This window comes from Anguilla rostrata, chromosome 12 (genome assembly GCF_018555375.3).
Source record: "Anguilla rostrata isolate EN2019 chromosome 12, ASM1855537v3, whole genome shotgun sequence".
NCBI classification, from domain to species: domain Eukaryota; kingdom Metazoa; phylum Chordata; class Actinopteri; order Anguilliformes; family Anguillidae; genus Anguilla; species Anguilla rostrata.
This window is the reverse complement of record NC_057944.1, coordinates 30,734,838-30,879,016: the sequence shown is the minus strand read 5'-3', so window position 1 is coordinate 30,879,016 and position 144,179 is coordinate 30,734,838. Positions and strand designations below refer to the sequence as shown.

At 44.2% G+C, this 144,179-nt stretch overlaps 5 protein-coding genes and 1 long non-coding RNA gene across 9 annotated transcripts in view; 3 read left to right on the top strand and 3 right to left on the bottom strand.

Moving 5' to 3' along the window:
- Positions 1-19,101, bottom strand: part of ppp1r37 (protein phosphatase 1, regulatory subunit 37) — a 46,281-nt gene extending 27,180 nt beyond the window's left edge. The window contains exons 1-2 of the mRNA XM_064301324.1: positions 16,793-19,101; positions 590-687 (exon numbers count right to left, since the gene is read on the bottom strand). Coding sequence (XP_064157394.1) covers positions 590-687; positions 16,793-17,528 — 834 coding nt within the window. The 5' untranslated portion in view covers positions 17,529-19,101. The remainder of the gene's footprint in view (positions 1-589; positions 688-16,792) is intronic.
- A 17,963-nt stretch (positions 19,102-37,064) lies between these two features.
- Positions 37,065-47,264, bottom strand: bmp16 (bone morphogenetic protein 16). Its single transcript, XM_064302314.1, has 3 exons — positions 46,378-47,264; positions 40,646-40,959; positions 37,065-39,525 (listed from the first exon to the last, which is right to left on the bottom strand). Exons 2-3 carry the CDS (start codon positions 40,950-40,952, stop codon positions 38,552-38,554), a joined length of 1,281 nt encoding a protein of 426 aa, XP_064158384.1. The 5' UTR covers positions 40,953-40,959; positions 46,378-47,264; the 3' UTR covers positions 37,065-38,551.
- Positions 47,265-63,350: 16,086 nt separating this feature from the next.
- Positions 63,351-65,994, top strand: LOC135235714 (uncharacterized). Its single transcript, XM_064301500.1, has 3 exons — positions 63,351-63,648; positions 63,752-63,990; positions 64,767-65,994. Exons 1-3 carry the CDS (start codon positions 63,351-63,353, stop codon positions 65,124-65,126), a joined length of 897 nt encoding a protein of 298 aa, XP_064157570.1. The 3' UTR covers positions 65,127-65,994.
- Positions 65,995-91,046: 25,052 nt separating this feature from the next.
- On the top strand, positions 91,047-103,383 carry LOC135236553 (galaxin-2-like). Of its 4 annotated transcripts, XR_010324614.1 has the most exons (8): positions 91,047-91,102; positions 91,190-91,237; positions 97,091-97,154; positions 97,259-97,446; positions 99,196-99,327; positions 99,840-100,034; positions 103,085-103,110; positions 103,317-103,383. XR_010324614.1 is itself a non-coding variant. In XM_064303005.1 (7 exons), the coding sequence occupies exons 1-7, from the start codon at positions 91,078-91,080 to the stop codon at positions 101,828-101,830; spliced, it is 912 nt and encodes a 303-aa protein (XP_064159075.1). In that variant the 5' UTR covers positions 91,047-91,077; the 3' UTR covers positions 101,831-102,112. The 4 variants fall into 4 exon arrangements, 2 of the variants coding, with proteins under 2 accessions (XP_064159075.1, XP_064159074.1); XM_064303005.1 differs by lacking the exons at positions 103,085-103,110; positions 103,317-103,383 and adding an exon at positions 101,559-102,112 and having other exon boundaries at positions 97,091-97,142; XM_064303004.1 differs by lacking the exons at positions 103,085-103,110; positions 103,317-103,383 and adding an exon at positions 101,559-102,110.
- A 1,599-nt stretch (positions 103,384-104,982) lies between these two features.
- On the top strand, positions 104,983-123,865 carry LOC135235902 (uncharacterized). Its single transcript, XM_064301909.1, has 5 exons — positions 104,983-105,128; positions 108,134-108,366; positions 112,480-112,784; positions 113,612-113,683; positions 122,316-123,865. The coding sequence occupies exons 3-5, from the start codon at positions 112,499-112,501 to the stop codon at positions 122,597-122,599; spliced, it is 642 nt and encodes a 213-aa protein (XP_064157979.1). The 5' UTR covers positions 104,983-105,128; positions 108,134-108,366; positions 112,480-112,498; the 3' UTR covers positions 122,600-123,865.
- LOC135235903 (uncharacterized) lies at positions 110,449-110,687 on the bottom strand. Its single transcript, XR_010324457.1, has 2 exons — positions 110,550-110,687; positions 110,449-110,485 (listed from the first exon to the last, which is right to left on the bottom strand). It is a non-coding gene; the product is annotated as an uncharacterized LOC135235903 (long non-coding RNA).
- Positions 123,866-144,179: the final 20,314 nt, after the last annotated feature.

The following is a 144,179-nucleotide window of genomic DNA, read 5'->3' as shown; positions in this document are numbered from 1 at the left end:
AGAGCCAATGACAGGGAGGAAGGGGGCGGGGGCGGCAGGAGCGGGGGCGAGGCACGTGGTAGAGGGCTCTGTAATCCCCCAGCAATCCTGGCTTTCTGTGGAGGGGAGCAGCTCCAGAGGCAAGAGGCAGGAGTAAACAGGCCCGGTGAACCAAGGTGACCCCGCTCTCTCCAAACAAGCCCTGAACAGCAGCTCATTACCCAACACAGGGATGGTGCGTGCTTCCGAATGCAGGAGATAGACTAGGGCACACAGGCGCGTACACACGCGCGCACACTCACACACACACTTGCACACTCTCTCATACACACACACGCGCGCACACTCACACACACATACACTCTCGCACGCACAGTCACACAACTACCTTTAAAAAGGCTTCCAGGTGGAACAGATGTTTACGGGATGGTGCGCGTGTGGTAATTTTGGCATACGCACACAAGCACGCGTGCGCGCCTGTGTACATACACACTGGCACACTGAACAAGCGCGCGCACGTGCTGGCGTCAGTGTTTGTGTTGAGCGGATAAACTGCGGTGTCGCAAATACACAATTAAAATGTGTGCGTTGGCGTGCGCTGGCGTCTCACCTGTATCTGCGTCAGCAGCCTGGCGATGGGCTTGCAGTTGAGCTTCTGACAGGCCTGCTTGTAGGCCGAGAGGATCTCCTCCACCGTCACATTCTGGGCTGCAACAGGACAGGACGGGGGGGGAAGGGGGGGGTCAGAGACAGGCAGGGAAACTCCCAGCACACTTTCTCCATGCAAACCCACTGCACTGTTGTCCACACAGTACACAGATGCGGCCTGCATAGCGTGCGGTCTGTCTGCCACACAGGCACGCTAACAGATGAAAGCTGGCTTCTGCTCCGCCCGAGCTTCACCGCGCAGTTTGAGAGATCACCGATGAGCCTGGGGCCCGAAAAGTCAGAGCAAAGCAGGAATGCTAAAACACGGGGTACTGCCAGCACATAGGCTAGCTACCCAGGAAAGCCCAACAACTCATCCATGTCCTGCAGTCAGGGGTTCAGACGGACCCAAGACCAGACATCTGGCAGAAGGAGGGCTGCCTCGCGCTGCTACAGTAAACACTGAGGAACACGTGTGCGCCTCGCCGTGTGATTACAGTGCCCGAGGAGAAGCCTCGCACGTCAGCAAATGTTCCAAAATAAACTATGACGTCCACCGGGGTGTCAGCGGTGCTCGGAAAAGACCCAGAATGCACCGTGATAAATGGGTGTTGCTACCCACCAGATGGGGTTAAGAAAACACGTGCAATCTTGACTGAGCACTGCTAAGCTAGAGGCTGGGACAAATTCTTCGATCCACTGAAGATCAATGGCCGTGGAGACAGGAGCGGGGCCCTCTTTACCAACAGGGCAGCTGTCAAAGGGAGAGGCAGAGGCAAACCTCTGCCGTCTGACGGACGAGATGCCAGACCAAGGCTCTGACTCACAGCAGCCATTAGAGGCCTCGTGGCACCTTCGGAAGGGAATTAGTGCGCAAAAGAGTCGGGCTGGGTCTCTGCACCTGGCAACCTAACCGCTTCTAAAAAAAAAAAATTTTTCAAAACAAAAAGGAAAAAAAGCCCCTGAGGCAGAGCCAGACTGAAGCTGAGAGCAGTTTAGGGAAGCAGCTCTGAGAGGGACACAGTCAGCGCTTCCCCTTCCCGCCGCAGAGTCTGCAGCTGTTGGGGGAGACGGCCCACGCCCTCCTGGGAACGGGACAGAGTATGTTTTCGCCGGGGGGCGGGCTGGGGCGTCCAATCTTTTAAGCTCCCTCCATAATGGAGGGATTGTTTCTGGCTACCGCCCCCTCCACACCCCCCCCACCCCCATCCCGAGTGCGAGTGCTCCCTGCCTGTTTCACAGCTTACTCGTGTCAGCTGACAGGGGCCATATTTCTCTCCAGCGCTTCCGTACCATCAGAACAGTGTCCCGAGAGACGAGGGGGACAGGGTGGGGAGTTAGCGCCTCAAGCGCCGCCGGCCCCATTCCTTAACCCAAACTGCTACCGTAAATACCCAGGAAGACATGCAGAGTATTCAAAGGACACACGCGAGGGGCACGCGACCCTCCCTCCTGCCTGAAGAGTCCGAATCTTAAACATCTTCTGTGAGAAACACAGCGTGTGGCCCTCGTATAACTATAGCAGTCTCTCGCTACCACAACCACAACTGGAAGAGGTTAAAGACTATGGCTTTTTGAACTGGGTGCGTAAAAGCTCGTGCGGTACGAAACCCAGGGGGATTTGAGGGTGCGGGCTCAGTCGAGCGGACAGGAGGCAGGCGAACGGGGTCAGTGAAGGGTTCTCACGGCGAGCGTGAAGCGACAGGCGCTACTGTTAGCAAGCGTGCGTAATCGGGCCTCGCACCACGTCACCGCGGGCTTCCGGCACGTGGGGCCGCCTGAGGAGGCGACCTGGCGGGCATCCCGCCCAGCCCAGCTCAGCCCGGCCCGGCCCGGAGCGATTCCAGCTGCGTCTCTCACGCGCCTTTTCCTGGGGTCAGGCCAAGTGCTCCCACGCTGCCTCCTAATTGGGCTGAGGAAATCAAACTCTCCCCCGGGGCCTTGTGACGACTGTAAAAGTCGAGTCTGATCCAGCGAAGGAACTCCACACAACAGCAGGCCGGATCCTTCAGCGGAGGAGTCGAGCTCGAACCTCGTCATGGTCGTAGTCCGTCCCCTGGGACCGGTAAACTGCTGCCGTGTGACTAAGCGTCCTGCCGAGGGCAGTCTGGAGCAGTCGTTCCCAAAGCAGCGGTTCCTCTAAACAAAAGCCCCTTTTCCAATGTCGCAACTTTTTCCCGAAACTCAGGAACTAAAGCTCCCTTGTCACCAGAGGAACCCGGGGCATCCGTGAGGCAGTACTTTTCTAAGATTCGCAAACTACCGGGGAGGACCTTGCAGAAATGCACATCATGGAACATTAGTCAAATGCAATGTTCGCAAGAAACGCCAAGCAGACCCCAAGTGGCATTTTAAAATACAGGCAAGAGAAAAGCATTTAGCAGCAGCTAGAGAGCTAGTTAGTTTTGAAATGGAAAAATCTTACAAAATCATGGATGAATAGCAAGGTGCACGCTTTGATCAGTATCTGGTCGGACGATGACGTTCAGAGGGAATTTGCGTCGGCGACGCAGAACAAAAAGATGTATCAAAAGATTTTGTTGCGTTTAGCTGAACTGGGCATAATCCACATAGGTAAACAATACTGGGGGAAAAAATGTACAAACTGTAGCAGGATTACAAAAAATGAAAGACCACAATAACTGAAGTGGCGCAAATAAATGTACCAGTAAATGGTTTGACGCAACGGAAACAAGCTATTTCCAACTACTAGGCCTACTTCCACGTGCATAATCTTCCCGGTTCTCGAGGTGCGGTGGGAAAGCAAACATCAACGCACTCCAGGAACTGCTTTAGTCCTCACTGTTCCTGCCTGTTTTTAGCCCCTACAACCTGGCAGAAGAGGGGCTAGAGGCACCCACGGGCTACCAGCCATCGAAGGCCGATGTGCATCCCTCTGGAACGACGCTGGCTCTCCTGTGCAACGGCAATGTGGAAAAAAACGCTGTGGCTTGAGGGCGTGTGTGCAGTTCACCCTCAGCGTTTGCAGCATGGATGCAATGGGGGTGACACAGTGGCATTAAGTAGAAACAGTCCCAACAGCCCATTCCTAAACAGGGAGTAGGGGAAATGATGAAAACTGCTTTCAAAAATGTTTGAAATGTTCATGGGTAACTGGTCGAATAGGTGAGCGGCTGATCCTTCACAGGCAGTGCAGGTCACAGCAAGTCCCTCACAGGTGCAACGTCTGGCCTGCTAACTACCACACACGCCACAGGGGGCGTGACACCCCTGACCTCCGACCTGTCTGTGACCCCTTCAGAGGGTTCCGTACACACTTATCAGCGCCCTGCTGCCGGTGTTCCCCCGACCATCCACGGGAAACCCAGACATTTCCTTGGGAACCCTGTTTTGTTTTGGAAAAGTTAAGACAAATTTTCGCCGACGTCCAGTGATAATTCAATTTGAAGTGATGCAATCGAACGCTCCATTAAGCCACCCTGGGGGACAAAGGGCTCCCCTGTTGCAACACAGAGGTCAGACAGAGGGCCTTTTGTGCCTGCCAGCGAACAGGCGGCCAGTGTTTCCAGGCGTGTACGCTGCAGCGTAATATGATCAGCCCCCCGCCAGCGCCCCCCCCCCCTCCCAGCCCCCCCGCGATGGCTGCGAAAAGAAAACTCATGACCAGAGGGCCTGACCCTCCGCGGCTCTGGAGTGTTAAATGTTTTACACAAGCACCCCGCAGCAGCTGCTCTCTGCTGAGCTCCCCTCCTCGCTCCTCGCCATGGGAACCTCCTTCATCCAGACCCCCGGGTTAAGAAAGCAACAAAACCCCCCCGGGGCTGGACTGTATACCGTAAAGATCATTCCAGAGCGCAATCATCGTCTCCCAGTCATGACCTGTTTTACGGGCATCGCACAGGATGACCATGGTGGGTTTGGCACAGTGGCTGAAGCAGCCGTCTGGGAGCTGGGAAGGGGGAGGGGGGAGGGACGGGACGCTGGGGGACGTCAACAAACTACGAATGCAGCAGACAAGATCTTCCAAAAGGAAAGAGGGAGGAAGGGAGAGAGAGAGAGAGGGTGGAAAGAGAGATGAAGAAGACTGGCTTGTGTCCAGCTCTGTGTTATTTACAGGCGTACAGGATGAGGAGACTGGAGAGTTTAGATTATTAGGGAGCGGAAAAACAAACAGGAAAGCTGGCGAGGTTAGCGAAGGGGGAGGGAGGGCCGCTCCACAGCGAGACAGTGATGCAGGAGATGGCGGGACTGCATTAAACAGCCGGCTGGACATCCAGGTCAGCAGACATCCTGGAGCAGAACTCCAGCCAGCCCATCAAGCTGCACTACGCCGGCTAACTCTGACTAATGATGCCCAATGTGCCATTCCCAGGGGAATCGAGGATGGGGGGTGGGGATGGGGGGGGTAAGACCCACACCGGGAAATGAGAATGTCATGGCTTCGTGTGGCACAGTCTGAAAAATTGCCACATGTTGACATCAATGGTGTTAACCCACCTAAAACCAAATATCCAAGGCCAAGGGATCACAGCAAACAAGCACCCAATTTTGTAGTGAGACTCTGTCAGTGTGACAGCTGTCCAGCTGAAACCACAACCGGATTTAAATGCTAAAATGCTAATGAAAGACATGCTCCCCATTAGCATGGTAGAGGGCAAAGGGTTTCGGGACCTACTGACATTTGTTGAGCCCGAATATACTTCTGTGCAACGTACTGTTGCATGAAAAACCATCACAGCTCAAACTCAATGTAGTGAAACAACTGCCTCTCTCCACACCATTCCAAGTCTGACAGTGTTGTGACAACCATCCATGTGCGGACAGCACTAACTATACTGAGTCATGCGTGACTATACATTTCCATTACATTGAAGATTGTGTCATGTGTTAACCAGTCCAGTGAGCAAAGCATCATACAATCATTCTGGAAAAATATATAGCAATGCTTATTTTTTACTTTTTAAAAGTTTTAATCTTGTGATCTACACTGAGAGAAGTAGTGGCATGTTTTTATTAGCGGTACCAGACATCAAACAGTAAAAAGAAACTATTCGCTGGTTTCAGACAGAAACTAGTCGACTGTCAGAGATGTGTGTCGTTTGCATCCCTAGTTTTTATTTGAAAATGCTACATTTAAATTGACTAAGTATTAACCTAACATCAACTGTCCTCCATTCACAGCCATTTTAATAAATGGAAAGCCCAAAATAATTTGAGCTGTGCTCTTTGCCATCTCAAATGAAGGATTAATTCCAGGTAAGCCCTTTTGCAAAAAAAAAAGAAAGAACAATAATAATAATAACCATCCAGTTCTGGCTGGCTTGCTATGAATGAATTTGGTTTCAGGAATGAAAAAACCGTGAAAATCGCATTAACTTTGCGGGCGACTGCAGCAGCCGCAGTAGGCGACCACGTGTGAGCATCACTGGAGGGGGCACCTCTTCCCCTGAACGGAGGAGGAGACAAACCCAACTTTCCCAGGCAGGGTCTGGGGTAGAGTCATTTTCAGCTGCAACCCTGGCGCTAAGAGGTCCAGAACAGGCAAGGGGCATAACTCCCTGCTAACATTAAGATGCTCCACGTCGGCTCATCTCCGAGGGCAGCAGCACCACAGTAACGGTCTCTCTCTCTGCATCTCTCCCTATCAGCATAACCGCATGCGGCTGCATGCACGCCATGCGCGCTGCAGCTCTTCCTGCTCGCTGAACCGCAGCTGCATGCATGCGCCCCCTTTTTCAAAAACCAGCAAAGGAGAAATCCTCATCACGTCAGGGAGGCGGTTTGAGAACCGCTACTGAATTTGGGCAAGAAATGCATGCTGGGAGGTTGAGGACCCACAGTGGGGGGGCTGCTTGCTTCCACGACCTGCTCTCTGCCGCTCTCCGAACACCGCGAGCAAGCCAATCAGGAAACAACAAACAACGACAAAGAAACCCAGGCAGGCCGAGACTAGGGAGCGAAGGCCCTGAGCACAGGTGCGCGTGCGCGCTCTCACACGCAGGAGTGAGTCTGCGGTTCAGGTTTCTCCCACGGGGCGTGGCACAGTAATTCTGACTGGAAAACAAAAAAAAAAAGCCAGAGGAACGTCGTCATCGCTCAGGAGCCAGGACAAACAAAAACAGGTTGTAAACCGGCGCAGGCAGCTTCAGAACGAGCTACGCAGGACGGCCCGACACTCCGGGCTACAGATAACAGCGGGAACGAGACGAGGCCTGCACAGACGACGCGCATTCGCCGCTCCGCGAAAAAAAGGCAGGGGTGTAATCAGAGGTCCCCTCCGCTTCCTCCCATCTTCGCTGGGACCCCCCTTCCTGTTGCCTGAGCGTTTTCCCCCACTGCAGTGCAATAACACAATGCGCTGCCCGTCACACCCTGGGGGAGTCGACGTGTGCGCACACAATGCCTGGAACGACGCTGATTACAGGCAGTACAGCCCGACCCGGGTAAACAGGCCACTCTACCAGCTGGTGGAAGGGTTGAATAGTTTTGGTCATGAGGGTGAAGTGCTTTCTACCACAACGTACTTATTTGCTTGGCAGAAGCCATTATTCCAGTTTGACTTGCGGCTTAGGCTGGCTACTTACCACACTTATTATAGCTATTATTAGTATTATTTGCACAACCGGATATTCTCTGAAGCTGCTGGAGCTGAGCGTCGTTCGGAAGCGTACGGAGTCCTGACTGAGCACCGGCGGGGCACTGAACACGCGAGCCTGGCTCCCCGTCCACCGCGGCGCATTCCACTGCGCCCCTACGGTGGGCTCGTGTTCCGTTTCAGGGGCGCGGCGTCGGCCCCTCAGGGGTTAACACAGCGGCTCCACTCTCGGCCTGAGCGAAGCGCCCTTTGCCATCTGTTAGTGAGAGGGGAGAGGAGCATTGTGCTCCGTATGTTCCACTGCCACAATGACCGCGCTCAACAGCAGAGCCACTCAAACGAGACGCCAACTCTTTTCAACGCGGCTGGGTTTATCCCTCCAATGTCCATTAACCCTTTTAAGGGTACAGAGATGTGATCAGAACGTTCTTCACTGAACATTCTAATGCTGATGTAACAATCACTGCTGGTAATTAAAAGCAATGGAGCACTAGAGCACTGACTTAGAATTTTGGAGAAAAAACCATTCTAAAAAAACCTCCTCTTCAAAGGGATAATGTCCATTTAAAGGTAATGCCCATCAACCTCCGTCATGAATTTCGACGAAAGCAGACTTCCTGTACCAGCGACAAATCTGGCCCCGTTCCATCTACTTCAGAGCACGCCTTTTTCTCTGGAAAGGTAATGAAGGTGAGCTAATTGTTTAAAAAGCCTGAGCCTCACCATCGTGCACGTAGGCTGATATTCTTCCATGCCTCCAGGTTTAAACTGCATTAGTAATGCGCTTTGCTTTTTCCAACTGAAAGCACAATGCAGCACAGCCAAAACGGCACCGTGTACAGAATCCCCCTTCTGAAGCCTGAGCTCATTTTTGACCTGCTTCGTTTCAGAACGCGTCTGTTCTCTGCCGCCGCCCTCCCCGCCGGCGTCTACTACCGGAGGGCTGTCAATCAGCGAAGGTCGCCTGCCGATGGGAGTTCCGCTACGCCCAAAAATACAGGTCACGCCACAAACGGCGTCTGGGCGAGGCCTCCACGCCTCAGGCACGGGTGTCCCGAGGCGAAGCAGGGGGCCGGGAGAGCAGCCGAAAACAGACCCCGGGGGGGGGAGGGGAGGGGGGACGCAGACTGTACACTCTGTTATTACTATCTGATAAGCGGACTCTTATCCAGGGAGGCTTATATAACCTGGTTTGGGGTGTTTGAGCAGGTGGCTGTTCGCCAAGCCGATCCAGGTCGGGCCGCTGATGGGGACACGGCGGCAGTGAAGGTTCTGGTCCAGAGTCCACACGGCTCTGGTAGCGCTGCCCCGGCCCGGGTGGCCGACGGGGGGAGAGGAACACGCCATGCACGTTACTCTGGGTCTCCCCTCAGGCGAGAGGCCCCATTCTGCCTGGTGCACCGTCTTCCTCGCCACCGGCGTGTGAATTTCAGGCTCTGATGACGGGTAGGCCTGCAGGCCATGAAGGCCGGCGGAGACAGTCGCGCTCGGCCCTGGGAAGGGAGCCAGCCCCAGAAAAATGGGAACTCCCAAATCTTGGAAATGCGCATTTCACGCTGGATTTTGGTTTTAGAGAAACAAGGTGTTTAACCACGAAAGGAAAAAGGGGCGCGTGGGTTTGGAAGGAAGGGGGGGGGGGGGCGGGGTGGCAGCTGCACATTTTCCAATACCAGCAAACGTGATGGCAGGCGGTCCGTGGCTGTGTCAGTCTCCCGCCCTTTCTCAGGGTTGGCAGCAGGCCACACCAGCGGAGACCAGCTCTTCCTGCGCACACCATCTCCTTCTATGGAGCACTGCAGCACTTATCGCTGATGAGCGCAAAATGACAGGCATTAGCTGGGAACCGCCTTTACTTTTCTGCATTCTTCCATCTGCCAGTTCTCCTTTCTTTCTTTTTATTTCTTTGCAGTCCTATAATTTCTTCCCCTGCTGATCAAACAAAAGAAAAGCTGGCACAATGGCACAAATGACTCGGGCTGTGCAATTTCTTCTTTTCGCTTCTACGGCAGAACTGAATGCCATTATTTGTCTTTTTTAATATGCTTAAATCCTCCGCTGCTGGTCTCGTGTGCCGTCCTGTGACTAACACGCCCAGAGGAAAAGGCGACGGGGCTGCTGAAACAGGCCAGCCTGGAACCTCCTCCTCTTGCTTTGGCAGTAGAGCCTATCGGCCGTCGCAGCACGAGGCCTCGGACTCTCTTCCCAACGCTGCGTTTCGGGGCCCCCGCCACCGCCGACGCGTAACGGCGCTGGTGCCAGAGCGGGGTCTCCGTGCGAGCCGTCTCCAGGGGCGGGCGGCCAGGGCGGGCAGGACGTCCCGTCCCCCACCGGGGAGGAAGAGGCTCATCACGCACGGGCTGCTGAACGTCTGGAATGACCCGCGGGGGGTGCGCGTGGTAACCCGGGGGAGCCCGTGAGCGTTGGCCGTCCGGCGGGCTGAGCGACAGGGTTCAAAATAACCCAGCGGCCTATCAGCTGTGGCCTATGAGGCGACGAGGGGGAGAGGGAGGAGCAGGAGCTGCTTCAGCCCCCCTCCCAGGCTGTACCGAGTCCAAAAGGGCACCACACGCCCTGGAACGTCTATCATCAGGGCCCATCCACAGACAGGCCTGCTAAATCCCACCGCCAGTCTGCTCCATCAGCCCCTGCTTTAAAAAAGTCCCAACCGCTCATCCGCAGTCTTCCCTGTCTCCAGACACAAAGCTTATTTCCTGCAAAAAGGTTGGAAAAAACCAAAACTACCCTTTTCTAACTATAAAATTTAAGATGAGCAGGTCGAATACCATTTTTGAAAGCAACTGCATATATATATGCAGACGGCGTTTCTTCCAGAGCTACAGAGGGTCTTTAGCGAGCTGCTTGTGATGCCGAAGCGCCCAAAGTCGAAGAGGTTCACGCCGCCATTGCCGCAGTGAGCCTCCACACCCCCACCGCCCGCCCTGCAGGGGTACATTCCACAGCCAAGCCCAGGATGGCGGGTTATTACTTTCTGGCTCGTTGGCAGGAGCTGAACCAACGGAGCTCATTTCTTCCCAGCCACGAGGGCAGCGAAAATTGCGAAAATCGTCCGTTACCAATTTCGGCCAAATTCCCAGAAGATTACACTGGACCCTGCAGAGCTGACCCACACCACAGGCTGCAAGAAAGCGGTGACCACCACGCTAACCTGCAACTGCCACTCTGGAGGCTATTTATACAAGCGTGAAGAGCTTACAGAGGAGGAGAGGGTACGTGCTTCTCACTGCGGGGTAACCCAAATCCGCTATAGAGCCCAGCTTCAATTTCATCAGCGCTGGCCTCTGACCTTACGTTGTTTTTTTAAGTGATTCCAACGTCCTCCTGAACGTGTTGTGCCCGCGCAGAAGTAGCGCTCCTGAGCGCTTAATCACGTTTTCCAGCGCTGAGGGAGAAAGCGCGTCACCCTCCGCCTGTCTAGACCCGGCCGTGTAATGACATGGAGAAGTGCGCTACGGCCCGTCGTCGAACGTTCGTCGCCCTGAAAGGCAGCTGTGCGGATCGCGCCACTGCTGGCCGAGGCACTGCAGCCACTGCTGGAGCCACTGCTGCAGCCACTGCTGGAGCCACTGCTGCAGCCACTGCTGGAGCCACTGCAGCAGCCACTGCTGGAGCCACTGCTGCAGCCACTGCTGGAGCCACTGCTGGAGCCACTGCTGGAGCCACTGCTGGAGCCACTGCTGGAGCCACTGCTGCACCCACTGCTGGAGCCACTGCTGCACCCACTGCTGGAGCCACTGCTGCAGCCACTGCTGGAGCCACATCAGACCCTCTTGAAGGGGCCGGCTCCGCAAGTTTACAAGCAAAAATGTGGAGCGGGGGCAGGGGCCAGGGGTTCCTAAATAAAGATTCCGGGGAAGGAGTGGGGGTGTAGGTGCTGCGGCCTTATGAGAATGGGACAACAAAATGTCCTTTATAGAAAGTGCAGGGCTGCCCTGCCCTGAGCACTGCTGCTTTGCTCTTTACCGTACGAGACTGCGCAGCTACTCTGCACGCTGCCGCGCTTAAACGTGTGACCAGAACATTCCGCCAGGTCTTCTTCCTGCGGCCTCCGCCTGTCTGCATGCAATGAGGAAGATGACGCAGGACAGGGGAGGAAGACACAGGCAGCCACGCTGGCGTGGAAGCAAAGACACGTAGGAGGGAAGAGAGATTCGGTGCAGATGTGGGCGTATGGGTACTGGGTACTCTTTCACCAGGATCAGCTACACGCCCCTTATCTGACCCACTGGAACAGCTGATCCAAGAGCAGCTACATGCCCCTTATCTGACCCACTGGAACAGCAGAACCAAGAGCAGCTACACACCCCTTATCTGACCCACTGGAACAGCTGATCCAAGAGCAGCTACACACCCCTTATCTGACCCACTGGAACAGCTGATCCAAGAGCAGCTACACACCCCTTATCTGACCCACTGGAACAGCTGATCCAAGAGCAGCTACACACCCCTTATCTGACCCACTGGAACAGCTGATCCAAGAGCAGCTACATGCCCCTTATCTGACCCACCAAACAGCTGATCCAGGAGCTGCTACACGCCCCTTATCTGACCCACCGAACAGCTGATCCAGGAGCAGCTACATGCCCCTTATCTGACCCACTGGGACAGCTGATCCAGGATCAGCTACATGCCCCTTATCTGACCCATCGGAACGGCTGATCATTTCTCAGGGCAAGCGGCAGCGACAAGAGAGAAGAACTGCAAGAACTGTCAACTGTCTACCATAGCTTTCCCATTAACAAACAATGCCTTCCGTTATGAAGCCCTCAACGTGTCAATATGCACAGGACCATGCGTCAATACGCTCAGGAAAGATCAAATAATAATCCACTGTGTCTGTATTTTATCAGACAGGCCCACAATCCTTTTGTAGTTTATCAGAGAGGCAACAGCCAGAGGGGATGACCTCAGAAAGTGCCATGGGGGCAATGGGGGTGGGGGGCTCAGGCAGAGCCCCAGAGTTGGCTGTGGACTGTGCCACACGTCACCCCGACTGACAAGATTTTGATCAGGATCGATGAAGATGCACGCAAAACTGCAGTCGCAAGCATTTTTTTTCCCAGAGATGCCCTCCATGCATGGACCAAAAATCCACAATGAAAGAGAAGACAAGTGGGTGACACTACCAGCAGGCTAATTAACCTACAAATCAAGTGTTTCAGTCGCTTTCAGTTTATTTCTCTCTCGTCATTTGTTCGTGCCGCAGAACAACTGCCTCCGCACAGCTGGGTCCAGTATTTAGATGGCATTTTTGGCACAATTTCTGTTATACACAGTTAGGTTAATTAACTGTAAACTGTTCATTATCACCCTCAATAAGAGTTCACATAAAACCGGCAGGAGCTGAGTCAAGAGTGAGGCAGCTGAGAGAAGAGGGCCGTCTTCTGTACAGGGAAGTGGAGAATTTGTAGTGGCTCCTAAACAATGGAAGCTTATTGGCTGGTTTTATGAACACCTTTAAAAAAACAACTAAGTTCACATTTCTATAACATAACATTAAAAAGAACATTTTAGGAAAATCTGTGAGCTCTGAACTAGGGGTGGGACAGTTTACTTGAGTAAGACCTTGCCCTAACGGACCCTTTCCCAAGCTCCTAAACAAAACCCTAATCTTGCCTCAACCCTAATACTTACCATTTTCCTGACTGGACCGTAACATAGCTTAACCATAAATTGAACCCTAAAACCATAAACTAGAACAGAAAAATTGAGTTTCATTAAGTATGACTGCTATAAGAAAAACACAAAATAAAACAAACAATCAACCATTTCTACAGAAGTCTGTTATTTTCTTTGGCTAAAAAGAAATAGGCCTACTGTTATTGTATTTAATTCTGTAATGAATATTCACTGAAAAGTCCCTCAATAGAATGTTTGAGAGTTTTCTACATGATTAATAAATAGGTTACACTTCCCTTTAAAGTAAATGCCTTTATGAAGGTTAACAGTGCAAACACAGTCCAGGCTACTATCTTTGGGCTAAATAATGAACATCCTGCTGTTCATTCTACGCTATTCAAGAGGTGTTCCCCAAAAAGTCACATTTATGTCAGAATATGACATGACAAATCACCAAAAGCCTATCTCTCGCAGCACGTTTATTCTTTATAGGCCAAAGCAAGATGCATATGCAGAAGCAGCTTACAAGATAAGATTGTGCATAGTGCGGGAGACTCACACATTTTCTCCAGCGGGCATCATGGATTGGTGTTCTTAACTGTCACTATCGCTTTCATTTAACTGTTTTGGTTTGGAACCACTCTCATGTGTAAAAGACGGTAAACTTCATTCAGCGCATTTCCGCAACGCCTAACATTTTATTGTCGTGGTCCTCCGTCCCCTTGACTGCACTGCACACGGACGCACCGAAATCTTTCAGAAACGATTTCTAAGATGTAGCCTAGCATCGTTTATTTTTATATTATCTTTGTGTCCCAGAACAGCTAAATAAATTGTCTATTAAACAATGTCTCCTGCCTATCAGTCTGCTACGGCCTGATAATTGCTGGAAAGGAAACGGATAGCCTAGCTGTCGGGCGGATGGCTTATTCACTTATTCCTGTCCTGGTCTTGTGTGTGCAGTAGAGCCGGAGAAAAGGCTCTGCGACGCCCTATAAGCAGATCTGCTGCTGTAAAACAGGCTTAAGGCAGAAAGGGTACTCGAGTAATCGCAAGGATAAAGCATCTCGGCATCGGGTGGAGAAAATCGTAAAATGCCCCACCCCTACTTTGAAGCTCAGCATCCATTTCTTAAGGAAGCTTGGAGTCCCTTTCAAGTAATTTGCACTTTGGTGGTGTTTTCACAAGAACACAACCACCGCACAGGGCAGTGTTTCTGCATGCCGTCAATGACGGTCGCAACAACTTCGCTCACAACCTTATCCTTATATCCTAATCACATTGCCTCTCCCTACTTCATCCCCCTCTTAGTGCTTTGTGAATGACTTCCCTCCCCCATAAGGACCAAGCAGAGCGCGCCACGACTCCAGGTCAACCATAAAACGGCTACATGTTTTAATATGAGCTACCGGATGTGTACAGAACACCATTCTGCAGTCTCACATCTGTAGAAATAAGCGAGTTGTTTTAAATGCCTTCTTTAGTATGGCCTACGGAAACCATGCTGCAATCATCTAGTCAATGAGCCATGGGGGATATCGAAGATCAATAATTGTTCAGGACCCTGTGTTAGGTTTACGGAGGTCCCACAGCCCTGTGGCCAAGCCATGCATTGCACACTTGAATATGTGCATTTTGGATACAGAATTAGGCTGTAATCTTGCAATGGCAATGAGCCCTAAATTTGTTTTTGTTTCTGCTGCAAGTAGTGGAGAAACGGACGGGCCGCATATTTGACACAAGTCAACAGTTACTTTACACCCCTCGCCATTACAACTTTGAGGGGTTACCGTAAAGGCTCTCGCTCTCTTTTTGATCAGCGTGCTGTCAAGTCAGAGAGACTTGGCCCAATCTAGGCTGATGACTCAGAAGAATTTTCCTTTTTTTTTTGGCAGACCACTGAGGGCAAAGCAAACAGTCCTGATCACATGTCCTTTTCCAAGGCTGTGTTTTCGTTCCTGACCCGTCGCGTACGTTAGCCTAACGCAAAGGCAGGGCCGAATAAGCAGCTCCCTTTGATTCAGTACAGAGCGAATGACAGCTAAGACAAAGAAACCAAACCAAGGGAAACTGGTGCAAAACCTGTTCCAGTGAACACAGCTCCACTTCAGATCAAACTGCATGACGCAACAGCGCCTGACATTTCAACCTGACTGCTAAAATAATTCAATAAGGGCTTAAAACAAGAGTGTAATCCATTTATACTGAATTACACCGGTCTCCATTTAGGAATATTCTCGATTGCTGCCTTGAGTTACGAACTCCTTTTAACTGCCTGTCCTGAAACAAGACACACTGTTGATGGGCAATTTGCCTCAAACTTGTACACAACTCAGTGGCATTACAGACTTGGGCATGTACAGCTGCCAGCAGAACAACATTAAATGTTGAAGGCAGTTTGCACAAGTAACTGAATTTCCCAGCCTAATGGTTATTTGGGAAAATGTTGACTGATTAATGAATCAACTGCACTGCAGATGAAGCAAAAATGTTCACTAATGACGGGGACACAAAGCAAACGCTGAAAGGACACTGTACATGGCTGGCTCAAGGTGACCATATCTGTGCAACTGTACTGAGTAAACGCACAAAAAACTGATTTGACTAAGGCTAAATATTACTCTGATGAAGTTCTCATTTATGGTTGGTGTTCAACGCCTCTAACGTCTGGCACCTTTAAAATGCACACCTGGCACTGCAGTTTAAACAGGATACGATCAATAAAATAAAACAGGAACACCCTGATAACGAGCAAAATAGGAGCATCACGTGACAACTTCTATGAGTCCCCATAAAGGTGCTACTTAAGAAAACAAAATAAAACAAACGGTCTTTGTGCAGGCTGCACTCAAAACTCTCGCCCATTGCCCTACATTTCTCTCTGTGCTTCAGGAGACACCAAAATCAAGAGCACGTAACACTTTGCTAGCTGTGGATCGACCCAAAATCGAATCAGGCATGTCAGCATTTTCCCAAACCCACTTTAAACACAAAGCATTGGCTTCCAAATGGCCTAATTTGTTTAACTCCATTACAGAAAAAAAAATTCAAGCTAAAAAAAAAAAAATGTCCAATTTGACCAAGATATCAGTTAAGATAATAAATTAGATTAAACTGACAAACATTTTAGACATTGGGTTCCCCCTGATTGGCTCACAAACCTTCTGTGAGGAGGGAGGCAGACTCCCAGCGAATCAGACCTATGGGGAAATGCCAAATTATGTTTGTTGCCGCTTCACCTTTGAACCTTTCCAAACACAAACATACATACGAGCCCATATCATTTGCCTGTTGTAATTCTCAGCCCCCCATGTGACTGAGCCAGATATCACATCACTATATATACAAGTTAATAGTGTCTTGAAACTCCTGAGTATGAGTAAGCTTGGGATGCACGATATGGAAATTCTGTTGTAAACATCATTAGTCGATGTTTCACTGGCCATAGTGGCCGATGTCAACTGCTCTGCTTTCCATCACAGTGAAAATTAAAACTGCAACTAAGTTTCCACATTCATCCTCAAGATCATCAGCTGAGGCTGTTCTTGCTACGGTATTTTACATGTTCAGGTGACAAAATTAACACTGAGCTCAACACGTGTTGCACAGAGCACCATGATGACGCTTCACATCTTGGGCAGAACTCAGGTCCACTGCAATAACCCAACATCTGTTTCTACATTGCCCTTTGGAGACTGCACAGGAAATGGGGGCCTTGTGTTAAGCACACAACTTGACAACATGAAGGGCAATGCTTTTCTTTTAACTCGAGGAACTGGTTTTGCAGGGGTCAATGTTTAGAAAGCTGTAGATGAACAGCAAGTCCAGTCCCAGTCCAACGCTTACCTGGCTCAGAACAAGGCCCGACTTCATCAGGACTCATGAGAAACCACCCTTAGCTCTGCAAATAAAAGTCCACATTCAAATGTAAAGAGAGAAGGGATGAAGGAGGATATATATATGATGGCTTACCATGTCTCCAGGGGTCTTTTGGCTCCACAGCTCCAGAGACAATGTCTTCATCTGAGGGGAAAGTAACCCTCTTGGCCCCCTGTTTGTGTTTTTCATTTTCATCAACAACAGAGACAGGAGATGTGCCTTCCCCTTTAGAAGAATCACAGGGCAGACTGGCCTCTGTATTTAAGGGCTTCTCAGGCCCTTGTGTGTCACTGTCCATGGACAAGGCCTCAGCAGGAAGACCAGACACGTTTGAGGCACTCTCATTCCCGCTCCGGTTGCCTTCCTGGCACAGAGGCTGAGGTTCCAGCATTCCATTTTCGTCAAGAGTCAAATCCACCCCGACATCCATGGCCTCTCCAATTCCTATATTCCCCATTTGAAACTCAGGGCGTGGTGTTCCTGAGTTAGCATCACTCTCACCCGGGCGGTGTTGGTCACTGGAAGCGCTATCCAAATCGGAGTTTGTGCTAGGGGATGCGCAAGGCACCCCACTGTTCCCAGTTAGCTTATCGGTCTCCAAACCATCTGCTACCCTAACGCCTTCTTCGCCCCCAGGGCTGTCACTTATCCTGGCTGGCAAAGGGGTGTCCACAGTCTCAGTATCAATGCCTTGTTTCCCCACGTCGCCATCCATCACTTGAAGACTATTCCGAGGTATAATTTCTTCCGCACTGTATGTGGTATCTTCATTGACGGTTTTCTTCGTTTTGGCATTACAAAAATCTAGGATTTCCTCCTCGCTATTCATCTTCTCATTTCTATCTGACAAGAACAAAGTTATTTTTTTTCTTCCCAAAACAAGATGCAATTATTAGGTCTGTTTTAGTTGGTTCACCTCCGAAATTAAACACTTAGATTACCTATATATTTGGAAATGCATCTGTTAGCTAAGCGTCTAGCGTGAATGTCTTTCAAGACACTTTTCCATTACTACTACAAGACAGCTAATTTTAAGCAACACACAAACTCTACATCACATTACTTCCCGGGGTTTGGATGATCGGAGTGAATCAGAAGTAATATGAACTATTTCGCAACCCTGCCGGTTAACTTCACATCCAGACAAGTTAGCATATGCATACAAGTTAAAGGAACATTTTTTTCCCTACGATATTCTCGCAGTATGGAATTTCGCCCAAATGCAACTTGCTAGTTAATGTAGTCCGGGTACGTTGCAGGTCAAAAACAGACAGTTGGTTTTTGCTAAACGACAAATTACTTTATCGGGGAACGTATTCGAGCAACCTATCTGTAGCTATTAGGTAGCCTGCAGGATAGCTAATTTTGGTTAGCTAGTTAGCCAACGCTTCAGCTCAAGCAATACCTTGCTAGAAAGCCGTCCAGCTAAAATATTAATAAGCACGGAAAAAAACAATAACAAAGACGGACGAATTAACGAAACACAGACACACAGCCAAACAGGCTGATATTACACCTCAAGTGAGTGTCATTTTGCTGGTTTGTTCTGTCGGCACTGTTAGCTAGCTAACGTTAGCTAGCTAGCTAACTTGCACGCTTTGTCTAATCAGTGAACTAGCTAGCAGGCTATACTAGCTTCCAGCAAAATGTCTCTCTACAGAAGCAAAGCCCAACTCGACATGTTTGTTATTAAGCTAACTGTTTAGTCCAAGTCACTACACTTTCGCTTAGCTTCAGATTTTGTTAATAAATACTGTTGTTTCTCGAGTCTGTCAATGTTCTGCTTTAGCTGACCAGTTAACACGCAATTACCGTTTAAAACGACATGACATAACTCGTTCGCGGTGCTTACATTACGGGATAGCTACTAGCCAACTAGCTAGCTTGCGTTACTCCAAGTCTCTCATGCGCTTGAAAAGTGACACACAGGCCACTTTTGTCGATTGCACTCTCAGGTTAAATATATATATGTATTCCCAACCAGGCTTTCTGTCTGAAATAGAAACAGTTCAAAAGCTGTCCCTCTCTCATTCACACACATCGCACAACAGTCCACAGCTAAGCACAGAAAAACACAAGCGTCATAGCTAGCTGCCTAGCTAGTCACAGAGCATCAGTTTCACTGGCGCTAGCTAGTACAGTACGGGCTGGGAAGAGTATTCCCCACAAATGGCTCCAACGCTGACGTGCAATTAACTCCTCTCGAAAATTCACTTTCCTCAAAAGAATACATCCAAACTGCTTTTCGCTACAGACTATCGACAGCGCCGCGAAAACCGAATCTAACAAACTAGCTACATATATTATAATTCTCTCCTACGCCTGCTTACTCGTCTCAAACTACTGTTTGTTGACCACACGTCCATACGTCATCGAAATCGCAGCGGGTAGAGTTTTGGAGAAGCACTTTCGCGATTGCAAGTTGCAACATTTCACTGAGTACAGTATGCTTACCTATTGTTATGACCTAACAGGCCATTAAAACAGAACAACGAGGTTAATTTTGTATTGTGTCTTTCTGCACAAGTGGTCACTTATTTCCTGGTCTCATTTAAACTGTTAACATTGTATTGGCGAATCATCGGAAGTAGGCCTACTGCATACATGTACAATATTGACATACGGTTGACATGTGGTGGGGTGTGTGGCAGAGATAGATCTCTAATGGATAAATCCTCCTCAATCGTACTTCAGATTAGGCCTACTTTAACATGGCCAGCACACTTTTAGTAGTAAAATGATTAAATGTAAGATAATTTTTCAGAATTAATTTAATTTAAAAGTTATCTGTATTTACTTGACGATTATAGGATTTAGTTGGCAAATACATTTTATTTTATTAAAGAACACAAAATAAATATTTTTGTGTTAATATTTTGTGGTGTTGATAGCATTGGAAACTCCCCACCCATTATAAATAAATCTTGCAGCAGCCAGGAGATATTCATTTTGTTGTTACTTCTTACATTTTACAGGATTGTCATAAGGCATTATTAACTAGGATTTTCCACAATTTAAACCAAATTTATGCAAAAGTAAACCACAACAATTCCACAAATGGAATTTAGCCCAGACGTAGCCTATGCCACAATGTTCACTATATCTGCAATCCCACGTGGACTTCCTCGCACCCATTGGTGATCTGTCATAGGCTACAAACTGCCTGCTAAATTTATCGTGGCAGAATATAGTGTTCGGAACTGCTATCATCAGCAACAAGCATAATTTCAGAAAGCACAATGCCTACACTTAAGATGACATTTTGAAATCAGTAACACTAAACAATGGTAAATTATTGATAATTTCAAAATGATCATAATTATGTTTCATGACATCATCACGCATGTCTCCGTTTCATGATAGCCTACGTTATTTTGAACTGGACCTTGGGAAAATATTGTTGATAATAGCCTATTTATTATTATATTATATTATAATTATAATAACTAATTTCGAAGAGCTGAAAAACATCTTTCACATGTCTAAGCATAGGCTACGTAGTGTGAGAAAAGATCAATCAAATAGGCCGAATTACACCTTCCGAGTTACATAAGCACAATGTTACCGAGACGCAAGAAATACAAGGCCTATAAGTATTACGTACGGTACTATAGCCGTGTGTTGCTTAGGTGTTATTCATTCAAAAGGACCCGTGAAATGCTTCTGTTATTAAACCTGACAGGAAGTAAATGTGACGTCAATTGTGATCCTTAGCTATATTTCACAATCAGGCAAAGAAATAACTATGAGGCCGTTCCGGTCTGTGCCCTCTTGTGTCCAATTTTATGTAGGCTATTTGTTTTCAGGGCTTCGAAAAATGAATGGATACGCAAAGTTCCAGGAGAGAAAATTGACGTGCTAACAAAATGTTTGAGCAGCACGTGGGTATGGTCTGTTCAACAACAACGCTGCAGAGCTTCTTAAAATGTCTATTCATTCAAGATCACGGAAGGATGCAGACGCAGATAACCGACTAGGTTTGCAAAAATGTGTTAGAATTATTCCGTGAAATTAAATTGTGCATACGCATAATAAGCAACAGTCACATTGTTTCAAGTCAGGTCTTTCATTTTATTTCCATTTATGCGTCACTTTTCAATGCTGCAATTAAATGTTTTGTTTTTTTTTAAAAACCAGATATAGCATGAGCTAGAATGTACTGCAAAAAACGCCTGTGATAAAAATTACAGACATTGAGTTTTAAATAATCAATAATATTGTGTCAGGGTTAAGTTTTATTTAACCTTACTCAGTAGATTTGTGCATACCTTAAAATAATATGGTCATAGCAGAGGGAAAAGGGATCCCGGGTAAGGTGAGCTAATAAATAATAATTTTATGGGGAAGGCAACATATGTACATACTCATTGCTGGTATAAATCCAAGTCCTTGTGGAATTATACAGAAATATAGAAAGGTCTAATGACAATAGATAACAGCAAACATAGTTCCTTTTTTATCTTTCTCTCAAGTTGAGTGAAACATCTGACTTAGCCAAACATTCATTTTTATGGCAAATGTGTATTTCCATTTACAAAAGTGGGGCACTTTATTGTCAAAGACAATATCTATTGATACTGAAGCTGTCATACTTGGAAGAGCAAGTGCGTAGGAATTACATATGCCAGGAGAGGGCAGTGTTTTCCTAATTTCAATTCTGAGACGAACATTTTTCTTTCTTCATGTCGCACACGGTTCACTGTTTCACTTTATTTTTTTGATTTTGTTATGCGATGTGCATAATGCATCATCACCATGACGTAATATAACACCCATGGCTTAATTTAGCCTGCAATTAATCTAAATTGAATCCTCTCTCAAAAACCTTAAGCTGTCTTCATCTGCCATCTTTACATACCATGCAAACTCTTTCCCTTTGCAAGAGCCCCCTCATATGCACCCCCTTTCTGAAGTTTTTTGTTAGTTAGTTTGTTTTATCTACTTTTAGCTTTTGTGAAGGGAAGCAATTGAAAGGCTAACACCTACTTTAAATTTCAATTTCATGAAGGAGGTTAAAGTTTGCTTTTGACCCACAGGCTCAGAACAGAGTAGAAATAATGATTCTCACTGGTGGTCAGAAGTCAACATTTCTAATAGATCATATTGGAAACACTTCTGAATATAAAATACATTTTTAAAAACCCATCTAAGGGATTTCTTGGTTTCCCTTGCCATTATTAATGGGTTGCTTTATCATTGCCAATCTCCTGGCTGCTCAGTTTGAGGAAAACCAGCTGTATTCTTTTGCGTGTTTTTGCTTCTATGACATTGCAACCTCCCTCTAAATAAAATAATAATAATACTAATATAACAGTTTGTGGGAAAAAGTCTGAATCACAGAAGAACAAGGCACTGTATATGGCTTCTGGCTTATAGCAACATCACAACAAAGCAAATTATTCTCGAACCATCTAAATGCTAGATCCTGGACAAGTATAACACAGTACGCTATTTAAGTTGTAAACATAAACATATTGCCCAAATTATTGATACCCTTGTTAAACATAAGAAGAAATAAAATTATTGAAAAAGGCTGTGTGTACAATGTGTAATGCAGGTACTGAGCTATATTGTATACACTATATATATATATAATATATATATATATATAGAGAGAGAGAGAGAGAGAGCGAGAGAGAGAGAGAGAGAGAACACAGGATGGAGAGAGAGACAGAATTAAAAAGCAGAGGATGGAGAGAAAGAGAGAGAGAGTGAGAGTGCACTCATAGAATTATACGTCACAGGCTTTTCTGTCACATCTGTTTAATACATATCAGGTCAAATTTATTCAAGAGATAAAAATAATTCTCCCAAGAGCAATGTTTTAAAAAAAAAAAAAATTCTCACAAGAAGAGTGAAAGGGTCTTCTGTGTTCTTTTCCAGCTAATGGAACATAATTTTTCAAATGACAAAGTTTGACAAATGCTATTTCTCAGTGATCGCGCATGGGGGACGCCGAGGAAGGGATCTGCCTTTTAAAATAAAACAAAACCGAGGGTCGATGAACTGATCCGTTTCCCACTCGTGAGAAAGTGGTGCTGGTGGGAAAAGGAGAGGCGACGGGCCGCCACGCTACGCTACGCTCCGCCCACTCCCTCTCTGAGCCTCCGGCCTGCTTCCGCTTCCTCTCGGGCCTTCAGACGGTGGGCCCCGTGCCCGGTCCCGGTTCCTTACGACGGAACGTTCTGGAGCGCCCATTCAGAAACAATGAGGTAAGCCGATTCCCCGGGCCCACCCCGGCTGCCAGAAAACCCATGGCTATTCAAACAAGCACAAACTCACCAGCAAGAGGACAAGTGGAGTGGTTGAAGGATCTCTTAAGGACTGGCTGTATTCCTGTGTCTTGGCGTGGATCTCAGCTTCCGTGGGGGTGTCATTCTCAGCAGCTGTAGATGGCGGCCACGTTTCCCGGAGATGGATCCTAAGAGGCCTGGCCGCAATTTAGGGACGCGTTAGCGAGGTTTGTATGAATGCTTACAAATATATGAAACACCTTAACCATCTAATAGTTTTCCTCCATGCAAGTCATATTCTCTGGAAATAAGTCAAAGCCAAGGTGAAGTCTGTTGTTTTTTTTTTTTTTTTTTGCGTGATTGTCTGTGTAGGTACAGTACTGGCCAAATCTTCATTTCAGATTACTGATGACTACACAATGTCATTACCACTCCTGGTCACGGTGACATCTGTTCTGGATAAATTTTTACAGACAAAAATGGGAGAAACAGCAACAGAAGATAAACGTTTTAAGAGTACTAAACGTCTTTAAGCACAGTGTTTCCATAATTTGTGGCAGCACTGTAATGTGTGTGTATCTACATATATGGGCATAACTAACACTCATCTAGTCATCACCAATTCCTAACAGTAAATACATCTAATCTGAGTCATGTCACTCATTGCACACACAAGTTTCACTTTGTCATTATTTATGTGTGTAAAGAAAGTATGTACTTATTTTTTCACATCACTGTAAGTATGGTCATATGCATATATGTATGTACTGTATGTTAACATTATGCAAGTAGGTGTGTGTCTGTGCAGTGTGCATAAGTATGAATATGCTATTTTTTTTACATATTTGTATGTATGAATGTGTGGATGTATGAATGACCATATGTGATGTATGTATGTATATGTCTGTGTTATTCATGTATTGTATCATTGTACTGTTTGTATCACTGCCATTTGTGCACATGCGTCCTTCCCATACACTCACACAGCATATTACGATTTCTGAGGGGAGTCAAATATCACATTGATGATAGTTGACACCAGTTGAATAGAAAGGGGGATTCACATGCAATAACAACCCAAAGAATCTTAGCCAACGAAAGCCCACCGTACCCCATTAGGACAAGGCCAAATATTTCCCACTGCTGTTGGCATGCAAGTCATTGTAAGCTAATGACATAACCCAACTTCAAACCAGAGGTTTGTGTAATAGGACCTAAACCTCTAGTCTGAGATTTTGTAATGTACATATTCTCACATGGGCAATATAATGTAGAATGTGCAATATGATGTACATATTTCAGAGCTCATACCAAACACAATACTATGCTATGTACTTATTTATAATACATACTTTTTCCCTGTTTTGGCTTGTCACTGTCTTCACTGTTACACAAAGAGCAACCAATTAACCAAGCCAAATTACTTGTATGTATAAAATGCAATTGGCCAATAAAGTTTTATTCTGTTTCCGATTATGATTCTGATTCTGACAGCCCAATCTACAATAATGGTGAGTACCCTTATCAGCTGAACTACAAAAAGCCTCTCTCCTAGAATTTTCTTGAATGGGGTTATTCACGGCCACTTTGAGTGAAATGTACTGCCTCATATGAAATATTGAACCTCCTGCAACACAGTGTCTCCATTTTGCCTTCACTTGGACCATAGGGAATAGTTCACCTGAAGAGTTATCCACCTGAACTTTTTTGTCTGTCTCCAAGGGGAGTATTTCACAAATAAACTCTACATGCACAGCACTGGCAAAATAATTACAGATGAGACCTTTGATCACTTCTGATTTATAACAGTGCTCTTCGTTATCATGTTTTATGATAATATACCACAAATGTAGCAGCTATGGTTGCCATACGCGCCGCGTTGCCATGATGACTGCTAACGCGCCGCAGACGTGGCTAGCCTTAGTTGCCACGTGGAGAGTATGTGCAGAGTGAATTATGTGTGGGGGGAGAATTTGAGGTTGCTAAGGGGGAGACTGTTTGCATTTGATGATCTTGTGCGGTGGGCCTTGGGGCTGCTCTTAAAGGACCGGAGCACCTGAAACGGGCTCGCTAATTAAAATATATTGAGGAACCAGTGTCCCATTTCAGGGGGCCAAGTCACCCACAGTAGCTCATGGAACTAGATGAAAAGAAGCAGGTGATCCATCAGAGAGGGGGGAGTAGTGCTTCAGGATGGGGGGGTTGGTAGGAGGGTACAGAAGGACGGCCTTCCCGTAGACAGGCAGGAGACGTGCATGTCCGTGGGGACATGGGAAGGGAGATGCTTAGACAAGACCTGCTGGAGATAGAGAAGGTACAGGAAGTGAACCCGGACACTCAGCCATCTCCTGTGTGTGTGTGTGTGTGTGTGTGTGTGTGCGCACTGTAAACACCCTTAGGAGTGTACAGAAAACACACACAAGGTGTGCAAACACACGAGGGCACACACACACACACACACATGTACACGTACCCCGACTCCACGTCTAATTTACTTCCTCATTTCTAGGAAGTTCATGCCAGAAGCAACATCACACTCTTGGCAAGTTCTTTGGCAGGCGAGTTCACAAAAATTTCTCTTCCGGTAAAATAAAAGGCAAGGGTGAAAACCAAGAGTTACAAAAGAGTGGGATGGAAGGAATTTGGTTTCTGGGGGTCCGTGAGAAAGAATGACTCCCGTTTGAAAGCGGGCTAACGCGAGGGAAGGTCGGGAGGCGGTCCTGCTGATGGAGGCCCGGTCCACCTCTGATCACTAACACATGTCTGCACGGTTTTCACATCAAATGCTTTTTTTTTTAACAATTCATTTTGAAAACACAGCGTGATCCCACAGAGGTATAAAATTATACAAGCCATTGCTCTGCCACTGAACAGTTGTGTGTGTGGGATTGAGTCGGAGCAGGTTAACGGTTTTATTTATCTGCCACACCATTACAGTCAGCTTTTTCCTTTTTTTTACCCTGTCCCTGATCCACTTGTACTTATCTTTCCCTATCTATCAATTTTTTTCCTATTTCAATTTTAAAGTGCCTTAAAAGCACTTTTAAAGTGCCCTCTCTCTCTCTCTCTCTTTGGAAGTTCTGCATTGTCATGAAAAGGCTACTACAGACTAGTAATAGCAGTCTATGTACAATATAAATACTGCAGGTAAAACACAAACAAAGCCACAAATGATCACAGTGTATGTACCTAATGATATGAGCACATTCTTAAGACGGTTTTTGACATGGTCTGGTTCCAAGACCAGGGGGCTCATCCATGCACCGCAGCATGGTGCCTTAACCAAGTGAGCCACCCAGCAGCCCCCCATGGCCTTTTATTCTGGACACAGGTAGACTCTGTGTAATGATGCATACAGGCCATGCAGGTCACATGTCGTGGGTCAAGTCACCCTGTAAAGTGACTTAACGGTTTTTACATTTTCTCCCACTACCTGCATGCCACGTTATATTTACTGCAGTTCTCTAGCATGTATTCCATATACACATTTATATAATATTAAGCTTAATCTTACAGTAAAATTACTATATCAGTTACCTCTTAAAAATGACCATGTCAAAAACACACGGAGATATGGCATTTAAAAGTGTACAAATCAGACTGTTCAGCGGACAGAAATATACCCTGCCCCCTCCCTCACATGACTTTCCTGAATCACACAGAAGCATTTCCCCCATCCCCTGAAGTTCTTTAAATATTTATTTCTGTGTGTGATCCGATAATAAAGACTTCCTGTTCCCAGCATGCTCTATTCCCTGTGAACCGGTCATTGCCATCTGGTCTCAGCCTGGGAGAGGTGGAGCACCAGAGCAGCTCACATCATACTGCGTCATTGTGTTTCCCCTCACAAGCAATGCCCCAGTGTCTTAACTGCACCTGTGTCTTTACAACCCTGGTGTCTTAACTACCCCAGATTCTTAACTTTGCCAGTGTCATAACTGCACCGGTGTCTCTACTGCCCCAGTGTCTTAACTGCACCGGTGTCTTTACAACCCTGGTGTCTTAACTACCCCAGATTCTTAACTTTGATGGTGTCTCTACTGCCCCAGTGTCTTTACTGCCCCAGTGTCTTAACTACCATGGTGTCTTAACTGCCCCGGTGTTTTAACTGCGCTGGTGTCTCTACTGCCCCAGTGTCTTAACTGCCCCGGTGTTTTAACTGCGCTGGTGTCTCTACTACCCTGGTGTCTTAACTGCCCTAGGGTCTTAACCGCCCCAGTGTCTTAACTGCCCCAGTGTCTCTACTACCCTAGTGTCTTAACCACCCCTGTGTCTCAACTGTCCCTGTGTTTCAACTGCCTCGATGTCTTAACTGTCTCTGTGTCTTAACTGGTATAATTATCCAATCAAATTCACAAATTAACAACATGGCGGCTCCCAAAAGATCATTTGAATTTGAGATGGTGAAAAAGGCTTATAGAATAACTGATACTAAAAAAAAATATATTTTCTATGATTTTTATGAATAAAAATGTTCTGCGGTGGTTCTTCAGAACATTTTTGTATATTAAAAGAGGATGGTGTAGCCTGTATGCTGAATGAACATGTATTACTGTCCAGCAGGCACAAAAGATGATTGTATATTTTTGGAGCGAGTTATAGTGCATATGTGCAGAGCACCACGCCCTCAAAAGCAGATGGAGGTTTTGCACTTGTTTGGCATGTTGTCATCTGTTCTGCACCTTCACCCTTCTTCTCGTTGGTCAAAGCACTCAATTAGTACGTCTTTCCATGATGGCCATTTGGGGCACTATGGAAGAGAGAGGCTGCCAAATGTCTGAGACAAAGACAGATTTGTGAGGAGAGCCGCGAAGCAGAGGATCCCTCTCTCCCTCTCTCACAGGTGGTCTGAGTAAATTGTGCTGCTGAACGATGCAGCACACAGGAAGGCCGTCTTATCCAATTTGGTTCCTGTGATTGGTTCCAAACCCCCCCCCATCCCCATCCCCATCCTCATCCTGTTTCTCTGTGGCCTCCTCACTAGGATGGATGTCCCTGGCATGGTTTATGTCCCCTGCTGTCACCGGGTATAAAGATATCCTTCAGGAGCATGATAGGAAAGTCCGTTCCCTTGTAGGACCTTCAAATCCACATGTGGAGATGGGGGTGGGATGCCCCCCCTTTCTCTGCCCCAAAACTTGGTCTGGAAGTAGAGCAGCCATATAACATTATTGAGGGCTTGGTTTTCTCATTCGGACCTGGGGCAGTGATTTATCTTATTGCTCGTGTACTCAAGCCAAAAAAAGAAGCAGAAGGGGAAAAATATTCTGATCACCTAATCTTAGCTTTGCAGAAACCTTGGATGCCTCGCTGCCTGCAGTGGCTAGGCTTCCCTCTTGAGCTTGGGATTGTGGGAAACATTTCACCAGTTTCATTTGGCCACTTATCAACTGGTGTATGATGTGCCGTCTAGGCTGAGCAGGCAACAGAATGAATAATTATAAGGCCTTGGTACTGTTGTGACGTTATGTGCTCACCCAGACTGTGCACGTAGCTGGAGTAAGTAAAATCGGACATTTAAAATGAGACACCTGCTGCGCAGTAAGAGGGAATATGCACTTATCAGATGTGCAGTCATAGGGATTCTGCTATCCGTGATAGTCTCAGAGTGCAGCTCCAGGTCATCTTCAGAGCCAGTAGTTACCTGTTATTCAAATCACGGTCCCCGAGAGCCAAGAACAGCTGGTTTCCACCCTCCCTTTACCTGGGAGTCAGGTGTGTAGACAGTGCGGCCAATCGGTAGCCAGGGAGAAAACCAGGGCTGGAGTTGGATTTGAGAGCCAAATTTGAGAATCCATGCCGTAGTTACTGTACATGCCTACAGAATGCATTCCACACATAGTATTTATTGACTTGATCAGACGTTTATGCAGAGGTTATTGCTGGGGAAGACATCATCATGTCTTTTTGTTCTGCGAGGTGTTTGCATTCATGAAACTGGCATCTCACAAACAATGATAAGATACCAAACAAATAACATTGGAGGTATGTTTTGAAATGTGTTGCGCTCTGGAGATTAAACACTTGGTTCCTCAAAACCCTTCCAATAGTGCTGGTCAGTTTGGGCCCCTGGCTGTGTTCCTAAGGCCCAGTTCAGCTCAAAACTTCTAAAATGCTAGTGCAGATGAGATGAGACTGTTGATTTTTACCAAGTAAAGAATTGGTTAATACATTAAAAGACTCTTTCCGTATGGCTCAGTTTGAGTGTACTGTTGACTCTGGACTCAGATTTCACACTGAATGAAACTTCTGAAAACCTTTGAAAGCTTTCTTCTTAGCCGATAACTTTGATGTGAAATGTCCTTTATTCTCACTGTCAAATAACTGATATTCTCGTGAGTGGCTGAGTCAGTGAATGCAGGTTACAGTCACAGATGTGAGCCTGGGCCATTAGCCAGCTCTGAACAAGGTTCATCCAATTGGAGTTGTACTGTTCAAGTCTGTGGGGTCTGGATTTCTCTGGTTATCATGTTTCTAAAGTCATATTTGTCCTAACATGCCAGGCGCGTGTAGGCATGCAGCCAGTTGATTTTAATAACATAACATAACATGACATAACATAAGATAACAATGAAACAGCCCAATCAGCTCTACAATGCTCACCATTTTCCTACCATTAAAGGGTACCTAGTGCTCACTATTTACCTACAAGCAAGATAGCATTGTGCACCATATCAAGCCTCTACTAAATGACCTGACAAGATATTCCACACAGTGACTACTCTCTGTGTGGAGAAATACTTCAGTGAGATTCTGTCACATCATTGCTAGCTCTTTTGTAGTACTGTGTGGACTGTAATGAGTTAGCGGTAACCTGACAGTTGACTTTTTCTCTGGTTTTTTAAGGTGAGATGCACACCCTACTGCGTATTCCTGACAGGTAGTGTGTAAAACAGCCACTGGCTCGTGTTCAGGTGCAGCTGAGGATTGGACATGAGTCATCTGCAGCACCCTTGTGCAAGTGCACGGTCATAACATCGGAGGCATAATTGCCGATTCCAAAAAAAAAAACAACTTTCAAAAAACGAAGACTGATATTCTAAGGAAGGAGAGCAAGAGTCACGAACAGGAGCCTCGTTCTCGTCACGGTAGATCTGGGGGCTCTGTGGAACGGGAGGTCATCTGGCAAGCGCAGGACCCGTTGGACGGCGGCCCCCTGCTGGAGTCTGTGCTACCCGATCCTCCCCTACAGGGTCTCAGCTCAGCGGCTGGCTTTCTGTCGGCGTGATGAAACCTGGCGGGGGGCACCGCAGGGCGGAACGGGCCTCTCCATCGCGCTGTCCGCACCCCGTTTCCACGCTGCCCCCTCCTGGGTCCACAGCTCAGCAGCTCCGTGTGCGGCTGGATTTGTATTCTCTCAGTCTCTCTCTCTCTCTCTCTCTCTCTCTCTCTCTCTCCCTCTCTCTCGCACTCCCTCTCTCTCACTGGCTTTCTGAAAACGGCTCACGCGAGACACATTACTCTTCACACCCTGCTGGACGCACATTAACAAGCTTGTAAACGGCGCTGGGATTTTACGCCGAACTCCTGACCTGCAGGACAAGTGCTGTTGATGTTGGAATCCCCTGAGATTACGACCGGTACATCTTAGAAAGGGGGCTCACAAGGCCAAGCCTAAGGCTCAGAAGGAGAGGGGAGAGAAAGAGCATGTGAGAGAGAGAGAGAGAGAGAAAGAGAGACAGAGAGAGAGAGAGTGTGTGTGAGAAAGCAAGAGAGAGAGTGAGAGAGAGACGAGGAGAGAGGAAAGGGAGAGAGAGAGAGGCAAGCAGAAAGAGACAGAAAGAGAGGGAGGACACAGGGAGAGAAGGGAGGAAACAGGGAAGGAGGATTTGCGAGACTGGGCAGGGTTCGGCCTGGAAGTGTTTACTTGGGCCGGATAGATTCACAGATGTTTAAAGTGCTAATCTGATGTCAATGCCAGGCCTTTATTCTCTTCCGTTTCTTTTTTTTCCCCCTCCCTGCAGTCGAGTTTCAAGGGGAAGAAGTCTGTTTTAATGTTCCTCCGGAGCACAGTGTACTCTGGCCAGGCAGTGCTGGCCGTTACTCACACCGCCTGTTGTCGGTTGTGTTTTTCAGGGAGGAGGACATGTGCAAATGCAATGATTTTGCTTTGCATGTATGAAAAAATAAATAAATAAATAAAAAAAACCAAACAAGGGCAGCCAAAAAAGTTAGCTGGGGTTTCGAAGGCCTTTTTTTTTCTAATGTCCCCCCTGGTAACCATTCATCAGATTCAATGAACTCTTTATTTTATTTCATGAAGTTATTTTATTCATTCTGCACTTATTTATTTCTCCTGTACCCTGTATCTGACAATCAAAATGTTACCGTTATGGTCAACATAAAGACCAAGAGGATCAGATTGCATACTTTTCAACAATGCAAAAGAAATTCTTTCTCCTGGTTTTCTCACTCAGCAGAGCGAGGGACGTCTGTGTCTGCGTAATACAGAAGCCGCACTGAGGCGCAGCGGCGGCTGCAGCTCGAGCGACGTTCACGCAGAGGAATGAACCCGGGCGCGTGCTCCAACAGCGGAAACGAACTTCTCCTTATTTTTATGTCGCGTCTGACGAGAGGAGCACGTCGCGGGTCCAATTTCAAAAAAAAAAAAAAAGGTCTGACGCTCGGTTCGTAGCGCATGTGGAAAAGTGACGCTTCATCACGGCAGCGAGACAGGCGGTCGAGACGCCGCGACTCGCCTCAGCCCGACGAATGCGCTACCGACCGCCGCTGAATGAATGCGTTGCCCTTTCAGATCCGTCCTCCGGCGAACACGTCCGGCGGCCGGAGCTGCTGTTGTAATTATAAGCGTGGCGCAGTGAAGCCGGCGGTCATCGGCGTGATTTGTTGTCGCGTTTGCTGCCGCACTTCCGCTCGATTACATGGGAAAGGGGTGGGGGGGGGGGGAAGTGGGGGAGCTCTTCAGTCCACGGTGAGGTCTGAAAGCTGAATGTGAAAGTAATAAAATACGCTGCGCTATAATTCCATCCTGGCAGCGTGGTTTTTTTTTCTTCTTCTTCTTCTCCTTCCCTCCTGTCTTTTCCTGCTACGGACTCCGGCAACATCTGGAGAAGAGTGACATCGGCGGGCGTAAACAGCCGAGCAGATGTCCTGAGGTTCCCTCTCTCGTTCTCACCCAGGATCACTCCTTTCCCTTCCTCCTTTCATCTTGGTTTCTCTTGTTTATTTCCTCATTTGTTGAACATTTTTTCGGGTTCCCGCAGGCCCTGATGGTCAGGTGAAGAGTGGGCGGAGACTTTTGGAGGGGAAATTAACCCACGCCCGATCCCCACCCGACTTTTGAAGTGTGTCCTCATGACACCTTTACTGCGCCAAGCTGAAAACTGTGATGATGTGAGTTTAGGGAGCGGGGGGGGGGGGGGGGTTGTAGACTCCTCCAGGAGTTTTCAAAGCCCTGCCCCCCCTCCCCTTCCCTCACATGCACCTCAATTCTCGTTAAATATATATGATAAAGCCATCATCTCCTTCTTTGACACTCCGCCCCCACGCACATCTCGTTTCAGCCCTCTGCCTCAGTAAACATTTAGTTTAAGACGTAACCAGAGGTGGAAGGGGGGGGTAAAGGGGTCGAAGAGAGAGATAGAACAGAGAGAGACGGAGGAGAAAACAAATGCAATTTCCAGGCAAAGTGGGGAGGGTGTCCTCGAACGCTAGACACCTGTACAAACATCATTTTTCATCCGGGGCTTGTGAGGAATGACCGTGCCACAGCCTCCTCGGGAGAAGCAGGCGGTTTTCGAGCTCAGCGCTAAGTCTTTAACCAGCCCCTGCGCCGAGCCGAGCCGGGGTACCGGGAGGGGGGCGGACGGGGCTGCCAGGATTCGGGGAATCAGCCGAGAGGGGGAGAGGAGAGAGGGAATGGCGGTGAGACCCCCAGCTGTCCACAGAGTAAACCCTGTCACCCTCCCACGCAAAAAAAATAAAAATACGCTCGCTCAAACTCAGGCCATATTTTCAGCTGACGCCATGTGGTCAGCTCAGGCCTACCAGCCTCAGCCACAACTCCTTCATAAAGAGGTAAGGCGAGGCTAAATATGAACACATGTCGGCGCGGTGCCTTGCTGTGTAGCTTGAAGTGTACAACGGCATCATGGCCATCTTCTGCTGATCCCTTATAGAGCGCATCCTAACTTAATGTTTCATCAGCTGCCGCCCCAACCCTGCCTTTAAGCAACAAGAACATGATTCAGGAGATGTGAGCGTTTTTGGATAAAAAATGGCTGGTGTTCAATTCAGTTGTATCACATCCACCCATCGAAGTATTCAATAAGGGGAATGCCATAATCAACCAGTGTGAGTTACTAGCTACTAGTTACTATCCTCAGTAAAATCTATGTTTATACCATTAATGCTGTGTCATATGTTTGTCTGAATTTTGTATACAATAAGAGAGATTTATACACCGAAAGCATTTCTTTTAGAACCAAATAAAGTCATGGTCATTGTCCTCATTCATCGGTGAAATGGTGTAATGTGCTGATGGCAGTCTTACATAACTCAAAAATGGCACCAATGCAAGCAAACAAGTTAATTAGAAAGGAACCATTGAGACACTGCTTTCAGATGGGCTGCTGGCACTTGATACGTGGCAGAAAATAAAAATAGGAAAATCCAGTTTACACGGTAAGTGGAAATTGATTTAGCTCTTGTTTCAGCCCCTTCCGTGATTATTTTGGCATGTAATTAAAGGTCAAATATGACTCATGCCCAGCGTTGGATTCTCATGTGAGGCTGTCACCGTGGTGTCGTCCAACACAGAGACCCTCAGAGCCTATCCCTGCCCGCCTTGGCCAAACTTCTCTGTCTAACTGCCAGTTTCAACAACGCGTTTTATTTTGATTACGTTTTTATGTCATTTAAAAATATCTTTTAAAGCCATTTTTCATCGTTGGTTATTTTCTTGGGCACTTCTTCAGCTGCCTCCCGCACACATCCGCCTCCGGTTTACAATCGCGTCGCACGGAATGTTTTTGGCGCCCTCCGAAGCGTTTCCACGGTGCGACTCTTCACTGGCACATGGGTTGCACCGCAATGTCATGCCCTTAAAAGTGTGTACTTCGTGTGCAGCCGCAGGCTGACTGCAGGCACCTTCACAGCCAGAAGAGTCAGGCTTATGTAGTGAGACAGAAAGCATAGCGGCCTTGAAATCTGTAATATGATGTGCAATATCACTTTGCTTTTTATGTGATAGCTACTACATGGATGGGGATTAACTGGATAGGGCAGGACTCATAGATAGGATAAAGCTCTTGCAGATGTTGTATTGAAGGAAATCTTTTCTTCTTCCATGTCTATTTTGGTTGTTATCTGTAGGTCTACCATTTTGTGCTGTAGTTTTTCTGTCCTTGGCCAAAAATATTCATGAGACGGCGGCGGATAGGAACATTGGGTGGGGGGGCATTGTGATTACAGACCGAGAAATTGCAATATGTAGCCAATCAACAGCAAATAGTCTCTCTGTAATGTTCATGAACTGATCTCAGTTCTCAATGCTGAAAAATGATTGGTCTGTTGACTGCTCAATGATTGGTTTAATAAGAGAGCAGCTTTTTTCTTCGCACAAAATACAAAACGTAGTCTCAGTATTTGGTGTGAGATGCGTTTGGGTAGTGTGAGAGCAAGAGACACACCTGAAAGTATATGTTTCACACCAAAAGTGCCAGAGTTGGCAACCCTGAAGTACTGTATTTGCTTGCTGGTTAGCAACCTAGATAGACAGCGAACAGCTATGTTAGCTGGTAAAGAATGCGGAGGTCAACTAATGTTAGCTAACTTTTAAAAGAAGCTTGATACAAGCCAAATAAAACTTTATATTTTTTCTCCTGAACTTGTCAAAACAATTAATACTTGTTGTCATATACCATAAAAAAAATCTGTGTTATACCCACTCCAACAGTTCATATAATTCCAGAAAGGCAAAATGTGCTCTATTGGAGATAAGAAAAAGAGTAGATTTTACCCATTTACTGTGTATGTAGAACAATATTGGGACTCAACCAGGTGTATTGCTATCACGTGAAACACCAGGACCTTTTTGATAGAAGTATTTCACACATAACTAACAATATATCAAATTAGGTACCTGTGGAAGGCCATGCACAGTGCGAGTAAGGGAGTGATTTATTCAGATTGAGGAATAAAAGGGGACTTGTTATGTGTTTGTGCTCAGTGTGGAGTTGGAAAAGAATGGAAAAGACATTCTCCAGAGGTGTTTGAAAAGGAGGGGGAGAGGTTCTGGGCGTTGATGAGTTGAAGGAAGTGAGATGACTCACCAGGAAGCAGGATTTCTGCCCGCGCGGTTGGGGCTGAGGGGAGTTGGCCCATCTGTTGGCCCTCATCTGGGACCCTTGACTCGGAAGCTGTTACAGTGAGGTGAGCAGTGTGCTAAGCACAGGGGAAACAAACTGAATGACAGGTTCAAACTCTCCAAGTGGAACGCGCTGGCCTGGTTTAAATCCCCACAAATCATCAGCCAGCATCTCTTTTCCACTCATGCCAGTGGCTTGTCTTGCTATTATTATATATCTTTTATTACATCATATTTTTGGCCTTCCACACCGAGTGTATCCATTTCCAATGGGATCTTGATCCTCTGCCTATGGAGGGATCGGAAGTGAAAGCAGCACCTGGGTTTGGTTTGGAACTCAGGTCTCTGCCAGAGCCTCTTTCTGATTATTTATGGGATAAAAGCTGTTCTCCAGGCCGGGATCTGTGCCCCTTACATCCAGTGCACAGTCTGGCAGGCGATCCTGACAAAATAGACCTGCAGTATCCCCCCTTCCCCACCCTCGCCATCTCCCCCAGCCACGTACTGTCCCATTCTCACTCCATCCACCTGATACTGTACAGACTCTCATAAACCAACATCTGTGTGTGTGTGTGTGGGGGCCAAAGTTAATTCCCCAGCCAGGGCAGATCTACAGAAGGATTAATGTGGTGCAGGTACAGAATGCACACACATGCTCTTGCACACACACACACGTTTGCACACATGCACATGGGCTTACCCACACATCTGCTTGCACACACATGGGCTTTCACACACACAAATGTGCTTGCACACATACATGCACTTGCACACACACATGTATGCACACACATGCACTTGCACACCATGCGCTTGCACACGCATGCTTTCACACACACACACACACACACACACACACTTACACATATAACCAGAGAGATGCTGATTGTGAGTCGTGTCTGGAGACCTTGACCTGCTATGGGGGGGGGGGGGGATGGGCTGTTGAAGTAGCACACGGTAGAAAGGGGGGGGGGGGTTTCCACGGGACACGAAAGTGACATTTCATTCCCAATATGGGATGTCCAAGTAGGTCCTTGTGCGCTCACGTTCATTGAAGAATGTGAAAATGAGCTGTGGATGAATTACTGACAGACTACTGTACGCTTAATTAGTTCCACAGACAGTTTTAGGGGGTGGACAGAAAAAAAGAAGTGAAATATCCAGGTGTGACTTGTAAAGGCTTTAATAAAATCATAAGGGGCTGCAGTAGAACTGTACACCCCCACCGTTTCTGCTTTAACTTGTATTCCAGGAGTGAGTTCTGGAGATAAAGTGTGAAGTAAGATTTTTAAGTGGTGCTGACATGATACGATGTGCAAAGAACCCCAGTTCCCATTTCTCCTGTCAGTATTACGGGAGCTTAAAATTATGCTTTGTACGGTTCTATTTGGAGGAACAGTTTTGAGACATCAACACTATTTTGAGTCCTATATCTTTGTATCGTCTTGCATTTCCTGTATGTCAGTTTTACCATTCTCAGAAAAACTAAAATTAGGTGTCTTATCTAAAGCATAAAATACAGGCCAAAGAGCATTGCTGGAAGTCTATAGGCACGTCTAGTCCAGAGGTGGCCAACAAGGGCCGTATCTGTTTCTGGTTTTCTGAAAACAGAAACCTCCATACACTTCGGCCCTCTAGGGCCGGGATTACCCCTTCCCCCGGCCTAGTCAGTGTATTTGTAAAAATAAAATTAAAAAAAGAAGAAAAACGGTACGTCCCTACCCAAGGATCTGTCCCCAAGACAACAAAAAGAAGCAAACAAATAAGTGAACATTTGAGAAATGATTAGGTGGATTTGGCAGTGTTCATTCTCTGCTTGGGTTTTATTACGTATACCAGCTTGTCTTCAAGCGATGTCACACTTTGTACAGCTGTTTACAGTATATTTGGATAAATGCAGCCATTTGGAATAACAGCTATTTGGTGACAGGTGAAGATATATTCCGTTAAGGGGATATCTTGTACATCCATGTGACACAGGCATTGAGTACATTGAGATCTTTGCTTTTGCGGTTATCTGAAGAAAGCAGGCAGTTGGGAAACAATCAGAGATGTCAGCCTGAAATTGTTATAGAGCCTACAAGAATAACATGTATCAGAAAAGCCACAAACGACATGGAAACGGCCACATTTGATGCGATTCTGACGGTGCTGATGAGACATCATGTGTACACACACCTATTACTTCAAGACAGGTCAAGCCATGTTTATAAAGTCTTATAAAACCCTGATCAAAAACCTAACAAATCAAATTATCAGCTGAACTCCAATCTTGACCATTTTTTGACACTGACGCACCAACAAAGACTATTTTAACATTCAACAACAGACAAAAAAAACAAAAAAAACAAGCAAGCCACCAAGCAGTGTGTTTCTGCCACTTTTGGTCATGGAGTTGGGTCAACGTTAATATTAAAGGATCCTCAATATTTCATTTTCTGTTCATATTTACTCATTAAATATTTAAATGGGTTGTGTGTTTAAATGACAGCTATTTAAAAAACATTTACTCAACGACTTCAATAAGGACGTCTCTGTTGCCATAAGCTGTTATGAGTTTTCTCTGCGCCAGAAAAAGAAATATGAAATAAAATGTCTCTTTAAATAGTAACACAATTCAATCCATATCATTTTCGTTCATTATTATTATTAACACTGTTATAAATATGCTGTAGCAGATAGCTCCGATGCAGACGACACAGGCAGTCCTCGTCATCAGATCAGGTTCATGCTCAGTTCATCCGGTCATGTGATCTGTTGAGAGTCCTACCACCGCCCACTGAAATGGGAACCACAATGACCAAAAAAATGTCAGACGAGCCAGAAGCTGCTTGAGGTGGTGGTGTGAGATGGGCACATGCCGCAGCGATACCCATCAGTTTGGGCCGTCCCTGAAAGAGGAGCGTCGCGTCCAGTCAGGTCTCTTAAACCGAGTCGACCGCGAGCGGCTGTGCGATGAGGTTTGGGAGGATGACTCACAGGAAATCGCAGGGTAACGACGAGGCTGCACGGACACACAGGGACACACACTCACACACACACACACAGAGCGAGACAGGGTTACCGTTTGTACAGGACGCTAAACAAAGCACAACACAAGATACAGCCCGTGACTACGGCCACTCCCACATCAGGGTGAGTCATGCAGGACACCTGCAGGGGAAGGGGAGGGGGAGGGGGAGGGGGAGGGGATGCTCAGGAGCGGGCGATTGTGGGAAGGCATTCCTCGCGATCACAGATGGAGAGAGGGTGCCACCCCCCTCCCCACCAAAACCTCGCTCTCTGCAGTTGCTACCGGCAACCGCAGCCTTCCACCACCATGTCCTCGTAGTTCTTGAGGACGACGCGGTCGTGCTGGTCCAGGTAGAGCATGGCGATGGGGCTGAGGGCGGTGGGCACGCAGCAGGCCCTGGGCACGGCGCCGTTGACCGAGTTGACCAGCGTCTGCACCATGGCGTGGCTGGACGAGTTCATGTGGTCGGCCAGGGGGAACCGGCACTCCCCCAGGCAGAAAAAGGCATGGTAGCCGCTGGGCGCCACGATCCATTTGTTCCAGCCCACGTCGTTGAAGTCCACGTAGAGCGGGTGGCGGCGGCAGCGGGCCCGCGAGAGGCGCCTCAGCTTCGCCGCCAGGCCGCCGTTCCGCCTCACCCTGCTCTGCACCCTGCCCCGCCCCCGTCGGCCCATTTCCCGGCTCGTGCTCCCCCTCCTCCTCTTCCTCAGCCGCTCAGCCGGGAAGGCCCTCTCCAGGCGGCCCGGGGGCGGGGCCAGCGGCTGCCCGCGCCCGTCGTGGCTGTACGTCACCAGCAGGGGTCTCTCTCGCGCCCAGCTGTGCTCCTTCTGCCCGGTGGAGCGGCGCACCCTCAGCCGTTCCCCTTGACCTTGACCTCTGACCCCGCGGAAGAGAGTGGCGTTGAGGGGGGTGATTTCCAGCAGGAAGCCCAGGTGGTCCGCCCGGCCGGCGGCTCGCTCCAGCAGGTCAGAGGTCAGCCCGAAGCTCTCCCAGGACTCAGAGGCCTCGTCCTCGTCCGCCTCTGCGAGGACGCGGGACTCCATCAGCAGGGGAGCGCCGTCGCCATGGTCCCCGGTGACGTACAGGTCGACTCTGTGCGCGCCGGCCTCCCGGCCCGCCCCTCGCCGCTGGAGGCGGAGCTCGGCGGAGGTGACACGCTCATCCTTGGGGATGGAGGACACGTTGAAGAAGATGTGGACACGGTCGACTGTCCCCGACTCGCTGTGGGGGAGGGGGGAGGGACCTTCTGCATCTGAGAGAGGAGAGAAGCCGAAGACACAAATCAGAATCAACATATTACACGTTCTTATTATGCTATTATAATAATACTTTAATTTAATACCAGTAGAAGGGAGCACAGCAAGAGTACATAGGTGGTTAAGAATGCCATTGGTGGCATTATTAAATAAAGACTTTTTAACTCAAGTTGGAAATAGTACCATTGCTCTGACATTGTACTTAAATTTTATTATTAATTGTTCATTTATATTATTTTGTAGGTACACTGGCATATTCACTTCACAATTATCAGAATTGTAGGGTTTCTAGCTTTAAAATGAAGAACTAGTTCTCAGTATCGGTCCCTAAATGGGCCCACGATGGACCAAAAGTAGTACTATTATCAATTAATCTGCTCGTTATTTGCAATACATTTTATAAAAAATTAATTTCCACAACTTTTTCTGAGGTTGTTCTCTGAAGGACCTAGTGATCCTTGTTTAAAGCCAGTGGTACTTGGCTTAAAAAAAGTTCCAGCAGTTTTGACAGTATATTAAGAATCTGGAGGTGAGTGCCCGGGAAAGTTATTAGTTGGCCATACAGTTCACAATGTACAGCACATATTCTCCCTTTACAGGGCTGATTTACAAATATGTGGTACTTTCAACAAAAAACTTTCTCTGGGTTTTCCGTGTCTTACAGAAATACACTGGCTCTCATGAATTCCTAGTATCACATAAAAACGGAACAATGTTTGATTATGAGGGCAGCCCTCTTTCAAGACATAACGGCTGAATCCAGCACTGTGTAATGTTTTGTTGTGAAAACCCTGAGTCATACAAAACTACATCAAACAGAGTATGGCAGACAGCTGCTTGCGCATTCGATTCACAAGATATTTACTTCTCTCAATGTATCCGAATCCAGTGTTTCTAAGGCAGCCATTTTGATGCATGTAAATGTAAAGCAAATTACCCAGAATACACCACAGGGTCAGACTCCAACTGATATGTGTAATCCATGGCTGATATTGTATCAGCGTAGGACTGCTAATTTCCTCAGGACAACAAGTGCTAATTCTGCTGGGATTGCAGTGACTACCTGGCCTGTGGTGCCGTGGCATGCTATAATTGGGTTGGAACTCAGGTGCATACCCAGGTGGTGAAAGCTTCGCACGGTGTTGGCGCCCTGCACATGTTGCTCAGGGAAGGTGAACAGCGGGTCCTGGACCAGGTGGTACTGCTGGGAGTGGAAGCGGTACAGGTCCAGCAGGTACTGGGGTACGTGGGTGCCGGGGCGGGGCGTCGGCCGGGACCGCAGGCCCAGTCGGGTCAGCAAGAGGTTCTGGATGGACTGGGCCAGGCCGGGCTGCAGAGGGGGTGGTGGCGGGCCCCCCTGGTGACCTGACGGGATTTGAGGTAGCAGCAGGACCATCAGGATCAGAAGGTTAGCAGGGAACATTGTGTAACTGGAGAAAGGAGAGAGAGAGAGAAAGAGAGAGCGAGAGACAGAATTGGATTGGGTCTTTGGAGCTGGGGAGCTATCACCTCTCAGCCTGTCTAAAGAGACAGTGTTGACAACATGACAAAAACTGCACTGAAAATTAAGTTAGTTCAAGCAAAAAAAAAAAAAATCAAAAAATGTTACATTAATGAACACTACAGCAGTACATACCACAGTGAACTTTTTACTTTCGTGTAAAATGAAATATAGAAAACCACCCTAGAGAAAACCCCATTTTCATTTAAAAATTGACTACAATTCCCATGGTCCCTGTCTTCAGTCAGCAGGAAGCAGTATCAGCTCAATGACCCTTTTCCTTACAACCAGAGATACCCACATGTGGTCATGGTAGGCAATGACCATCAATGTTCATTTACAGCATTGTTAATACTGCCAAAAAATGACTCAAATGAAGCAATCGTGCCAATCCAACTGAAAATCATATTAATTTCTCTAATGTTAAACTGCATTAATCCAGTTTTATGGGCCAAATCTGTTTGAGCATGCTCAGGTTGAGATTGACCTGGAGCTCAGAGTAAACGCATTCCCATTTGAGCTGAACCTCAGTCTCCTAATCTGATACTTCCACTTTCATCCTTTCGTTTAGCTAAAGAGCTGTTTTTTGTGCCTCCTCCTACCTCTCCTCCCTCTCCTCTGCCCCACCACTCTTTCCATCTTTGCTCTCTCTACAGCTGGTCAGCGTTCTTCCCTTCTACTTGCTTTTGAAGGAGGGATAAAGCCATTACCTTATCAGGACTGCAAAAGACAGTTAAATTACAGGGCTGTGCATTCATGCACGAGCTCTAGAGAGTATTTCTGATGCCAAACTGAGAGAGGTGGGGTGTGTGTGTGAGTGGGCGTGGTACAGCGTTTCGGTTAATGAAACCTCCTGAGTTCCTATGCGGACCAGCCAAACTTGTCTGAAAGGGACAATCGCGGCATTTGAGGCTCACCCTCCCGCTCTTGCCGAAACACACGGTCGGCTTCAAGCCTTCCTTTTCGCCAGCAGCTACCGCGGTCTGTTGAGCTGGCCTCATAAATGTCACATAATCGAAGAGCGGCGGATCAGCGAATCGGCCAGTGAACGTGTGATAATTCACGCGAAAGTCGAACCCTCGCAGCCGGCGCGTAGCGCGCAACGCCACCCTGCTCCTGAAAGACTGCGGCGGCGTCGTTCGCTCAGCCAGGACCCCGCTGCTGGGGAAGGTGGGCAGGTGCGCATTAACTTCCAGCACTCAGCTCACCCTAGCCAGAGAGAGTGAGAGAGAGAGAGAGGGGGGAGGCAGGGAGGCCAGAGAGCGGCCCACCGTGCTGATTTATCCGCCGCCGCTGTCTCGCCGTCGCGCGCGGTCCCCCCTTTCTCTTCCTGTTGTTCTTCCCGTCGTCCTTTCCCAGATTCTCTCTCTCTCTTTCTGTGCCTGACTCCCAGAACCCAGTGCTTTGGCTCCTTCAAACCCGTCTGACTGTCATCACCCTTGCCCTCCCCCGAAGGTGCGATTAAGCAGACTTCTTTTCATACCGAACCTCTTCCTCCCCTGTCACAAAAATACACACTTCTGTGAGGTTATGCCCTCTCCTGCCTGCATCCATATTCAACCCAGGTCATGCCCTCAGCACGGTTCCTGTTATGAGATTGACCTGGAGCTCAGAGTAAACGCATTCCCATTTGAGCTGAACCTCAGTCTCCTAATCTGATACTTCCACTTTCATCCTTTCGTTTAGCTAAAGAGCTGTTTTTTGTGCCTCCTCCTACCTCTCCTCCCTCTCCTCTGCCCCACCACTCTTTCCATCTTTGCTCTCTCTACAGCTGGTCAGCGTTCTTCCCTTCTACTTGCTTTTGAAGGAGGGATAAAGCCATTACCTTATCAGGACTGCAAAAGACAGTTAAATTACAGGGCTGTGCATTCATGCACGAGCTCTAGAGAGTATTTCTGATGCCAAACTGAGAGAGGTGGGGTGTGTGTGTGAGTGGGCGTGGTACAGCGTTTCGGTTAATGAAACCTCCTGAGTTCCTATGCGGACCAGCCAAACTTGTCTGAAAGGGACAATCGCGGCATTTGAGGCTCACCCTCCCGCTCTTGCCGAAACACACGGTCGGCTTCAAGCCTTCCTTTTCGCCAGCAGCTACCGCGGTCTGTTGAGCTGGCCTCATAAATGTCACATAATCGAAGAGCGGCGGATCAGCGAATCGGCCAGTGAACGTGTGATAATTCACGCGAAAGTCGAACCCTCGCAGCCGGCGCGTAGCGCGCAACGCCACCCTGCTCCTGAAAGACTGCGGCGGCGTCGTTCGCTCAGCCAGGACCCCGCTGCTGGGGAAGGTGGGCAGGTGCGCATTAACTTCCAGCACTCAGCTCACCCTAGCCAATCCAGAGCAGGGCAAACTGACACGCAGCCAGCCGCCTCACTCCCACAGTTACCGGTCATAAACTAGATTAAATCCCGCCCCCCCCACACTTATCTGGTACGACTTTACTGAGGCGCAGTTTAGAGGGGCGGGTGGAGTGGGGTGGGGGGGGGCGCACGTAGAGGACACCCCCGCATGACTCATTGTCCGTGTCCTACGCCTCTCCTCCCGATCTGCTTCAATAATAAAAAAAGCTCCTAAACTTAATTTGGCTCCTTTAGCTGCCTTCGCTCCCCCCCCACTCCCCCCACCCCCCCCTCCTCCTCCTCACGCATCACATGGGACATCCATCCAGACTCGTGTGTCATTCTCCCGATTGCTTTCCCTCCGTGCCTTCCGCTCTTTCCCAGGGGGGCTGATTAAGTGTGCCAGGGGCTGCTTTCAACATTATTAGATCCTGCCCACCCCCTCCACCCTGCCCCCCCCCCCCCCCCCCCCCCCCCCCCCCCCCCCCCCCCCCCCCCCCCCCCCCTCCATCCCGCGCCAAACTCCGACGCAGACGGTGGTTTGACCCCGGCTGCCGCGCTCCATGTAAATGAGCGTGCCTCCCGCCTCGTGTGAGCCAGAAAGGAGCCGTTGGCCGGGGCGGTCTGCCTCCGCCGCTGCGGTCGGCGGGCCACCCCCGCGGGCCGCGTTTCCTGTCCAGCCCTCGGGCACAGCGGCGCTGACGTTGGCCAGGGCCGCCGCTCTTATCTCGGCCGCCAGTTCTGCGTGCACCCCCACCCCCCCCCCGACCCCCCCCACCCCCCACCCCCCTGCTCCACACCGGCCTGCTATCTGAAGTGCAGTCCTCCCGTGTTTAAAAACATTTTCTCAGCCCTGAAATGAATGGTGTTTTTGCGGAAAAGCCCAGAGGAGAGAGAGAGAGAGGGGGAGAGAGAGTGAGAGGGAGAGAGGGAGAGAGAGAGGGAGAGAGAGGGAAGGAGAGAGAGAGAGAGAGAGGGAGAGAGAGGGAGAGAAGAGAGAGAGAGGGAGAGAGAGTGAGAGGGAGAGAGAGGAAGGAGAGAGAGGAGAGAGAGAGAGAGAGGAGAGAGGGAGAGAGAGGGAAGGAGAGAGAGAGAGAGAGAGGGAAGGACAGAGAGAGAGGGAGAGAGAGAGGGAAGGAGAGAGAGTGAGAGAGAGAGAGAGGGGGGAGGCAGGGAGGCCAGAGAGCGGCCCACCGTGCTGATTTATCCGCCGCCGCTGTCTCGCCGTCGCGCGCGGTCCCCCCTTTCTCTTCCTGTTGTTCTTCCCGTCGTCCTTTCCCAGATTCTCTCTCTCTCTTTCTGTGCCTGACTCCCAGAACCCAGTGCTTTGGCTCCTTCAAACCCGTCTGACTGTCATCACCCTTGCCCTCCCCCGAAGGTGCGATTAAGCAGACTTCTTTTCATACCGAACCTCTCCCTCCCCTGTCACAAAAATACACACTTCTGTGAGGTTATGCCCTCTCCTGCCTGCATCCATATTCAACCCAGGTCATGCCCTCAGCACGGTTCCTGTTATGAGCTATAAGCCATTAAGGTGTGCGATCACAAATATGTTCTGAACAGAACATCCTAATGCTGATGTAACAATGGGTTACTGAGGGTGATTGAAAGCAATTCAGTTCTAGACCGCAGACTTGGAATTTTGAAAAACATTCCAAAAAACCCACTCCGCTTAAAGAAGCACTAATGCGACTTCCAGGACTGTGCGGCAGCCTTCGACTGCTGCCATAACCTGAGATGGCTGTCGCCTCGCAATCACACAACCTGACAGACGTCTCGAAGGCCACGGCAGCCATTATCAAAACACATTTGGAGGCTACATTCTAGCAGCTGACTGCGTAATGTGAAAATTCAATGCCATTCATTAATGGTGCTCCATCCAGTAAGCAAACTGTATACTGAGCACTGCAGGAAGTAGGCTTGAACATTCAACCCTGAAGTGTAGCTGAATTTCAGCCCCTGTTTGCCAGCACCTGACTGATGAAACCATCAGAATAATAGTATAGGTAGTCCGCAGAGTGGGTTTATTATAGCATATTAGAGCACTGTTATAATTTATCCAGTCTGGGGGTATTAGGAGGCTAATGACAAGGGCACTATAGCCTGGCACACAGGCTGCTATCTCTTACAAACAGTTCTTCTTCTTTTCACTTTCAGCGTAAAGCACAAAGTGTATCGAGAACACACACACATACACACACACAAGCGCACGCACATACATATGCAAACACATACTCACACACACTCACGCACACAAACATACACACACACACACAAACATACACTTACACACAGATTCTGGAACGTTACCGGAGTGCTGCACTGGCCGTTTCATTTTCCGAGGAAACTGCCCGAATCTCAGGTTTCCGACTCACCTGTCCAACCCTAATCACACGCAGTCAAATACAGGACTTACACGCACCCAGAAACACACCATCATTCGTGACAGTTCATCTCCTTTTAAAACGCATGAACATTTTCACCGTACTTATGTACCTTTAATATTGTTAGGTAAAAGGTAATAGAAGGAGAAAGATTCATATCATTTGAGATTAATCGCTCCAAAATATAAACGTGCACTGGAATGACACCTGACCTTAAACACCAACCAATCACGAGACACCAACAGTTCACCCACTGTCGTACGGAATAATAAAAAAGGAACCAGTTTACATCTGAACAACAATGTTGTGCTTTTATCTGACTCCCCTCACAAGTGCATTTATTTTTTATGAATCGCACGAGCAGCTTGTTGACACGATCGGCCGCAGCCCAGGTGAGAGCTGGACAGGTACGAGGTCTCTGGACACGGTCGAGGCGCGGTCGAGGCACGGTCGAGGCGCGTGGGCGGCACGGTGCCGGCTGGCGCGCGCGGTAAACCGCTCGAGCTGCGCAGCCGCGGCTAACGGGCCGAGCCGAACAGGTGTGCGCCTGCCTGCCTGCGTGCGCGCGCCCGTTCGCAGTCGCGTGCACGTGCGCCAGCGCGAGCGCGAGCACGTGCGGTACTCACGTCCAGGTGGAGCGGCCGATGTTCAGAGTCCATGGTTTATCCCTCAGCTCCAGAGTAACGGACCCTTGGCTCTCTCCCCCCAAGGCAGCGCAGTCACTGTGGATCGAAACAATCTTCCCTCCCTATCTCTCTCACCCTCTCCCTCCCTCCCTCCCTCCCTCTCTCTCTCTGTTTATCTCTCTGTTAGCCGAGGCTTCCCTTCCTCTCTCTGTCTCTCCCAACACCCGGTTCCCCTCTCACCCCGTCATCCTGTTGTAAGTTCAGCTCTCTGTCCATAAAAAAAAAAATGTCCTGCAACTTCCCTTCCGTGGTCTGTCTCTCGTCAGCTCGCTCTCTATGCCATGAGACTCTGCCTCTTTGTTCAGACCAGAGAGCAAAAGCTCTCCCAGGAAGAAGAAACAACAACGAGTTCAAACTTTTTTTTCCCTAACCTGCAAAACCCTCCAGCTTACTCTTTCTGTACCTCTCTTCTTCTGTTCTTCTCTTGCGCCCTGTCTTTTTATCTCCTCCCCCTTTTCCTCTCTCTCTCTCTCTCTCTCTCTCACGGTGTGCTGAAGACCCAGCTGGTAAACTCAGTTTAGCTTTAATTGACTTTCCTGTCTGTTTGGATCCTCCCTGATAGTGATGTCACCAAGGCCTATCCACTCACTCACTCTCTCTCTCTCACATATACGCGTGCACACAATCAGTCGCGTAAACGCACACACATACACACACACACACTCCGAGACAGAGACACACACATGCTCTCACAGATAAGGCCGACGCTGGGTTTCCACACCACCTCACAGTTACTCATTAGCCTTGTCATGACATGGGGCAAATACTACATATCTATTATATTAGATATCACAGAAGCCACTCGCTGGGGCTACAGCACATTGACACCAAGCAGTACAACTCATAAACACCACACAGTGCAGCAGGTAAACAACAAGCAATACAGCATGCAATCACTGAGCAGTACAGCACATAAACACTGAGCAATACAGCATGCAATCACTGAGCAGTACAGCACATAAACACTGAACAGTACAGCACATAAACACTGAGCAGTACAGCACATAAACACTGAACAGTACAGCACATAAACTCTGAGCAGTACAGCACATAAACACTGAGCAACACAACACATAAACACTGAGCAGTACAGCTCATAAACACTGAGCAGTACAGCACATAAACACTGAGCAGTACAGCACGTAAACACTGAGCAGTGCAGCACATAAACACCGAGCAGTACAGCACATAAACACCGAGCAGTACAGCACATAAACACTGAGCAGTACAGCACATAAACACTGAACAGTACAGCACATAAACACTGAGGAGTACAGCACATAAACACTGAGCAGTGCAACACATAAACACTGAGCAACACAACACATAAACACTGAGCAACACAATACATATACACTGAGCAGTACAGCACATAAACACTGAGCAGTACAGCACGTAAACACTGAGCAGTACAGCACGTAAACACTGAGCAGTACAGCACATAAACACTGAGCAGTACAGCACGTAAACACTGAGCAGTACAGCACGTAAACACTGAGCAGTACAGCACGTAAACACTGAGCAGTACAGCACGTAAACACTGAGCAGTACAGCACGTAAACACTGAGCAGTAACACAAGAGATGGCAGTAAAAACAGAGCCAAGGGCCGAGGTCGTGGAAGGCACGACTTGATTGGTGGAATCGGCCAAGGAGGAGGAGTGGGTGTCACATGCGGCCATTTCGCGGCGTACGTGAGCAAGGTGTAGCTGTCCTGGCAATGACGTCTGTCAATTTGGTATGCATCTGACGAGCCTATGAGCGAGCGTCTGTTTGGATGCATTGTCTGACAGATTAGATTGCATCTGGAGGATTGCTTGCCTGACCCACCCCCCAACAAAAACACACACACACACACACACCCACACACACACACCCACACACACTACTCTCCGCTCTCCATTCAAAAGGGATGAATGATCTCTGTTCTCATCCGCAGTCTGCGCTTGTCTCCCTACCGTCCCATTTACAAACCTCCTTGGCATTAAACCATTTCTGAGCACCGGGACAACAACAAGGAGATTTAGTCAGAGGTTTGGACTCCTCAACGACCACCCTATCACCAATATTCTATCATTCATCCAGTAACAGACCAGCGGAAAAGAATATGCCAGGTTTTTAAATAAAAAATAAGTCACGACTAGAGATGTCTTTCAAGGAGAACAAAACAGTAGCTACACGTGCTTTGGTACCCATTCCCATTGCGGCTGACAAGTATATCAGAGATCAGTCCTAAAGAGGCACACATCAATTATTACCTTTACGCCACAGTTGCGTGGCGCTGCAGTGACGTTGCAGTAATGTTGTAGAAATGTTTTTCCGTCCCAGGGAAGGGAGGTAGTTTGCTCTCTGATCCTAAAAAGCAGGTGCTACTCCCTTCTCTCACGGGGAGTGAGGGAGGGGATTGAGTGCAGAAAACAAAACTTTGCTTCCTCCATCTTTCCCACTCAAAGGAGCAGATGTGCCGGGTCATTAGTCCGATGCACGCCGGGTCTGTTTTAGGCCAGGAGGCCGTCGGCGGAGCTATCCAACTGATTTTCTTCGGACGTCAGGCTTGAGTGGAGTTCTCCCACTTCTCTGAAACCTCTCACTCTTTCTTTCTTCTTTTTCCTTCACTCCCACTGTTTCCCATCTCTTGGTGCCTAACAAGGGCAAATCACAACCCAGCCAGCTGCTACGTACTGTGGAGGAAATGCTGATGACTAAGCATACTTTTTCTGCTTTATTGTATTTTTTAAATTATCTTTTTTTTACTGATGTAACACTATTAATTTAATTACATTCAGCAGATGCTCTCTTCCAGAGCAAATTAAACAGCTCAGTTTTTTTTTTACAGGGAATCAATTTAAACAGCTGAACATTCAGCAAATCAAGTGCCGTTAAGTACTTTGCTCATTGGGGACAATTGCAGTGCCCACTCTCAAAACTTTGACCTCCTGTGTTAAAAGCCCCAGTTCCCTAAGCACTATACTACACAGCTGCCTGATTAACAGACCCTTCTTTCACCCACGGAATGCTGTTGTCATTACAACCGAATGCTACAGGACGTCTGTGATGATTGACACCACGAGATGTATATAGCTTAAGAGCTATGTTCCAAGGTAAAGCGATAACACCAAGCCAGTGGTTTGATCCTCATCGATTCTCACTGAAAAAAACAAGTCCTAAAACCAGCTACTGCTAATAATCCTTGCATTCAGGGAACAATATCATGTCAAAGTTCCCCTAAAGTACTTCTTTAGCAGGTTGAACAAACCCCACAATCAAACTCAAAGGCCCCATTCTCTAACAGCAAACTTGACATGTCGCAGGAGATACAATATTCAAGTAAATATTGGCCACTACATTTTCATAGTTTTGCAAACTGACATTGCAGTCACGGTTCAGATGATGACCTAAGTGGCAGCTTTTGTCAGGTAACAGGTGGGTGAGCTTCATCATTGGCTCATCTGAAATACGGAAAGACAGAGAAAAATATGGCAGAAAGAAAGCTTTTCCTAAAAAGCTAGCAGAAAACACAGTACCCATCACAAAGCACCCAGCTCCTTCTCTGGATAAGGCAAAAACCACCAAATGCAATCTGTAGCATCACCTCACCTGCAAAATGGACCACATCACACAGCAAGTCTATCTTTACTGTGGCATGTTTATGGTTTACTATCCATGAGAGGCTGTTAATCTATTCATGTAACTGAATGTCTTCCTCCTTTGGCAAGCATACTTTGAGAGTTACGAGGCACTTAAAGGTATTTTTCCCTAGTGTGTACCGCCACCGTTTTGGGAAAGGTTTTGGGATTTGGATACTTTTTGTCAGCGAGTATCAGATTTCTCCTGGTCATCGTGCAACCCCTGCAATTCTCCTTCCTGTCTCCCAGAAAACAGGTCACAGACAAGGAGGGAGGGGTTCCAATCACAGACACTTCCAGAAGCTTCTGGGTGAGCCTGAAGAAACACAGGTAGATAGAGAGTAAGAGAGAGGGATGCGGGGAAATTCAGCTCTAATAGAGGGCAAACACATACACAGGCTAGCCCTACATTAACAAAAATTCCAAAGTACATTTTTTCAGTGATAAGATTCCAATGGGCTGACTTCATTTCACTGCTATGGGGTAAAGAAACAGTGATGATGGGGGGGGGGGGAGGCATGTTTGGGTATCCTCCCACCCCCAAAAACCACCACCTCCACCCCCGCTGCGCGACAATGAGAAACAATGTGTTTCTTTTAAAGGAGCTGTTTACCAAAGACCTTCCAGAACATTCCCAGCAAACATTCAGAGGAGGATGTTTCCTTCTCTGCTCAGCATGATAAAACTCACCCCCCCATCTCCCTCTCTCTCTCTCTCTCTCTCTCTCTCTCTCTCATACACACACACACACACACACACACAGACTCTCTCTCCGCCCACCCTTCTCCTTCTGAACACATTCCGATGAAATCATCGCTGCAAATGTTAAAAACAAGGTTGTTGGAGGGTGGCGCACAGTCCTGGAGGTGGTGTGAGGAGGTGTTGCTGCCAGGACGTTGGGTGGATGGGTAGTGGGGGGGTGGGGGGGGGGCAGTGGTGTTGGTGTTCGCCCTTGTTAATGTGACAGTGGTTTAATAAACAAGTGCGTGTATGGGGTTGGAAGACTAAGTGGAGGAGATATGTGACATCTCCCGTCCAGAGGGCCACCCGCCTGCCCGTCGTCCCTTATCCAGGACTTGCAGGAAATACTGACGAGTACTTCTCAGAGTCGTCGGGCTTAGACTGTGACCTCACCCTTGACCTTGAGATGAAAGCAGACCACGCATGCTCGGCTTTCGGGGCCAGTGTGTTTCTGAACCGAATCCAAAAGATCGTTTTTATCACAATCACAAAGATTACAGTAAATTCCCCCCCACCCCCCACCACAAACCACAAACACTCACACACTAAATGGATAAGTAGATATCATGGCTTCTGTAATCACCAATAAACCATAGTGGCCCAACATGGAAAGCTCACCAGGCCTTACAAGACACAAGATTGACCTGTCTGTTTGGACCAGTCCAACCTTCAACAGACTTAGTTTTGGGTGACTCGGTTGAGATGAAGCAGTTGGGATGTCTGGTCCCTACCACAGACCGACCAACTCAACCATCTCAGAGGAGCTTTTATTAGTATGTGGATGGGGGAAGAGTTTCGGAAAAGAGTGTAATAAGATAGCCCTTTAATTCACAGGGGCAACGGTGAGTGTTTTCTATTCTGTTCACTGTTTCAAAGTCCTCAGTTGCCTTGACAACAGTCCCACAGCTCTGGCACGTAACTGACTTGCCCCACCCTGACACAACTGTCAAAACTCAGGAGGGAGGAAGTTAAGGGATTGTATTTTTATAAAGGAAATAAAGTACCTGAACCTTGTAATAGCTTTCTAAAACTATTATTTTAAAAAATAGAAATGACAATTTTAGATGTATAATCAAACAATTCAAATGTGGTTAAAATGTGCATTCTCAGATTTTATTAAAGGGTTTTTATTTTTTTACTCCTTTAAAATATAGTTTCACTGGAAATTTGAAATTACAGCAGTTTTTATACGTCACCACACCCTCCATTTCAGGGCACCATCATGTTTGAACATATTCTGAATGGATATAAACTTAATGTCATGTAAAGGAAAGTAGTCATGCTTAAGTAGTCAAGTAGTTTAGTACTTTGTCACATGTCCTTTGCATGCAATGACTGCTTGAGGTCTGTGACCCACAGACATCAACAGGTGCTGAGTATCTTCTCTGGTGAAGCTCTGCCAGGCCTGTACTACAGCCAGCTTCAGCTCTTGTGTGTTCTGGGGGGTAGTTGCCTTAAGCTTTCTCTTCAGTATATGAAACACATGTTCAATTGGATGACTTGGCCAGCCAAGAGTTTTCCAGTTTTTGGCTTTGACAAACTCCTTTGTTGCTTTAGTAAATATGTTTTGGATCATTATCTTCCTGTAGGATGAAGTGCCGTCCAGTTTGAAGACATTTGCTTGAACTTGAACAGATTAGACACCTTTGTACACTTCAGAAATCGTTCTGATGCTGCTATCAGCAGTTACATCATCAACAAAGACAACTGAGCCAGTACCTGTGGCAGCCATACTTGCTCAAACCATAACATGCCCACCACCATGTTTCACATATGAGGGAAGGTGGTCGTTCCATTCTCTGGTAGTTCCTTTTGGCCCCCAAACTTTGATCTCGCCATGATTCTGATAAAAGTGAATCTTTGTCTCATCTTTCCATAAGACCTTTTTACAGAATTTGTGCAGGCTCTTTTAGGTACTTCTTAGCAAACTGTAACCTGGCCATTCTGATTCTGTGGCTAACTAATGGTTTGCATCTTGCTGTGTAGCCTTGGTAGTTCTGTTTGTGAAGTCTCCTGTGAACAGTAGTCACTGACACATCCATGCCTGCCTCCTGAACAGTGTTTCTGATCTAGCGAACAAACACCAATAACAGACTCCAAAGGCAAACAAGACACTGAAAGCTCTCTGAGCACTAAGCAATTGAAGCAATTGAAAACTCCTGATTTATCAGAAACACCTGTATTTTTACAAAGAGCTGCAATTTCTACATGGTGAAACCAAGGTGTATAAAAATATCCTTTAATAAAAGCTGCAAATAGTTTGATTAAAAATCTAAAATTGTGGCGTACAGAGCAAAATCAAGAAGAGAAATAAACATAGTTTTCCCAAACATAATGGATCTCACTGTGTGTGTGTATACATGTATATGTATGTACATGCATAGTCACAATATTTCAATTATAGTTTTGGATTGCAGTTTAGCATGTTGCCACTCCATCCTTGTTTGATTTAACCTGCACGTGAGCTATCTTGGGAGCTCCAGAAACAGCAACATCATGCTACAAATAATATAAGGCTGAATTCCAACACTGTATACAACTTTGGCATGTGGTTAAACAAAACAGCCGTTGAATTTCGCATAACCAGAGCTACTCCCCCACACTGTCTCCGGTCTCTGTCTTCCAATCTTGGTGGCCGTGCGAGGTAGGCTTTCTGAAGGCCACTGTGATCCTTACCCAGAAACCCGCTGCCCAGGTTCTTTTCTCTCGGACGGAATTTTCTATCTGCCTCAATATAATGTTGATGTATGCATTTTGAAGGCATAGAGATGGTGGCTTGATCTGATCTTCCGAGGTAGTCTGAAAAAGACCCTTTGGGTTTGATGGATTCAGTCCCCGTACGGCTCCGTCGGATTAGCGGCTTGGATCCTTTCCCAGGATGTCCTGAAGCACGGCGGCCAGACCTGTGCCATTTGGCACTGAAGTAACAGCCTGTTTGGACCTGTAGCTTAGCTGGCTGCTAATGGCTAACTGCTGAGGTGAGAGTGGTTTAGCAAGCACTACAATAGCTAGCAAGGCCAGCTAACAGTCAGGGCTTTTTGGTGTTCACTGCGCTGATGTTTCTAGACAGGCAGTTCACAAGCGCAGAATGTCTCTCTCTTCTCGGTCGTGTTCATGGCCTGCAACGGCCTGGGCTTTAACCTCGCTCCTCTACCCCCCGAACCCTGGCGTTCAAAACGTTTGTTCCCGCAATCAGCGCACACGAGACAGACCTGTAATTCACTTAATCTGGCAAGCAGCTTATCTCCAGTGGGAGCAATGACTACACAGGCTGCAAAATCACTGTTTTATTCACATACACTGGAGCATGCGGGATATTTTCCACTGGTGGGGTGAGAGGGTGTGGGGGAGGGGAGGAGGTGGAGGTGGGGTAGAAGGGACAGAAATAACAGGAAACAAATCCCTCTGTTGATATAAACCTGTCTGGGTGGCTTGCCATGTGAAATAAATAGATAAATAAGGAGGGAACCTAAAGTTGTGGAATTTAAAAACCAGCGACTCCTCAATCCAAACAGGAACACCTGCGGCTCTCTCTGGACCGGGCCCGTTGTCATGGCAATGCTAGCATTGCACGTAAACAGTTTATAATCTGGTTGGTTGGGAGGAGGCCAAGGAAGGGATGGAAGGGTAGAGGATGAAGAGATGGAGACCAAGGAAGGAGAAAAAGGGTGAAAGAGGGAGAGACAGGCAGGGTGAAGATGGAATGCTGGTTTTTTTTTTTTTTGGCTTTTACTTTCTTTTTTTACCATTAATTCCGGAAACAGATGGCTATACGGGCAAGAAAAAAAGAGGCTTCCAGCATCTTCCAAGGTCACTTCCTGTTCCTGTCCAGAGCGCAGGCGACACACCTTTGTGGGAATTGACCCAGAGAGGCCCTGCATCTGGTCGCAGTGGCACCCTCTTTTTATTTCGATCACACCCCCACAGCCCTGCTTCGCCCACCCTGCTCAGCCATGACTACATCTCTCATCCTCATCCGGATATAACAGATGTGCAGTTCACTCAAGGTATATGAATTTCAGTAGCGTCGTATCCTGCGTTCATTCCAACGTGGGATATGGATTCCAGCGAGATCACATCCTGCTCGTGCTCCGAAGTGGGCTATGAATTCCACTAAGATCATATCCTGCGTCCACTCCAAGAGGGCTTGTGAATTTCATTAGGATAGCATTCAGTATTTTTTCTAACATGGGAGCAACACACACGAGGTTGTGCCTGATACTAAATTTTGCCCTTCGGAAGTATCTTCCCACGTGAGTGCAGTTACACTCTCTTAATGCGTTACTCTTGTGTCACAATTACATTCTGCATCTTCAAATGTCACTTTGGGTGGAAACGATCGCTGCAATCGTCTGAAATACCAAGTTACGGTTTTCTTTTACACCTGATTCCACATGATATCACCTGTAAGCTAACCGCTAATGCATATACAGCCACGTGATTTGCATTCATTTGGTCTCTTGCACTTTTCTGTCACAGCCTTAATTGCTAAAGAAGATGACAGGGGCCAGAAGGAATGCTGGCCCCACCGCACAGCGTTTACACTGTTGCTGGAGATGGGACAATGAAGATAGCGGGTCTATTACTTCTGCAGGGCACGAAAGACAAGGTAGTAGTAAACCTGAAGCGATAAAATAGCATACTGTATATGAATCAATACAGGACATTACTGTAATATCCTCCTAAGACCTCAGGAGAATATTATGTGTATTTATATAATATACAGGTACATGCTGTATAGTGAAGAAACCTTTCACTGTATAGTGAAAAAAAGAAACCTCAAACTCATGCCCCCCAACCCAATAAGTGTACTGTCAGAAAAAGCCTGATAACTCACTGAGGGACAGCACCGGATGGTTACAGATCGCTAAACGCAGTACACACGCTCTCTCCGACAGGGTCTGGGCCCTTAGGCCGAGAGGTTCTGAGGTCACAGGAGTCTGACACGGGGTGGGGCGTGGCATCGCGGTCGCACAGTTATCCGCCACACCCGTTGCAAAAAAGGCCAGGGCGTGACGTCATCACCGCGCGCCATCATAACACCCTGGTCACAGGCGAAGGGGATACGCATGCTCCAGAGGTAAAGAGACCCCCTCACCCGAAGCGCTGCTCGAGCCTGGGGCTGCAGCTTAAACAGGGGAAGGGTGTTCCTGTCTGGGGATGGGGGTGGGGGGTGTTTTGAAAGGCGGAGGGGGCCTGTCTTCATTATCTCAGTTTACTGTTTACCCAGATTTGCGTTTCAGGATATCATCAGTAAATAAGCAGGCTGAGATAGGCATGTTCTGGGGCTTCGCCAGTACGCCCCCACTCCCCCCAGCTGCAACTCCAACGCCCCACTCCCATCCTTGCCCCTAATCCTCACTGTCTTCGTTGAGGCCCCACTACCAGGTTCAGGCTTGAGTGGCAAACCTGGAGACAGTGGTAGGGGTGGGGGGTGATGGTAAGGGTGTGGGGGGTGGAGGTAGGAGTGTGGCGGGGGAGGGCCATGGCAAGTGTGAGGGAGGTGTAGAGAATAGGGGGCACTTTTTCTTTGAACAGAACAATTGAGCCAAAACAATCTGGGCCCTACTGCCCAGCTCTGAACACAAGAACATCAAACAAAAAACAAAAATGGGACTAGAATTTGGGACTAGATTTCAAAAATTATTGCACCACCTAATTACTGAAGCTGGCCCACACGGGCCAAAATTACTGCAATGTTTATTAATGCATATAATTGTAAGTGCTACTGACAGAAACGAGTTAAACTAGGACAGGTGTGTTTTCAACACCCTCCCCCCCTCCCCCCTCCCCTGTCTGCAGTGTCATGTGACACAGGGTGGCTGCGGTTGGGTTACCATTGAGATTTTGCCACGAGGATGGGGCAGATATTGCGGTGCGCTCCGTTCCGCTGCAGGCGTCGATGGAGCCGCTGGCGATGACTCGTCCGCCGCTCGCGAAGGTTGCCGACCCCAATTTGGCGAGGAAGAAGGCAGAGGAAAGGAGGGAGGAGAACGCACCACCTACGTCAGCCGCTACTCTAATGGGCAAATGTCCTTGTCCGGACGCAAGTAAATCAAGCAGTTTGGGGGGGGCGGGGGGGGGGGATTGAGACAGATTAAGAGACACAAAGAGACAGAGAGAGAGAGGGAGGGAACGACAGAGAGAAATCACAGTTTGGGGGAACGGGAGGGGAAGAGGCGTGGGTGCGTGTGTGAGTTGAATTAGAGGCGATTACATCTGCTTCCCAGCCCATCCTCAAAAGTATCTCTTGATGATGTGAAAGAAGGGAGAGGAGATAAACGCAGGAAGGAGAGGAGAGAACAGAGCGTTTCATACTCAAGGAGGGCAAAAAGAAAGGGGCCGGGATGGGGGGGGGGGTCTTGGGGGGGACTCAGTTCCTCTGAAATATCTTAGATTTTTTAGCGTTTCATAGCCTATCATTTAGGCAGAGAGGGAATGTTAACGGTGAGAAGATCGACTTAAGAGCCAATCACAATCTGACAGTTACATTATCAATTCAGAATCTAATCCACTGAGCAATTCACACATCTACAGGAGTACTAGTGGTTACAAGAAAGGTATAGTAGTTAATAATAAATACTAGTTGCTACTGTTTAGTTCTTGGTAGTCATCTGAGAAGGATCACCAGAGGGAGAGAGAGAGACATCAAATTAAATAGCTTAGTTCCTGATTGTCTCTATGTTTTTGTTCATGTTGGTAATATGAGCCCATTTTTCACAGCAATGAAGCACATTTGAAATTCTAACTGAAAATGAGAGAGATGGTGAGTTTCATAGCAAGCTACAAGCAAAAACAAGCCAAAGAAAGAAGGAACGCAGCCGATTTAGGAAGGGGACGCAAACGGAAAGCAGACGGTCTTTCCGCCCCCCTTTCACTGGATGATAAAGATGTTATTTCTTATTGTAAGTCGCTCAGAAATTAGCGATTTGGCAATGCGAGATAGGGTTTGGGTCTTGGCGCGCAAATGAATAGCTTGAGCCCTGGCAGGAAGTATGCTTTTTAGATACTGCCTTTTCTTGTGCCCTTATGTGTGTGTGTGTGCGCGGGCGTCTGTGTGGGTTTTTTTTTTTAATTGAATGATTATTTCTGTGAGGGACTTCTTGGCTGCCTCAGAGGTCTGTCTAGGAGTCCAGACTCCACTGGGTGTCCTCTTTAAAGTGTGCCGCGGATGGTTGGGAAATCGTTGGCGCTGGTGGTCTGCCGACGCTTGTCTGTATCGCTCTGCGTCCCTCCCCCCTCCTGTCGAAAGCAGAACCTTCAAAGTCAGCAAACAGCCCCTTGCCACCAGACCGGCTTTTTAATAAATAAAAAAAAATTTGTTACCTCGAACTTGGCTGTTTTTGATTATTTGGAGTCGAAGACAGCAACATTGTCTGGAGGTTTGGCATTAAAATATCTAAATGTTTACTGAAAGATGGAATAAACGGCACAAAAGGCTGCTGGGCTCATCGTTTTAAGGCCCTGTTTTACTGCGTGGGCAAACCCCGCGTTTCAGTAGGGCTTTACTGGAGATTAACTCAGATGATTGCATCTCTCCATAATTAGAATCCCCAATCTTTCACTTCCTGTCTAGACTGGAATCGGTACCCATGTCACACCCACTACCCCCCAAGCCCCACCCCCCTACACCAGCTATGTGACTCCGCTCAGCGTTTTGACATCACTACGTTTACAAATGAATAACTGGAGACTGTTTCCAAGCAACAAGTTCCAATGCTGGACTAAGATGGTGCTGCAGTGTGAAACAGCAATCAGCAAAGAACTTGTGTTCCAGCATTTTGCTTGAAGAGGCCCAACGCCGACCCCTGCTCCTTACATTCACCAAACTGAGTTTGAGGCGGAGATCGGCTGAAGTCTGAGAAGGGCCCACACTGGCTCCTCGTGACTCGGCAATCCTCGGAGCGCCTCAAAGTCGTCCGCCACAGAAGGTGCGACGCAGACCGGCAGGCCAATGACTCATCCTCCCTGTCCTCTGTGGCAGCCTAAAAAACACGCCCCCGCGTCTACAAAGCAAGCTGGTCAGCCGCAGCACTGATCCAGGAACAGCTTTCCCCGGTCAGTATTCTAATCGAATCCATTCTTGGCTAAAGGGCATGAACTGATCCGAGATCAGCACTCCTTAGAAGCTGTCCTGAATATGGTCCTGAAGGTGCCGCTGTTTGCCATTGCATGCCCCAGTCTAAACACACGTGCCTACCTGCCTACCATGCCCAGAGTACATTCATTTGAGGGAGATAGAGTGGAACAAAAGTCCTTTTGCCCCTCTTGTGACTACCTAACCACAGGTGAGACCATAAACACATGGGCAGAGTCTGAATCTGCTACATCCTCACATGCAGGTGAAGGTGCACGAATTTGGGATGAAAAGCGACACAGAGTTTGCTTGTTTTCTGTTGAACCTGTAAGTAACATTACAGGCAGTGTGAAGCTGGCAACAATAAGAACTTTTGCAAAGGTCTGAAACAACAAGAAAATTACTATTACTTTCAACATAATTCAATAAGCTATAATCAAATCTGCCTTTTTACTGTCACTCATAGTTGCTCATTTCATAATACTAACATTACCTCTAGCTATCCAGCTAGCTGTGTTAGGTAGGGTAACTTACACGGTGCGAGTGGGTGGGGTTGAAGACAGAGGAGGAGACATCTTTGATTGTAAAAACAGACTAATAAATCCTGCATAGTATGCCTTTAAATATCCTACATTTATAGAAAATTTTGCTACTTAACAATTTGGGCTGATTTGGACATGGCCATGGTTTCTAAATTTCAGGGGTTCAAAGGTGTTGAGTGTCATTGTACAAGGGAGGCTCCTGGTTGCTGGGTTTCTCCCCATTTCATCGAGCACAGGCAACTTCTCTGGTGGACTGGGTGCCTGCAGTGGTCCTGCTCCAGCTGCACGTGGAGTGTGCGTCTGCGATGCATTGACTGCGCAGCAGAACTGGCAGGCTCCGCAGTGGAGAGCAGCAGTGGCCGGCACCACGCACTATGAGTCCCGCGTTGATGGACACACTAGTGGCGCTTCAGCAGTGGGGTGGTCCTAGAAATTCCATTAGGCATTCTGACTTGGGTGAAGAAAAAAAAAAACAGCAGTAGATTTTTTCTTAAAAAGAATGCCTAGCAACGAGTCTAAGTTGAAAATTCACTGGAATTGTTGTGACCTAATGGCTGTGTTCATGTATTTTTGTAAGTTATCACTGACACGTTCCCTGAGCTTGACAGGAAGTGAGAGAGGACCACAAACAGGAAGGTGTGGAATGTACTTCCTGTCGGCTGGCAGTGGCAGCAGATTCCTTGTACAAGTAGAACACCTCTCCCCTCTGACTGACACACACACACACAGGCGCATGCACACACACACACACGCAAGAGAATGTTTTTCCATTGGACTCAAAGAGTGGTAGACTGCCAGGAAAATAGTCCAACTGAAGAGAGTGGTTTAAAGAGAAAGGATGAGCACTGATAGCAAAGAGTCTGAAAGTGTGCCCCCCTAGTGTCTACACTGGGTACTGCAGAAGAACAGCAGCGCACAGAAACATGCCATGTACCTTTCTCTTCCCGCTCATGTTCAGTAGGGATCTGGTAGCCAAACAGTTTGAAGAATGATCAGTTGGATAGAAAAAGAGACAGTTTCTTGGGAATTTGGCCAGGACACCAGGGGTTAACACCCCTACTCACTTTCAAAAAGTGTCATGGGAAATTCATTGTTTACAGTGACTCACAGGTTTACATCTTATTTTAAGCACTGCAGCAGTGTCCCGCCAGCTTCACCACAGATGACTTAACATGCTTTGACTCTAGCACATTTGAAACCCAAGAGAATTGTACTTGAGATGCATAACGCTAAATGATAACGTCAGCAAAATGAATGTAATTACAGAATAATGCAATAGCACAACATCAATAACTCCCGAATGTCTCATAGACCCTGCGAGCTTGGATACGAACCACTTGTGCACTTAGGCTTGCCTGACGCATAACAAGGTGCGACCGACCTTGTTCGTCCTTCCTTATTAAATCATAAAGATGAACGACGAATCAGGATCTTGCTCTGTTCAGCGCCGGCCGTCTGTGGATGAGTCACCCGTTCATTCACAAAGGCACATCCTGACGGAATGTTTGGTACAGTGCACCCACGCACAGACATAGCACTAATCCTATCCCCAGCCCGCTCCGCCCTGCCCCATGCTACAGAAAATTCCTACCTCTAATAAGATTGATATAATTCATATTTCTGTCTGTTACATTTAAACGTAGGTCATGTTCTGGAACCTACCCAGATATTATAGCAAAATATCTGACCTTACATTGTTATATTGAATGTAGTAATATCACAATAGTGCTAAATGTTATCAATCGTGCTAAAAATAAATAAATCTTAGCATATGCTTGTCAAGTTAACAACATCAACAACAACAACAACAATAATAATAATAATAATAATAATAAAAACATAATGCACTTAATAGTTTTAATGATCACTGTTATCATTGTCATTAAGAAAGCTACCGTGATTTTAAAAATCTATACACTTGATTACCTCTTGCTATTCACTGCATTACGTTACACAAACGTTCATGTTCTTGGCATTCATACAGTAGCATTAAATGTCCTCTTCAGTCTCAGACAGGTTTTCTATAATATTTCAAAAACATGTGCTAGATTCAGGACAGAAGCTTTGGCTGCATTATTTCAGAGCAATTGAATGTGTTGAGTAAAAAGGCTGTCTAACATAAGCAACACAGGTAATGAGCAGAGGTCGAAAGTCCAGGGGTCAGAAAGTAAAGATCCTGACATGCGTTCATTCCACCTATGCAATACTGGGGGGGGGGGTCTCTTTCTGAACCTGGATTTTCCAAGCTCTGGTATTGAGCTATATTTCATGCTAAAAAATAATAGGAAATTATGTACTTTCATACAAACAAAAAGAAAAAAAGAAATCAGCCATAATCTTAATTCCCAAACAGATAAGAGTCAGAATTATTGACACCCCTGTTATAAGTACTTAGTGCGGTCTCTCTTCACAAGGGTACATTTACTGTAGTAGATTCAATTTAAAACATAAATATTCAGCTGGGTCAGGTCTGGAGCCCAAGATGGCCATTGCAATCAGAGGTAGGAAATCCAGATCACACACACACTCACACACCAATGGTGAAAGTCTAATATGCAAGGTACCAATCAGCTCGTTGGGAGCAATTAGGGGTTAGGTGTTTTTCTCTGGGACACTTTGACACGCCCAGGGCGACTGCCAGATAACCGCTCTTACCTCTTACCTACCTGAGCTATGTTGGGGCACATGGCAGGACTTTTACTTTGTGAAACCAGGACTTTCCACCTCTGTCACAAACACGTGTGCACATCCCAACCCCTGCCCCCCCCCCCCCCCCCCCAACACACACCAGTAGATAAATTGTTTATGTAATTCAATGCAAGTTATTCACACTTCAAACTGACAGCTGAATTAATATAGACAATGTCATCGGTTCTGAGCACACTAACTAAAGTATTACATCTAAATTCCACCTGCAACCACTTCCTCTTCCCGTGTCCTTTTCCAGAAATACTTTTCAACAAGAGATGGAAAATGGCTCACTTTGGATTCTTACATTACATTACATTTATTTGGCAGATGCTTTTATCCAAAGCGACATACAAAAGTGCATTTCATGGTCATGGACAACCACAAAACACAGGTGACACAACCCATCTCCACTGCAGGAACAATGGCATAATTACACCACCTAGTGGCGATTACATGGTGGAGCGGCCCGGAAAGACGGGAACATGGTGCGATAACCAATCAGATTAACCCTTTAACTGACCGCTGAACCGTGCGGTAGGGCTGACTTTGACATTGAAAGAAATCATGAGAAGAAAAAAAAATCTGGCCAGCATCCTAATTGGTGTGGGGCTCCAACCCCCCTTAATAAAGTGGCATAGACAGCATCTAATTTTAGCATTACTACATGGAGCAGCAGGTATCACACTTATCCCTCTTTCAAGACAAGGAGAGCATCACAAATCACTCCCCAGAGCTTAGGGCATAAAGCAGGAATTTGGTATGTAAGAGATAAACCACGATGTGCTTCAGCTAGACGAGATCTTAATGTCACGGTTTCTGTGCAGGGTAGATCATTTTTCCGTGCCTGCACCGGCTCAGTTTTTAGCATTCAGATTAGCCACGTTATTTTGGGTTCCTGTGGGATGATTGTTCCCGCCCTAACATTCCTTGCATTCCTGCAGGATTACCACGGTGATCCGTTTCACTTGTTGGTTGCTCACATCTTCCACTGATTACCAGCTACACCTGTGGCTGGGTATTTAAAGCATTTAAAGCAGTATTTAAAGTAGTCAGTGGAACAGTGCTTGAGTGTAACGTGTTTCGCTCTAGCCAGTTCGCTGGCTCTTTTCTGAGCAAGGTATAAGTATTTTAGGAACCAAGGAATTACAAAGAATTCAGACTTCAGTTTTTTTTGGGGGGGAAAAGGTATTGGGACGGTATTTGTCCAGTTTCTGAGGTTGGCGGTTTTAGGGGTTATTATGTCACCGCACCGCTTCCGCAGGCGCGGCCCCCCGCAGCGACAGAACCTCTCCAACCTTCGCTATCCCTCACTGACCCCCTGTGACAACTTCACGGTCGCAGGAGGGCTATGGAACTGCCAGTCTGCTACGCGGAAGGCTGACTTCATTTCGGCCTACGCGTCCCTCCTCTCTCTACATTTCCTTGCCCTCACTGAGACCTGGATCACACCAGGCAACACTGCAACCCCTGCAGCCCTCTCCTCCTCCTTCTCCTTCTCTCACACCCCCCGCCCGTCTGGCCGTGGTGGGGGCACAGGTTTGCTGATCTCTCCCTCCTGGAAATTCTCTGTTCTCCTCCTCTCTCAACTCTCCATCTCTACCTTTGAATACCACTATTGTTGTTATCTGTCGTCCTCCAGGGCCCCTGGGAAGCTTCGTCGATGAGTTCGACACCCTGCTCAGCTCCTTCCCAGAGGATGGCACCCCACTGATCCTCCAGGGAGACTTCAACATCCACCTAGATGCCTCCCAGTCCGCAGCCTTCCTGCCCCTACTCCACTCATTCAACCTCTCCCTGATGCACTCCCCACCAACACACAAGGCTGGCAACCTCCTAGACCTGGTCATCCTGAGGAATTGCTCCTCCTCCGATCCCACGGTGACCCCTCTGCTCCAGTCTGACCACCACTTCATTTCCTTCTCCCTCTCTCTTGCTCCCCTCCCTCCCTCCCTCCCCTCCATCCACTCCTACTGTCATGGTCCGCCGTACCCTCCGCTCCCTCTCTCCCTCCTCTCTCGCTTCTAGTGTCACTGCTTCACTCCCCCCTCTTGAATACCAGTCTCTGCTAGCTGCATTTTCTACTGCTGTAACCTCTGCTAAAATTAATTATTATCAAACAAAAATTCATATAATCTGCCTCTAACCCGCATCAACTGTTCTCTATTTTCTCTTCTCTCCTCAGCACTCCTCCTCCCCCACCTCAGTCCTCCCTCGCTGCAGATGACTTTGCGGTTTTCTTCGATGAGAAGATTGCAGACATCCACAGCTCCTTCACGTCCACCGCCACTCTTCCCCACTCCTCCCTCTCTGTTCCCTCCCGTTGTTTCCCCACTTTCTCTCCCCTCACTGACTCTGTTTCCCAGCTCCTACTCTCCCACCGCCCTACCACCTGTGCTCTTGACCCTATCCCTTCCTCTCTCCTCCAGACTATCACACCTGACATCCTCCCGTTTGTCACCTCCCTTGTGAACTCCTCCTTGTCTTCTGAATGTTTCCCGTCTTCCTTCAAGCTGGCCCGCGCCACCCCACTGCTGAAGAAGCCCACTCTGGATCCCTCCGTCATCCAGAACTACCGTCCTGTTTCTCTTCTCCCTTTTTTATCCAAAACAATTGAGCAAGTTGCTTCTAACTAACTCTCCTCTTTTCTCTTGCAGAACAACCTCCTAGACCCCCACCAGTCTGGCTTCAGACCTGGTCACTCGACAGAGACCGCACTCCTCTCGGTCAGTGAGTCGCTTCACGCCGCACAAGCAGCCTCCTGTTCGTCCGTCCTGATCCTCCTAGACCTTTCTGCTGCCTTCAACACAGTCGACCACCCCATCCTCCTGTCCTCCCTGGCAGCTATGGGGATCTGTGGCACAGCACTAGACTGGATCGAGTCCTACCTCTCCGGTCGCTCCTTCCAAGTCGCCTGGGCCAGTGCAGTATCGGCACCTCGCCCCCTTGCCACAGGATTTCCCCAGGGCTCAGTCCTTGGTCCACTGGCTGCCTGTTATGGCTCGCATCAAATTTAAGACTTTGGTGCTTGCATACCAGGCGGCTAAGGGGTCAGCACCAGGATACATCCAGAGGATCATCAGACCCTACACACCAGCCAGACCTCTCCGTTCTGCCACCTCTGGACGCTTGGCACCTCCCCCTCTTCGTGTCTGTACCTCCCGTTCTCGTCTGCTGTCTGTCCTGGCCCCTCGCTGGTGGAATGACCTTCCCTTGGCGGTCAGAACAGCAGAGAATCTGACAACCTTTAAGCGCAGACTAAAGACTCATCTCTTCAGGCTGCACCTCTCCCCACCCCTCCCTAGCCTCTAGTTTAGCTCTACTCTACTTACCTCAATGTACCTAGTTAGGCTAATGTTATCTCGTTAGTTTTGTATTTGGCAGGATTGTTTTGTTTGATTCTGATTAGGCAAATGTGATTTCAGTGCTAGTTTTGTACTTGGCAAGATTGTTGTTTATTTGCTCAACAGGTTACCTTACAGGGTTGGAGTCCTGATCTATGTGGTCACTTCTGGCACTACGATCTTTACTTCACTCTAGTGTTTTTCTGCACCTCTGCACTTTTAACTGATGCACTTGCTGTACGTCGCTCTGGATAAGAGTGTCTGCTAAATGCCTGTAATGTAATGTAATGAGTTGGAGTCTGACCCATAAAAATCACCAGGTCTCTTGTCTGGTGACGCTCTGTCAGGCCTGTGCTGCAGCCATCTTCAGCTCCTGCTTTTCTTTCAGGGGCTTGTTTTGGTCAGTTTTCTCTTCAGCATATGAAATATGCTGCTAAAGCAACAAAGATGTTTTTCAAAGCCAAAAACTAGAAAATACTCGGACTGGTCAAGTCATTCACTTGAACTGAATGTAACTGAAAATGCATTTTCATATGCTGGAGAGAATATTCATTATCATTATAAATATATATCCTTCATTTTCAAACCATTGTCATGTCTGTTATTTCATTAAGTTGGGCTCTACAGACATACAGAATTCTGATTGGTTGTTGAACTTAGGCTTTCTGAATAAACCTGACCAAACCTCACAACACATTTTTATGCAAATATTTGGGCACCCCTGGCCAATTTGCATGTTTTTTATTATATTTTTCCCCAGCATGGAACAAACTTGACATGATATTAGGGGATAAACTTGAACTGCTATCATTGAATGTTTAAACAACAAAATCTGTTGTTTTCAATGGGCACGTTTTAGTGTCACCGACCGTCGTCATTTTTCAAAGTGAGTCTGCAGCTTCATTATTTAAATGATCAGCATGCCCCTTGTTTCAACATGCAAGCCTTGCATGGGGAGAGTCAGCGGAATGCACTCTCATCACACTGGTCTAATGGAGACCAAGCACAAGCCCTGAATCAGGAGTCTCAACTGTGTTTAGAAGAGTTGGAAATACTAAAGCTGCTGAGAGAAATTCCAATGTATTGTATATTTTTTTTGTTCAACCTTGGCTGCTTCCAGCCATAAAAGGAAGTGTCTCCCAGTATCAAAGACAAGCAGGGGAGCAAGGGCAGCTGTAACAACTGCTTAAAACAAGTGCCTAACATTCAGCCCTACAATGCCTGCCATTGTCCTGTGCACCAATTAGGCCTACCTACAGGCTAGACAGTATCTCACACTGTATCAAGCCTGGTCTTGAAAATCCCCAGAGTTTCTGCCTCTACTACGTGACCCGGAATGCTATTTGTAAGCCAGTTCATCTTCCAAGTACGAATGTGGCCCCAAATTAATTACAAAAGATAAGTAACATGCCGTGACCACCCTGGTCGGGACAGAAGAACTGGACACAGGGAGATGCGGAAATTCCACATAACTCTGGCGTTTTATTTTGAGTAGCAAGAGAGAGCTTTATCACCCACAAACACAAACGAAAAACCTTTGCCCGTCACCCTCACCTGGGCAAAAACAATAAACTAAAACAACACAGACAAAATAAATGAAATCACACTGTGGCTTTTCAGCCTTTCTCAGTTGGTACGTGCTCTCTCGCCGTCATGAGATATCTCCGGTCTCAGACACCTACTGTGGAAAGAAGCACACTTATAAATCCTGTACTGATTCATGGTAAATGGTAAATGGACTGCATTTATATAGTGCTTTTATCCAAAGCGTTTTACAATTGATGCCTCTCATTCACCCATTCACACACACACTCACACACCAACGGTTAAAGGCTGCCGTACAAGGTACCAATCAGCTCGTTGGGAGCAATGAGGGGTTAGGTTTTTTGCTCAGGGACACTTTGAACCGGCAACCCTCCGACTGCCAGACAACAGCACTTTTATCCTGGGCTATGATTCATAACACAATCCACGTGTGCGGCAACTTAGGCAGTAGGCGCGGTCTTCCAACTGCCCTGAATTCCTCCCACAAACTGAGCCCTGCCAGAACACAAAATTTGTCTTCAAAAGTTCATTTTGAAGTAGAAAATTAAAAATAAGATCTCTCCCTTGCCTTCCTAGAGCTAATTAGTGAAATCAGCTGGCTGAGTTCATGGATGGAAGAAACAAATGGCAGGACTTTTCAAGAGTTTCAATAGAAATCACAATACATCCTGATATACAGTGAGCTCCATAACACTTGGGGAAAGAATACATATTTTTCTTGATTTGGTTCTGTACTCTACAATTTTAGATATGTAATCAGACAATCAAGTGGTTAAAGTGTGAACTCAGCTTTTACAACCACAGTGTATAAAAATCCACTTTAGCTTCCTCAAGTAGCACTTTCTCCCACGGTGCGCAGTAACTGGCACCGTGGGCTATGTATGGCAAATTGTGGTCACTCACTCACTCACTAACGGACGACCTTTGAGGGACGTTGGACGCATGTGCAGGTGGTGCTTCATTTAGTCGGAGTAAGCAAAACAGGATGAATGCGCAGGTGGTGCTTCGTTTAGTCGGAGAAGGCGAAATGCGAACATGTTAGGGTTAGCTAGGGTGGCCACCAGCATGACCTCAGCAAGGAGGACACTTCCGCAGTGGCACGTTATTTTTTCCTGATTCACTGTCTTTTTCTTGGGGTTTTGTTGTATGCTATTATTATTCCTGAATTAAAATGTCACAATGTGGGCGAAAAGTTACCAGGATGTGGGCAACATCAAAGCATACAGATCAGAGGGTCCGACCATCTGACGCAGCTGAAGGTAGTCCAACGTTAGTGTGGACTGGAAATATCTCAGCAAGATGAGAAAGCACTTTGTTGAGCCTTTGTTGGAGGCATCAGTGGCTAGAGAGAAAGGAAGCTCACTGTCCTTTATGTAGTCAGTGTGGGTCTCGACAGAGAACGGCGCCAGTACATTTTCACAGAGTGCCTTAGCCTTTGTTTTTCTGCATGCGATGCCTTCAGCTATTGTCGAACCGTTGTAAATTTCCCTATCCACTTTAATGCCACAGTCTACACTCCTGTAAGACTGATGGTGTTTGACAGTGTGATAGACTTTGCACAGCTCTGCTGCTGTCGTTTTGTTCTCGATTGGGGATCCGGTAGGAAGGAAAAAAGACGAGAGATGTACCTGCACTCCTCAGACTGAGTCGATGCTTGTCGGTCAAAGCATGGCGTTCTACGGCGGCTTTCCCTTCGCTGCTCACATCGAAGTCAGTTCTACACACTGTGCAAAGTGCATGAAATTCGTCAATTCTACTTCTCTTTATGAAATCCGTTTCCTTGCTCCATTCTTCGCTAAAAGACGTTTTTTTCCTTTATGTTGGCATTAGCTGTTAGCATTCATCACATTTTTTTTCTTTTCAACTAGCTATTAATTTAAGGCGCTATCAAGTCTCCAGTGAAAATACTGCCCTGGCCATATCAGTCAGAATTAAAGTTGCGCCGTGGGTCTGGGCGGTTTCCTGCTTGTTATACATAGCCTAGTCCCCTGGGATTTCCTCTGGGATCCCATCCCTATCCCTAACATAAAACCTATTTCACGAATCTTTGTGAAGATAACCGGAACTGTGATTAAATGACAAATCCACAATGTGCAACCTGTACATGTCTGTGGGTGAGGCTGCCAGTTCTTGGCAGTCACCTTGGCTTTCAGAGATTACAGAAAGCTTGACCAAAGAATAAATGAGCAAACAGGTCTGTCTCCTTCTGTCCCACCCACCCCACCCACCTCCCCTCCTCCATCTTCACAGCGCATATTCCACACATGGAAACTTGGTAATTCATCAAGTCTGAGGCCTGGTTCCCACATGTCTGACTCCTAATTGATACCAGTGTCCATTCAGTCTTCTTGTTCCAAAATTTAGTTCAAGGAGCATTACGGTTTACAGTTTCAGTTTTCACCGAAACCTGGCTAAAAATTGACAGCATTGCAACTCTTGTTGAAACTTGTCCTCCCAACAACAATTTTTTTTCAATCAGTGAGACAGGAGAAGTGAGGTGGGGGAATAGCTGCAATTTTTCTGATCAGTTTAGCTGCACTAAAATTGATTGGGTAAATTCTCTTCCTTGGAATATCTTGCCATTGTGCTAAAAGGTTAATCAAATGTACTTATTTTAACATTATATAGACCACCGAAGCAATCGGCAGTATTGCTTTCTGAATTCTCTGAGCTTATGTCTACCATCATTATTAGCTATGATCGAATAATTCTTAATGGAGACATGAACATTCATATTAATAATAGCTCTGACCTGAAGGCCATGGAATTTATAAATCTCCTAGACAACCTAGGATTGACACAACATATAACGGAAGCTGCCCACCAATGGGGTAATACACTTGATCTGGTAGCATCGCATGGAATAACCATTCACAAAGTTTCAGTGTCTGACATTGCTGTTTCAGACCATTACTGTGTGCTCTTTGATGCTATGTTAAGTAGGCCTACACATAGTAACAAAAGAGAATTTATAATCAAAAAACGGTACTTAGACACTGCACCAGAACGAAAGTTTTCTGAACTCTTTTGACCCATGTGATGTACACTGCTCGATAAATGAAATGGTTGATGCCTTTAACAATAACTTAAGGAATGCATTGAACAGTATTGTTCCAGTTAAGACTAAAAAGAGGTCACATGACAAAATATCACCATGGATGAATAGCACTATCCGTGATCTTAAGAAATTATGTAGAAAAGCGGAACGAAAATAGAGGAAAACTAAATTAGAAATTCACCTCAGCATTTTTAAGGAGCAGATTAGTATGTATAACAAGGATATTCACTCGGAAAGAAAAACCCACTTTTCAAAGATAATCGCGGATAATAGCAAGAATTCTAAAGTACTGTTTTTAACTATCGAACGATTATTAAATACCGCGCCAAACCCTTGAGATTCTTAGCCTGACCTCTGGCTCAAAATGTGAGGAATTTTCACAATTGTTTAATGATAAAATAACCATTAACCATTAGAGCACACATGATTTGCCCTGTAACAAGCCAGCAACCATGAGGAATTTTAACAGTATCTCTGATGCAGAACTCGACAGAATTATAGCACAGAGTATATCATCAACCTGCTGCCTCGACCCTGTCCCTACAAAATGTTTGAAAAAGGTTGTTAATACTGTTTCCACATCAGTTCTAAAAAATGATTAACACATCTCTCGAGACTGTAATTTTCCCCAACGCATTCAAAACCGCTGTTGTGAAATCGCTACTGAAGAAACCAAATTTAGACTACAATGTCCTAAGTAATTACAGGCCGATATCCAATTTACCTTACGTGAGCAAGATACTTGAGAAAGTAGTCTTTAATTTGGTAAATGGTAAATGGACTGCATTTATATAGCGCTTTTATCCAAAGCGCTTTACAATTGATGCCTCTCATTCGCCAGAGCAGTTAGGGGTTAGGTGTCTTGCTCAAGGACACTTTGACATGCCCAGGGTGGGGTTTGAACCGGCAACCCTCCGACTGACAGACAACCGGTCTTACCTCCTGAGCTATGTCACCCACTTTGGAGAAAAACGAGCCCTTAGGTCCTCTGAGGCAGGTCTTTTAAACGTACCAATGCTTCCCCAAAAGAAAATTGGGGAAGCTGCCTTCATCCACTACGCACCAAAATTGTGGAACCTCCTGCGAAACGGTATTAGAGAGGTGGACTCATTAGACATTTTTAAACGACAGCTGAAAACATACCCTTTTAACCTGGCATACAATTAAAGATACCCTTTTCTACTCCTTTTAATTATTTATTTATTTATTATTTTTTGTTTTACTCATTGTTGTGATATGGTTCATTGTGATTTGGTGATATGGTTTTATTCTGATATTGTGGTATGACTGTGTTGATCTGTCAAAGCACTTTGAGCTACATACTCTGTAGGAAAGGTGCTATATAAATGAAGTTATTATTATTATTAGTATACGGTCTGCTAAAGGCCCATGCTAAACAACAAGACTGGAAATCTGCTTTTGACTGCCAGCATTCGTATGAGGTGTCCAAGGACAAACCTTCGCTAGTGGAGTCTGTGAGAACTGGGTAGTAGGGTAGTGTCTGAATAAATGTTGGTTTGCCTGTGTATGTCTTATTCAATTATTTTCTGTCTTGTTATTTATTCACTGTTCCCACCTGCCTCTTGTTACCCTCACTTCTGTGTTAATTGTGCATTATGTTCTCCTGTGTCTTGTTAGCCCCTGTCTATTTAAGTTCTTGGTGTGCCTGACTCGGGTGCTGGTTCCTTGTGTTTCTGCCTGCATTCCCGCTTGTGTTTTTGACTGTGTGTTTCTGCCTCCATTCCCGCTTGTGTTTTTGACTGTATGTATCTGCCTGCTTTTTTTCTGCTTATGTTCTGGAAGTAATTTTTGGATAAAAGGCATTATATTTACTTACAATAAATCAAATCATACATCATTCCCAGCAGTCATCTGACCTTGAAAAGACAGTATGGTTGTAGGGACACCGGATGGTGTCGAAGATTTTGTTCCAATCGCATGGATTTGCTAATTAGCACAGCTGTTCAGCAGGAGGTGGAAATAATTAGTGAAATCAGCTGGCTGAGTTCATGAATTACATGAGACACCTTTTATCTTCAACAGTTCATTTTGAATGGTATGAGTAATATATCCCAGAGAAAAGGAAAATTCAAAATAAGAGCTTTTACATAAGACAAAAATGAGCTCCATTCAATACCAAGAATAAAATGCTACAATGTGAGATGCAATTCAAAGAAAGCTTTTTGCTAATTATTCAGATTGTTTAAGAATGGCAGCAACCTCCCTTTGTAGTTATCTATTTGCCATAATCATTTCTTAGTCATTATAGGCAATATTGATCTAATTTATTCAGCAAATCAATTTAATTGTTAATACAAAATAAAACATGCAAACAAATTGTTCAGATTAAAGGTAGCCTTAGGCTGCTTCACACCAAATCAGGCAAGGGGTTGTGCGGCAGTGTGGGCGTGTCACTACATGACCCTTTTGTGTGATGTCGTGTTGTAAACTTTAACCCCCCCCCCCCCCATTTCATGTCCACTAACTCGAGAAAAAAAAGGACAAAAACGCAAACCGAAGGAAGCTTCTTGCTATTGTTATTTTGCAGCGTAGACTGCCAGCTAGACGCAGACGTCGAAGCTGGGTACACAAAATAAATAAATAAACCAAGCGAGGACACAACTGGGAGAGTATCATCGTTTGGTCCATGAACTCCATAGTGCTAGGTACAAGAACTGCTAAATAGCAAATCTTTTATACAGCTTAATTCCGACGTTCGGAATTGATATTTAGCTAGTAGCCTAATTATTGTTTCGGTACTCGTCCCATTACCCGGTAGACCTACTGTCATATCACAATGACGATAATAAAATCAAATCTTAGGAAATGAATCGCATCAGTAATTCATCTGACAGTTGCTCGGTGAACAGCAGACTGCTACATGGTAATTTAAACAACTTACGTGATTGGCCACTGCAGCGTGACGTCGGGTTGCGTTCCGGCAAAAGTTGATTCTGGTTCAACTTTCTTGCCGCAGGCCGCTGCTTTTTTTCCGGCACCCCATGCGGTGAAACACTGCCACAGCCTAAATGCACTGCCCCCATTCAACTGAATAGGAAGACTGCCGTTTTTGCCGCACAACCCTGCGGCAAGCTGATTTGGTGTGAATCCAGCCTTAACACCCACTTTTTCCCCTTTTCCAGCACACTGGGGTATCCTGGGGTATCATCCAACCCTTTTATTCCTAGTCAGGGTCACGGGGGGTGCTGGAGCCTATCCCAGCATGCACTGGGGCGGGAGGCAGGAATACAACCTGGACAGGTTGCCAGTCCATCGCAGGGCATCAGGAGTACTGGAGGAAAGGAAACCCATGAGAAGAACGGAAGAACGTGCAAACTCCGCATGCAAACCAAGGGCCTTCTTTCTGTGAGGCAACAGTGCTACCCTCGGTGGCACCGTGCTGCCCACACCAGGGTATGCCACTCAAAAAGAATGCCTGAAAACTCAGCTGGCAAACTCAGGGGAAGTTGCTTGCTATTCTAATAGTTCACAAGGGGGCGTGACGTGAGGGGTGTGTGGCTTGAGGCGTCTTCAGGCCACGGCGTGACCGTGATGGGGAACCATATTGGAAAAGGTGCCATTCAATGTCCATCAATGAATTTCCTTCGTTCTTCCTCTTTTAAATATATTATTTAGGTAGAACTTCTTAAAGAATGAAGATAAACCAGTTGTACATTTCTGAAATTAACAGTCCATAGAGAACTTTTCTTGCTGGGAATTATCTGATGCCACATTTTCAAGACTAGGCTTGATACAGTGTTAGATAGTATCTAACACTGTATCAAGCCTAGTCTTGAAAATCCCCAGAGTTTCTGCCATGTTCCATGTTGAAATTCTATGGAGCTGACTTCAGTAGGGGTAGGACTGGCTGACTGTGAAGATGGAAGAGACTCTACCCAGTCCCATCTGCACATCAGTAAAATCAGTGTTGGCTGAAATGGCAAATAGAGCACTAATTTAGTCAGGTTAATGGCGAGCATTCTTGGGCTGAATGGTCTGTTCCCATCATTATATTATGTAATGCTATTGTGGTGTGAGGATGGCTGGTTTAAGCAGCCACACCTGCCCTAGGTCAAGCTAATTAGACGTGGCTAATTAGATAATTAGTTAAGATAATTGGCCAGGCTAATTGGAACAGGGAACAGGGGTGGCTGCACCTGTGCGTAGTGAGGTAATCAGTGCGCACAGGTTAAATTTGCCATCCCCACCCACACAAGGGAGAGTCTCTGGAGTTACCCATTGGTGGCCTGTGACAGGTGTGTTTGCCACAAGTATGTTATGTTAACTTCAACTACTGCCCTGGCCAAGCAACCACTCAAGCTAGAGTTTATCCCTTTCTGGTGAAAACACTTATTGTTCAGGGCAAGATCTGGCACAGTGCATGGACCTATGAGCCAATGTAGGCGGCTGTAGTCAGTGTGGATAGTGAATGGTCTTCCCAGCAGGCATGCATGTCTGAGCAAGCAGTCTGAAGCATGAGGTGAATTTAATCATTGCCAGGCACTCCCACCTGGGTGTGCAGTAATTTTGTTCAGGACAGAGTGTAGCACAGTGGGTAAGGAACTGGGCTTGTAACCGAAAGGTCACAGGTTTGATTCCCGGGTAGGACACTGCCGTTGTACCCTTGAGCAAGGTACTTAACCGAAATTGCTTCAGTATATATCCAGCTGTATAAATGGATACAATGTAAAACAAATGCTATGTAAAAGTTGTGTAAGTCGCTCTGGATAACAGCGTCTGCTAAATGCCTGTAATGTAATGTAATATGTAATGTTCAGTGGAGGACAATCTTATGCACCAATAGGCTAATATTTGTTCCTCCCCAACCTGCATCTGGGACAGGACAGCTCAGATTCCAAAGACACCACAGTCCGTGTACAGGATAAGGTAGCCTAAAACTGGTGCAGAGGTATTTTAAACTCCTGAAATGATCGTTGACATGCCCGAGCCCAGTGGAAACAAGCATACTTAGTGAGTGGGTAAAGCAGTTGAGCTGCTGAAGTGAAAACAATAAATATCAATAATCTCCTGAATGAAAACTGTGTCTCATTTTAATTTAAACATCATGTATGTCCCTTCATGCCTTCATTGTAGTGGATTTTAAAAATATAAATCACATCTTGTTTCACAACACAAATGAATGACACTTCCATTGCTAAATGTGATCTATAGAGGTAAATGGCTACCGTTAGCCATATATAGACTATATTGTTTTGAACTGGTAAAAGTAATATATATTGGGGGCTAACAGAATGAGGTAGTAGCAAAACATGTAGTAGGCTACTTGCTGTCTGGGTGTGTTAAAAACTACAGATGACCTGGGAGTGCCCTGGAAAGAATGTTGTGGGAAAACTGTTGCAGATGTGATTGAACACCCCCAATGACAGGGTTGGCTACTTTATGACAGGGTCGGCTACATTCTTGGGATACTACTTTTGTTGCGGGTGACACAACAAATTCAGTTAAACTTACAACAACAAAAAAAGATGGTTGACAATAAATGATTGATCTCACTGGGCTGGAAGCACAGTTAAACTGAAACCGGCTTGTTAATCTTACTCTCTTGTGCAGCTTCCCACTAAATCAGTAAAATAATTAACAATTAATATTGAAATTAATAATTAAGTGAGACCACTTAAATAAAATAATCATACAAATCATCAATGAACTGGAGAGCACTCCTGAGTAGAGAAGGGTGTAGAACAGCGTTTCCCAACCTTTTTCCTTCCGCGGCACACTTTCCAAATTTACAGAATCTCATGGCACACCACTCTCAAAAGCATAAAAAATAAACACCCCGCAGCCCCCCCTCCACACACACCCGCACGTAGGCCTAATGTTCTATGTTCTTTTGGGGTTTTAATTAAGCAATATGCATTTTAATGACATTTATTTTGGCTTTTGTTTGTGAACGGTATTTGTTCATTTAAGTTTTTTTTTTTTTAAATTCAATTGAACATTAAAATTTTTTTAAAGGATTTTTCACACGGCACACCTGACCTCACCTGACAGCACACCAGAGTGCCGCGGCACACCGGTTGGGAAACGCTGGTGTAGAAATTCTTTATTTTGACTCAAGTATTTACTTGCATTGAATTCTCAGGACTTTCACTGGGGCTTACCAGATGCTGAGCATTCCAAGGTGTTGTTTGTCGGAGTGTGTGTTTTCAGGATGGATGAACTTTCCCTTCCTTAATGTCCCCCCCGCCCTTTCCTTTTCAAGGAGGAATCATGCTGGACACCACTGTTGTCCCCATAACTCTCACTTATTAATGAATGAATCATTGCACTGGGGAACCCCCTACTCTTTGTGATCAGTGTAATGGACTCCTTTATGACCACAGTGAGTCAGGACCTCAGTTTAACGTTTCATCCTTGTGTTAGCTAAAGAATAAACGCCAGCTCCTGATTTTGAGCATGTCTCTGTGGAAAACATTGGAGGTTGTTTGTATGTGTGCGTGTGTGTGTGGGAGGGCATTTAGGCTAGTCATTGTGAGCTCATTCTAATCACTTATTTACGCTCCTTGTATCCATGCCAAAAGCTTGAGGTTACGTAAGCCTATATTACATTACGTAACATTACAGGAATTTGGCAGTTGATCTTATCGAGAGCAACTAACAGAACGAGCAGTCAAGGGTGTAAACAGATGTTAAGATGAACAGCCCCGGAAGTGGGAGAAAAATCCACAGAAACCACAAATATGAAAAACAGGATTGACTGCAAACTTCCCAGGTGGGAAAAACACAGTAATCATGGAGTTGTGTTTCCAAGCTTCCGTAGAGGGGAAACATCTCTACAAACTGTGGAATAGGGAGGACAGATAATTAAAAAGTGTCCATCTTTATTCTCACACCTAGGCACCAAGGAATGCAGGGGATGTAAATAGATACCTATTACCTCATACAGTGATCAAATGATGCAAAATTATAATCATGCATGCAGTCTCATAATTAATAACAGGGGTCTGCAATCTTATCCAGAAAGGGCCGTTGTGGGCGCAGGCTTTTGTTCCAACCAAGCAGTTACACACCTGATTCTACTAATCAACCACTTGGAATCTTTGCTAAGCACCTTGATTAATAGAATCAGGTGTGTACCTGCCCAGTTGGAACAAAAGCCTGCGCCCACACCGGCCCTTTCTGGATAAGATTGAGGACCCCTGATTAATAACAACCAGTGATGTAACAAAAGCTCAAGTTCTTTGAGCTGCTGAAGCATTTATGTGAATAATAATCTAATGACATGGTTTAATAAAAAAGAATTTATTAAGATAGTCGTGCCATTACAATTTGAAAACAAGCCCAAATACAATGTATAATTACAGTATAGTATAGTATAATGGCTAAGGAGTTGGTCTTATAACCTAAAGGTCGCAGGTTCGATTCCCCGGTAAGACACTGCCATTGCACCCTTGAGCAAGGTACTTAACCTGCATTGCTCCAGTATATATCCAGCTGTATAATTGGATACAATGTAAGTTGCTCTGGATAAGAGCGTCTGCTAAATGCCTGTAATGTAATGTAATGACACATGAAAAGAGAAAGTTGTGTAAGGTAAAATTTCAATTTTCCTAATCAACTCGGTTGTCCCTTCACAATGGGACATATTCTTCCATGGCGTGTACACAGGTGGAGCTGTAAAAATTCCACTGGTGCAGAAACTTCTGAGAACAAGTCTAGTAACAAGTTCAAAGGCTTTAGACCTTAATATAAAAACCTCTGAGTACAAGTCTATTAACAAGTTCAAAGGCTTTAGACCTTAATATAAAAACCCCTGAGTACAAGTCTAGTAACAAGTTCAAAGGCTTTAGACCTTAATATAAAAACCCCTGAGTACAAGTCTAGTAACAAGTTCAAAGGCTTTAGACCTTAATATAAAAACAAGTTTAAAGGCTATAGTCCTCAATATAAACACCTGTGAATGCAGTAACAAGTTTACACTTATAATTAAATAAATAGGCTATAGCTTATAAAAACATTTGAGATAGGCCTGTGCAAAATAAAAATATACCAAAATGGCCTATTATTAATACAAAATAAACATTGGTCTATTATCAATGAAACAGACAATAACCAATTAAAAATAATTAAACTAAAATAAATGTTGGCTTAGAGGCCAAATAAAATTAAATAGGCATAGGCCTGTAACAAGTTAAACCGTATTTTTCTTTGAAAGTACACCTTCAAGAAAGTAAGAATACAGAAAATAACAATGGCATATTTAGCACTGCTATAAGACCTAGCAGGCCGTGCTTTTAGAGGAAAAAGCACATTTTATTGAAACTGTTTTTTACCCTTCACAATAAATAACAAATGGGAATTTTTTTGAACCAAGGGACTTCCTCTGGATGGGCCGGCCATTTGGCTCTCTGAAATGTTACCACCTGGACACAACTAAGATAAGGGGAACTAGTCTCTTTAGCCGCGTTTCCACCGAAATTACCCGGAACTTTCAGTCCCTGGAACTACTTTACCAGGAACTAAAAGGTTCCTTCAGCCAATGGTTGTCTGCGTTTCCACCGGGGTCTAAAGTACCGCGAAGATTAGGTAAATTAGCCCACTGACGTTGTCGTCGGTCCATCTGTCATATGAGTTCTTTTGTAACCCCATACTACCACCGAAGTAGCCTACATTATTTTCTAATAACCGGGACAGCCCGGAGGGGTTTATTCCACTTATATACAACGGGTTACCAACAATGACTATATATGGTTACTTTTGTATTTATTGATTTTCATATATCCTCTCAAACACATTCATTAACAGCAGAAAACATGCACACGTTGTAAACAATTAGCTGTTTTATTACTTTCTCGTCGTCAATTCCATATAGGCTAATCGCAAAATGACAAGAATAGAACGAAAACTCGGACTTGCGTGAAAATGTAAATTAGTAGTGGTACAGCCACCGTTTGCTTTCCTTCGAAGTTACTGCTAGCCGAGCAGCGACGTGTGCCCTCCAGATGCGAACCACGCACCATAAATGAGTCCATAGTCTTCCTGGTCTTTTCGTGGAATTGAAAAATGGCAGTAAAATTGAGTAAAATTACGGCAGTCTGAAAAAGCTAAAGGGAAGATTACTAGAATTAACCTGTTATTTTACCCGGATAAAAAGTGCGGCATGTGATTTCCAGTTTGCTTGTACTGTATCACCAATGTTAATCGTGCAGAACTACCGCATACCTCACATAACTGTATCAACGTTTTGAGTCAATTACAACGGGCTAACAAAGAAAATCCGGAAGAAAATATTCAGCAACCGAATTAATCCGTTTGAATGTTTTGGTAGCCTACGTAATATGCTGTCCCAGCACGAATGCTTAGCATTTTATAAAACGAATACTAAAGCAAGAAAAGAACAGAAGAGCACACGTTATAATTCCAAGACGTTGACAGGTTATAACCAAAAGTAGGCTACTGCGCCGCATAACATACAAGTTTGATTTGAAGTTATTATGAAAATAAATTGGTTTGCGCTGCATATTTTCAAACATGGCGGGTAATGGCGGAAAATAAATACAACACAAACGCTACGAGTACTCGACCAATCAGAAATGTTCAGCGCTGCAAGCTCCACCCAAAAGGTTCCTGTACTTTCGGAAAGTACTACCCCCCGAGCAGGAACGTTTTGGGGGGTAAAACAAAGCCCCCAGAACTAAATTTAGACCCTAGTTCCTGCGGTGGAAACGCTCTGAGTTCCTCAAAAGGTTCCTAGTTCCGGGGTATAGTTCCTGCGGTGGAAACGCGGCTTTTGTCTGTGGTTGTGGGTGTGGGTGTTTTGGGGTCATAAAGGGTGAAATGGCCGGCCACATGGTGGGCGATTTAACAATAGTGCTAAACCCGGGAGCATATATTGAGGAATGATGGCACAAGATAGAGTCGAGTGTAACCACTCCCAAGTTCCACGTATAGTTAAACCCAAATTTTAAATTATCATGTAATATGGAGTCAGATTAACACGAGAGTAAAACATAGTAACTGTTACGCTTTCTTGCTGTAGTCATGAATATATTTGATGTGTTGTTCCGCGCATTTGTGAATATTCTGATGCTCCCATTGGAATATTGACAGTCCGGCGACAGATCGGATATATCTCTGATGACAGCATAGCCCCGTTTACGAACGGAGAGTAACCAGAATGTTACTGATCCGTTTCAGGCCAGTTTTAAGCGGGATATGAAGCAGCGCCTTCATATCTAACCCGTGGCAACGGAACCAGTGCATTCTTAATTATAATTGTGCCCTGTTCTTACGAACAGAGGAAAAATAACTACCATCTCCGGTTTTGAATCACACCAGCCAAGGGAGAACACGCGGTGCCTTCCCCTCCAGCTACAAACCCTCATTGGTCTAGCTGTGAGGTGTTTACAAAACTATAAATTGCATGCCTAGACACATCATTTAAGATCTGTTTAAGATCATTTAAGAATTTCAATTGTGGACTTTAAACATGCAATGCATGACTCTGTAACTGAAGTATGTTCCTGCTCTTAACCTCTTCTCTTAATTATTGTTACATCTCTGTCTCATTCCCCATTTGATGTTTGTATACTTTGTTAGAATTAAGTCTTGTTGGGTAACCTTGTGTTTCATATCAGGTCCCCCTTGCAAAAGAGATTTCAATCTCAATGGAGTTTTCCTGGTTAAACAATGGTTAAATAAAATAAATAAAAAAATATTGTGGATTTCATACCAACTTCCTTGTTTCAATACCTGCAAAGTGTGCTATATTGTTCATGGAGTCTCCACTGTATTGTTCATAAAGCCTCCACATTTATCATATTGACATGTATTTATGTATATGCTTAACAGTTTCTATGATGTAATGTGTCAGTCCCACAGGGAAAGGCTTCATGCTTCACTTTTAGTGAAGTGAACTGTCCTGTTAACCATCCTGTTATTTGAACAAACATTGTACTACAGAAGATGGACTATCACATGATGCCGAGGCATACAGAGATGGACCTGGAAAAGTGAGCATTCAGGCCAGTTCTTCAGAACCCAGGAAGACTCCTGGGACTTGCTTGGCTTCAAAAATGTGTCACTTCCAGTTTGTCATGTAAAGCATCATGATCCTGCAACTCTACACAATGGACTGAAAACTCGTCATCTGTGACCCCCTGGGTCAGTAGTTCCTAGTGCCCCATGTGGTCAAAGGGGGGACTGTAAGGTAAAATTTCATTTTTCCTAATCAACTCTGTTGCCCCTTCACAACGGGACATACTCTTCCATGGTGTGCACACAGGTGGAGTTGTAAAAATTCCACTGCCGTACATGAGTGGAGCTGAGTGGAGCCATAAAATGCCCCAGGATAGGGACGGCAGCTGAAAGCTGCATGGGACTGTCTTTTGCAATCTTCAAATGGCTTATCCTCCTGGAAGAGTTGGAGGAATTAGGTGGCAGGATATTACCCTCATGGAGCTGTGGCCATACCAGGTGGAGGGTCAAGAAGAACTTCAATTGGGGGCCATGAACGGCTGCTCTGAAATACATGGACAATGGCCCAGGCTCTCCTGGGACAGACAAAACTACTACTATGGACTGAAAGAATGCATCATATGTATTTGCATGTGGATAACTAAGGATGATATAATAAATGTGGGGGGCTGTGAATAATATCGTACATAGACAAGCACACTGAACGGGTATGAGATGGTATGTGGGGTTATGATCACAAGTATGTAAAGCATAGTATATTTATACACAGGTATGCCTACATAAGTGTCTGGGTCACAGATGGGTCACCACCATGGACTCCCATAGAGAAGTATTTGGAGAACAGTGGACAGAACTGTACAGAATCCTTTGAACACTGGATGTCTCCGACCTTTCTGATGAAGTCGTTGACACTTTGTTTGACGGCTCCACCAATTCAATCGGGTGCACCGTTTCCATGGCACCTCCCCAAAACATTCCAGATCACCTCTCCAAGAGAAAGAGGAACTGTGATCAATAGATATAAATTCAACTGTGTAACAGGGCCATCACTTATGCAGTGCAGAGTGGTTATGGAAGAATTCTGTTCCTTCGCATTATCCAAAACTGGCTTCAGGCGTGCCCAAACAGCAGAAATTGAAGCATATGCCTTTGACCGATATTCACCTCGTTTTCATCAGACTAAATGTAACTAAATATAAAAAAATAAATATCATTAATTTTGTCTATTTTCTACTGAAATCAAGTGGTATATTGTAAAGTAACTGTGGTCATGGGTCCAGAAAATACAAAAATAAAAGTAGATGTTATTGTTTTGAATAAATATTAAGTTATTTATGAGGTAGAACTCTATTAAATGGTAATCATTGTTTTATGGGTGCTTTGTAATGTTAACACCTGTCGAGTCAAATTTGACCAGCTAACATAACAGGTGTGTGGCCATTTATAACATCATAAGAAGGTTAATTGTGTTTTATGAATATCTTGTATCTTGCCATTCTCCTTTCCTCTTGTTGTTATGTCATTTGTAAACTGTGAAGCGCATTGCATTTTGTGTATGAAATATGAGTCACAAATAAACTATTACTATTACTATTAGCTTGCTGATATTACTGTGGTGCAGGGCTGCAGCCAGCACAAATTTTCCTATTCTTGTGCTGTGAAGAATGAATAGAGTGCAATAGCCTATGACGGCTCGTGACATTTTTCATTTCCATAGTGTATTCAGCTACTTTGAGCTCTTCCAGCTAACTGTTACAAACTTCTTCACACATTCACCCCGCCCCCCGAGTAGCCCTGGCTTCCCAGTCACGCTGTTACTGCCAGCCCACCACAATAGGCATTGTGAGTGCCAAAATTAATCCAATTAAAAATCCAAATCTGAAAGTTGTAGTACAGCCAGTATAGGTGGCTTTCTACTAAGTAGTGTTGCTTTTAGTACTGTCCTACTGACGGCAAAGCTATTGAATGCACTCCACGTTCCTTGTAATGTGGAGTAAACTTAAGAGCTTAAGAGTTGATCGATGACTCAGACACAATATTTAGTGTTAGTATCTTCTTTGGACGTCGTGAGCTAGCAAGTTCGAATATCCCAATACAAAACGAATTTAGTAGTGACGCAGAATAACTGCATATCGACGGTCGACTGGAACAACTACAGAACACAGGTCAGACAAGATAGCTACAATTCACATAAAGTACCAGTTATCCATAGCCATGAACATATACATAGTAAGTACTTGAGAAAATAAAGACGTGAATATCTGAATCGGATACGCATAACTTTGTGAACGCCCAAGACAGGACCCCGTAGCGTTGAGTGACAGGTCACACGTGCACACTCCTTACTCCTCCGTGCTCAGGAGCCCGGGCGTAACCCGAGATGACCGGCGTTTCCCCCTCTTTCCAAATACAGCAGCTGCAGTGAATTAGGCTGTCAGCTGCTGAAGGGTCTGCCCTTTTCTCAACAGACCCCACCGGGGGGCAGTAGTGATTGGGCTGTAGTGATGGGGGCAGTAGCGATGGGGCAGCAGTGACTGGGGCAGTAGTGATGTGGGCAGTAGTGATGCGGCAGTACTGATTGGGGTAGCTCTGGTTAGTTTGTGTCCAGCCATTGTGGAGCTGGGAGGTTTGTCTCTGCCTGTCTCCTCTTCACCTTACAGAACTATGCAGCTGTGCTGGCTTTCCAAGTGCCACTGCATACTCTAAACTCACACTGCACCCAGTCGAATTACTGTGTGTCTGTGTGGTTTCCTGCAATTTCGTGCTACTGTTTCCACTGTTTATCTGGTTGTAAATGGTTCATGCCTGACTGGGTGCACTGTGAGTTTGGTGGGCATTACTACGTGGAAACAGGTCTTCCCCGTTCTGAAGTACCGCAGCTACCCAAAACTGCTGTAAGCAGCCTGTTGTCTGTGTTGCCTTTTTAATTTTTGCATTTTGAAGTGTGGTATTGTTTTTATTTAGCGTGATTGGGCCTTTTGCCCCCTGATTGTTTTTGGGGGATTGAGCCATAATGCTGGGCACTGGTAGTACAGAGAGTGCTGACAGGGGTTTAGTCCTCTCTATCCTTTCACATTGCTCTGACACTACTGATATGATCTGTCTTACTGAATGTGATAAGGCCGCTAAATTTAGCTTGCAAATCTGTACTGGCTCTGAAATTGTTTTGCTTGGCAGAACGTTTATGGAGGTGGTATTTGCTGGCAGAAATATAGCTGCCTTGATCCAAAGTATCCATTTGGGGAAAAGGAGACCTGCATATTTAGGAAATAGTTTTTTGTTTTTTTTGGAAATTGCATGTTCGAAATATTTAATATAGCCGTGTTTCCACCGCAGGAATTTTCCCTTTGTTTGATATAACAATGTGTTATGCACTTTTTGACCTATTTACCTAAGTTATTTTTTTGTACTGATAGTATTTGGACTGATTGGACTGTTTCTCTCATCTGGTTATTAACAATTTGTGTAGTTAAGTTATCATGGAATAGCCTAGGCTACTGTAAAATGTGTGTGCATGTGTTGTGTTACCTGTGAGGACCTAGCATTTAATTTGTGTTGTATAATCATATAGCCTTCTTTATGTGGTTTCCTGTACATTTAGCCTTGATGTTGTCCTTGTCTCAGGTTAGAAATAATTGTTTCCACAAAATAAATTGTTTACTAATTAATCATACCTACTCATCTTTCCTAATATTGTTGTGTTTTAAACTCAGATTCAAGGTAGTCCTTGATTCTGGCAAAAGGCTGTTGATAATTGAGCTCAACAGCCAATAAAATTACACCCCTCCCTTTCGTGCTGCTGAAGCAACGTCCTGATTGGCTGGAATAGTGTATGGCTCTGTCCGAGCCACTTTGTTTTCCATTTAAAAAGCCAAGACCTGAGAGAGCCTGAAAATATTGCCTGATAATTTTGAGGGGGCCCTTTGATTAGATGTAGCCCCAGAGCCCTTTGTGTTCTTAATCCGGCCCTGGTTAAGTGGTGCGCTCAATGTGAAAATGACCGTGACACTGCCTATTAATGTTACCGTATGGAATAATTCATGTTGCTAAAAAATAAGATTTTCAATACCTCCGACCATCTCACCTCTTCAATTCCCGTTTTCCCGTTTTCTTCAATTCTTGTAGCGTCGAGGGTGTTGAAACGGGGTCAGAGGGTAGATGTTGTCAAGGGCTCAGATTCTGTGGTCATTGCGGTTATTTCTCTGGGGAACCCTGAAAAGCGCCAAACTTGGCGCTGAATATATATATATATATATATATATATACACAGTTGAGGCCAAAAGTTTACATACACCTAGGACCTAGGCTAAAGAAGATATTCAAACTCAGTTTTTCACAACTCTGCACATTTCATGTTACCATACATTTCTTTTGGCAAGTCAATTAGGGAATCTACTCTGTTCACACCCAATATAGAGTGTTCCTATTGCATAGTATGCAATTGATCTTACTCGACGGTCAAGGGACGCCCCATAATACATCACGACTGCATGCCCATCATCTGTGCAACCAATCATGTGGTATGATTGCAAGGAATAATTTCTGACAAAACAACTATGACAGTGGCACCACATGGCTTTTAAAGAGATAGTAAGGATTTTTAAAAAATTTCTAGTCTGATTTCAGACTTATTACATTACATCATTGACTCACCAATGATGTTGTCAATCTATAGTCCAGCCTTCGCATCATAACATCATTGGTCCTGAGCCACAAGTTATAATGGCAGTGAGGGGGGCAACCTTCATGCAGCCCCAAAACCACTTAAATATACTACATAGTTTACTTTCAGAATCCAAAACGTTGAAGTCAAATTACCGCTAAATTTATTAGTGTAAAATGTTCTATAGAAGATGCAGAAGATGCAGCGCTAGTGAGCAGAGACGGGTACACAGAATGATATGACAATGAATTGCAACTCGCAAAGACTCCAGACTAGAGTATAAGCATCTGCTCTTCATTGAACATTGTTGGGAGACAATTTGATGTAGGGGCCTACATAGCCCCTTGAGGGCGCAAAGTTATTATTATTTCAAGAAACTAGGACTGAAAAGTTTAGCTAAGTAAAGACAATCTAGCAAGGTGTTGTTGGCTAGCTTCGGGGCTACCGTAGCTAGCACATGCCTGAACATGCCTCCCTGGGGGTCATTCATATGTTCCCAGGGTCCTAAATTTGACCCGAACACAATAGGAGGGTTAATGTGTGTTAATAGAACTGGGGAACATAAGACCCTGGGAACATAGGACCTTGGGAACTTAGGACCCTGGGAACATAGGACCCTGAGAACATACTTGTAGATACGCTCTTGCTGCTTGGATAGCCAAAGCTGTTATCCCGGTTTAAAAGCGTTTTCATGTCTAGCAGAACATACAAGCTGTACCGTCAGGCTCGGTGGAATATTTAGACAGACTCTAAGAGCAATGACAGAGGCTCATATTGTAACGGTTGCTAGTGGCGCTAGACAGCCACTGAAAGGCTATAGAGTAAGTATGTGCATGTAGCTGCTTTTTGCTCGGCTACAGTATCAGCATTTTCACTTACTGTATTGTGGCCAAGGATTTTAAAAAATGCAACAAATCATTTCACAAAAAAAAAAAAAATAATATATATATAATATATTTACTTTTTTTTTTCTTGTAAATCTAATGAGGTGGGTTACCATTGCGTTTAAACATTTTTGAAATAAACTATTGATGACCACAGGTCTGTGGCATGGCTAAGTAACCAAAACATGTACTAGCTGTTATACTAACTGTCTCACTATGTTGTAAATAGTACATACTAACGTAGGATTTAGTATGTAGTAAGCTAGTATGCGGTTTCGAACACACCTACAGTCTCGAAGGGCCACAAAAAACCTGTATAGTATACCTTTAAAGACAAGTAGGCTACCAATAATCAAAGAAAAAATCACCCTGACGTAGTTCCTACTAAGGCCTTTTTTAAAAATCAAAACCATAAATTGAATAAATAACTACATTTTAACTATGAGTTAGACACAAAAAAAATGCAGTTAATGCATATGATGAATACTGACCAAAAGATAGATTTCTTTATTGAAAATATATTTTATGCTTGTTAAGCAGGTTTTTGATCTTCTTAATACAGTATAGCAATCTGTTAGCAAGGCAGAACCGTTCCCAGTGTTAAAATATTAAACAAAACAAAAAACGGGGAGTTAGAACCCATGCCCAAAGTGAGAACAGGATGCTTCAGACCTTAGCCTGCACAGAGAGGGGTGAGGGAGTACTAGCAAGCCTCCGTCTGCACGCTCATGCCTTTTTTTTTTGTGGGTGCACCATGATATATTACCTAAAATTAATTCTGATAGACTGAACCTGCAGCGTGACCAGTTTTGTCTTGCTCCATGGTACAACACCCATTGAATATCCTAGATCTTTTTCCAGACTAACTGAATGGTTTAAAAAAAACAAAGCAACTATTGTTTTTGGAGGAAGTTTTACGTATGTGCACACGTGCAGGTGTTATCCGGTAACATGGGTAAAAAGTACCAGGCCGAACAATCTCAAGAAAACCGCACAGACGTCAGATTTGCATGTATCACCATCAGCAGGAGACTGGAACGGCTGAGAAATGTCACGGTGTGTTCGGACATGTTCTGCGTACGCCAGTGTGTGACGCCAATGCGTGACGCCCAAGCCAGAGCGCATGCTCTCCTGAGTCTCGGGGTGCACTGGGGGAACTGTGATTCTGCGTGCGGCTCAATCGGGGTGGTCCTCACCAGTCAGCACCGAAACCTGAATCTTCTGTCAGAAGTGAATTCAACCACCTGTGAATTGTTTGACTTCAAATCTAAAATTGTGGAGAACAGAGCCAAATCATGAAAAAATAGGTCTGTGCGAAACATTATGGAGGGGACTGTATGTGACAAAAGAGGAGCTTGATCACTGCACCAACTTTGAAATGTTTACAAAGATTGATTTCTAGTGAATTTTAGAAACAATTATTATTTTATTTTTTTTTTGCATTTGGAGCTCTTCAGCAACACACTGTAGTGGTTTGGTCTGTGTTTGAGTCTTGATTAGACTTGATTAGCCCTTGATTAGGGCGACATAGCACAGGAGGTAAGACCAACTGTCTGGTAGTCGGAAGGTTGCCGGTTCAAACCCCGCCCTGGGCGTGTCGAAGTGTCCTTGAGCAAGACACCTAACCCCTAACTGCTCTGGCGAATGAGAGGCATCAATTGTAAAGCGCTTTGGATAAAAGCGCTATATAAATGCAGTCCATTTACCATTAGAGCCCGTCCGATGCCGATCCCGATTTTGGAGAGTCCTAGCCCACCGATTACCGATGTTTTGACCAATATTTTGTCAAAAAGTGCAACATTTTCAAATCAATTTGAAAAACCTATATTTTATTAAAGTTTCTATATTTAATAACATTTAACTTATAAGCAAACAAATAAAAATAAACACACAAATAACTTTTTAGATTAAAAAATGTAAAAGATGATATTAAATTAAATATATATATTGACACCATCTTTAAGTGTGTGGAATCAAAATAACTCCACACCTTGCTTTTCCTCCTTTCTTTTCCAGCCATCTATAAAAAATTAATTTAAAAAAAGTTTCAAACATGTATTTTTATGAATATTATTATTGTTGTTGTTGTTGTTATTAATTTGTTATCACTATTTCTTTAAAAAACGGGAATTTCTTTGATTATAATTAATCTATTCTCAATAAATTAATTATATTTTCTTATTTTATTCCTACTACATGATCTCAAAGAGTAAGACTTTATCTAGCGAGCTTCCCTGTCCATAAGAATTCGGTGGTGAAAAAAACTACAATGCGCTCTGACGCGTGACTAGATGACACACTCGCTCGCAATAACGCATTAGCTATTGACACAGCCTCATTATTTCTTATTATATATTCTCAGTAAGTTAAATGAATTATATTTTGTTATTTTATTTCAACTACACGATCTCAAAGAGTAAGACATTATCTAGCGGAGCTAATGAGTGAATCAAGTGTAAAGTTAGATGAAATTAAATTGACTGGATGAAATAGGCCTACGTGAAAAAAAACTACAATGCGCTTTCGTGCAGGTTACCCGCGCTAACTGTTGGTTGATTCACTTCTCCAACAGCAATCCTTCTCTCATGTTATCACGACAAAGTTAGATAACATGGCTTAAAATGATCCACGTTATAAGTGTTTTATCGGCGTTTTTACTGTCTGGTTAGCTTGCTACGATGACGCGTGACTAGATGACACACTCGCTTGCAATAACGCGTTGTCTATTGACACAGCATCATATAGTAGCTAATATCATTATCTCAGATAAAAAAAACTAATGTGTGATGCATTCAATCACCATTTTATTTTGGCTGGTTATTTATTTGAGAATACAGCGATGTCCTCTGGAAATGTAGATCCTACGCTGCTTAGGTGCTCACTGCCACATCACAAAGGCTTGCTAGCCAGCTAGCTTGCGAAAGTGAACCAAATATGTTAGCTAGCTCGCTCGCTTGATAATGAGGATTGATAAACATAGTGATCCTATAAACGCATTTAATAAAAAACTTTCACTAAATATACATACCTTTATTGCGGCAATTGAATATGTGCAGACAAGTCTTGCAGTGGAGAATACTGAATGAGGCACGAGTGACAAACGTCTTTTTACAGAAGTAGCGCGTCAGCTGCTGCAGTTCACACTTGTATTAGAGCTCCCTCTACTGGATAATTCTAGTAAATAGCAATTACAACGTTCAAACAGACAAGTACAGATAAATAATCAATGTTTTTTTGTTTATTATACTTATTTAAAAATCGGGACACATCGGCTGCATAACTGCCAATCTCGATGTCGTCAAAAGTCAAAATGGCATAAGGTGGGCTCTGATGTGATTGAATACAGTTGACCAAGGCTAACGGACATCAGGGTAGTGCAATTACTATGTTACTTTCACATCTCATTCCTACTTCTGACACATCTCATAGGACTGGCTATTGGTCTTTCTTCATGTACATGTTGATTGTCAGTCGATGACTTGGTGGATTATCTAATAGCTCCTGTTCATATGATCGATAGAGTAATGACTAAAATTGATACGAATATGAAAGACAGTCTGTGTGTCTCATATTGTCCACGATACATTGAGGTCATCTGTTTGGATTTTAGTTGACTAAGCAGATTGCAATTGTACTGTGGGTGGATATTATTTGTGAACGGGGAAGTGGTGTCGGTGTCGGGACAGCTATTGAGATCACAGACCAGGGGCAGGGGGAACTGGCGAACTTGAGATTGTGGACTCTAGGGGAGTGGTGCTCTGTCAAAGATATGTAGTCAATCGGCAGTCTCTCTGTAATGTCTATGAACCAATCCAACATCATCCTGCGAGCTACTACATACACTAATTTCCTTAATCAGGGTGCGGCTTTGTGCGATGTGTTTCAGTAGCTTGTGAGCATCAGACATAAAGCCTGAAAGCGTGTGTCTCGCACTATAAGTGAGAGAGTTGGCAACCATGCCACACCTGCATGCAAGTTAATTGGCTTAAAGACCTCTATTTAAAATAACACATGGGATTCCTTAGACCTTGTAGCTTCTCAATGCCAATGTGGATACATGTCTCAGTTTTTGCACATATTGTAAATGCACACACACACAGACACACACACAATGTATCTGATTACTTTGGACATTGAGATTTGTTTTGTAGTAAACTTTTTTGTTGTTGTTTTTGAATATATTGTGATTTTGGCAAACATGGTGTTGTTGACTATTATGTTGCATACTTGTCAGAGTAGGTAACACACACACACACAAAAACACACACACATATGATATATTTGATAATAATTCTGACAGTTCCTGAGGTCCTATGAGAATACAGCATGGGAGTCATCTAGACTTTATGTGCACTCTTTCATCATTTTGGAGGGAATGATGAAATAAGCAATAAAAATAAACAAATGCTACTAATGTGGTCTAAAATTAGTTATAGATTCCATTACCCAATGGGAAGAAGGGAGGAGGACCTTCCAAATTCAGCACAGAGTATTTAAGCCCACACATTTACAGTATGACTTCCCTCTTCTGAAACAATGGGACTCAGTGCTGCTGTTTTCAGTAGGTTGAACATCAGGGATATTTTGTCTATTTTTTACACAAATAATTTAGGCAACTGTATACTTACTATTCACTTGTTTTTTGCAGTTCTGGTGGCAGCTAATGCCTGTTTCCATCAGGTAACATGTGCACCAGGTAAGAGGATGCAGATTTCTTCTTATATCTTGTGTTCAACTGTAAACATTTAGAGGTGCCAGTAGATCTGTTGGTGTTGCTTAATAATAATAATAATAATAATAATAATAATAATAATATTTAAGCTTGACTTGTGAACTTGAGTGAATGTGTTATATTTTGTCTTGTGAGAACAGAGTTAACCGGAGATGTGAACTGTTTCACAATTATTTTTAATTTATGAAACAGCAAGTTTCACTTTCGGATGGAATTGGTGTCAGGCATAAGAGATACAATAGAGAGTTTCAGTATTTGAATATTCATGAGTAATTCAAATTTTTTATTCCATGTGCTTCATTGGACCAATAGGGTACAGCTCTCAGGACTGAAAGTTATGTTTTATAAGTTTTTGTATTTGGAAGCGATTCCTTCTAAAAAAAAATGTTCCTGCATTCTGCGTATAATGAGCTTGGTTGCTAAGCCAGCTTTATGCTTGCAAACCCATATACTTGCTATTTGAAATTAATGTATTCTTGTTAGAAATAAGTAATTTTGAATCGGAGTTACCATTTATCCATCGTCACAGCTGTTAAAGCTGTAACTGGCTAAGTCAACTGGTAGCACGATCTCTCAGCTAAGTTGACGGGAAGTTCAGTGCGATAATAGGCTAATACTTTAGTCTCAATATTGACAGTAGCCATCTTTAAGTATACAACAGCAATATCTTAATACACGATTTACTCTTAACATAATCCTCTGAATGGAATCTATCTATCTTTTGTAGTGAGGTTTGGTCAGGTTTATTCAGAACAATTGAGGTAATCAACCAATCAGAATTCTGTCTGTAGAGCCCAACTTAGTGAAATAACATAGACACAACAATGGTTTGGAAATAATGGATATATATATATTTGCTACGATAATGAATATGTGATTAAGCGCATTGAAAACAAGAATTTGCATAGTAAGAGAAAAGACATGATACGATTATTAATCAGAGAAAATGATGATTCTGCGACGGCTAAACATTGAGGTTAACAGTAGGCTATCACTACCATTTATCAAAGATTAATTTGTGTTATGAGTTAGTTACTTTCTTACGTGGTTCGTTCGTTTAATCAGTCTCACAAAATTAAGTTTTAACAATGTAAAAAAAAGGTCAGGGAATGTGCTATTCCAAACCAACACACGCATAGCAAAACCACCATAACAACTAGTTACAAGTTTTACGCTATTCCATGATTTGATGTCAGTGTTAAATAAAATGTGTTTCAATACTCAACGGCAATAAAGAGAGAGGTCAGTTCCGTTAGGTGATGCGTCAGCTCGTCAGCTGGTCCGAGGTCAGTGGCAATGGTCTCTTGTATATCTCGATGGCTCGGGGACTATGTCGGGGTTGCGACGGTGTCCAGTCAAGATTACTTTGGATGTGTGAAAATCTTCTACTTGGGCCATATATTTAGGCTATGTCTATGGGTAAGTCCCGTGGGCAGGATGCCGGAGGCCACAAACGTTACTGTGTAGAGGAGGGTGGGGCAAAACCTAACGCGGGATGAAATATAACACATACTTTTTAGGTAGATGCATCGTGCTTGAACGACGTGTTTCAGGTTAAATGCGCAGAATTACCGGGAGCGTATCTATGTTCCCAGGGTCCTATGTTTCCAGGGTCCTAGGACCTTGGGAACATAGGACCCTGGGAGAGCACATTTGTAGAGCTGAGGAACATAGGACCCTGGGAACATAGGACCCTTTGTCATGTTCCCAGTATGTGCCATATACATATGGGGAACATAGGACCCTGGAAATGTAGGACCCTGGGAACATATGTACACTTGCAAACTTTATTCTTCATCAGGAAAACCTAGTTATTTTTATTAGCCGCAATGACTGTATGACACAAAGGGCACAATGTGATGTTGTGTGAGTTTTAATTAGTGCCAGAGTAAAACTGGATTTTTTGGACTGTATGCTGACACATCAACTGGAGATATTGGAAACTGTGTGGGGTACTGGCGGTGTTGTGTGTTCACTAACTATGGCAGAAATGCAAACAGGGGGTGTGGGGGGTGGTATTGGGGAAGGTGAGGAGATTATAATTTTATTTTATTACTTTTCCCCCTCTTTTGTTTTTGTTGAATCTTTCAAGTACGTATTGTTGGACATTTGAATCTTGTGATTGGTTAAAAGGAGGACTACTCAGTGTATGGAATTTTTTTATTTATAATAAAATTGTCTGTCTGTCCATCACTGCAAGTTCTGATGATGGTCTCAACTAGACTATAGACTGCATCCAGAATTTGATGCTAGACGGTTGTGAACCAACAGAGGGAGACAATGACAGTAAAGACACGTGAGTCTGAAGCCCAGCCAAGTGGCAGCAATAGCAGCTTTGAGTCCTCATCCCTAAATGGTAAATCCAGTCAGGATCCACTGAAAGAGAGGCCAACGAACTAAGAGGCGATTTAATCTGCAGTGTCATGTAATAAACTTGATACAGCTGCTGTGCTGAAGTAATGGTATTCCCCGTAACATCCTAGTCCTTTGTATTTCACAAGATATGATGTCACTTTATTCTTATCTTTAAAAAAATGTTTTAAATCATATTTGTACTGGGTTTTGTAAACGATAAGATATGAAATCTCACTGAAACAGAACCCTATATTTAATCTAGCAATCTAGGGCCAGATTTACGTACATAAAACTTGCAGCGCAAAAGCCTGACAAGAGTATGTTGGTGTTAACGTCTTATTAACTACAGATAATTACACAATCTGTGAATGGGACTGCCTAGTAATCGCTGTTTGCAAATGAAGCAGAGCTTAAAATAGTTGAAAAAGTTATATATATATATATATATATATATATATATATATATATATATATATATATATATATATATATATATATATATATAAACTCCTGTATGGTATATTGAATATCTGCATTGGATGTATTTTCTTGCGCAATGTCAGAGCATATCCTGCACTACAGTCAGCATCGGACAAAATGCAAACTGTGACATTCCAGCTGTGGCAGTAACTGTCTGTTGAAATGATGCAATTGTAAGAGAATGTGTAATGATGCAAGGCTTGGCTATTTTTGGTGCGATGGAATGGGAACATTGTGTGGACGAGGACGGAGTGTAGCACAGTGGGTAAGGAACTGGGCTTGTAACCGAAAGGTCGCAGGTTCGATTCCCGGGTAGGACACTGCCGTTGTACCCTTGAGCAAGGTACTTAACCGAAATTTCTTCAGTATATATCCAGCTGTATAAATGGATACAATGTAAAAATGCTATGTAAAAGTTGTGTAAGTCGCTCTGGATAAGAGCATCTGCTAAATGCCTGTAATGTAATGTGTGGGAGTTCTCTGGAGTTTCCCACTGTATTAATTATTATGGCTGATTAATTGATAATGTTTGATGATTTCTTGCTCCGGGAGCTGAAATAGAGTGATTCTTGCTGTAGAGAATCTCTCATTGCATCTTTAATGCCTACAGTATATGTGTGTCTCCATATTGCTTGTGCCTTGATTTATGCCTGATCCTTAGAGGTGGATAAATGTAATGCAAAAATTGACCCTCGTTAATTGCGTGAACAGAATACATAATCAGCTACAATTATTATATCTCTGCCCTTTATTTGCAAGATCCTCCCTTAAATGCATATGTATGAAGGACAGAAGTGCACCATGTGATGACTCTCATAGATGACTTGCATACTGTGCTTCTAGCCTCGTGCGCCGGTTTGATTCATAAGCCGTATGTTTCTGGAGCAGGATGTGCCATACCTGCGCCTGAAACTAGTCCCAGAAGGCTTAGTAAATCTGGCCCATAGTCAGTTATAGTTCAAAAGCCATTCAATCAAACAGACTAAGGTTTAGCTGTTTTCAATAAAGCTAACTTTATGCTCATAAGGATCAACCTTATACTCATAAATACTGAAAATATAACAGGAAAGAGTGTGGGAGGAGTATTTTGGGAACAGAGCTTCTAATGCAAGGTTGCAGGTTCGATTCCCAGCTGGGTCATTGTCAGTGCCCCCTTGAGCAAGGTAGTTAACCTAGCTTGCTTCTGTATATCCTGTTGCATAAATGGACAGTGTATTTTAAAAAAAACAAAGCTTGTAAGCTGCCCTGCATAAGGGCGTCCGCTAAATGATAATTGTCATTCTTAAAAATGAAAACCTTACAAGGGAAAAGGTTTTATTGCAGGGAAAAGGCAAGCAGAAGTTGGCATGAAATGCCAAGTTGGCTTCTGACAACCCAGCTCAACTGATTGTAGCAGTTTTAGTTAATGCATCTCTTATGGTTAATAAATTCATCTTTCAATGGATCAAGAAATACATTAAAACGTGTGTTTCACTGTTGCACTGGTGCTTAAGAACTAGCTTGTTTCAGATGGATCCAGCTGACCCAAAATGATTTTTTTCAATTCATTGGAAAATGTGTCTCATTTTGTGTTCAATACTGTTCAATGCTCAAGTTCTTTTCTTTAGTATCTTGGGATTTTCATGACTTGCCAATGAATGAAAGAAGATAAAATTGTACAAATACAACTGGTCAACTACAATGGAAAAAAATGCCAGGGTATTCTGATTCAGATCCCCTAACGATTATTGGGGTCACCAATTTGTATTGATTCTTCTGCAAATTAATTGTTTCAGTGGTAGTCAAGGAAAGTAAGTTGACAAGGGTTGGCAGTAGGTGCTTAAAGTTAAAGCTTCTGCCAACTCTGTTTCCAGTTTTCCAGTTGTCACGAGCTTATGTGTGACCCATAGTAGCGGACTGACCCATACTAACAGAGTGACCCATACTAACAGAGTGACTCATACTAACGGTGTGACCCATACTAACGGAGTGACCCATACTTACGGAGTGACCCATACTAACGGAGTGACCCATACTAACGGAGTGACCCATACTAATGGAGTGACCCATACTAACGGAGTGACCCATACTTACGGAGTGACCCATACTAACGGAGTGACCCATACTTACGGAGTGACCCATACTAACGGAGTGACCCATACTAACGGAGTGACTCATACTAACAGAGTGACCCATACTAACAGAGTGACCCATACTAATGGAGTGACCCATACTAACGGAGTGACCCATACTAACAGAGTGACTCATACTAACGGAGTGACCCATACTAACGGAGTGCCTCATACTAATGGAGTGACCCATACTAACAGAGTGACTCATACTAACGGAGTGATCCATACTAACAGAGTGACTCATACTAACGGAGTGACCCATACTAACGGAGTGACCCATACTAACAGAGTGACTCATACTAACGGAGTGACCCATACTAACGGAGTGACCCATACTAACAGAGTGACTCATACTAACGGAGTGACCCATACTAACGGAGTGCCCCATACTAACGGAGTGACCCATACTAACGGAGTGCCTCATACTAATGGAGTGACCCATACTAACGGAGTGACCCATACTAACAGAGTGACTCATACTAACGGAGTGACCCATACTCACGGAGTGCCTCATACTAATGGAGTGACCCATACTAACAGAGTGACTCATACTAACGGAGTGACCCATACTAACAGAGTGACTCATACTAACGGAGTGACCCATACTAACAGAGTGACTCATACTAACAGAGTGACTCATACTAACGGAGTGACCCATACTAACAGAGTGACTCATACTAACAGAGTGACTCATACTAACGGAGTGACTCATACTAACGAAGTGACCCATACTAACGGAGTGACCCATACTAATGGAGTGACCTGTACTAGCATTGTGACCATTACTAACATGGCCCATACTAGTGTGTTTTGTGGCGTCTCACATATGCTGTGAGGGCTACAGTAAATTTGTTGCCATCTTTGTATCCAGAGGATCAACATAACGGAGCCCCAGGATTCAACAATGGCATCTGTGCTGAGAGGTATTATGCCCTGTGAGTGTGACAGTTAGCACTCGTTCTGACCTCACATATAGCGTTACTACCTCCATCCGTGTCTGTCTCTGATTAGTAACCTGTTGCATGGGTCTGCCTTTTAGCTGGAGGGAGGTGTGCTGCGAGGATGGCACTGTGCTGAGACCTGGAGATCCAAACATGCGGTGCTGTGGACAGCAGACGTTCGACCCCAGGTTCAGCTCCTGCTGCAAAGGGCACCTGCACCAGGAGGCGGGGCTTTCCTGCTGCAATGGCACCGCCTACAGCCCCTTAAATTCCACCTGCTGTCTGGGTATGAAAGACAGAGAGAGAGAGAGAGAGAGAGAGAGAGAGAGAGAGAGAGGATAATAGAAAGAGAATGAGAGAGATAGAGAGAGAGAGAGAGAGAGAGAGAGAGAGAAAGAGAGACTTTTGACAGCGTTTACTGAAGCGTGTCACCTACAAAGAGCAAATAAACATCCAAACACATACAAATAATTAAAGAAATGAATCCCCCCACACACTCCCCATACTTACACCTGAACCATTCACTGCACATCAACCCCCACTCCTCAAATGCCCCAAAAACCCTGAAACCTGAACAACCCCCCACCCTCCAAATGTCCCAAAAACCCTGAACGTTAACTCTGTGACCAGATGTCCTCTCAAAACCTGTACAGGTGCCGATGAGCCCATTCCACCCACTTTGTTTTTCCGAGTGAGAGAGAGAGAGAGAGAGCGTGTGTAATGGAATAATATCTGTCCTATGGAACGGAGGTCAGTAAGTCATTAGTTTTTTTTTGGTAAGAAGGTTTATTTAGAGTAGGGCTCAATGCCATTTTCATTTTTAAATTGCATGCCCCATTGAAAGCAAGGACAGTTATAGAAGCATTTAACCCCAAGAAAGGAAACAAAACATGCATTATTATGCTTGACTATAAAGCATTATGTGTTGGTTTTGCTTTCAACTCTTTACCTCATTTGAAAAATGCATAAGACTGCATACTGCTCTCTGGTCGTGCACTCTGTCCTGTGCAGTCTTATGTGTATTTTTACACGATTCTCTTGGCTACATATTTCTATTGAAAATCAGATCTTCAATGAAAAGTGGTGAACAAAATCCTAACCTGACAGCATACGCCACACCAAACAAATGTTTCTCAGGCAGCTTCCAAAAGCTCCACTCATTTCGTAATTTTAATGGCTTGAAATGTACATGTGATGTCAGCCTCCTATAAACCAACAATATTTGCAGTGCGGTCGATACTTAACTACTACTGCTTAACACTATGTTCATTACTGAAGACAGACAGAAATGAAATGTGACACAAACCTATGCTAGTTTCATGTTCTGTGTCAGAAAACATACAAATTGTCCATAATGTTTTATTTTGCATCCGATTTAGCACTGAATTATAGAAAGGACTGTTGTATTAGAGTATCCCTCTGATGTTTTAAGGGCTGTCAGTTTTGAAAGTCAAAAGAACAACTTGAAAATCCTTGATACATAGCATACTGTATGTGTTGCAGTTGAAAGCTGCTCAACAAACATTTAGTCAGTAAGACTTATGCTGTGAATTACACATTTTTTCCCTAGTTACCTTTTACGTAAATTGGTCACCAGCGCACCAATGCGGGAAATAACAAGGAAATGGCATATAACAAGACTAGTAATATAGCAGCAGCATACTAACAACTGTGAAACATTGTTGTGCAGTTTGTGAAATTATTGTTCACCTAAATAACCATCACTCTCTCCATCATGCTAACCCCTAGTGCTAACCTGACCGATGCTCCTTTTTAAGTTACACCTTTAACCATACCTCAACCCTTAATATAATCACAAATCATCTGAACCCTAAACACAACTTCATACCTTAACCAAGCTATATAGCTGTATAGTATTTCTCCCTTGCAATCATGTTTTCCTTGACAACATATAGTGGCAACATGTGTGATAGTTGTCAGTGTGTTTCTGTGTGTGTACATACTGTACATGCATGTGGGTATGTTGTGTGTTTCCTTTGTTTGTGTGCAATTGTCTTTGTCAATATTTTTGCAGGTGCCGTGACAACAGGCGTTAGTGAAATGGTGTCAGATTGCTGTGAAACAAGGGCATTCAACCCTGTCACTCAGGTCTGCTGTGAGTCCCGCATACACCAACGCTGGCCAGATTTCGACTGCTGTGGGAAAGGTTGGGAAGTCCAGTCACTTCACTGAGTGTAACTGTGTTTCCAATTGTGTCATGTTGTTCTGTTTTATTTTCAGCAATACCATGTATATTAACATATGTCAGCATTCACTGGATTAATTAAATGGGCATATTGTACAGCATGCAATTTGCCGACAACATTAGTGACGTTTCTTGTACTTCTATGAATATTTTGAAATATTTAATGAAAATGTCTTTCAAATGTTATTTCAAATTTGATTGTGAATGCTATCCCAAAGGAAGTAGGAAACTGGCTGTGAAATAAACGCACAACTTTCTGTATGTATGCTGCATCATAACCCAACTAACTTCTTGTTCTCTTCTTGGCAAGCCGTTTGATCAGGAAAGATTTTTTTTTTTTCATATTAAGTGATGTTAAGACAGAAAACTGAACAGAAGAGTGAACTGGGGGATAAATCACAGTGCATCACAGTCAAATGGAATGCTCGGGTGCATTTTTTTGTGATCAGAATTCTTATGACTCTTTCATGCAGAGCGCTTCAATACGACTACGCATCTGTGCTGTGGCAAAGACTTGGATACGATCGTTGTAAAGCCGTCTGCGCACCATTCATGTTGTGGAAAAGAATCTTTTAACAAGACTACCCACTGCTGCACAGCTGATACCCTGGAGATACTGCCCCTGAACCACAAAAATTGCACCACCCATGAACGGCCACCTGCCTCAGGTTGGTTTATCGAGATTCAAATACTGCCTGTGAAATGTTGTCCACTCAGCCAAGTGTTTATAAAAAAAACCAAACCTAACTGAAGCAAGGATGCCATGAAGATATAGAGTATGTAGAAATGTTTGTTTCAGATCCTACGAAATTCCACCTTCCCCAGGTTGGTTTTTGGCTGAACCGCAACAGCGGGCCAGCCCTACAAACGCGAATGTCTGTGACTTAGTGACTGAGTGATGAAGTTACACCATTGGTCGGCCGGATCACGTGTGTCATGACAACCAAATAAACAACCGTGCGAGTACAGCATTTTCTCCTCAGGCAGAGTGACAAACAAGGGCAGGGAATAGGATTATGTTATGTACCGGAGAACAAGAAAAAAGTTTAGATTTAACTAGCTAACGTTAAGTTAGATAGATTTTGCAGTTTAAATAAACATTCGCAATGTATTCTCTATTTATGTTCATGGCCAACTAATTCTTATTAATATTAATAATATATTGTGAAATAATGTTCCAGCTAACGTTAGCTAGGTAACGTAAACAGATTTGCAACTATGAAAAATGTCCTTGTTATCCTCCAGTGGTTATTTTTTCAATACTTTCGTGGCCCAGCGCTAGCTTTTGGTTGCTAAGGGGACCTGTATCGACCACCCCATATAAATGAATGGAACTTGACATCAATTTACTAGCATACTGTATAAGTGTCCTGTATTGCGTATTTGAGGTTAATATGAGAAAGGGTGGTCGCTATCGGCACGTCCAGGAATCCGTACATATTCACAGTTGTAACCCAAGTCACAGGACGCAAAATAGCCATTAGGAAAGCAGTTTGAAATTATGAAGCAGCCTCTGTGCCATTGGGTTTAGTGGGTCGCGATGAGATAATTCCGAGCGTGTTGCTTGTCTTAAAGTTGATATAGTAAATAAGGCTGTATTAATATAACTAAATTTATATGTATTGAGTTGTTTTTTTCACATTTAGGCTGGTTATTATGTGTATTTTTACATGACTTACATTTTAATAGGTAACGATGTCCAGTTCCACTGAGTGTAACTGTGTTTTCTATTGTGTCGTCTTGTTGTTCTGTTTTATTTTCAGCAATAGCATGTATATTATCATATATCAGGATTCACTGGATTAATTAAATGGGCATGTTGTGCAGCATGCAATTTGCTGACAATATTAAGGAGGTTTCTTGGACTTCTATTAATATTTTGAAATATTCAATGAAAATACATTTCAAATGTTATTTAAATTTGGTTGCAAAATGGCTGCAAATTCCAAAGGATGTATGTAAATGGCAGTGGAGAAATAAACTGCTGCATTTCAGGATATATGCTGCATCATAGACTAACAGACTTGTTCAAAGCCGTTTGACCGGGAAAGAGTTTTTTTTTTTCATGTCAAGTGATTTTGTGACAGTTGGCCTTGCTCAGAAGAGTGAACTGAGGAGAACTCACAGTGCATCACAGTCAAATGGAATTCTGGGATTTTTGTGTTCAAAATTCTTATGACTCTTTCATGCAGTGTGCCTCAATACGACTACGCATCTGTGCTGTGGCAAAGACTTGGATACGATCATTATAAAGCCGTCTGCGCGCCATTTATGTTGTGGAAAAGAATCTTTTGACAAGACTACCCACTGCTGCACAGCTGATACCCTGAAGATACTGCCCCTGAACGACAAAAATTGCACCACCCATGAACATGCCTCAGGTTGGTTTTTCGAGATTCAAATACAGCCTGTGAAATGTTGTCCACTCAGCCAAGTGTTTATAACCAAAACCAAACCTAACTGAAGCAAGGATGCCATGAAGATATAGAGTATGTAGAAATGTTTGTTTCAGATCCTTCCACAGCATTACTATTGGGTTCCAGTCAGGACTTTGACTAGGCCACTCCAAAACTTTAATTTTGTTACTTTTTCAGTCATTCAGATGTTTTACTTGCTTTTGTGTTTCCGATCGTTGTCTCGCTGCATAAACCAACTACACTTTAGCTTCAGCTCACGCTCAGACGACTGGACATTCTCCTTAAGAATTTTCAGGTTCAGAGCAGAATTTATGGTTCTTTCTATAATGGCAAGTCGTCCAGGTTTAGAGGCAGCAAAGCATCCCCCCACAGTCACACTACCACCACAATTTTTAACTGTTGATATTCTGTTCCTACTGTAAAATTCTGCATTTGCTTTATATCAGATCTGTGTCCTCTGAAAAGTTCTACTTTTGACTCATCTGTCCACAGAACATTGTCCCAAATGTTTGGGGATCATCACGGTGCTTTTTTGCAAATGTTAGATGAGTATTGATGTCTCTCATGGTTAGCAGTGGTTTCCCCCTTGCTGTACTCCAATGAATTCCATTTTTGCCCAATCTCCCTCTTATTGTGAGGTTGTGTGCACACTGACCTTAGCTGAGGCTAGAAACGCCTGCAGTCATTCCTGGATTAGTTGTAGCTGCACCCTTGGAGAAATTTTAGCAGGCTGGCCACTCCTGAGAAGATTCAGCACTGTTCAAAGTGTTTTCCATTTGGAGGTGATGGCTCGCACTGAGAGTCCCAGAGCCATGGAAATGGCTTTGTAACCCTTTCCAGACTGATATATTTCAACAACTTTTTGTTCTCATCTCTTTGGGACTACCCCTTGATTGTGACATGGTGTGCTTGCAGTAGCTTTGTCATGACTACTTCACTCTGATGATAAGGTTCAAAAGTGAGTTTTAGATTCAACAGAGCTGGCTCCAGTCAAGTCTGATTGTGTTCAATCAGCTGAATTTAATCCATTAAATTTGGTTAATTGGTTGTTTGAGTATCTAAGGAGGCAATTCCTTTTTCACAGGGGTGATATGGGTGTACTTTAAAAATATATTTTGTGTTTACTCCGTTCCCCTTTGTCTAAAGATCTGAAACCATTCAGTGTGACAAATATGCAATGATAGCAGAAATCAGGGAGGGGCAAATACTTTTTCATGGCACTGTATAGTGAATGTTTTTTTCATTTTGTCTTTTCCTTTGTGTGTTGTGTGTGTGTGTGTTTCAATTTTCCAATTCACCAGGGCAGCTGCTAGGGCGGGACTACCAGGTACGTTGTCCTGGGCCCTGGAGGAGAAGGGCGGACCAATGGTCTGTGGTAACTGTTATAGTCTCTAGCTCGAGCAAACCATACACACATAATCAGTGATTTTACAGATGGCCCTTCGGCTATCTAAACTGCATGGCACGTGTACTAAGCCGTAATTTCCATAAATGCTCATGTCTGCTTTAACACTGAAGCTTTTCTGTCTCCAGCGGGGCTCAGACCAGAACCCTGCCAATACACCACCATGTCAGAGAAATAGGTACGTTTTTTTTTTTGTTCTACTTAGTTTTAATTGAAGGCTTTCACATGTTATAAGTGCGACAGTAGATGCTCACACAGGACAGTTCACAAGATGAGTGAAATGAGGAAAATCCCTAACATCCCAAATAGGGTTGGGTATCAAGACACGTGCATTTCGATTTTGCAGTTCGGTTCCTAACTTTTGAATATTTCAGTCGCGCTCCCGAGTGAACAGCAGTGGGCACTTTACAGTCCATAAAAGTTGCACTTATCTGCCAGGACCTGCTACGCGGACCTAACGTCACGTCATTTGTTACGCAGTACGTCAACAAAGCATATGAGAAGAGACACATCTGTTTACATCCTGGACCATGGCTGAACGCAGCAAACGCTCGGAAATTTCGCTTAGCTTCACTAAAAAAAATAACGACACAGAAAAGAGCAAGAGGGAGACTCCTCAATATACGAACATGATTCGCAAGCAATGTCACTTCAGATTCGTCCAGGTCAGGGCCATTGTTCAATGAAGCTGCCAACTGGATAGACTCACAGTCTTGAAACAGTGACAGCTACCGAAGTTGATATTTCCCGCTGCTGAGAATGGCTAACGAAACACGATGGCTTACCCGACAGCAATCCCGGTCAGAATGAAGACCATCGCTACAGCAACCCTGACAGATGAACGTGCTACTACGTTAGCTTACTTGTTGGGTCGTTTTTGGTAGACATCACATCGAACGTGCATTCCTCAGATGTTGCAGTCAGCAGTGTGGTGAATGGAATGCTGCACGGCCAGACCCCAACAGTGAACATGTGGATCAGCTCCGGCGATGACGTGTAGAGTGGCTCGCAACCACGCTGGCTGACCTGCAGAATCGGTTGAGGATGGGATGCATCACAGACATCGCACAGCTGGTGACCAGATATATCATGATGTGTTTTGTACATTCCTGTGACTGTGTGCATGTGTCATGTTTACCAGTTACAGTTGTCACAAGTGTGGATGGATGCTACCAGAAGGAGCGCGCTGATCAAGGCACGCACAGTGGCAGGGCTTACTGCGGACACGTGACCAGCACTACCAGTTTACATGCAAAGAATCTTCAAATCCAATCTGCTTAGGTCATTTAATATCAGTAGGCCTATCAGATGTCACACAGGAGAAAAAAAGGTAAATTTCAAATTTTGAAAAAGAAAATTTCAGTGACTTTTCATTTCTGCTTGGAGTCCAGATTTGACACCAAACCGTGGTGTATATTAGGACAGTGTCAAAACAGAATGAGCCATCCAGCTGTGCCTTTTTATTAAAATCACAAATAGAGTTACTGTTCTGCACATTTGTATTGACAGCCAGATTCCAAGCAAGATTTCTCTTCATAGTACCATTCGAGAAAACCCCCAGAGATATGAAACGTGTTGTATGCTACCTATGACTGTGGTGCATAAATCTGTACAGGCAATGCTCATTTAGAGCAATGTCTTTCTTTCACCAAATCTATTGTACAGAATGTTTTTGTTTCATGGTGTAAAGACGCTGTCCTTAGCTACCATTAATCATCTCCACTATCTTTCTCACTCGCCTCAAACTGCTCTCCCTCTCCTGTCAGCATAGGTCTGTACTTTATCTTCACAGAGCAACCTCTATCCTTCTCTCCCCTACCCCTTCCCAACCTCCCACAGGTATATATGAGGGGCGATGCTGTGGTTCGGTGGGGTATGACCCCAGAAACCAAATCTGCTGTGGTGGCAAGGTGACCACAAAATATCCAAATGAAAACCAGGTAAGCCCTTCCCCCTTTTTTTTTCCTGCCAAAGAAACCGAACGATAGGACAAAGAAGTCTTTGTGTTTCAGTTCACTCGGACCGTTTGCCTGGAGAATTATTCTATGTATTTTGCAAACTGTGTGTGTGTGTTTGTAATTGTGTGTGTGTGTTTTATTTATTTTGTTCTATACTTAATTTGTTTGCTGTCTATCAAAGGGCACAATGGCTTTTTTGGAATGTTGGGTGTTCACAAACAGAAATCCTTTGGAGAGTAGTGCCAGTTTGATGTGTGCCAGTTTGATGTGTAATAACAGCCACTTTGTGGTTACCCACCCACTGTGGCTTGTGGTTTCCCATAATCATTAATGTCGGGGAAATGACCATGTAGCTTTACACGGGACATGCCAGGAATACGCTTCTTTATTTTCACGTCACACCATTTGCGTAGGCGTCGCGGTGTAACCGCACAGTTGAAAATCAGTCTCATTAAATTAGTTATCTAGACTATCCAACCATAAATTTGGAACTTCAATTAATAATCGAAATTACAAAAATGAAAGGTCAAATAATTAAATCAAAGATTTAAGAGATAACCTGAAGGATTTAGTTCTTTGCCCAACTATATTGATTCTCACATTCTGGTAATATCAAAACGGCTTTAATAAAATAATTAACGTACAAACACAGTGCATACACAATCTAATCTAACTGGGGAGAACTATGGTAAATATAGGAAGGTTGGAATGGTGTTTGCGTGCGCGCATGTGTCCATTTGTCTATGGACGAAAGGGGGAAGGGCAAACGGTAGGTTGGTTGTGTTTGTGTGGGGTGGTGTGTATATATGTACAGTTTAACTGGCGTGACTGAATAACTTAGCTCAGATACAAATGAGTATCGTTCCTGGTAGTGCCAGAGTAGGTAGCGTAACTTCAGCTCCTAAGCAATAGCCTACATGCAACCAAGCTAGTTATTCGCCCACATTCCTGACTATACTACGAGTGTGGTGTTGTTAGAGTTGGGAAGTTAGTCAGGGAGAAAGAGATGGAGAGAGAGAGAGACCGCATGTATGATTGCACTCTATGGTTACATTGTCAGCGCAAATAATTTGAAAGGCCAAATGGAAATACACAAATTTGCAATAACGTCAGTACAGACTAAGTTAAGTATGCCTGTCGAACGATACTTGTTGCCAAAACAAATATCTAATCCTACCCAAAACACACCAATTTGCCGTCTTCCAGTCAGACACACACACACACACACAAAAACAAATATTTAAACTCCTCATGTTTAGTTGCTCATGTAATGACATTACATTACATTTATTTTGCAGACGCTTTTATCCAAAGCGACGTACAAAAGTGCATATCATGGTCATTGGACAACTAATGACGTGCAAGGGACGTCTCAATTGACCATGTGTGAACAACACATAACCTCCTTACACAGAGGGTTATGTGGTGGCTGCAGTTTTAATCAGAAGCAGCGATTGTTTGTCTGTAAGGCATCTGAAGCAATGATTCACTGGCCGTCATAAAGTCCTGTGTTACTGCCCCTGCAGGCCCGTGTCTCTATCAGCACTCTTGAAGCCTGGCTTCTAAGTGGGGATCCTAAGCGTCATTATGTCACTTCCATTCAACCGGAGCCAGAATAAGCATCCCATTGCCTTCTGTTAAAATCCACTTTAATGATAGATTGCAGTTAGAATTAGACTCAAGTGTGGCTGCAAATCCTGAACTGAAACAAGGGGGAGCTCCACCATCAGGACAATCATCCGTCATTGGCCAATGCTAATCACCTCAAATTTCCAGAAATCCAATAGCCACTATATAAATTTTGCCCTCCTTTACAGCCTTGTACACAGCCTATGAAAATAAAGCTGGACAAAAAGAAGAAGAAAAAAAAATTCTTCTTAAAAAAAGTCAAAAACACAAAAGTGTGTGTAATGCACAGTACGTACGTAAGAGGGGGATGCAGTCATTCAGTGGTGCAGCTTTTACTGCTCACTGCTCACTGCTCACTGCTCTCTCAAATGAGCTTCAGTCTGAGCACTGACTGCTGGTCTGTAGGTGAGTGAGCTAAATTCTTTTGTGAGTGTTAGTTTGTTTGTGTGTGTGTGTGTGTGTGTGTGTGTGCGAGCGTGCGTGTGTCTGCGTGTGTACGGGCAAACGTGTGAGTGCAAAACCTTGCATGTCCTTGCTTGTGTGTGTTTCTGTAAATGTGTGTTCATGTGTATGTGCATAGATGTGTGTGAGAGTACTTGTGTGTCTGTGAGTGTGTGGGTGTACAGTACGTGCACATGTGCATGAGGACTGCATTTTGGTCTGTGCACGGTTCTCCAGCAACCGTCTGTAGCTGGTTACTATTCACAAAACTCACAGGTTTTCTGTGTGTGTGGCCCAAATGGGGTGTGTGGTGGTGTGTAGACATAAGATTATGAGAGTAAATCATGCATGTTTTTTGTGAAAAAAGTGGGTGTACACTAATATGTGTCCATTCGTATAGAAATGGACATGTTTATGTGTGTACGCATGTCTCTGGAAATGATCTGCAAAATGTTTCCTTCCGTGACTTAGGGATGTGCTTCTGGTAAAAAATTTGCTTGTAGATTTTGGCCCAATGTTTATAAATCAACTGCTATAATGTTATCATTTTATTGATCATTTTTGGTATTTATAACAACGTATCCCATCCTAAGGCAGACAAACAACTTTTCTCTTTTACATTATGAAAGTATGAAAATGACCACACGAAAAGATGAAATTGAACATATATTCATTTCAATGCAACAATTGAGACTTTTAAAATGTTTTTTTTTTTTTTAATTTTCAGAACTTCAGTGAAAATGGATTTGCTTTGTAAATTGTACTTGACAGTGTGAGGAATCTGTCAAGGCAGTTCTAACCTCATTTGGCTCAGTCAGTTATTGTGGGTGGGTTTTCGATGCGTAACAATAGCATGTGTGTGTGTGCGTCTTTAGTCAGCGTGTTCCTCTGGTGAGCTGCGGGTCTCTCTTCCACAGTGTTGTGGAGAGAAGTCGTACAGTGTGCTGGACCAGACAAAGCTGTGCTGCAGCGGAGTGCTTCATGACCTGATCGGATGCAGTTTGGAGGGAGCGGAGTGCGTTGGGACCAGGATTCACTGCCCACAATCAGAAACTCAGTGCGGGTCGATTCTGCACCCACAACGAGGCCTGCACTGCTGCGGAGAACAGACCTATGACCCCGATAAGGATCTATGCTGTGCTGGACACCGGTAGCTGCTACATCTGTCGACAGTATCCTAAAAACAGGCTACTTATTGGCGCATGCATCTGTTTGCTTGCCTGAGAGCGAGCGTCCCATACTTGTCCCAGAAGGGAAAATTTCTTCATCAGTGTTAAAGAATATGTTCACTTTTTTCAGCCCAGACTTTATTGAAATGTTGTTTATCATTTATATCTGCATAGCACAACCTTGCCGATAGCTTTAGTAGAGAGACTTACCCCTCCACTGCAGCTTCTCAGTGGGTTTGACTACCGTCCAAATGGGGAAATCGTTTAGGACTTCAAAAATCATGATAAATCTCAATTTCAAAAAACAGGAAACTCATAGTACAATTGCATGCAGGGTTCGTACGGTCATGAAAAACCTGGAAAAGTCATTGAAATTTAAAATGCAATTTCCAGGCCCTGGAAAAGTTATGGAAAATAATATTTTTTGAAAAGTTTTGAAAAAGTAATGGAAATATAGCTACAGTTGCATCAAATACAATTGCTAATTAATCCAATCATAAAAATAGTATGTATAGTAATAAAACGTAAATTGGCACGTAACCTTCGCGGTATTTTGGTGGTGTGAGAAGTTAATTCGGTCTGGCTCAGTCTGTTTACAGGCACGCCCAACAGGCACGCTTCTGCTAATGTAGCAGTTAGTAAACGTAGGCCCTACTGTGCCAACAATATGCCAGGGAAGTGCAGCTTCAATTATATATCAGGGCTCGAAATGAACTTTCTTTACTTGGTAGCACTGGTGCTACCAATTTCAAAAAGTTAGGAGCACCCACCAAAATGTAAGGAGCACCAACAATATATGCAATAGATTTTTATTGATAAAAAACGACAATAACAGTACGGTTTACAAGTAACAGTTAAACTGTCACGCCTAAAATGTGTCGACTCTTCAAGGAATTGCGTGTTATACATTCAAACGACAAAGCGCTTCTCGTCACATTAATACCGCTAATTAAATCAACCGCCAGTAAACTGCATCGGAGAAATTAGCTGTTTCAACCGGGTCGCTACACAAAACACTACGTTAATGTTTCAAAAAAAATAAAAATGCCGTAATCGTTCGCTTCAACTTTTCAGCTTTCGATAACGCTAATAAATTGAACATAAACTTTTGTCTTCAGGTAACAAGTAAACGCATTAGCTCTCTGTGTCGCGTGACAGTGGAGCGCTGCAAAAGGGAGTGATTGAAGGCTAATATTAACCAATTTAAAATCAGCATTAAAGGTAAGAATGTCAAGCTCACGATTGATTAGAAGGGTCACCGTCAGCTCACAAGACACATACTGAGTGTACTAACTAGCGAATGTACAGAGAAAGAGACGTTCGACTGAAAAAAGAAAAAAAAAAAGGTTGCACCAGAACAATTATTTGCACTCGCACAAATGCTCCCAATTATATTTCGAAGTCGCACAGATTAAATTTTGGGAGCATATGCGACCAAAATGGTCGCAATTTCGAGCCCTGTTTGAGACATTGACGAAAACTATTCGAATTAAAAAATGAAAGAATGTATCTAAGTGTGTCTGTCTGGTGTTTATTTGTCTTAGAGAGGCACCATATGTTTCAGATGCAGACCTAATTTTACTTAGTGTTACAATAAATAATTTTAAATCGTCCCGCTGAGATAAAGTCATTTGTTTTGGTCATGGAAATTCAGTTAAAGGTTGTGGAGAAGTCATGGAAAAGTCATTGAAAATCATTGGTGAAAAAGTGTATGAACCCTGTGCATGCCTCTTTGTGTATTTTATGTCTATTCAGAATATGTTTCGAATAACAGTAATATCACTTCTGATTTGGAACTATTTTTTGCAATTGTACATCCCAACCGTTAGTAAACTTCTGCATTAGCTTTTTGGAGAGCAGAAATTTCACTTGTTGGTGCCCGGTCGCAGCCCCATAGAAGAAGATGTCCTGCTTCGGGCGTGGATATAGCCAATAGAATGGATTTACGAAAACGCAAAATTAAGTCAATGAAACCTGACAGAAAGCATGGTTTGCAGCCCATTTTTTGATATCACATCTAGGCATGTCTGAGTAGTCTGTGAGTTTCCCCACTTAAAAAATGGCTTCTTTTTTTTAAGGATTGTACACAAAATAATGAATCTGAACGGATTCATTACATTACATTACAGGCATTTAGCAGATGCTCTTATCCAGAGCGACGTACAACAAGTGATTCATCAAAAATCCACCTGAGAGCAATACACAAAGTACCAAAAGAGAGTTCCTATGAGACAGATAGGGACATACAGCAATGGGATCCTCATCTTGTAATTTTTTTCCCTTTTAAAGAGGATAGTGTGGCTCCTGTTTATGACTCCAGAATTGATGTGGGATCTTGGAGAAGCGTTTCTTTGTCCTCACTGTTGTGAGGTTTGGAATGTTCCTCCACCCAGATTCTGGAGCCTTTTGATCTCACAGTTTCAGGCCCAGACAGCCCACTTCAGTCAGTTTACATGCCAGGAATTAAACATTTTCTCAGTGCAGCAGTATATCGCCTGGTCTTATCCTTTATTGATGTGGAAGCCATACCTTGTTTCCCAGATCGCCTACTGTGCATGAACATATTTTCTGTTCCAAAAGGATCTGCTGAATGCCCCTGGAATGGCCTTGGCTAACTGCCAGTACCAGTTGATGTAAAGGATGCAGACTGGTTGTCTTTGAGTGGCTGGAATTCTTGGCTAACTTCTCCTCTTGCTTTAATTGCTTGGGAGTTGCCTCCAGAATATGCGGTGGGAAGAATGGAATTTCCCACATGCTCATGTAAATGTCACCTGGTCAAATGCCTGGTGTTTGGCTGAATACCCTCCTTGCATGATGCAGTGCTTGGTGCACTCTGGTCCCCTGCCTTTTTTCTCAGCAATACTATAAAAAGAAGAATTTGTTTTTCCAGTGTACGGACATCTCCTAACTTCCTCTCGTGACATTTTTCATATTACAAACAGGCCCTTGTTGTCTACCAGCATGGACTGCCCAAATATACTCTATCTGTGCCGGCTCCTCAGTAAGTTCAGTAAAGGCAGCAGTGGTACTGCTGGCTTCTAACTACAGATAACAGTTAATGATTCATTAGTGTCACTGATTGGCCAGTGATCTGGTGTCCCAGGTCTAATTTTTTCCCTGACTGGAAGGGAAGAATGAAAGCCAGCAGCGCTACTGGCCTCAAGGGTCAGAATTAATGCTGCCTTCATGTGCTCCTCGTTACCTCCGAGTTCACAAGTACAAATTGTAACGTCATGCACTCAAGTGCTCTTAGTCGTTTCTTTTTGATGCTAGTATTTTATTTATGAAGGCAAGCAGGGACAACACGAAATGTCACAACTCGGCAATTCAGGTATCATAGCAAGAAATTTTACACTGGAAAATGACCCACTTTGCTGGGTCATTCATGTGTGCGCAACTCGTAAATACAAATATTTCTGACAGCACGTGAAGGCAGCATAAGTATCCCTGGAGTAGAGGCACATTTCCCGCTTGTGACAGTAACCTGTAGGAGCCTGGTGAGATGGTAAGGGGCGTCAGAGCAGCGGTGACACAAGGAACTCTCACCCACCGAACTCCAAAAGGATGAAGCCTTGGTAGGATAGGGCCTTATACAATCCTGAGGGGGACTCATAGTGTTAAGCTTGGTTGAGGGCTTTGCAGCGGTCACAGCGGTTCACTTCAACATGTTGCTATCGTTAGTGACTCAGTTTGGCGTGGCAGATGTTCAGTTTTCCAGTACCTCAGGGCACTTGGTACACATCTTTGCATTGCAACTTTACGTGTATTAGTATAATGGCTTGGGAACTGGGCTTGTTCAATTAATCATGCAACAGGATTCTGTGTTATTTATTGGATTACAATTTTCCTGCATCACAGATACTGTAAGGGCCCTCTGCAGTGGACTCCTGGGTCTTTTTCAGCCCACCAATTTAATTTAATATTTGTACATTTTTTCTTTGTACACCATATTTATAAAGCAGTAGGCTACTACACAGTTAAATTAGAAAAATGATAATGATTATTGTTATTATTATTATTATTATTATTATTATTATTAATATCCACTCGGGAATGTTGCTAAATTGAGTGTTTATTTCTTTGTTTCTTTGAAGATGGCCAGGGAAAAGGGGAATGGGGTGCTGTGGGGTCCAGCCCTATGACCCTGGGGACCCCAAAACGAAGTGCTGCTCTGGCCACCTCCACAGCCTGCAGGCGGGGCACCATGGCAAGGCGCAGTGCTGCGGGGTCCACCTGATCGCCAACGCGTCCCTCCAGTGCTGCGCCTCGGCCCAGAAGCAGCTGCCGTACCCCAGGACGCCCGGCCTCTCCTGCTGCGGACACTTCCAGTACAACACTACCCAGCACTACTGCTGTGCGGGACACCTCCGCAGAGCCACCCCCGCCGTCCGGCACAGGGGTGAGTCCCGCAGCGGAGGCCGCGCCCGAGCGTGTCTGTCTGTCTGTCTGTCCCGCCTGCGTCTGCCTGTCCAACTACAACGACAACCGCAACAACTCCACTTGTGTAGTAGTTTCAAACACGGTGCTCAAAGTACCTTTTCAGGGTACTTGCTGTTGGGAGCTTTAGATCAGTCTTGTCATTCAGCGCCTATTCTTTTCCGGTTCCTGAAACCCACAGGCTGGGGGACAGTTGGGGTTTATTATAAATACTGTGGAGCATGAGAATTGCAGGCCTTCAGCAAGGAACCCCATTACTTCACAAGCTACTTATCAGGAGATCGTGTTATGCTTAGGGTCACTGTTCAGAGTGCATTTCCCATCGGTTGGTTTATTTTAAAAGGAAGAAAATTAGGTGACTTGCAACAGTCACATAATAAGCGGGCAGGTGGGTCTTTTATGCAGGGAACGGGTCCCATCAAGATTAAATCAAATGCACTTGGCCGGTTTAAGGGCAATTCAGTCACAGACTTTTTCATATTCAATCAAACAACTTCAATGTTGGTAAAGACTGAAAAATCCAAGAAGCGGGAAAAGGTGTAAAATAACACACAAATCAACCTCATATGCATGGATCCACGTACACATCGGTCATTAACAAAATAGCATGCTGGTAGGAAAAGAAATAATTTACTAACTAGTGGCCTATACAGTGTATAGAGTATCTTACTGAGGCTAATCTGTGGGGCTTGATTGCAAACGCATGTGCCTGTAAACAGTTTAGGGGTCTTTGATTGAATTCCCTTAGCCGTCAGTGTCACTCTAACCAATGTGTCTTTGCCTCTGCAGAGAACTCGGGGCACTGTGAGCTTATAACTTCGGACACCCAGAAGGCTCTGCATGAGCTATGCAAAAAGACAGGTAATGCCTCCTGTTATTGTATGACTACACACGTATGGCTTTGCAACAAAACAAGCACAAAACCGTCCAGAACCACGGCGCAACTTGGCGAACTATATTTTCATCAAGTAGAACTTTATTGACAATAAAGGCAATACAGTTATGTTTGGCGGTATGGCTCTGTTCTGGAGCTCTCCCGCCAACCACGCAGCCCGCGTGGATAAGGCCGGGAGGCCAGCAGCCAAACCCCCCCTAGAGGGGTACACACAGAACAGATCCAGCAGCAAAGCAGTTTTTAACACATATGAATGGAGCAAATACAATTTCTTAACACATAAGGATGGAGCAATATAACTTCTTAACACATAGGAATGGAGAATGCAAATTCTTGACGCATGGGGATGGAGCTGGGGTGGTGGAGGGGATTTACGAAGCAACGTGCAGCGCTTGCATGCAGGAGGAGCAGCCGAATGAGTAGAGGGAGGCTGTTTAAGTAGACCGCCCTGTTAGTGAATGTACTGTGATAGGCGAACATCACTCAGCTGAGCCATCAGCTGATTCGGCCGGAGCGCTTGACTCTCATGACCTGCCAGAACTACACGATGCTCCATTTCTGTCAGGACCACTGTCATCAAGTAGAACTTTATTGACAATAAAGGCAATACAGTTATGTTTGGCGGTATGGCTCTGTTCTGGAGCTCTCCCGCCAACCACGCAGCCCGCGTGGATAAGGCCGGGAGGCCAGTAGCCAAACCCCAAAACAACCATATGCCGATATGCTATTAATAAGTGTCTCCGGCTGATGTGATGACCATGTGTACGACCACCTGGAGGAAGCCCTTCGTCCAGTCGAGCCTTTCGGCTTGAGGCCTTCTATATTTTTACATGGATCAGTGGTTATGTGTACCAACGCATGTTGGACATTCCCCTGAGGCAAATACTTAGATGTAATATTAATTAATAACCCCAAGGAACATACTATGTGTGGTATGATATTAGGCTATGTGTACCGACAGCTGTCGGTATTTCCCCGAGCGCCGCGATTTGAACTAACCGGGGGAAATATACTACCGACTACGTCAGTGTAAATGAATCCTAACTCGTTGCATAGGCCAGTAGTAGCAGCAGCAGGAGCGCGGTGGCAGTAACGCAGCAGCGTAGGAGCCATAGCGCAGCAGCAGTAAGAGCAGTGATGTGAAGCACGTGTTCAACGATGACGTGATGACTATGTGTACGACCACCTGGAGGAAGCCCTTCGTCCAGTCAAGCCCTTCGGTTTGAGGCCGTCTATATATTTTTTTTTTTTTTTTATGGATCAGTGGTTATGTGTACCAACAGCATGTTGGACGTTCCCCTGAGGCCACTAGTTAGATAAATTATTAATTAATAAACCAGGGGAACATACTATGTGAGATGTAATATTAGGCTATGTGTACCGACAGCTTGTCGGTATTTCCCCTCGAGCGCCGAGATTTAAACTAAACCGGGGAAAATATGCTACTACCTGCATCAGTGTAAATGAATCCTCACTCATTGCCATCCATACAAGCATGCACGGACAAGACCAGGAGGGGGCAGCAGCAAAAACCCCCAAAGCAAACATACGCCGACATGTTGTTAGTACTTAGTCTCCGACATAGGGCGACATAGCTCAGGAGGCAAGACCGATTGTCTGGCAGTCGGAGGGCTGCCGGCTCAAACCCCGCCCTGGGCGTGTCGAAGTCTTGAGCAAGACACCTAACCCCTGATCCCTAACTGCTCTGGTGAATGAGAGGCATCAATTGTAAAGCGCTTTGGATAAAAGCGCTATATAAATGCAGTCCATTTAGTCTCCGGCTGAAGTGATGACTATGTGAAATGCCATTCGGCTACCGGAAGGGCCCTTCATCCGGTCAGCTCGAGGCTGTTCTAACGTTGTGGGTCAGTGGCTATGTGTACCAAGGGTTTTTTTTTTTTTTTTTTTTGCCTTTCCCCTGAAGCAAGAGTAAAATTAAACCAGGGGAAAATACTATTTGTAATGTTAAAGGCTATGCCTACGTGTATGGCCTTGGCTTCTATCAATCAAATTTATTTGTATAGTGTATTTTACGGCAGTTGTCACAATGCATTTTACGGACAACCCTGACCTGAACCCCCACAGGAGCAAGCCTAAGGCGACAGTGGCAAGGAAAACTCTGTGTGGCAGATAGGAAGAAACCTCGGAAGGAACCAGGCTCAAGGGGGAAACCCATCCTCCTCTGGTCGGCTCAGGTTGTTGATTGTGACAAGCATGTCAGTCAGTGGCTCAGCTACCTCGTAAGTCCAAGGCCATTCAAACTAATCACCAAATATCATTAGGCTATGTGTACCAGCAGCTTGTTCGTATTTCCCCCCAGCACAGAGATTTAAACCAATTAGAGGGAAATATACTACTCATATTAGTGTAATGAATCCTCGTTCAGTAGTAGTGCAGCAGCAGCAGCAGCAGCAATAAACAGCAGGAGCAGGAGCAGTAGCATCAGCAACAGCAACACAGCGGCAGTAACATCAGCAGTAGTGGCAGCAGTACGCAGCAGCAGCAGCAGCAGCAGAAGCAGTACCAGCAGCAGCAGCTTCAGTAGCAGTAGCACCCAGCAGCAGCAGTAGCAGCAGCACTAGCAGCAGCAGGAAACTGATTATAGAGGAAACATTGGCGGCTGCGACACCGGTACTTGCCAGTAGACAGTAGCAGCCGTGCTCCTATACTGCAAAGCTCATAGCTTTTGAACGGAAATTATGTCAATGCCAACGGATGAAGAAGTACATGTCCAAAGCCCCGTAGCTTCACTGAGGATGCTGGGAACCATCACTGCTGCCGTTGCCGCACTGGAGCAGGAGTGGTGGTGTAGAACTCCGGAATGGGGACCACATTGCCAATGAGACAGAGGCGGACGGCAACCAGATTTCGTCATGGCATTTCCCAATGAAGGCTCCTCAGGGCTCGCATGGGGGCGCCACCACAGGTACCGGGTCATGGAGGAGAGGACGGAAAACAGTGCTAGTATGCAATAATGACAAGTTTCTTCATTTTCTCAGATTAAAAGCTTGAGGTGTATACAATATATAGCTAATTTAAGCATATTTGCCATGGTGAGATCATATAAAGAACCATGAAGCATAAGGAAATGCAGTTTCCAACAGTGGGTACTCCGGGGTTGAAACACTTGCCTTAAGAGAGACCAGTTGTGAACGCAGTTACGAGGCTGAATAGTCTATTTTTTTTTTTTTTTTTTTTTTTTTTAATTTGTGGGGAAATGCATTATGCAGAGATTGGATGAACATATTACTGCTTCTGCCCATCAGGCGTCACGATGAGGCTAATCTTGCGTTGCGCTATCGGAAGCGACTCCTACCAAACGGATATGCTGGAAAAGATGCATAGCCTGGTCCCGAAAGCCGAGACGATTGGCGATCGTGTTTTTGAGTTTCGCTTACATTATATTACAGGCATTTGGCAGACGCTCTTATCCAGAGCGACGTACAAAGTGTATAATCATAACCAGGAACAAGTATGACGAAACCCCTAGAGAGAAGTACCGGTCCAAGTGCAGGGAACAACCGCATAGTTCAACCTGGACCCTGAAGGTTAAACTGATTAAAGCCGGGCACCCACCGCACGCGTATCGACCGCGAGCGCACTACGCGCGTATTACGCGCGTAACTGAAGCGTAGTTGAAGTACTGTTATTACAACGGCAGCGGGCGACGTCGTCTCCACCAGATGCGAACGCGTCGCGTACCGGCTGCGAAGCTCGCACGACACAAGCGAACTGAAGCGTAGTTTTTCGCTTCTGTTCTATTTTTTCGGCTTGTCGCGCGTCACGATGGCCTGTTTATACACAGAAATATGCTCTAAAATGCTAGGTATACATGCTCTGATTTATATTTCATCCTTATATTACTGGGGGTGTGTCCCTAGTTACCTCCCAGATATTTTATAAGCAGCTAAAAAAATACAAGCCTTTTCGTTTTTGTATTGTCCTTGCAGAAAAAAAAAAAAAAAAACTGGAACCTGGGGAAAAGGCAAACTTAGTTTCGCTATCTTATTTTGCGGAGGGGGTGGGGTAAATTTTAAAATACACCACAGAAAGACGTAGACTATTGAATGACGTAGAAGTGAATGCACGGAGCAGCGGTTTGTTAGCTCGAGTATTGGAAGGTAGTTTTTAACCAACCATTGCTCAGCCTATTTGACTTCTCCGATGTCTTCGTTCGCCGTGCTTTCAAAAAGGGCTTGTTAATAAAAATCTGATAATCCACAGAGCTTTAAAAAAAATCAGATTATATAGTCTTTTAGTTATTTAGATTTATTTAGGTCTTGACGATGAAAATGCACCTATTTTATAAATGAAGTTGTAAGCAAACCTTTATTGCACTTGTACTTCAAAGCTTCCGGTGTTCATGGCGTTGTGGTGTTCATATCCCTTCAAGATTAAACTGTTACGCTATCTTTTTGATGATTAGCTGATTTTACTAAATCTGATCCTATAAATGTTTTGACGTGAATGACAAGATGGGAATTCCCAAAGGTTGATTACGGATTATTTATTATTATTATGACCATTACATATTCTTCATGAAATTGGCACGCTTGTTAACCAAGCAAACAAATTAATACAGTTTGAGATTGATTATTATGCAGGCTACGTTGCGATTTAAGCTTATGGTAATTCTTGAAAGCGTTTACTTTCTCACGTATTTACATGAGTTAACGAAATATTACCAAATTAACAAACTGAAAAAGGTCTCTCACCAAAGTATTCACTTAACCCATAATCAACAGTCGTGAACAAACGTGAAATACACGATGTAATCCCACTGCAGACTGTGAGAGCTACTATGAATATAGAGCTTTAAGCAAGCCTTTGCGCGACACAAACGGAACCAGTGGAGACACGCTACGCGCCGCGCCGTGCTGCTTCGCCGTGCTGCTTATGCGCCGCTTACGCTACGCGTGCGGTGGGTGCCCGGCATAACACTAACAACGATAACGGCAACGCTTAATTCGCTGACATAAGGGCCACTCCGGGCGAGGGCAGGCATCGAAGGTTCGAAGAATTATTTCTCAATACGTCGCTATTTAAATATTAACAGTTGGGCACAGTGGGCTGCTTTAAAGGGCCACATTGCATTACTAATATGCTTACCGAATGAGTATATTAGGAGAGGAATTGGAACCAGTCTTTTATTTATTTATTTATTTATTTATTTATTTATTTAATTAATGTATTTATTTATTTTATTAGCCATCGTATTTACTCTATTTAGACGAAAATGCAATGCACATGCCTGATCACATGCACGATGAAGAGGTCAGAGCAGTGACGCGGAGAAGGCTACATGAAATCCCTTCTCCGCTGTGATAAGCCTAAACGCCCGTTTAGGTGTCATGGAATTCAACGATACACTTATGAATGCGGAACGTACGCATTCGCGTCTTGCAACAGCACAATATTGAGAGAACCAGTTGGATAAGACAACGTTAGCCTAATTTGTCTCATTACAATGGACATTAGCAATCCCTAAACATTCAGCATCGTGATCTGACAGCTAAATTAGATAGCCAACCAAATTGTATCCTCGCAGATTTAACACCAATATTAATTTAATGTTTTTATTTTTCTGTCGCGATGATTGGGTCCTGATAGGGAACCGGCTTTTTAAGCGCAAATCGTGAATCAGTGGAGAACAACTTTCAGAAACCGAAAGTTGAAGCCGAAGCTGGTTTGCATTTACAACATTGGCTGTAGCCTACTTGCCGGTAACAGTCCAACACTCCTTGTAGTGTAGCGATTCAGCGAAGGGTAGAATGCAGCTTTGAACAATTTAGACGACTCAACATCTCAGCTCTTTGCAACACGCCCTGCCGCCCATGTTCAATCTGCCAAACCTATAACAGCCAGTTTAACTGCCATCTCGCAGCCCAATTTTTCCGGAATAACGGTTTACACCAGGAAGTAGGCATGAGGGCTATCTAGTAGCTGCGTGTTAGCGACTGTCCTTAATCCGTTAGCCGTTCGTAATGAACAAAAGATTCGTTATCGATACGCCCACTTTTCCCATCTCAGCCAACCGTGAGAACTTTGGCGTTCTCAATTCAGACATTTCCGCTTAGATTTACGTGCACGAACCCCAAATTCGCGTAAAACGGTTGATTGGAAGACCCCGCTCTGATCAAGTAGAGGATGTAGCGTACGACCCAATTCTACTGCGTTCAGGAAGGTAGCCGAAAACATTCACGCCAGGAATTCTTTAGCAGTGACGCATCTAGCTTTGACTCTGGTGGTAAGAAACTCGACAATAAGCGTGCCATTAACTTGTGCCCGCATATGTTGGAACGTTTCCGCTTTTAGTGAAAGACTTGCGATATTCGTGGAACCAGCCCCTCTGTGAGACGTCCCCGCAATCGAACGTGTATATTCGGTGTTGTCAATTTAGCTACTTTTAGAGGAGGCCATAGCTACTTTCCATATAAATAGTTGGCAACACTGTATATTATGCGTTTACGCTAGACTCAGAGCTCAGCAGAATTTAAATAAGGTTGATGACATTACCCAGCAAAAATCTGCAGCTAGCAGATATGGACGTGGCAGCAGCTTCCAGGCTTGAACATGGCGTCCTCCATGGAGGGGCGGCGCAAAGCAGCGCTCCTTGAATGAAGCTCCCTGGCCAGTTAGCAGTGAGGACAATGCACTGGTATCCTCAATATTTGGAATAAGCCGCTTAGACAACGCTTTGCGTGGCTGGCCCCGAATGGATCGCCTGCCTGCTGCAGCTGGAGCTTAGAGGTAAGGAGCAATGCAAATGAATAGCGAGACTTCTTCATAGTGCCTAGGCTGTGAGCTTAGACTAGCATCTAACATGTAGCAAGTAGACTTGGTTTAGACTGGCAACGTGCCGTAGGCTAGCTGGATTGCAGGAAGAAGCGCCGATTTACGAAGCAACGTGCAGCGCTTGCATGCAGGAGGAGCAGCCGAATGAGTAGAGGGAGGCTGTTTAAGTAGACCGCCCTGTTAGTGAATGTACTGTGATAGGCGAACATCACTCAGCTGAGCCATCAGCTGATTCGGCCGGAGCGCTTGACTCTCGTGACCTGCCAGAACTACACGATGCTCCATTTTTGGTTGATTGTACGTGGTCATATATGGCAATTGGTTCTGTCAGAATTCTGACTGATAGCAATATGGTCAATATTTTCACTGGAGACTTGACACATCCCGCCTTCTAACTGCAAAGTCCCTGGTCATTTGTAAATGGTTTAAATGGATTGTGAAAATAGACACTTCATGCTACAATCATGATAACGGCAATGACTGTGCTGTGAAGTTTAGGTAGCAAACAACAGGGCTGAATCCTTTTGACGTAATTTACATAGAAACTCTACGCTCAATTCGTGTAGTTTCACTGACTGTGGCCAAGCATAATCGATAACATTTCAGAAAATATATAACTTTAAAAGATGTAATCAAATCTTCTAGTAGGACTTCTGCTGTTTATTGAGGGTGTGACATTAAATTTTGGTGCCGCTGACTGTAATCAAATGTTTTTCACATACCATTCGATGAAGCAAGTACCATTCACAGTACATTTTTACGGGTTACTGCTGTCAGATTGTGCTAGCTACTTTACATTAACCTTGTACAGCGATCAATAAAGGCTAACAGCACAGTACCACTTACATCTTGTAACTTCTACCACCACTGTAATGAACTAAAAAAAGCTCCAGCAAGCTCCAGCAAGCTTTATTGTTTGATTGTTTTTATTTTTACTTATATATATATATATATTTTTTTTTTTGATACAATTTCTTTTATCCTTCAACCTAATAAAGTTTTTTTTTATTTTTTTATTTTTTATTTCTTTCTTTTTTTCCCCCATGCAAAGCGGCTTTGAGTACTTAGAAAAGCGCTATATAAATCTGAGGTATCATTATTATTATTATTATTATTGTTATTAATTTGCCACGCATAGCCTACGGCACCAGTTCCTGCGCTCCGTGGGAAAAAAAGGCTTTGCAAAATATCTGCAATTGCTGTTGTGGGATTGATGTGGTTTGAAGGATTCGCTAATGTACCTGGAACAGCTTCAAGTAAACCTTGTGCAGTACATCTGTAACTCGCACAGAGGAGAATGTTAGTTGCAACTTTATTCAGCCCTATTCCATTCCACTGAGTTTTGTGCAGCCCAGCACAGTGCAATTTATTTATGTATTTAGATACATATTTAATTATTATTCGTGAATTTTAGATGGCTTTGTAGCTATATTATTATTATTATTATTATTAGTAGTAGTAGTAGTAGTAGTAATATATAATATTTAACATTATTAATAATTAACAATAATGTTGTTTAGTTTGCATCATTTTAAATATTATTGATCATAATCATAATAATAGATTTTCAGAATATATTTTTCTGAAACCCAAAGTTGCTGAAACATAATGGTATTGTAACAATCAATGACTTCAGTAAAACAAATTATATGGTGACCAAATTATATGGTGGTCATATGTGACCATGGATATTACTCAAAATGGAATTACTGGAAAATATTAATTGTGTAAATTTTGAAATGGTGCCCTTGTGTGTGCATGTTCGGGTGTGTGTGTGTCTGTGCGTGTGTGTACGTGTTCCAGTACTCATAGGGTCAGTGGAAAGCATGGCGGTGAAAGAAAATGGGTCCCGTGAAGTTGTGGTAAAGAACGTCCTGCAGATCCATGTGGAGAAGAACTTGATCGCCCTGAGGGGTACCCTCGTGCTCCTCTTGAATCACTGTAGCTGTCCGCCACTGGCCAAGGATGGGCTCTACCTGTTCAACCTGCAGGAGACCAACAGAATGACCATCTCTGACCTGAGCACGACCGTCTCCCCGGTGTATGACCTGCTGTCTGCGCGCCAATGGGCTCATCTTAAAGTCTGAAAGTTCGACTTTTTTTTAAAGCCATTTTTGTGACTGTATGAACTCCCCAGTAAAAGATGCCGTTTGTTTTCCGATCCCCTTTTTTGTACTTGGAGGACAGGGGATGCATAAAGAAGACTGAGGGTGTTTTGCAGTCCAAGCTACTTCATATGCTATATAAGTGCTTTGATAGACTTATAGACTTAACCATTTGGTTGTATCATATATGCTATATAACTACTGTATTCTCAGGGCATTCAGCAATCCATGTTAAACGTCATATTTAGATAACAATGCAGCGGATTTGTGTTTTTCTTTATGAAGTCCAGAGGTGCTGCAGCCCTGGAGCTCTTTGTATTTCTTTGTCAACGTGCCCTGGAAAATTGACATGGAGCCAGGCACAGAGGCAAAAACAACACTGATGAAATCTGATGAAATATCTAGTACAGTGTCTAGTATTCCGTCTGGGTTCATTTTTTGTCTGTTTTTTCTGACGACATGTTTTCACTCAGTTCAACTGTTCATCCACCTACCGGGTATTCTCTGCGTCTGGGTTCAGTGATGGGTCGTCTCCTCGTGAGTAGATTAAGGGCTCTTAATGCCACGACCTTGGTTTGATTCCAACCCAAAGTCTGGAGACAGGCACATGGTGCTATTAAGATGTGTTACTCAATGTTATTCCCATCTCAGTTTCTGATTGCCCCCTCGCCCCCCTGTGCTTTGTGACAACAAAATATGGAAATTCTCTCTCGTTCCCATGTTTTTAATTTAACCGATGTTCAATGTTGTGAAACTAATTTTTCTCAGCAGATATGATGCTAAATCACAGTATTTATATTTTTTTTACTGATTTTGAATCGAGTATAGTGTTGTAAATCCAAAGGTAGAATATAAATTATTTTTTTTTTAAATTTTGTTCATTTTGTACTGTATTCACAGTCCTGCACTACCACCAAATGTGATTTAGGCATCACCACTGTTTACTGGACGAAGACACCGCGAGTGTAACTTCTGTGGCAATATTTTTGATCCCTGTTGATCCGATTACATACAATGATATGTGCTTTTAGCTTCCCATTGTTACAGTATTGTCTTCGCCAGAAGTGTGTGTGCTTATAACATTGTGTAACATTGTATAATGAATGAGACTAGGCAAGGGAGTTAGCTGCAGAGAACATCCTTCATATAAGGGGTTGGACTTGCGAAATGTACAACTGAAAATCTAATAATCAGAAAACAAAATAAATGTGTTTATTGCTTATTCAATAAAGCTCATTTTGAAAGACACCTTTTGGTGCTTTGGTTATTTGTTTTTCTCTTTGGGCCATACATGGTGGACAGAGGGGTAGGCACAAGACATAATGTACAACCCTTGGCTATTATGATGTTATGACAGCCACTGGATAATGGATCATGAAAGCCAGTGCTTCTTGTTTTTTTTTTTTTTAATTCAGTTTGAAAACCCATCTTTGTCTTGTTCATTTGTGTGTGGAATTCTATGGGCTGTGATAGGGGAAAGAATGATGGCATCGGTCTGGTATTGCCTAATTCTCCCACACGTTAACCGCATTGTTTCCAAAAGTAAATTAAAGTGAAAATCGCTAACACAGCCATACAAATGCCCTTAGGTCAGAGCAAGAATGAAGCAATAAAGTAGATACTGAGTGGGGGTAGGTATTGAAACTTCTCATATTACTTTAACTGGATTTGATGAGTCAATAGTCATGTATAGTACATTACTGCACTGTTCTACAGATTAAAGTCCTTGTGTACTCAGATTGCCCTGCAATGCTTCCTTGCCTACAATTGGCCAGCCAGCCGAGAGGACTCTTCCTGAAGAAACTTGAGCAGAGCAGGGAATAGACCCTCATGACAGATCCCAAAAGGAAAATAGCACCCGCTTTGGTGACATTTTCTAGTGGCTAACAGGAGTTGAAATTCTGAAGTGATTTTTAAACTTTCAGCTTTCAGTTTTTGAACAGTACAACAGTAGTAATACCTGTGGCTTTGCAGTCATTCTTTTGCTTTTTGCATAGGCAAATGTGTTGTTTTTTTGTGGTTTGAATTGATCGAGTTGAAGCCAAACTGTTTTGTTCTGAGTTGGAGGTCACTAGTTGGCCTGCCTGCAGGTATCCCTCATAGAAGATTTTATTGTCAAGCACATTGTCTTATGTGGCTGATTGGAAGGGCTTGAGAAGACAAAAGATGGGTCCTAAGCATTAGCTGTACTACAACATGAGGAACATTCCAGAACATTTTTACACAAGGAAGTATTTTTGCCTTCTCAAACAAAATTACGCAAAAACAATTAACTAAAACAAACTAAAATAACAAAGACAAAAGAAAGCAAAACTGAGTGGCAACTTTTCAGTTCCCTGCTCGTAGCTGGCCATTTTCACTTTTCAGCAGTAGTTCACTTTTCCTCGTCTTGTTAAATGAAACTAAACTGAAATTAAATGCAACTCAAATAAAGAAACTCACTCTAGGTGTGATCTCCTGGTCTCAGCCCCAAACTGTGGAGAGCAGCACACCTTCCTGTTGTAGGGCAGTTGTAAGTTATTTCTCTGCAGTCCTCTCTCTCTGAGGGCTCAAATGCTTTATTTCTGCATAAGCTCCCAAATAAGCCTGTGTCTGTTACATTCAACATCCCAACACTACCTTCCACTTCCCTTCAAGATCGCCAGACCCCTTATGCCAGATACTCATAATTCTAAGGTCAAATCTATACATGACACTGGGGGGGGGGGGGTTAACAACCTCCTTGCAAGTAGAGGAGGCATAGTAACAAATGTTCATTCGCTGTTAACCAACAACGGATTCCTGTAACCCCCCCAGACACACCCCTCTCCCCAATCACATGTTTTGGCCTCTGCGACTACGACAGTGCAAAACACTAACAACATGACAACGGAACCGATAATTCCAATCAAACCTTCAGATCCAAGGATCAAAATATGCTCATTGACTCGCAGAGGCCCTGCACACAGACCTTATGCCATGCTACAGTTATACCAAGCTTGCAATGTTGAGGTTCTTCTGGACGCTGGCAAAAGCTATTTATGCCTGCGCACTGGGTTGCGTGTCCGTTGATGGCTACGGAACGGAAAACACCTGCAATGCTTGGATACCCAGACCCAGCACAACTCTCCACATTCTGGCCAACTCAACCAAATCAAACAGAGACTACGTCACCAAGCCCCCCTTTGCTTCCGGATAAAGATGGATATCCTAAATGGCGTAGCGATAAGGCTGACACCTTGACAAAAGAGGGAATATCTACGGGTCAACTTTGGAGATCCTGCACACCTGCCTTGCAGTTCCTGTAACATCCAAATTACCTCACACTTCAAACAAACTCCTCCTAACACAATACCGTGGCACAGGAAACTGCAACCCCCAACTTAACTGGAGGCCGTGACCCACAGCTGTGCCAAGGTCCCAGACCCTCTCAGTCCCTTTTACACCATCACAACTAACACAATAACCTTGTGAAAGCACAGTAAGAGAATGACATCTTAACAGACCACCTATGTATGTAAGCACATAATCGAACAAACATTAACAGAGGCGACCATCACTGCCAGAGAGAGAGAGAGAGATGAAACTAGGGTGCCCTACTAATTGACAGCATAAGTCCTTGCGCCAACTGCCATATTGCATGACCTCACAATTCAGCTCGTCACTAATTTGCGAGGCCATAAAGAGGGAATGTAGGGCGGTTGTAAGTTATTTCTCTGCAGTCCTCTCTCTGAGGGCTCACATGCTTTATTTCTGCATAAGCTCCCAAATGAGCCTGTGTCTGTTGCATTCAACATTCCAACACTATTTTCCACTTCCCTTTTCCACTTCCCTCCAGAGCAGTTAGGGGTTAGGGGTTAGGTGTCTTGCTCAAGGACACTTCAACATGCCCAGTGTGGGGTTTGAACCGGCAACCCTCGGTGGGGGGGGGGCGGGGGGGGGGGGCGTAGCAGTTATCTAGGCGCCAAGTTGGCCCAGTCCAGAGATATCACACCGTGGAGGGTTCACACCGCGAGCGTGGTTAACAGCGAATTAACATTTGTTACTATGCCTCCCCTACGTACAACCTCCTTGCACGTAGGGGAGGCATAGTAACAAATGTTCATTTGCTGTTAACCACGCTCGCGGTGTGAACCCTCCACGGTGTGATATCTCTGGACTGGGCCAACTTGGCGCCTAGATAACTGCTGCGTATCCCTATACAGCACCACCGGCGACTAGCGGGCACCCTCAGTATTTCAAGGCCGCTCCATTCACACTAGCGAATGGAGGAAAGTCTAATTGAATAATTAGCAGATACAGTTACAATATCCAACAGGTCTGAAAAACTCAAAGTGAGTGCAGGCTATTAGAATATTACAGCATCACGTTTCTGAGTCCCCTAGTCACACGACTTAGAAATAATTCTTCATCTTCTCGTAACCTGAACCTGAAGTAATCATGTTCGGTATGGGTATGTTTTAATACTCACGACGAAGGGCAGGGTACAAAGTATATCCACCTTTCTTGCATTGCTAAATAATTATGCAACTAGATCAGAGTTGAATAAATATTTAAGTTATTGAAACCCGCCCCACAATGGGAAGGGCAGACGTGATATGAAGGTATGCCCTCCAAACAGCCAGTGACAGCTCAGACCACTCTGTCCCGGTCTGATTTTTAAGTCAGTGACCACCGGGGCCAGCTCTGTTCTTCTTCTTTTTTTTCAATTTTTACCTTTTACCTCCGTACCCGAGCCGTGGCTCACATTGATTTTTAGGAAGAGTAAGGAAAAAAGGATGTCTCTCGAACGTGATGAAAATGTACAAAGTTTATTTCCAATACCGGCAGTGATAATGCGCACGAATGACCCTTTGGATTCAGCAGAGTCCGACTGAACCATGAACCTTTCCAGAAGCTGCTTCTTATTTGTTTTCAAAGCTTTGATCAGAAGTGTTGAATACACATACTAAGAAGGATATTGTCAGTTTTGTAACACCTATCAATTAGGCCGTAGTGTATTGGCTGTCCTGTTGATAGGTGTGATTGAATTAGCACGTCTGTTGACTGGGATGGTTCCCAATCTCTCACTCCCGGTCGCTATTCTACCATTGTACCAACTGTATAGTGATAATGATAAGATCAAGGGAATGTGTGGCCAGCAGACATATTGGCATCAGAGACAGATTTCTTACAGAAGCTACCCTAACCGTCTTTTGGATGAGAGGTTAAACCGAGGTCCTGACTCACTGTGGTCATTAAAGATCCCATGACACTTGTCGCAAAGAGTAGGGGGTTCCCAGTGTCCTGGCTAAATTCCCAATCTGGCTCTCTCCAACTTGCCCTAATTAATTGGCTAAAAAAAACAAAAGTTCTCTCCCTCTCCACCTTAGCTAATGTGTGGTGAGCGTTCTGGCGCAAAATCGGCAGTCGCGCATCACCCAGGTGGGTGCTACACATTGGTGGTTGGTGAGGTGAGTTCCCACTCATCACTGTAAGTACTCTGAGCGTTCGGAAAAGTGCAACATAAATGCAATAATTCATTCATTCGTTCGCCTTTAAGCACCTGGGCTGATTATCAGCCTAGGTGTGTGTGCTCTCCCCACCAGCCAGCGCAGCCCAGACCAATCCGCCTCTCTGGCAGACCAAATGCCACAGCGAGTTATTGTCTGTTACTCTTTACGTCAGCCGGGAACACGCTTACCCTCTGTTGAACAAAGTGAAAAAATAGACTGGCTCGCGAGGCCATGCTTACCCCAGAGCAATTTCCAGAATTTACTGTGTCAACATTGAGAGGGTGAAGACAGTTATCACAATTACCTTCCATTATTTCACCATCAAAAGGAAATTATTTTGAACTTTTCAACTGCCCTTAACTATAAAGTGTTGATTGTAAACAACTAAATGGTACAAGTTTCATCCAGTAAGTCATATGTCATTTCCTTCATTATTTATAGCCAGTCCGTATTGCTGATATGGCAGGCAGTGTCCTCTACTGAAGGCAAAGAGACATAATAGTATCCACACATTGACATTGGTTTCCACTTGAAACTGCTTCTAAAAATGTAAATTCTAATTGGCAGGGCTCAACAACCATTATTTATATAAATATTAAGATTTTCAATTGATGACTCCAGTTAAGTGTCAGAGACTGGCCATTCAAACTTAAAATCAGAAAAGGAAAATGTGATCCTTGTGGCATTCTGTGGCCATGCTGGGAACCTGACCCACATTGGCTCTGGTGTGCCGTGTCTCACCAGAACAGAAATCTACAGGATACACCAACTTCGTATACAGAAATAGCACCTGCAACGTGACTTGTAATTGCCACATCCTTTAATGTTGTGAAGGACAGAAGAAAGACAAAGTCAGCCAAGTCAAACAGAGCAGGTCAGTTTATCACGATGTGAAGAGCAAGTTTGCCAGATGAAGTCATACTGTCTCTCTCCTAGAGTTGCCAGTTCTCACGCTTCCAGTATGAGACACATGCCTCCAGGGGATGTCTCATGCTCTGACCCCACCTTAACACACCTCACACCAAATTAAAAACAACTGAAAACAAAGCTGCACCCTTTTTAAAACAAACATTGCAGTGTGCTTTGAGTGCGTAGCATAATTCAACACAGATTCTGGACTTGCAAGGGATTTGCTGCGTATGGGAGGTTAAGGAAGATCTTGATTGCAGGATGTAACTGGAGTACTGTATCAGCTGATTCCCAGAAAGCCTCCTGCTAGCGCCAAAGTTCATTGTTTATGTTTCCGCCATGCTATTGATAGGAACCCAGAAAGATTTAGAGTTGTATCCTGGACAAAACATGAAGGCACTGAGATCATCTTTGACTGAGATCATCATGGCTATTGGCCATCACTTGCTTACCCCAGGGACTTTTTGCGGATGGAAAACATTTAATTGAGAGAAAAGGAAGTGTGGAGTCATCCACTGATAGGATAAAATGTATCAGGCCAAGACGGAAGCCTGAAGTAGGTGCAAACAGAATTAATTGTTCGCATGAATTGTTTGGATAGAGGGGGCAAACGGTATATATAGCCAAAATATGTCACAAGAAAGGAAGATCAGAAAGACTGTTGCGCAACAAGTGAGAAGATGCCTACGCAAAACAACCCAACAATGGGAGAAAAGGGAGACTGAGGAATAAGGACAGACCACACAACACAGAATAAGCAGTTTAAGGGAATAAGAACAAACCACAAAACATGAAACAGAACCAAAGGATTAAACAGGAAATTCACCACAAAAAAAGAGATTAAGCTATGTTTCCACTTGCCCAAAGTGCTATGTATCCATCCAGATAGTTTTGCTGAGATTTGGCAAGTTTTTCTAGATATCCACTGCAGCTCACCCTGATAAAACAGACCAGCATTCTGGGGTGTAGTGTCATTTTTTTAACAAAGTTGACACTGCGCCACAAAATACTGGCATGTTTTGGTTGAGACTTTGTGTGGATATACACAGTTGGCGTACTTCAGCAGACAGTAGTTTTATATGAAACCATGCAAAATGAAGCTCTGAGGAAGGCCATGAGTAACCGTGGCATTATATTTGGAAAGACATTGCTGTTGAGTTCTTTTTTATTTAAATATTTTGCCACTTTGAGGCCACGAAATGGTAAGTGGACTGCATTCATATAGTGCTTTACACACACACACTCACACACCAACAGTGAAAGGCTACCATGCAAGGTACCAGTCAGCTCATTGGGAGCAATTAGGGGTTAGGTGTCTTGCTCAGGGACAGTTCGACACGCCCCAGGGCGGGGGATTGAACCGGCAACCCTCCGACTGCCAGACAACCACTCTTACCTCCAGAGCTATGTCGCCCCCACAAAAGCCTGTTCCGTTGAAGAGTGAGCTCCAGTGGACATCTAGAAAAATCACAGTGAATCTACCTGAATGGACAGCAAGAGGTGGACCAAAATTTGGGAAGACCAAATGTTTGCGAGGAGATCTTAAGAGCAGAGTGCAGAGGGCAGGGGGAGCAAAAACTAGCAGAGAAAAGAAACAAGCAAGAAGTATACAAAGGTGAACAAGGACATGGGTGGGCACAACTGAAAGACTGAATGCAACTCCAGCCTCTCATTTGAGTAACGGCATTTGGCTTCAGTGAGACCACAGGCGAGAAAGAAAAGGCTTTACTTTATATTTTACACTGTAACTGCATTTTGAAATGACAATATTCATAAAAGCATGAGTGACTAAAATATCAGCTCAATGAGCAAGTGGTACATAGAACTGGTAGACCATTGTAAGATGCACCTTATCTACCCAGCTGTGAGTGTGTGATTACTGTACTCAAATAAAATTATGCTCATACCTCTAATCAAGAACATTGAGTTGAGTGGTCTGTTTAAATTCTGAAAACATTTATAGAACATAATGCAATAACTCATAAAAGGCATGAGAGATTGAGCCCATTAGCCTTGAAGTGAACCTCTGATCTCTGTGCTAGAGTGGACCCACACCAACATCTACTCTACATACAGAGCAAGCAGGACATGTTAAATTGGGCCTAGCATAATTGTGGTTGGCCAGGAGCAGTTTATCTAGCCTGATTTGGGGGGAGTTTCTTCATCATAAAGCACTATTTGGATAAAACTTTGCTATTGAACCCCTTTGGGCCATTGAGTCTGTGACTCATTATTTCCTTGAAAATGCAGAACCACGACTGAAAGCGAGCAATTTTCCATCTAATTATTTATAACAACCATGTGGCCATTTTTATTTATTTAGTTTGTTTTGGTAAGGCATGTTGTACATTGTTAGATCTGGCCTTTGATAGAGCGCCTCTTGTCACTGAAAGTTACTGTAACTGAAGAAGGAGCGCTGGGCATCAACACTGTTGACAGGGCCTGTCAAACTTCTGATTGCAACAACTGACAAGGACAGCAATCTTGATCCCAGCGCATTCCACAATCTGCGTACATTGTCACACTTTGTTTCTCCCAGCATTTAGCAATGGTGTTGAAATGCATAGGCCTATACGAATAACACTGTAGGCCATGTTAAGTTGACAGTTATCATGCAAAACTGCCAAAAAATCATGGAAAGCACTAAAAACGGAGGAAATTGCAGAACTGGCGAAAATAATAATAATAATAATAATAATAATAATAATAATAATAATAATAATAATAATAATAATAAATGGGGAAAGTCACAAATTTACTTAAAATGGGGGACCGAATGTCATGATGCAGTTGTAAGTAGTTGTGCTAAAATGGTATAAACTGTGTAGAATTTTTTCGGTAGGGATCAGGTACTGACGACTCTGAAGATTGATTAAATAAATGTTTTCAACATGACACAATGAGTAGGCTCACTGTGTCTCACTCACACTCCCTTAAAATTTCTCAAGAATTTGGTATTTTATCTCTGGATCTTATGTGGCTTATGAGGCAAGCCATACAGCATAGGGGTCCACACATCACTCCAATAGCGAGCAAGAAATGTAAGACGAAGGCTGTGGTGATTACACGATGAACCGAAACACATTTTTCTGCTATTGTCTGGACCTGCACACCCTCTTCACAAGGCAAGGCTGATGTCAGACGTTACTCAGGGGGACCGACTTGATCTTGAATGTAGATGTTGAGACGTCATGCCAACCGCATGAGGATGATCATTCCTGCAGGTAAGCGTGTCTGTCAATACAATGATGCCCACACACACAGTGCAAGCGTTCTCCCATAATTCCCTCTGATGACCTGAAAAATCTTTCATTTTTTGCTACTGCCACTTTTTGAAAATAAGTTTGAGTTATAGGCTCTGTATGTTTCTCAACTTGCCAATCTTTCCATAAGCCAGCTAAACTAGGTTTCTAATTAGATTGCTAGTTATCACTGTACAGGCCATATAGTTAGCAGTGAAGGATGGAGCTAGTAGGCAGCTGACATGCAAATGTGACACAGCCTATGTCACAGATCTTACAGGCCATACTGTTCACATGGTGGCCCAACACCTATTTGTTGTTCACTATTTGTAAATATAATAACCTCCTGCCCCACTACATAGTGACCCTGAAGTGTGTGGCACTTACACTGTATCATTGTGTGAAGTAATTATTTCTCAGAACACATAATCTGGTTGGTCTTGTCATAACCGATTGCTCTGAACTGCTTCTTACATTTGAACTTGAGTCAAGTAGGTCACAAGACCTTTCCCTGGAATATGTCCTATTTCTGTTATAGTCGCTCAGCTTCACTGGCAGAAGGCCAATTTAACTTTTAACCTCACTGCCTCAGTGAAAATCAGTCCACACAGCAGGGGGGTGTTTGGGGGGGGGGGGGGGGGTGGTATCCGCTGTGGAAGGATATATTTCCCAGATCCACTGCGAGGGCAGTTTCCTAATCCCTGGAATAAGTGCTACATTCATCAGTACATTGGACTACACAGACCCCCCTAACACTATGGCTGCTAAATCAATGATGTAATTGGGAGTAGGACGTCCGGGGTAAGGGGGCTAGGGGGGTGAAGGGGGGAAGGGGGTGCGGATGGGCGGAAAGGAATTGGGCTTCTGCTGCTAAACATGACCTTTTCTTTCTTAACTCTATTTTATTATTTCCCCATGGACACATTTTTTTGTGGTTTTCAGTTTCCCTTATCCTCCCTTATTTGTTTATTTTGTATTAATTCTGAGGCTATAACTACACATCCTACATTGGAGAGCCAAATATGACCATGGATGGGAGAGGAGTGTCAGGGGTTATAAAAAAAATGATAAAATACATTTTATAAGTTTCAATCACCTAAAACATTTTATAAGTTTTAGGAGATTCCCAGTGTCCATTAGCACATGTCCACTGTAACACTCAAATAATATTTATTTCAGAACTTCTTTTGATTTAAATATATTCTTAATTGCCTATTTTTTTTTCCATTGAAAAACATTTAGCTGATTTTTATTTTATTTATTTAACATTTATTTAACCAGGTTAGTCTCATTGAGATTAGAAATCTCTTTTTCAAGAAAGACCTAGCCAAGAAAGCAGCAGTCGATTACTGATAACTATATGACGGGAGCCATAGCAACTACTTGTTCTATATTGGTACAGTAAGTATAGGATTAACAGGGATGTAAGTAAACTATTGATAAATGTGGTTGTGCTCTATGTTATCTATCCTGAAATTGAGTTGTCAGCCACATTAACCTGAAAAACTGCATGTATTGTAATATAACGACAAGCCTAGATATTGAGTCTATGGTTCAGTGATTATCTTATTTACGCTACAGCATTTAAAAAACGACAATTAGCAGAATATCTCATTTCTTTGGCTGTGTCTCCTTTTAAAAGTAGACTGTGATAATGATATTGTGTGCAATTTACATTGTTTGACACCCTTGTTTTGACAAGTTACACCCTATCCTTTCAAAATGCCGGAGGGTAATTTCAAATGTTTCAGTTGTGTGACTTGTAACAACATGCTCACAGAGAAATGTTTTATACAGCCTAATACCAATAAAACATTTAAGGTAAAGGGGAGAGTAACACATTTATCTACTTTCGTGGTGTATCTGTTGACGTGTCCTTGTGGTTTATGTTACGTAGGAAAAACAAAACGACAACTCAAAACTAGAATTTGCAAACATAAATGTGCCATTAAGAGAAAAGATGAAAGGTCATCAGTTGCCAGTCATTTTACATTACATTACATTACATTACAGGCATTTAGCAGACGCTCTTATCCAGAGCTACGTACAACAAGTGCATTAGTTCAAGTTCATTTTAATGCTGCAGGCCATGCAGCCAACTCAGTGAGGTTCATGGGCCTGGAGATTGTTAATCAGTATCCTAGAGGGGGAGATTGTGAGAACTGCCGTTTGAAGAGGGAGGCCTGGTATATCTTCACTTTAAATACGGTCGCACCTAATGGTATGAATGAGGACCTGTCTCTTACCTGTTTTTTTATAAATCTATCATTTTTTATTTTCATTTTTATAAATCTAACCAGTTGCTTGTCCATCTGATAATGTTAAGATTTTAGCAATCTGTGTTGATGTACTTATGTGATAGCCTGTCAATTATGAGATTGGATTTGTGGGTGGAGATAATCATTGTCTTGAATGACACTTGAATTATCATTGGTTGATCATGAGGGTGTGTCTATGGGTGTAGGTACTTAAACCTTGAATTAACACTTTGTAAATAAGCACAAGGCTGAAGAAGGCACTGCGCCAAAATGCGTCTGTGCTGAGACGTTCTGAAGAAAATAAAATCAGATTGTGCAAAGTGCGGCCCTTTTCTTTCAACTTTACTGATTTACACTTTTTGGTCCAGCACTCTGAAAGCTTCACAAATTTTGGGAGTGAAGCCCATTTTCTGTTTTTGCATTACATTGTTTGACCATGTGATTCAAGGATAACAGACTTTGTAGGAAGCTGGACATATTTGGTGGCCATTACTGACTATTGCATAGATTCCAATTTCTTTTGGTCTTAGGTACTTTCATGGTCAGAGATAATCATGTAATTATGTTTGATTATCCTTTTAACTTTCAAAAGTTGATCCTTTTTCATTCACATCCAGGTCACCAGCTTCTTCTTTCCTGTCAACATCCTCCTGTACTCACTCTCTCTCCCACTCTTTGCCTTGAACCCAACAGAGCAAACATGACAGTAGGTCAGAAAACTAGGGCCTAATGCCTATACATGCAAGTTGGCCAAAATGAGGATTAGACTATTGTCATTGTATTGTCTTAATTTTCAATATTTTCTCCTACATGACACCTGCTTCTTCTGCCCTGTCACCACCTTCTTGCTCGCTCTCTCTCCCTCTCTTTGCCCTGCAATCATCCTCCTGTTGTCCCTCTCTCTCTGCCCTGATAACAAATTCAGAGCAAATATGAAAACAATAATAAGTAAACCACTTTGTATATAAATGTATAATAAATGTATATCATGTTATTCAAAAATTGATTTGTAACAGTTTGCGGAATGAATGATAAAACAAGTACATACATTGTCATATACCTCATGTGTACAGAAGTAGCTGTGCTGGTATTATTTGTTAACACTTTTCCTGTTTACTCTCAAATGACCTTTTTTGTGTGGTTCCAAAGAAAAGCAGAATGTGGCTTGCATACCTTTCCATGTTCAAAGAAACTGTGAATGACATCTGACTGTAAGTGACTGTAAACTGTTTGCACTTCCAATTACACAGTAAAATAACCCTATAGAAAATTAGATACTAATTCAATACCTGTTAGCTAAAGTACTATTAGGCCTATTGCATGCACAGATACAAACTTATATAGGAAGGTAGGTTTACATGTATTCATTGTCTCAACAGATATTCTCCCAGGTGATTCATAGGCTGCATGAAATTAATTGGGTGGGGGGGTATGATTTGTTGACCAGATTTGGAACAGGTGCCTTCAACTTTCCTGTAAGTAGTGACTATACTTGTTTTGTGTAATACTTATGTGTAAAGAGACTGTCTGCATTCAAGGAGTGTTTTCTAAGTGTGTTTTATGAGATTCTATCTGCCTTGTCTGTCAGACAATTAGGAGGTCGGGAAGGGTGCAGTAATCTCTCCCAATGGAATGCATCAACATTCCAAGTCTGCGAGTGTCTAGACTGAACTGGACACTGCTTGAGTTATGAACAACCAAAAAAATGTTTCCTTGATGCCAGACTGGAATGCAGACCTTTTAAATGGAAAGCATACGAGATCAATTGAAGGAAGAATTTGAATGGGGGCTACATTCTTTGATGCTAAAATTCCTCAAGGGAATTCCTGCTTATTCTGACTATGTTAGAAATCCGGGAAAACAGTTCTGAACGGAATGTGGGAATGTGGGAACTTTACTCGGAGAACTCCAAAATACAAAGAAACAAAACAGTTGATAAATTTAAAAAATGATAGTTCATGGATACATTTTAATAAGATTAAGCAGTGTAGTCTGACCCTGCCTAATGTGTCTCCTAAACAGAGTATATCTGATTCCTCTTGGGGTCAAAATTAGTGACCCCAGGACGAATCCTGTGAGGAGCTATAAGAACGATGTTGGTTTTTTTCTCAACTGATTCCCTTTGGAGAACATGCAGTCTGTTCAACAGCTGTTTTTTAAATTTCCTTCTCGTTTTAATTTTAAACCAAAACATTAGACATCACCAAGCATCTACAATGACCTTTGAATTTCATCCCATGGGACTGATGGAATTGAAATGTAAGCTCGACTAAAATGTAAACTCCATGTCATCTGAGACAAATTAAGCATAACTGAAAATCCTGCACCTAGCATCCCAAGGGACACTGTAAACATAGCTATGTCTGGAGAAAGCACTGGAATTATAAATGAATAAACAAAGCCATAAATGTGTCTGATAACTGTAATGTGCATGGAGCCGCAGCTGCTGGACTAAGATTTTCCATTTGAAGATGTTTGAGCCTGTGTGTGCGTGTACACAGTCACGCACACGAGGCCACATCTTCTGCCACAAATGAGAACCTTTTTTCTAATTTCAAGCCTATGAGACTCAGATATTGATGCATTTGGAAAAAAAACTCTTAAACCCTTGTCGTAGGAGCCTTTTGATGAGGAATATGTGGAAAAATGTGTGATTTTATGTTTTGCTGAAAATTTGTGAACATGCAATTTTACCACTTGTGCTCGATTAACGTGTGTTCATTTCTCTATCATAAGCCGTCTCCAGTGTTGTTTCAGAGATTTTGGAAGTTTGTCCAACAGGCCTCATAACCGCAGACCACATGTAACCACGCCAGTCCAGGACCACCACATCCGACTTCTTCACCTGCGGGATCGTCTGAGGCCAGTCACACGGAAAGCTGATGAAACAGTTAGTTTACACAACCATAGAATTTCTGCACAAACTGTCAGAAATCACCTCAGGGAAGCTCGTTTGCGTGCTCGGCGTTCTCACCAAGGTCTTGATTTGTCTGCAGTTCGGTGTCACAATCGACATGAGTGGGCAAGAGCTCACCTTCGATGGCCACTTCCATATTCTCCCAGTTCTTCCAAGGCCTGCATACTCACCAGACATGTCACCCATTGGGCATGTTTGGGATGCTCTGGACCGGCGTATATGATAGAGTGTTTCGGTTCCCACCAATTTCCAACAACTTTGTACTGCTATTGAAGAGATGTGGGACAATATTCCACAGGCTAAAATCAACAATTTGATCAATTCAATGCGAAGGAGATGTGTTGCATTGCATGAGGCAAATGGTGGTCACACAAGATACTGATCAGTATTCTGTTCGTTTAATGGTAACTTCTTTTTTGGGGAATCTGTGACTAACAAATGCATATCTGTATCCCCAATTACATTAAATCAATAGATAAGTGCTTAATGAATATTTTTCAGGTGACTGATTTACATTTATTACCTTTGAACCCAATAAAATCTTTGAAATTGATAAATGTTGCATTTATATTTTGGTTCAGTCTAAAAATTCAAAATTGGGGTCAAGTGGTAGGAGAAATGGTCTATACGTTTCTAAGTAAGAATATTCAAAGTTTATTTTAAACTTTTAATCTTATTTCATTCTTTAACTCTTAACAAATCATATTGTTTGTCTCTATGTCTCCCTGTTCGGTGTTATATATTATTATTATTTATTATTAATTACATTTATATAGCACTTTTCCAAATGCTCAAAGTGCTTTACAGTGAAGGGGAACTCACCACACCCACCACCAATCTGTAGCACCCACCTGGGTGATGCACGGCAGCCATTTTGCGCTAGAACGCTCACCGCGAAGGTAGAGAGGGAGAGAACATTTATTCAGCCAATTAAATCTGGGGATGATTTTTAGTGGCAAGTTTGCGAGAGCCAGATCTGGGATTTGGCCAGGACACCAGGGAACCCCCTACTCTTAGCGATAAGTGCCATGGGATTTTTAATGGCCACAGAGAGTCAGGACCTCAGTTTAACGTCTCATCTGAAAGACGGCGTCTCCTACAGCACAGTGTCCCCGTCACTGCACTGGGGCATTGTGGTTTATTTGTACCAGAGGGAAGATTGCCCCCTGCTGGCCCACCAACACCACTTCCAGCAGCAACTCAGTATTCCTTGGTGGTCTCCCATCCAAGTACTAACCAAGCCCACACATGCTTAGCTTCAGCCGTTTGGCAGGAGCAGAGTGCATGGAGGTATGGCTGCTGGCCATACCTCCATGCAGGAAGGAAGAAGGAAGCAGTTTTTGTGATCTGTATAACGAAGGCAGACATCACATTGGTAGCTATCATTTGTACATTGCCTACTACCTGAACAAAATAGTGACACAATAAAATATTCACTGGAGTTCATGTAAAATCGAGGGCTAACACTATCATTCCTGTATTTTGTAAGGAGTGATGGTGGGGATGTTGGTCACGCTCCAATTACCCAACACAATGACACAAACTTAAAATATACCACAACTCTTGTAAAATGGAGGGCTAATACTATCATTCATGTATTTTGAAGGTAGGTGGTGGTGGTGGTGGTGGTGAGGGGGGGAAGGCAGCAAAGATAATAGTGACACAAGCCTACCTTTCGCTACGACTCATGGAACTTTACTGGACATTAGTTCTTACATAATGTAATAGTGGGCCTTTTGCCTGCTCATACACACGTGGCTATACCACCACTGAGTCCCATTGTTGCATTTATGGTCAAAACGGCCTTAAAGTAAGACTAACATTGTTTTGCTTCACTTAAATTATTCACACATTTGGAAACCCAGTAAAAAAATACTGGTGGTAATTTACTTCAAGTGGAGAAAAATCCAGATGTTATGTGAAACAAATGTGATCTGCTTGAGAAGCATGTGTGTTGTGTGTACTCTAGACTCTCTATGTGACAGTTGAAAATGTTTCACTCCAAATACACTGCCTGGCCAAAAAAAAAAAATCACTGTTTGGATTTTTTTGGACAGTGCCCACTGTACAAGCCTCTGGAGACAGTGTTATGATCTGGGGTTGCTTCAATTGGTCAGGTCTAGGCTCAGCAATGTTATGCGGCAATAAAATGAAGTCAGCTGAGTACCTGAATGACCATGTTATCCCATCAATGGATTTTTTCTTCCCTGGCGGCACGGGCATATTCCAGGACGACAATGCCAAGATTCAAATTGTGAAAGAGTGGTTCTGGGAGCATGAGGAATCATTTTCACACATGAAATGGCCACCACAGAGTCCTGACCTTAACCCCATTGAAAGTCTTTGGGATGTGCTGGAGAAGACTTTGAGTGGTTTGACTCTCCCTTCGTCAACACAAGATAATGCAATTCTGGATGGAAATAAATGTGACGCTGCATAAAGTTGTCGAAACTGTGATGTTCTGTGCAAGGACCCACACGCAGACCAGGGAAATCCAAAAAACGTTGTCTTTATTCAGTCCGAGGTTCGAAGCCAGGTAATCAGAGAGAGTACGGTGCCGATTCGAGTTTCCAAAAGAATAGTGAAAAAACAGGCGAAAAGTCAAAAACCAGGAGATCAGAGAGGTACAAAGGGACAGGCAAAAGAGAAGTCAAGGCAAAGCGAAGGTCAAACCAGAAGCAAACAAAACCAAAAGGGGCAGGCAAACTCAAAGTCATACAAAGGGGTGTCGCAGTAATCTCGATAGACAAAGGCTTACTAACAATCGGCACAATGAATTCGATCAACGTTCTGACACTGAACAGGTGGAAAAGACTGACATTTATACACTGGGGAAGATAACAATCAAGGAGGGGTTAAGAGAGTGAGGGAGGAGTAACAAACAACATCCAGGTGAAGAACATTAGGAAAACTAATTAAATGACAGGGGACTGACAAAACGCGGACTGGAATCACATAGACCACAATGATAATAGACGGCCTGGGTTGAGCAGGTACAAACGCGTGCAGAGAGAGAGAGGTGCAGTCAGAGCAAGAGACAGGTGCAGGCAATTGCAGAACTCAGCGTTAGAGCAGGCTAGAAAGAAAAGGGGCGGAGCTACAGCGCAGCATGGAAAAGGGGAGACTGGTTAATGTATTAGTATAGTGATCTAAACTATCAAAAACCCAAAACTAGTGTGTGTTAGTCCATTAGTAATATTCACATGTTAGTATATTAATGAGGTTAGTACTTTACAATCTATAAGTTAGTAAGGATTAGTAGAAATTAGTAAAACTAGAAATAAGTAGGAAGTAAGTAAAAACGAGACTGGAAGGAAGGGGGGGAAACCACGAAAACCCGGAACCACCCGAATAGTGAAATCACACAAGTACAGGGGAGTGAAGTGACCGGGACTTACAGACTACAACAGAAACAATGCCATGATGAATGCGTGCCGTAATTAAAGCTAAAGGTGGTCCTACAAAATATTAGTGTGCAACCTTTTTTTTTTAGTCAGGCAGTGTATGTTGCTAAAATATAGTATAGAACCTAAGGAACTGGGAAATGTTGTTCTAAAATGATATTTGGCTAAACTTGTGTCTAGGGTGCCTGAAAAAAAAGTGTTACATTTTCTAATACTGTGAAGTTATTGACAGGCAATAAATAGCAAAACCTTGCAGTGAATTGACGATGAACTGTTTGTTTTTTTTTTTTTTTTTTTTACTAATTATCTGAATAACCATTAAAATACACAAAATGCTCTATTTTTTTCTGCCTCAGCAACACTGAACGACAGTGGCGGACTCAGGCTGTTCGAAGGGCAGGGCGGGAAAAAAAACTGCACCTACTGCACGACATGGGTCCCCACCAGCGTGGAAAAAGCTATGATCTCACTTGGAAGGGCATTTAAGAGGGTACTTCATGAGTTTTCACCACTCTAGAGAGCACTTTAGCAAACGCTTTTTCAACCATGGGGGCACCAGGGACCCCCCCGCCCCCCCGAGTCTGCCAGTGCTGAAAGATAAACTGTTTTGTATGATGCTTTGAAGTAGTACAGACTAGTTCGAAGTATTAAATCACTCACAAAGGCCAAAGTTCCCCTCAGAAAGACCCCCCTCCTTATCTCCTGTGACGGAGAAGGCTTTCCTGAAGATAAAGAAACTGTTTACATCCGCCTCGGTTTCCACCCACCTGCAACCTTCTCTGCTCTCCACAGCTGGGGTAAACGCCTTTCATGTAGGAGTGGGAGCAGTCCTGTCCCAGCACTCCACCAAGGAATTCAAAGCTTCACGTGATGTCTGACTTCTGCACAGTGGAATTATGGCATTTGAAACCGTGAAATTGCGTCAGCGAGCTCAGAGAGCCCTCGAGGAGTGGAAACACTGGGCGGAGGGGGCTGAACATCCACTCGTGGTTTGGACGAATCGCAAAAATGCCTATGTTCAAGACACAAAGAGGCTCAACTCCCGCCAGGCCAGGTGCCAAGAACCGGAAGTCAGATGCCCTTTCCCGTCAGTCTGTCTGATCCTTCCAAGGGGGAGAGGCACCCAGAGCCCATCGTCCCGAGCTCCCTCCTCCTTGCCCCAGTCCTTGACCGACGGCATATTAGGAATAGGCTACTGTGATTGGTTTTTCACCTGTGAGGAACACAGCGTGTGGCCAGTCACATTTTAGAAAATAAAAAAATATTCAACTGTAACGACAACCTTCATAGAAATGTAGTGGAGTCAAAAGTACAATATTTATCTTTCAAATGTAGTCGAGTAAAAGTCATAAGTTTCCAAAAAAAAATAAATACTCAAGTAAAGATTACAGATACTCGAAAAATGTACTTAAGTACTGTACTCAAGTAAATGTACTTCGTTACTGTCCACCCCTGGTCCTACTAAACCGGCTATTTGTCCCCCAGGCTGTGCACTCCCAGGTTCTTCAATGGGCTCACTCCTCCTGCCGAAAGGACCACCCAGGAGCTCGGCAGACTCCTTTGTCCATTCCTTAGGATCAAGAAAAAATTTATGAACCACTTCCACACTATTTGATCTTTTTGTGGAAAACCTAAATGATTTCTTGCATCATTTATCTGTTGGCACAAGTATAGAGTACAGAGAACTTCAAAGATCATTTTCAGAGAACATCAAAGTGATCATTGATGATCAAAGAACATCAATGTCTCCTTCATTGGGTAAAATAAATCCAAACAAAATTCGCCATTTCTCTGCAGTTTTTTTCAAGCAATGTACTGAAAATAAAGGTTTCTATAAAGACTCTTCTGAAAATTATTAAATTGTATTCAATAGTTATTTGAGTTATAACTTTTGCAAATGAAACCATCCTGATTTTGACTTTGGAGCTTTGAAAAATGCTTGATTTAAGGTAGGATTCGATCACCAAATCCAAATCCCAGTCGGAGCAATCATGAACCCAATTTTCAGATTTAATACAATCTGAATACTGTCGTCCTGTCAGGTAAGTTTTGAAAAACTGGGCTCAGGTTTTTAAGCTTGAGAGAAAGAGGATTAGGACAATACAATCTGTCTGTTAGCTGCTGTTATCGGTTACACTGTAATCTGCTGCCCTCATCTGACAAAGAGGGGAAATCTCCTCCCTGAATACCATTAAAAACAGTTGAAAGAAGCACAAGAAAAATAGAATTGTGATGGCAATGTGTGCCTTACTATACGTCAGTGCTGTACGGTTAAATCCATACAGGATTATCAGTGTAGGAATTACAGCCATTTTTATACACCCCCCCCCCCCCCTCCCCTTGGACTTTTCACTGCTCAGCTGGAAAAAAATAAAAAAATATTCGATGGTTTGCCATGGTATTACAAAAATAATACGACTGTACTTTATCGGGACAAAAAGACAACTAAATAAATGACACTAAAAGAGAAAATTCATATATGCTGAGTTTGTTACACAGTTACACAGTTACACACAGTGGCGCCAGCTCATATGTAAACATGGACTATTTAATCAGCGTATACATGGACCCAGCATTTCTCCCATTACCGCGATCGCCCAGCAAAGGGAGCTGGTGCCTGCAAAGCGATTCAGGACCCAAGGTGACGAGAAGTGGAAAGGTGAGTTTTAGTGAATTTGTTCCTTTATAAAGTGGTGTAACAGCAGGGATGCCATTAAGTTGTACATGAAATATGTTCAAATTAATTTGCAATAATTTTACCAAATTGCTTTTGTCACTGCGTGCACTCTTATTGGCCCGTTAAATGGAGCACATTCAAAAACTTTTGAGCTGTACTGTAACCTTAGCCAGTATATCAAACTGGTTACCACTGTGTGTTCAAAGTGTTCCTGCTAGTACTGCACAGACATGGTTATACTGTTATACCAGCTATTAGATTCCTAACTCTTTTTCAAGATGTGACACTGCTCCAATTCTTTCAGTTGGTAGAGGCAGGGAAATCTGGTGTCAGGCTATTTTATAATTTGCCAACAGAAAACTTTAAAAAGGTCATAAATATGTATTGTACAACCTGCAAACACTTTCCAAGGGCAACATTTCCAAGTAAGAGATTAAGCAAAAAAAAATTATTTTTTTTGATGAGACCTACTTAAAGACACGTGACAAATGGATGGGTAATGATTGCATGAACAGGTTGCTGTGTACTTAAGATAAGTAGAGGAAATCAGCAGGAATGGGAACAGGAAATTAAGTCAGTCAAATAAGAAAATGGAAAGGTGGAAAGACAAACGTTGCAGCAGTGGAAATCTACAAGGGCGCTGTACATGCTGAACGTCGTGTCATGTGATGAGTGAAGGTA

Bases quoted from the DNA above. Each gene is read 5' to 3' on its own strand.
- LOC135235902 (XM_064301909.1), top strand. From the start codon at position 112,499: ATGGGGTGCTGTGGGGTCCAGCCCTATGACCCTGGGGACCCCAAAACG. The intron at 112,785-113,611 runs GTGAGTCCCGCA...TTGCCTCTGCAG, and splicing joins CCCCGCCGTCCGGCACAGGG to AGAACTCGGGGCACTGTGAG. The intron at 113,684-122,315 runs GTAATGCCTCCT...TACGTGTTCCAG, and splicing joins TGAGCTATGCAAAAAGACAG to TACTCATAGGGTCAGTGGAA.
- LOC135235714 (XM_064301500.1), top strand. From the start codon at position 63,351: ATGTCACCGCACCGCTTCCGCAGGCGCGGCCCCCCGCAGCGACAGAAC. The intron at 63,649-63,751 runs GTTTGCTGATCT...GTCGTCCTCCAG, and splicing joins TGGCCGTGGTGGGGGCACAG to GGCCCCTGGGAAGCTTCGTC. The intron at 63,991-64,766 runs GTGACCCCTCTG...TTTCTCTTGCAG, and splicing joins GCTCCTCCTCCGATCCCACG to AACAACCTCCTAGACCCCCA.
- bmp16 (XM_064302314.1), bottom strand. From the start codon at position 40,952: ATGTTCCCTGCTAACCTTCTGATCCTGATGGTCCTGCTGCTACCTCAA. The intron at 39,526-40,645 runs GTATGCACCTGA...CTCCTCTCTCAG, and splicing joins GCGAAGCTTTCACCACCTGG to ATGCAGAAGGTCCCTCCCCC.
- LOC135236553 (XM_064303004.1), top strand. From the start codon at position 91,078: ATGGGACTCAGTGCTGCTGTTTTCA. The intron at 91,238-97,090 runs GTAAGAGGATGC...CTTTGTATCCAG, and splicing joins TCAGGTAACATGTGCACCAG to AGGATCAACATAACGGAGCC. The intron at 99,328-99,839 runs GTTGGGAAGTCC...TCTTTCATGCAG, and splicing joins TTTCGACTGCTGTGGGAAAG to AGCGCTTCAATACGACTACG.